At 53.3% G+C, this 137,587-nt stretch overlaps 2 protein-coding genes across 3 annotated transcripts; one reads left to right on the top strand and one right to left on the bottom strand.

Moving 5' to 3' along the window:
* The first annotated feature begins 23,333 nt into the window (after positions 1–23,333).
* On the top strand, positions 23,334–91,032 carry ATL2 (atlastin GTPase 2). The gene is made up of 14 exons (XM_054398389.1): positions 23,334–23,394; positions 48,258–48,517; positions 62,371–62,505; positions 63,828–63,932; positions 66,455–66,505; positions 70,152–70,208; positions 73,649–73,741; positions 73,990–74,128; positions 74,955–75,082; positions 80,466–80,522; positions 81,605–81,676; positions 84,276–84,707; positions 89,584–89,598; positions 90,818–91,032. The coding sequence occupies exons 1-14, from the start codon at positions 23,334–23,336 to the stop codon at positions 90,935–90,937; spliced, it is 1,725 nt and encodes a 574-aa protein (XP_054254364.1). The 3' UTR covers positions 90,938–91,032.
* A 6,740-nt stretch (positions 91,033–97,772) lies between these two features.
* Positions 97,773–115,661, bottom strand: EIF4A3 (eukaryotic translation initiation factor 4A3). Of its 2 annotated transcripts, XM_054398419.1 has the most exons (13): positions 115,483–115,661; positions 115,235–115,307; positions 112,177–112,243; positions 110,677–110,739; positions 108,805–108,937; positions 105,443–105,523; positions 103,172–103,313; positions 101,517–101,655; positions 100,930–101,016; positions 100,535–100,650; positions 99,947–100,054; positions 99,631–99,758; positions 97,773–97,948 (listed from the first exon to the last, which is right to left on the bottom strand). In XM_054398419.1, exons 1-13 carry the CDS (start codon positions 115,652–115,654, stop codon positions 97,932–97,934), a joined length of 1,326 nt encoding a protein of 441 aa, XP_054254394.1. In that variant the 5' UTR covers positions 115,655–115,661; the 3' UTR covers positions 97,773–97,931. The 2 variants fall into 2 exon arrangements, with proteins under 2 accessions (XP_054254394.1, XP_054254395.1); XM_054398420.1 differs by lacking the exon at positions 100,930–101,016.
* Positions 115,662–137,587: the final 21,926 nt, after the last annotated feature.

A 137,587-nucleotide genomic window follows, 5' to 3' on the forward strand; every position in this document is an offset into this window, starting at 1 on the left:
GGAGCCAACAAGGCCAAGGGCTGGGTCCTGCTCTTGGGCCACAACAACCCCAGGAAGGCTGCAGGCTTGGGGCAGAGGGGCTGGAAAGTGCCCAGTGGAAAAGGATCTGGGGGTGTTGGTGAGCAGCTGGCTGGAGATGAGCCAGGGGGTGCCCAGGTGGGCAAGGAGGCCACCAGCAGCCTGGCCTGGAGCAGCAATGGTGTGGGCAGCAATGGTGTTGCCTCAGGGGAGGTTCAGGTTGGAGATGAGAAGAAACTTTTTGACTGAAAAGGTTCTCAAAGCCTGGCAGAGGCTGCCCAGGGAGGTGGTTGAATGCCCATCCCTGGAGGTGTTTGAAAGAGGCAGAGCTGTGGTGCTGAGGGCCATGGCTGAGCCCCAGCCTGGGCAGAGTTAGAGGCTGGTTGGACCTGATGATCTCAGAACCACTTCAGTGAGAAAAGACCTTTCCCACCTTTAAGTCCCTTGGGGATGCACCAGGAGGCCACTTTCAGGCTGGCAGTGAGGGTGGTGCTTAACCTTCTCCTGGAGTGGCCATGGGGATCCTGCTGCCTTCTGGCTTCTCCATCTCTTGGCAGCTGAGCCCAAGCTGCTTCTCTTCAAGCCTCCTGAAACAGCAGCTGCAGGACCTGCCCATGAAATGCCTCTTCTGGCTCCTGCTGCCCTTCTGCCAGCCTTGCCTAGGCTGGCACCCCCCCGCCCCCCCAGCCTTGCCCACTTGCCCTTGGGGCTTCTTGCTGTACCAACTGCAGTCCAGGTGGCCACCTGGTGCCACAGAACCACCTGTGAGGAGTCACAGCCTTGTGGCTTCCTCCTGGGAGCAAATGGCCCTGGCTGGTGGTAGCTGGCACTCAGCAGGGGTCCTCCTGCCACAATCACAGCAGGGTAGGGGCTGGAGGGGACCTCCAGAGAGCATCCAGTCCAAGCCCCCCTGCCAGAGCAGGGCACCCAGGGCAGGGCACACAGGAGCACATCCAGGTGGGGTTGGAATATCTCCAGAGAGGGAGACTCCACAACCCCCCTGGGCAGCCTGCTCCAGGGCTCTGCCACCCTCACAGGGACAAAATCTCTCCTCCTGTTCCCATGGCACTTCCTATGCCTCAGCTTCCACCACTGCCCTTGTGCTGGCATTGGGCATCCCCCAGCAGAGCCTGGCTCCAGCCTCTGGGCACTCCCCCTGCACATCTTTAGCACCAGCAATGAGCTCACCCTCAGGCTCCTCCTCTCCCAGCTCCAGAGCCCTCAGCTCCCTCAGGCTCTCCCCATGAGGAAGATGTTCCACTGCCTGCAGCAGCTCTGGGGCTCTGTGCTGGACTCTCTCAAGCACTTCCCTGAGGTCCTTCTTGAGCTGAGGGGCCCAGACCTGGACACAATATTCCAGATGTGGCCTCAGCAGTGCAGAGCAGAGGGGCAGGAGAACCTCTCTGACCTACTGACCACAGCACTTCTGATCCCCCCCAGGCTGCCCTTGGCCTTCTTGGCCACCAGAGCACATTGCTGGCTCATGGTCACCTCCCATCCACCAGCACCCCCAGGGCCTTTTCCCCTTCCCTGCTCTCCAGCAGCTCAGTCCCCAACCTCTCCTGCTCCCTGGGGTTGTTCTTTCCCAGGTGCAGGAATCTCCCCTTGCCCTTGCTGAATTTCATTCCATGTCTCCCTGCCCAGCTCTCAGCCTGTCCAGGGCTCTCTGACTGGCAGCACAACCTCCTGTGTCACCACTGCTCCCAGCTTGGTGCCAGCAGCAAACTTGCTGGCAGTTGCCCTCTGTGCCCTCAGCCAGGTCATTGATGAATTGATTGAACAGAACTGGTCCCAGTCCTGACCCCAGAGGGACTCCACTGGACACAGGCAGAAAGTCAGGAGCCAGCTGGGGCTGGGAGCATAGGGCCAAGGAGAATTGGGAGCCACAGCTGGGCTCAGGTTGGCAGGGACCTCAGAGATTATCTTCTCCAACCTCCCTGCTGTGGGCTGGGAGCTCAGCTGGCCTTGGTTGCTCAAGGCAGCAGCCAAGAGGAGAGGAGAAGGGGTTGGGGGGGGGGGGGGGGGGGGGGGGGGGGGGCAGAAGGAAGAGGAGTGGCAGCATTCCCTGCAAGAGCTCCCCCTCATCCCACTGCCTGCCCCCAGTCCCACCAGCAGCAGGATTGTGTCCCAGAGGGCCACAGAAGCCACTGCCCCTCTGCCTCTGTCAGTGTCTCTGAGTGAGCAGACCAGGCTCTGGGTCCTGCTGGTGCTTCATGTTGGGATGCTAGGGCTTGGCAGGGACCTCCCAAGATAACAGAGTCACAGAATTGTCAGGGCTGGAAGGGAGCTCAAGGCTCAGCCAGTTCCAACCCCCCTGCCATGGCCAGGGACACCTCACACTCCAGCAGGTTGCTCACAGCCACATCCAGCCTGGCTGCAAAAACCTCCAGGGATGAGGCTGCCACCACCTCCCTGGGCAACCTCTGCCAGGCTCTCACCACCCTCATGGGGAACAACTTCTTCCTCACATCCAATCTGAATCTCCCCACTTCTAGTTTTGCTCCATCCCCTCAGTCCTACCCCTCCCTGGACACCCTCAAAAGTCCCTCCCCAGCTTTCTTGGAGCCCCCTTCAGATCCTGGAAGGCCACCAGAAGGTCTCTGGGAGCCTTCTCCTCTCCAGACTGAATACCCCCAGGTCTCCACTCCCAGCCCCTGCCAGAGCAGGACCATAGAATCCAGCACAGCTACCCCAGGAACACATCCAGATGGGGCTTTCAAAGCCTCCCAGGGAGCAGGGGCTGCTGGGGGTGGGGGAGCAGGGCAGGGGCACCAGGTCCTGATGTTTCTTCCCCTGGCCCAAGCTGGGGGCTCCCTGGTGCACAGAGAGCTGAGCAGAACCTGCCCTGCTGGCAGGGGACAGCAGGTGGCAGCAAGAAATGGAGAGCCCTTGGCACTCCAGTGGAGGTGCCAGGGGCTGCAGAGTGGCAGTGTGCAGCCCCTGGGGTAGGGCAGAGGAATGGCACAACAGAAACTCTGGTGGCCTCGGGGAGGCTGTGCCCTGCTTCAGGCTGGGGGAGAGCATGGGGAGGCCTCCTGGGGAGCAGCAGCAGGGATTGGTCAGGCAGAGGGATTCCCAGGGGCTTGGACTTCCCTCATTCACCAGGGTGGAGGCTCCAGCTTGTGGGGAGCAATGTGCAGGGGAGGGCCACAGGGATGAGCAGAGGGCTGGAGACAAGGGCAGGGATCTCAGCCCTGCCTGGCAGCACCTGGGCAGTGCCCAAGGTCAGGCAAGCTGTATGGACAATGCTGCAGGGGCAAGGGCTCCACTTCACCTGGACCAGCTGGCAGCAGAAGAGAGAAGTGAGGAGCAAGCCAGGTGCACAGAACTGCCTTGTGCTGGGAACACAGGGACCTGAACAGCAGGAACCTCAGGAGGGTCAATGAGGCAAGGTCCTGCACCTAGGGCAGGGCAAGGCTTGGTCCCAGTGCAGGCTGGGGGGATGAGATTGAGAGCAGCCCTGCAGAGAAGGACTTGGGGGTGCTGGGGGTGGGGGAGAAGCTGGACAGGAGCCAGCAATGGGCACTGGCAGCACAGAAGGCCAAGGGCAGCCTGGGCTGCAGCCAAAGCAGTGTGGGCAGAGCTGGAGAGAGAGGATCCTGCCCCTCTGCTCTGCTCTGGGGAGACCTCCCCTGCAGGGCTGTGTCCAGCTCTGGGGCCCCCAACACAAGAGAGACCTGGAGCTGCTGGAGAGGGTCCAGAGGAGGCCAGAGAGATGCTGAGAGGGCTGGAGAAGCTCTGCTGTGGGGACAGGCTGGGAGAGTTGGGGCTGTTGAGCCTGCAGAGGAGAAGGCTGCAGGGAGAGCTCAGAGCTGCATTTCAATGTCTGCAGGGGAGCTGCAGGCAGGCTGGGGAGGGACTGTTGAGAAGGGCTTGGAGTGCTAGGCCCAGGGGCAGGGCTTTGAAAGTGGAGCAGGGCAGCTTGAGGTTGGAGCTGAGGAGGAAGTTGTGCCCAAGGAGAGTGGTGAGACACTGGCACAGGCTGCCCAGGGATCTGGGGTTCAGGCTCATGTTTTACAGGTGGAGAAAGAGAAAAAGGCTTTGCTCAGGGTCTCAGCAGGAAAGTGGTGCAGGGGCAGAGGGGGGCAGCCCACTGCAGAGCTGCTCTGTTGCCTTCCCTCCTTGGCTTCAGTGGGGCTTGCTCTGCCTCTGCGTTCCTTCTGCCCTGGCTCTCTTTCTGATGCTGTGCTCTCTTTGCCAGGCTGGGGCTGGTGTGTGCCAAGGCTCAGGCCACAGCCACGGCACACAATCTCCATGGTGTGGAGCCCTGCTGGGGGCTTTGTAACTCTCAGCTCTGCCTTGGCAGTGCTGGGGAGTCTCTGCCAGGGGCTGACAGCTCCTCACCCTCTGTCTCCTCCATGGGGGGACCACAGGATGGAAGGGACCTCTGGAGATCTTCCAGTCCAAGCCCCCTGCCAGAGCAGGACCAGAGAGTCCAGCACAGGGCACACAGGAACACATCCAGACAGGGCTGGGAAGGCTCCAGAGAAGGAGACTCCACAACCTCTCTGGGCAGCCTGCTCCAGGCCTCTGGGACCCTCCCAGGGAAGAAGTTCCTCCTCCTGTTGAGGTGGAACCTCCTGTGCTGCAGTTTCCATCCATTGCCCCTTGGCCTATCCCAGAGCACAACTGAGCAGAGCCTGTCCCTGTCCCCTCCCTCCTGACCCCCAGCCCTCAGCTCTTGATAGACATTGATCAGATCCCTCTCAGCCTTCTCCTCTCCACACTAAACACCCCCAGGGCTCTCAGCCTCTCCTCCCCAGGCAGTGCTCCAGGCCCTTCAGCATCCTTGCAGCCCTCCCTTGCACTCTCTCCAGCAGATCCCTGTCCCTCCTGACCTGGGGAGCCCAGAGCTGGATGCAATATTCCAGGGGAGGTCTCAGCAGGGCAGAGGAGAGGGGGAGGAGAACCTCCCTGGCTCTGCTGGCCACACTCCTCTGAATGCAGCCCAGGCTCCCCTTGGCCTTCTTGGCCCCCAGGGCACATTGCTGCCCCAAGGGGGTTGCTCCATGTGCTGCCCCTGAGCTCTGGCTGGGCATAGGATTCCCCAGACTGTGCAGGGCAGCTGCCCAGGCAGCAACCACCACAGCATTTGTCCTGCTGGCCTGGGTGAGGCATGGGGCCTGAGCTTTCAGCTTGTTCTGTGCCAGGACATCTCCAACCCCTGTGACTCTGACAGCCTTCTCTGGGGGTGTGCCCAGCTGGGTGGGTGAGGGGAGAGCAGTGGATGTTGTCTGCCTGGACTTCAGCAAGGCTTTGGACACTGTCTCCTATCACAGCCTGACAGGGAAGCTCAGGAGGTGTGGGATAGAGGAGTGGAGATGAGGTGGGTTGAGAGGATGGGGCCAGGGTCCCTTCAGTGATAGGACAAGGGACAGTGGTCACAAACTAGAACCCAGGAGGTTCCACCTCAGCATGAGGAGAAACTTCTTTGGTGTGAGGCTGCTGGAGGTCTGGAGTAGGCTGTCCAGAAAGTCTCCCCTCCTCTGGAGGCTTCCCAGATCCACCTGGATGTGCTCCTGTGTCAGGCAGGAAGTTGGACTGGACCACTGATTGTATGGCTGGGTGAATGCCCCCTGCCAGGCAGTGTGCCAGGCAGTGTGCCAGGCTGTCCTCAGGGGTTAAAGTGCTGCTGGCTTAGGGTGAGCAAATGGCAAAAGCAGCTGTGAGCTCCTGCCCTCTGAGCAGGGTAAGAAGCCCTCCCTGGCAGCCAGCTGGAGGAGCAGCCTGCTGCAGATGGGACAAAGGATCCCTGGGCACCCTGACAGCTGCCTGGGCAGAGCTGGTCAATGCCCTGCCCCGTGGTGGGCATGTTGCCACCCCCAACCTCCAGCCTCTGGTGCTGGCAGCATGGCCCCAGGCTGCTTTCCTTGGGGCTGTCTGCCAGCTCTGCTTTGCTAGGGAGGCAAAGTGCAAAGGGATCTCTTGCATCATCACCCTGGAGGGGGTGAGGGCCAGGCAGGGGCTGGCCCTGCCCTGGGGGCACTGCAGAATCCTCTGGGTGCTGTAGCTCTGGCTTGCTAGAGGTGGAAGCAGGCATGGCTGGTGCAGTCTGGGCTTGATGGATGGCCCAGACAGTGGGTAAAGAACTGGCTTGATGGCAGTACCCAAAGAGTGGCTGGCAATGGCTCCATGGCCACGTGGAGGCCAGGGACAAGTGGAGTCCCTCAGGGATCAGTGCTGGGACCAGCCTTGTTCAACATCTTTGTTGGTGCCACAGACAGAGGCATTGAGTGCACCCTCAGCAGGTTTGGTGATGACACCAAGCTGTGTGGTGCAGCAGACAGGCTGGAGGGAAGGGATCCATCCAGAGGGACCTGGGCAGGCTGGAGGGAAGGGATCCATCCAGAGGGACCTGGGCAGGCTGGAGGGAAGGGATCCATCCAGAGGGACCTGGACAGGCTGGCGGGAAGGGATCCATCCAGAGGGACCTGGACAGGCTGGAGGGAAGGGATCCATCCAGAGGGACCTGGACAGGCTGGAGGGAAGGGATCCATCCAGAGGGACCTGGGCAGGCTGGAGGGAAGGGATCCCTCCAGAGGGACCTGGGCAGGCTGCAGAGCTGGGCCCATGACAACCTCCTGAGGTTCGACAAGGCCAAGGGCAAGGTCCTGCAGCTGGGTCAGGACAATCCCAAGCACAGATCCAGATTGGGCAGGGACTGGCTGGAGAGCAGCCCTGAAGAAAAGGCCTTGGGGGTGCTGGGGGAGGAGAAGCTCAGCAGGAGCCAGCAGTGAGCACCTGCAGCCCAGAGAGCCAAGCAGAGCCTGGGCTGCAGCAAGAGAAGTGTGGCCAGCAGGGCCAGGGAGGGGATTCTGCCCCTCTGCTCCACTCTGCTCAGACCACACCTGGAGCTCTGTGTCCAGTGCTGGAGCCTCTGTTCCAGGAAGGCTCTGGAGGGGCTGGAAGGTGTCCAGAGAAGGGCCATGAGGATGAGCAGAGGGCTGGAGCTGCTCTGCTCTGGAGACAGCCTGAGAGAGTTGGGGTTGTGCAGGCTGGAGAGGAGAAGGCTCCCAGGAGACCTTCTTGTGGCCTTCCAGGATCTGAAGGGGGCTCCAAGAAAGCTGGGGAGGGACTTTTGAGGGAGGGATAAGACTGGGGGGGATGGAGCAAAAGTAGAAGTGGGGAGATTGAGATTGGATGTTAGGAAGAAGTTGTTCCCCATGAGGGTGGTGAGAGCCTGGCAGAGGTTGCCCAGGGAGGTGGTGGAAGCCTCATCCCTGGAGGTTTTTGCAGCCAGGCTGGATGTGGCTGTGAGCAACCTGCTGGAGTGTGAGGTGTCCCTGCCCATGGCAGGGGGGTTGGAACTGGATGAGCCTGGAGGTCCCTTCCAACCCTGACAATTCTGTGATTCTGTGACTGTGGGAACCCCATCAACATCAACCTTGCTGCCTCTTGAGCAAGCATGGCAGCAGGGCTGGGGCTGGCAGGTTCCCTGTCACCATATTTTCCCCATATTTCTCTACCTCTGTCACCCAGAGAGGTTTTGGGGCACGAGAACCTCTGAATCAGACCAGCAGCAACCCAAAGGTGACAAGCACTGGCCTGGGTCCCATCCTCTGGGTGCTGCTGCAGCTTAGCTTCTCATTTCATTGTGATTGCTCATGGGCTGTGCTGAATGGATGGACACAAAGAGGCTTGGAGAAAGATTCAATGCTGCCTTCCTCCAGCAGGGTTCAGATTTTAATGAGAGTAGATGAACTATAATTGAATTAGATGAATTAAATGATGACATTAAATGGGGCTGGGGCTAAATTCACATGCTAACCCAGCCAGACTAAACAGCACCTTTTGCTTTGTGCCCTCAGCTTGGCCCAGGGGCCAGACTGGAAATGCAGACAGCAGAGCTGGTCTGGCCCTTCATGTCTAGACTCATCTCCAGACTTGGATTTGATGCCAGTGGTTGGATCCAGACAGTTTCCTCACTGTGTTAAGCATCATGCTCCAAGCCTGGTTGAGAGCAAAGCATAGCAGTCAGTCATCCCAGCCCTGGAGGTGGGAGAAGCTCAGGTTCCCATCTGCTTTGGGGTTTCCTGGAGGTGCTGCCATTGCTGGGTCTCATGACAGCCTCTGCTGACAGCTGTCATGGCCTTGGGGTACCCAAGCCCTTGGTGAGGCAGCCCATGGTGGTCCCAAGCTGCACAGGGTGGGCTGTGTCCCCGTGGTTAAATTGCATCCAAACACATCCTGCTTGGCTGTGTCCTAGTTTGGAGCCCCCAGCTGCCTGGGGAGTGGGCACTGGAGTGAGGGCAAGGAGGCTGGGAAGGGCCTGGAGAAGAAATCTGATGGAGAGAGACTGAAGGAGCTGGGGATGGGTAGTGTGAAAGAGAGGAGGCTGAGGGGAGACCTCCTGGCTCCCTCCAGCTGCCTGGAAGGAGGTTGTGGAGAGGTTGGTGCTGGTCTCTTCTCCCAGCTGATTAGTGACAGAACAAGAGGGAACAGCCTCAAGCTGCAGCAGGGCAGGGGCAGACTGCACAGGAGGAAGAATTGTTCCCATCAAGAGTGGTCAGGCACTGGGATGAGCTGCCCAGGGAGGTGGTGGAGTCCCCAAGCCTGGAGGTGTTTCAAGATGTGGTGCTTGGGGCTATGGTTTAGGGGTGACCTTTGTAGAGCAGGGTCAGAGGTTGGACTTGGTGCTCCTGAGGGGCTCTTCCAACCTGAATGCTTCTGTGATTGTGTGATTCAGGGCAAAAGGGCCAGAGAAGATCTTTTAGCCCTTCCCAAGGAGTAAAACCAAACTGCTCCACACTGGACTGGAAGCTCAAATTGAAATTCTCTTTACAAATACATACAAAAGGCATTCAGCTATCAGCAAGACCTTCACAGGTTAGGCTCAGCCCTTCACCTGCACCTACAGGCCAGGACCTTCCATCCCCCTCAGCCTCAGCAGGGCCAAGAGCAGCCCAACTGTGACCCCCAGCTAGGCTCAGAGGTGTAGCAGGAAGCTCACTGCCCCACACACCACAAAGGTAACAGCTCTGAGATGGAGAGGGGAGAGGGAGAGCCTGTGGCTGTGCCCTGCCTTGAAGAGAGAGGTGCAGGGAAACAGGATCACAGGTGGCAGCATCCTGGGACAAGCTGCACCTCCCCTTGGGACTCTCCAGCCTCTGGAGGACTTTTCTTGGTGGTTCTACTAATTTGATTGCCCTCAGCCTACACCAGGCTGAAGCAGCCTGACCCAGGAGCCTGTGGATGGCCCTGTGTTGGAGGGGGTTTGCCTTCCAGGAAAGGAGAAGGAAAGCTGCACCTCAGCTGGGTTGCCCAGGGAGGTGGTTTGAGGACTCATCCCTGGAGGTGTTTAAGGCCAGGCTGGATGAGGCTCTGGCCAGCCTGATCTAGTATGAGGTGTCCCTGCCCATGGCAGGGGGGTTGGAACTGGATGAGCCTTGAGGTCCCTTCCAACCCTGATTGATTCTCTGATTTTCTGATTCTGGAATGCTCTGGGAATTCACAGCAGAATCTCCCTTTTCATCACAGCTCCTCTCTAGCTGTCTAGGCCTCCATGGGAGGCAATAAATCTCCTGCCTCGTTGTGAGGACCTGTAAATCTTGCCCAGCAGAGCCAGAGTCCTGTGGCTGCAAAGGATACAAATGCTCTCTGCTGTGTAATTAGCATCCTTTGTACAGCCAGGGCAAGCAGACTCAGCCTCACAGCCAAGCAGGAGCCTGGTCTGCTACAGGGCTCAATCCCCTCCCCAGGAGAAAGGCTGCAGCACTTGACTCAAACCAGCAGCACACAGGGATGCTCTGCCCTGCTCTGCCCTGCTCTGTTCTTCTCTGCTTTTCTCTTCTCTGCTCTGCTCTGCTCTGCCCTGCTCTGTTCTGCCCTGCCCTGCTCTGCTCTGCCCTGCCCTGCCCTGCCCTGCCCTGCTCTGCTCTGCCCTGCCCTGCTCTGTTCTGCTCTGCCCTGCTCTGTTCTGCTCTGCCCTGCTCTGTTCTGCTCTGCCCTGCTCTGTTCTGCCCTGCTCTGCTCTGCCCTGCTCTGCTCTGCCCTGCTCTGCTCTGCCCTGCTCTGTTCTGCCCTGCTCTGTTCTGCCCTGCTCTGCCCTGCTCTGCCCTGCCCTGCTCTGTTCTGCTCTGCTCTGCTCTGCTCTGCCCTGCTCTGCCCTGCTCTGCCCTGCTCTGCTCTGCCCTGCTCTGCTCTGCCCTGCTCTGCCCTGCTCTGCCCTGCTCTGCCCTGCTCTGCCCTGCCCTGCTCTGCCCTGCCCTGCTCTGCCCTGCTCTGCCCTGCTCTGCTCTGTTCTGCCCTGCTCTGCTCTGCCCTGCTCTGCTCTGCCCTGCTCTGTTCTGCCCTGCTCTGCCCTGCTCTGCTCTGCCCTGCTCTGCTCTGCCCTGCTCTGCTCTGTTCTGCCCTGCTCTGCCCTGCTCTGCTCTGTTCTGCCCTGCTCTGCCCTGCCCTGCTCTGCCCTGCCCTGCTCTGCCCTGCTCTGCTCTGCTCTGCTCTGTTCTGCCCTGCTCTGCTCTGCCCTGCTCTGCTCTGCCCTGCTCTGCTCTGCTCTGCTCTGCTCTGCTCTGCCCTGCTCTGCTCTGCCCTGCTCTGCTCTGCTCTGTTCTGCTCTGTTCTGCCCTGCTCTGCCCTTCTCTGCTACATGGAGGAGGAGCTGGATGCAATCTGAGCCCTCTGTGCTCCAAACCTTCTCAGACCTTCTCCAAACCTTCTCAGACCTTCTCCAAACCTTGTCCAACCACCTCCAAACCTTCTCCAACCACCTCCAAACCTTCTCCAACCACCTCCAAACCTTCTCCAACCACCTAAAAACCTCCGACCTTCTCCAAACACCTCCAAACCTTCTCCCAACCACCTCCAAACCTTCCCAACCTCCCCAACCTTCCCAACCTCTCCAAAACTTCTCCGACGTTCTCCAAACACCTCCAAACTTTCCCCAACCTTCTCCAAACCTTCCCCAACCTTCTCCAAACCTTCCCCAACCTTTTCCAAACCTTCTCAAACCTTCTCCAACCACTTCCAAACCTTCTCCAACCACCTCCAAACCTTCTCCAACCACTTCCAAACCTTCTCCAACCACCTCGAACCTTCTCCAACCACCTCCAAACCTTCTCCAACCATCTCTAAACCTTCCCCAACCACCTCCAAACCTTCTCCAACCACCTTCAAACCTTCTCCAACGTTCTCCAACCACCTCCGAACCTTCCCCAACCTTCTCCAAACCTTCTCCAACCTTCTCCAAACATTTTCCAACCACTTCCAAACCTTCTCAAACCTTCTCCAACCACCTCCAAACCTTCTCCAACCTACTCCAACTGTGCTGGTTTGAGGCTAGCCAGAACATCTCTTGCCCCTAAAGGGACAAAAGAATGACACACGCAAACAGATTGGAGAGTGATGGAAAGTTTAAATGGAAAAGCAATTGGTGAAACTACAGAAAAACTACACAGCATAGTGGCAAAGAACATCCTAAAGCATACAGAGTCCCTTACATAGTACCCAGAGGCTTCCCAATCCTTCCATCTTCCCACCTGAGGGTCTACCCAATCCCTCAGGGCTCTTCCTTCCCCCCCTGTCCCCCAATGCTAGGCAAGTCTCAGGCTGGCCAGGTCTGAGACTGCCCCCCCCTCCATTCTCCTCCTGGCATTAGGCCTAGTCAGGCCTAAGAGGCCTGAGATACACCCCCGGCATTACCTGATAAGAGAGGACATCTCCCATGGGAGCAGAGAGGGAAGAAAGAGGAAGAGAATGACTCTGCAGATGGCTTTATAGGGTGCAGGATTTATGGGTAGAAATACGTCGTTTCCTGTGTCCACCCCTATGGGTGAGCACCCAGGACACCAGAGGTGTATCTCATGCAGCAGTGGCAGGGGGCACCCAGCCTAAACTGCTACACCAACACCCTCCAAACGTTCTCCAACCACCTCCAAACCTTCTCCAACTGACTCCAGCCATCTCCAACCACCTCCAAACCTTCTCCAACCACCTCCAAACCTTCTCCAACCACTTCCAAACCTTCTCCAACCACCTCCAAACCTTCTCCAACCACCTCCAAACCTTCTCCAACCACCTCCAAACCTTCTCCAACCATCTCCAAACCTTCTCCAACCACCTCCAAACTTTCTCCAACCACCTCCAAACCTTCTCCAACCACCTCCAAACCTTCTCCAACCACCTCCAAACCTTCTCCAACCACCTCCAAACCTTCTCCAACCACCTCCAAACCTTCTCCAACCACCTCCAAACCTTCTCCAACCACCTCCAAACCTTCTCCAACCACCTCCAAACCTTCTCCAACCGTCTGCAGCCATCCCAACCACCTCCAAACCTTCTCCAACCACCTCCAAACCTTCTCCAACCGTCTCCAACCTTCTCCAACCACCTCCAAACCTTCTCCAACAACCTCCAAACCTTCTCCAACCACCTCCAAACCATCATCAACCACTTCCAAACCTTCTCAAACCTTCTCCAAACCTTCTCCAACCACTTCCAAACCTTCTCCAACCACCTCCAAACCTTCTGAAACCACCTCCAAACCTTCTCAAACGTTCTCCAACCCCCTCGAAACCTTCTCCAACCTTCTCCAACCACCTCCAAACCTGCTCCAACCACATTCAAAACTTCTCCAACTGTCTCCAGCCATCTCCAACCACCTCCAACCTTCTCCAACCACATCCAAACCTTCTCCAACCATCTCCAAACCTTCTCCAACCACCTCCAGACATTCTCCAATCACCTCCAAACCTTCCCCAACCTTCTCCAAACCTTCTCCAACCACCTCCAAACCTTCTCCAACCACCTCCAAACCTTCTCCAACCACCTCCAAACCTTCTCCAACCACCTCCAAACCTTCTCCAACTACCTCCAACCTTCTCCAACCACATCCAAACCTTCTCCAACCATCTCCAAACCTTCTCCAACCACCTCCAAACCTTCTCAAACCTTCTCAAACCACCTATAAACCTTCTCCAACCACCTCCAAACCTTCTCCAACTACCTCCAGACCTTCTCCAACCACATCCAAACCTTCTCCAACCACCTCCAAACCTTCTCCAATCACCTCCAAACCTTCCCCAACCTTCTCCAAACCTTCTCCAACCACCTCCAGACCTTCTCCAACTACCTCCAGACCTTCTCCAACCACATCCAAACCTTCTCCAACCATCTCCAAACCTTCTCCAACCACCTCCAAACCTTCTCAAACCTTCTCAAAACACCTATAAACCTTCTCCAACCACCTCCAAACCTTCTCCAACTACCTCCAGACCTTCTCCAACCACATCCAAACCTTCTCCAACCTCCTCCTATCCTTCTCCAACCACCTCCAAACCTTCTCCAACTACCTCCAGACCTTCTCCAACCACATCCAAACCTTCTCCAACCATCTCCAAACCTTCTCTAACCACCTCCAAAACTTCTCCAACCTCCTCCTATCCTTCTCCAACCACCTCCAAACCATCTCCAAACACCTGCAAACCTTCTAAAACCTTCTCCAAACAACTCCACACCTTCTCGAACCTTCTCCAAACCTTCCCCAACCTTCTCCAAACCTTCTCCAACCACCTACAAACCTTCTCCAACCACCTACAAAACTTTCCCTGCCTTCTCCAAACCTTCTCCAAACATCCGCAAACCTTCTCCAACCTTATCCAAACCTTCTCCAAACAAAGAAAAGCATTGGGGCCTATCACATGAAGGGAAACTCCTAGCACCAAATTTCTTTCTCAATTTGTTTTATTTTGAGGAGAGAGACTAAATGGAGCTTCCAATTCTGGCCTAGCTCTTTCCTGTCACCAGTTACAGCCATGTCTAAGCAGGTGGAAAAAAGTTGCTTTACAAGCCGCACAGAGACAAAGAAAAGCATGGGGGCTAACACATCAAGGGAACATCCTAGCACCAAATTTCTTTTGCCAATTAGTGTATTTTGAGGAGAGAGACTAAATGGAGCTTGCAATTCTGGCCTAGCTCTTTCCTGTCACCAGTTACAGCCATGTCTAAGCAGGTGGAAAAAAGCTGCTTTACAAGCCGCACAGAGACAAAGAAAAGCATGGGAGCTAACACATCAAGGGAACCTCCTAGCACCAAATTTCTTTTGCCATTAGTGTATTTTGAGGAGAGAGACTAAATGGAGCTTGCAATTCTGGCCTAGCTCTTTCCTGTCACCAGTTACAGCCATGTCTAAGCAGGTGGAAAAAAGCTGCTTTACAAGCCGCACAGAGACAAAGAAAAGCATGGGGGCTAACACATCAAGGGAACATCCTAGCACCAAATTTCTTTTGCCATTAGTGTATTTTGAGGAGAGAGACTAAATGGAGCTTGCAATTCTGGCCTAGCTCTTTCCTGTCACCAGTTACAGCCATGTCTAAGCAGGTGGAAAAAAGTTGCTTTACAAGCCGCACAGAGACAAAGAAAAGCATGGGGGCTAACACATCAAGGGAACATCCTAGCACCAAATTTCTTTTGCCATTAGTGTATTTTGAGGAGAGAGAGCAAATGGAGCTTGCAATTCTGGCCTAGCTCTTTCCTGTCACCAGTTACAGCCATGTCTAAGCAGGTGGAAAAAAGCTGCTTTACAAGCCGCACAGAGACAAAGAAAAGCATGGGGGCTAACACATCAAGGGAACATCCTAGCACCAAATTTCTTTTGCCAATTAGTGTATTTTGAGGAGAGAGACTAAATGGAGCTTGCAATTCTAGGCTAGCTCTTTCCTGTCACCAGTTACAGGCATGTCTACGCATGTGGAAAAAAGTTGTTTTACAAGCCTCACAGAGACAAAGAAAAGCATTGAGGGCTAACACATGAAGGGAACAGGTGCTAGGAGGTTCCCTTCATTTTTTATTCCCCAATGCTTTTCTTTGTTTGTGTGTGGCTTGTAAAGGAACACTTTTCCACCTGCTTAGAAATGGCTGTAACTGGTGACAGGAAAGAGTTAGCCATGAATTGCAAGCTCCATTTAGTCTCCCTCCTCAAAAGAGAGCGAATGGAAAAAGAAATTTGGTTCTAGGAAGTTCCCTTCATGTTTTATTCCCCAATACATTTGATTGTCTCTTTGCGGCTCGTAAAGCAACTTTTTTCCACCTGCTTAGACATGGCTGTAACTGGTGACAGGAAAGAGCAGGCCCAGAATTGCAAGCTCCATTTAGTCTCTCTCCTCAAAAGAGAGAAAATGGAAGAAGAAATTTGTTGCTAGATTGTTCCCTTCACGTGTTATCCCCCAATGCTTTTCTTTGTCTCTTTGTGGCTTGTAAAGCAAGTTTTTCCACCTGCTTAGACATGGCTGTAACTGGTGACAGGAAAGAGCTAGGCCAGAATTGCAAGCTCCATTTAGTCTCTCTCCTCAAAATACACTAATGGCAAAAGAAATTTGGTGCTAGGATGTTCCCTTGATGTGTTAGCCCCCATGCTTTTCTTTGTCTCTGTGCGGCTTGTAAAGCAGCTTTTTTCCACCTGCTTAGACATGGCTGTAATTGGTGACAGGAAAGAGCTAGGCCAGAACTGCAAGCTCCATTTTGACTGTCTCCTCAAAAAGAGCAAATGGAAAATGCAATTTGGTGCTAAGATGTTTCCTTCATGTGTTACCCCCAACGATTTTCTTTGTCTCTGTGCGGCTTGTACGCAACTTTTTTCCACATGCTTAGACATGGCTGTAACTGGTGACAGGAAAGAGCAGGCCAGAATTGCAAGCTCCATTTAGTCTCTCTCCTCAAAATACACTAATTGGCAAAAGAAATTTGTTGCTAGGATGTTCCCTTGATGTGTTAGCCCCCATGCTTTTCTTTGTCTCTGTGCGGCTTGTAAAGCAGCTTTTTTCCACCTGCTTAGACATGGCTGTAACTGGTGACAGGAAAGAGTAGGCCAGAATTGCAAGCTCCATTTAGTCTCTCTCCTCAAAATACACTAACTGGCAAAAGAAATTTGGTGCTAGGATGTTCCCTTGATGTGTTAGCCCCCATGCTTTTCTTTGTCTCTGTGCGGCTTGTAAAGCAGCTTTTTTCCACCTGCTTAGACATGGCTGTAATTGGTGACAGGAAAGAGCTAGCCCAGAACTGCAGGCTCCATTTTGACTGTCTCCTCAAAAAAGAGCAAATGGAAAATGCAATTTGGTGCTAAGATGTTTCCTTCATGTGTTACCCCCAACGATTTTCTTTGTCTCTGTGCGGCTTGTACGCAACTTTTTTCCACATGCTTAGACATGGCTGTAACTGGTGACAGGAAAGAGCTAGCCTAGAATTGCTAGCTCCATTTAGTCTCTCTCCTCAAAAGAGAGCAAAAGGAAAAAGAAATTTCGTGCTAGAGGGTTCCCTTCATGTGTTATTCCCCAATGCATTTGATTGTCTCTGTGCAGCTTGTAAAGCAACATTTTTCCACATGCTTAGACATGCCTGTAACTGGTGACAGGAAAGAGCTAGGCCAGAATTGCAAGCTCCATTTAGTCTCTCTCCTCAAAAGAGAGCAAATGGAAAAAGTACTTTGGTGCCAGGAGGTTCCCTTCATGTATTAGACCCCAATGCTTTTACTTGTCTCTCTGCGGCATGTAAAGCAGCTTTTTTCCACCTGCTTAGACATGGCTGTAACTGGTGACAGGAAAGAGCTAGGCCAGAATTGCTAGCTCCATTTAGTCTCTCTCCTCAAAATACACTAATTGGCAAAAGAAATTTGGTGCTAGGAGGTTCCCTTCATGTGGTAGCCCCCAATGATTTTCTTTGTCTCTGTGTGCAGGGACTGTTCTCACAGGCCTGCAGGGACGGGACCAGGACAATGGTTTGGAATGACAGCAGAGCAGATTGAGATTGGATGTGAGGAACAAGTTCTGCCACTGGAGGCTGCTGGAACACTGCAACAGGTTGCCCAGGGAGGTGGTTGAGACCTCATGCCTGGAGATCTTCAAGGTGAGGATGGACAGGGCTGTAGGCAATCTGCTCTAGTGGAGGATGTCCCTGCTGAGTGCTTTGGAGGTCTTTTCCAACCCAACCCTTTCTGTGATCCCAAATTTCATCTGGCAACCTGATCTCTGCACACTGCAGGGTGCAGCAGCAGCAGCACTGGCACTGTGGGCACCACTGTGGGTTCGTTCAGCCTGGCAGTTTGCACCAGCTCTGTGCCTTGGAGGGAGGCTGTACAGGTTCAGTGAGCAGCTTGATCTGGAGGACAATTGAGGGGCATCACAGTGCCTGCTGGAACAATTCCTCTTTCTCTAGGACAGGAGGCTGGGGAGCCAGAGCCTGATGGCATGCAAAGATTCTTCCTCTCTGGTGGCCTTGATGGCCTAAGGAGCCAATGGGAAATGCCACCAAGGGGACCTGAACCCTAGAGGTGCTTAGAGGTGCCCAGGTCAGGCGAAGCAAAAGAGTGCAGAACCACAGCTCCCTGGAGTGGCTTTCACCATGTGGGTGCATACTCCCCACCTGCAGACAGGCAGAGTTCAGGGCAGAGCAGGCTCTGGGTGAGGCTGGGGGCTGCATGCTGCAGATGGAGCCAGCTCTGCTGTGGGGCAGCCCTGGGCTTTGCAGCTCTGCTGGCACTCTGAAGCAGCACTGCAGCCTCCCCAGAGCCAGCATCTAGCCCAGGCTTTCAAAGCAGCCTCCTCTTTGGGTGCTCTTGCCTAACAGGGAGCTGGAAATCATCCTGGGTTCAGACAGACCCCCAAAAGACAGGAGAGGCTTTGAGCAAATGATGCACATGAAAGCTTCAGCTGGTGACAGAGGTTCATGTGCAGGCCAGAAGGAAAGCCTTGGCTGTTTCATCCTCTGAAGCCTTCAATCATCCTGCCAAGGAAGGCAGAGCAGCATGGGGGAGGAAGCTGCTGGTTGCCCCTGTGAGACCACCACGCAGCAGGCTGTGTGCCACCACCCCAGAGATTGTCAGAGACACACATTGCATTGGCACGGGAGGGACCCTCTGAGGGCATCTTGCCCAACCCCCCTGCACTCAGCAGGCTGCACAGGGACACAGCCAGGCTGCGCTTGGATGGCTCCAGGGCTGGGGCCTCAAGCACAGCCCTGGGCAGCCTGTGCCAGTGTCTCACCACTCTCCTTGGGCACAACTTCCTCCTCAGCTCCAACCTCAAGCTGCCCTGCTCCACTTTCAAAGCCCTGCCCCTGGGCCTAGCACTCCAAGCCCTTCTCAACAGTCCCTCCCCAGCCTGCCTGCAGCTCCCCTGCAGACATTGAAATGCAGCTCTGAGCTCTCCCTGCAGCCTTCTCCTCTCCAGGCTCAACAGCCTGATCTCCCTAGCAGGTACCTGACAAGCAGCTGTGGCTCCAGAGCCTACTCTCTGCCCTTCCCCTTGGCTGTGCTACAGCCCCTTGAGTTCAACCAACCCTTAATCCTGGGGATACTGCTCAGGGCTTCCTGCAGGGTGAGAGTGGATGATGGCCATTTGGAAGCTATTTGGCACTGGGGCTGCAAGGGGAGAGCCCAGTAAGCTGGCCCAGCCCCTGCTGTCAAAGCACCTGCAGGTGATTCCTGCAGCTGGTGCCTAGCAACCTGCTCTGAGCTGCTCTGACAGCAGCTAAAATGCATTATTATTTCATCCCTCCTCCCGAGAGGAGCAGCTCTTGAGTTATCACCAGGGGAGAACAGGACGTGGCTTGCTAGGAATGAGTTGTATGCTGCTCTCTGCCTCTTGAGCATGTCTGCTGCTGCCACCTGGAAAAAGGCAGCTCAGCATGTGGGACAGCTGCAGATTCCAGAGATTTGGTTAACTGTTGGATGATTTTTTTTTTTGTCCTCCTCTCCCCTCCCAACATGCTTTCTGCTCCAAACAGTCTCTCTGCTTCCTTGGAACTCTCTGCAGGAGAACCAGGTTTCAATCCAGGCTGTGCTGCCATCCAACCAGAGCTGGACAGGCTGAGAGCTGGCTACAGGCAAAGCTCATGAGGTTCAATAAGGACAAGTGCAGGGTCCTGCATCCAGGGAGAAATAACAGCAGGCACCAGGACAGGTTAGAGGCTGCCCTGCTGGAGAGCAACTCCATGGAGAAAGACCTTGGAGTGCTGGTGGGCAGCAAGTCCTGCATGGGACAGCAATGTGCCCTTGTGGCCAAGAGAGCCAATGGGATCCTGGGGGGCAGCAAGAAAAGTGTGGCCAGCAGGGCTGGGGAGGTTCTGCTGCCCCTCTGATCTGCTCTGCTGAGACCACCCCTGGAATGCTGTGTCCAGTTCTGGGCTCCCCAGGTCAAGAGAGACAGAGACCTGTTGGAGAAAGTCCAAGGGAGAGCCAGGAGGATGATTTGGGGACTTGAGCATCTCCCCTGTGAAGAGAGACTGAGAGCCCTGGGGGTGTTTAGTGTGGAGAGGAGAAGGCTGAGAGGGATCTGATCAATGTCTATTAATAGCTGAGGGCTGGGGGTCAAGTGGAGGGGGCCAGGCTCTTTTGGGGGGTGCACAGTAATAAGCCAAGGAACAACAGGGACAAGCTTGAACATAGAAGATTTCAGCTCAACATGAGGAGAAACTTCTTTGGTGTGAAGCTGCTGGAGGCCTGGAGCAGGCTGCCCAGAGAGGTTGTGGAGTCTCCTCTGGAGCCTTTCCAGTCCCACCTGGATGTGTTCCTGTGTGCCCTGCTTTGGCAGGGGGGTTGGCCTGGATGATCTCTGGAGCTCCCTTCCTAGCTCTAACATACTGTGATGCTGTGATACTGTGAGTCCCACCTTGGCTTTGCTTGAGTGAGCCCCAGGGTCATGCAAAAGCAACCCCGCGCAGGTAGCTACAAGCCCAGGTGGCTGTGCTGGACACTCTTTGGTGACACACAAGGACTTTTAGATTTCATAGCTGCAGAGAATGGTTTGGCTTGGAAGGGACCTTGAGGATCAGCTACTTCCAACCCCCCTGCCATGGACAGGGACACCTCCCACTAGCCCAGGTTGCTCAAGGCACTCCTGAAACTGAGGGAGTTGCTCTTGGGGAATGACAAACACCAGTAAAAATGCCAGTGGGTGGGTGGGGTTGAGATCCTCACTGAGGTGGTGAGGCAAACCCCAGCCAGCCCAGGCAGGACTGAGCAGCCTGCTTCTGCCTGTGAGCAGGATGCAGGGCTTGGGAAGAGGGAGTCCACAGGAGGATGGAGTTGCAGTCTCCCTCTCTGGAGCCTTTCCAACCCCACCTGGCTGTGTCCCTGTGTGCCCTGCCCTGGATCACCCTGCTCTGTGCTGGGTGATCTCTGGAGGTCCCTTCCAACCCCTACCACTCTGTGATTCTGTGATTCCCTTCAAGCAGAACTAAACTCTGCTTGTGTTTTAGACTGCTTGCTGTCACTTCAAGCTCCAAATAAGTCAGCACAGCTTAAGAGCTTGAAGATCATGGTGCATGCAGGGAGCATCCCTATGAACAGGATGGGTTTTGGAAAGCTGTGGCCCACTTCCCATGCTGATTGATCAGACCCATGCATTGTCCTAAGAAGGGACAGGGCCACACAGATCAATTTCATTGGGAAGATTGCCATGACCTTGAGAAATAAGAAACCTCCCAGCACTAAAACCTCCATGCAGCAAAGGCAGCTGGCTGTAACAGGTGGTCTTGTAGAAGGGAGCAGGAAGGTTAGTTTGGGGTTATAGAATCATAGAATTGTCAGGGTTGGAAGGGACCTCAAGGCTCAGCCAGTGCCAACTCCCCTGCCATGGGCAGGGACACCTCACACTGCAGCAGGTTGCTCACAGCCACATCCAGCCTGGCTGCAAAAACCTCCAGGGATGAGGCTTCCACCACCTCCCTGGGCAACCTCTGCCAGGCTCTCACCACCCTCATGGGGAACAACTTCTTCCTAACATCCAATCTGAATCTCCCCACTTCTAGTTTTTTTTCCATTCCCTCCAGTCCTATCCCTCCCTGGTATCCTAAAAAGTTCCTTCCCAACTTTCTTGGAGCCCCCTTCAGATGCTGGAAGGCCACAAGAAGGTCTCCTGGGAGCCTTCTCCTCTCCAGCCTGCACAACCCCAACTCTCTCAGGCTGGCTCCAGAGCAGAGCAGCTCCAGCCCTCTGCTCATCCCCGTGGCCCTTCTCTGGACACCTTCCAGCCCCTCCAGATCCTTCCTGGAACAGAGGCTCCAGAACTGGACCCAGAGCTCCAGGTGTGGTCTGAGCAGAGTGGAGCAGAGGGGGAGAATCCCCTCCCTGGCCCTGCTGGCCACACTTCTCTTGCTGCAGCCCAGGCTCTGCTTGGCTCTCTGGGCTGCAGGTGCTCACTGCTGGCTCCTGCTGAGCTTCTCCTCCTCCAGCACCCCCAAAGCCTTTTCAAGACAAGAGCTGCTTTGGACCTGTCCTTCTGTTTGCTTTGAGCCCAGAGGCAGCAGCAGCAAGAGTGCCACAGCAAGCAAGGACTCAGGAGTGGGGAGTTAGTGCTGCTGCCAGCAAGGCAAAGTGCTTGGGTGGCTTTCCTGGGTGTCACCATGGCCCAGCAGAGGTGGAAAAGCGAACCAAGACTCAGCAGGCTGGCAGCTCAGTGCAGGTAGAGGTGGATGCCACCAGGTAGCCTATAAGAGATGGGCCTGGTGGCACACTGGCAGCTGGCTGTGTTTTCTACATGAGGGAGCTGTGATGATGATGATGATAATGATGAGTGAGGAATCACAGAATGGTAGAGGTCAAAAGAGACCTCCAGAAATCATCCAGTCCATCGCCCCCTGCCAGAGCAGCATCACCCAGGTCACAGAGGAGCACATCCAGGTTGGGTTGGAAAGTCTCCAGAGAAGGAGACTCCACAACCTCTCTGGGCAGCCTGCTCCAGGGCTTCAGCACCTTCACAGGAAAGAACAATGCCAGAGGGATGTCCTCCCACCCACCCTGAGGTGTTTCATGTGGCCTTGGGGCCTCCTGACCCATGATGCTATCTTCATCCCTTTGTCCCTGAGCCCCTCAGCTGCTCTCCAGGACCCCTGTGCTCCCTCTTTGCCAGCACACTGGAGCCCTGCTTGCTCCATGCCATTTCCATGGTAGGATGCAGGACTGTGAGGGGGCACCCACCCCTCAGCCTGGGGGATGCAGCAGACCAGCAGGGTCCTGTCAGGGGTGAGGGTCTGTCCCACAGCAGGGGGACCTCACCTCACCCCTCATTCCCCAGGGCTCAGTGCTGGGGCCAATTCTGTTTAATATCTTCATCCATGTGCTGGATGAGGGGATCCAGGCACCCTCAGTGACTGTGAAGGTGACACTGAGCTGGGAGGCAGTGTGGAGCTGCTGGAGAGCAGGAAGGCTCTGCAGAGGGACCTGCACAGGCTGCAGCCATGGGATAAGGCCAGTGGGATGGGAGCCAACAAGGCCAAGGGCTGGGTCCTGCACTTAGGATCAGAGGATGTTAGGGGTTGGAAGGGACCTCCAAAGATCATTGAGCCCAAGCCCCCTGCCAAAGCAGGACCATAGAATCCAGCACAGGTCACACAGGAACACATCCAGACAGGGCTGGAAAGGCTCCAGAGAAGGAGACTCCACAACCTCTCTGGGCAGCCTGCTCCAGTGTGCAACAACCCCAGGAAGGCTGCAGGCTTGGGGCAGAGGGGCTGGAAAGTGCCCAGCAGAGAAAGACCTGGGGGTGCTGGGGGGCAGCTGGCTGGAGATGAGCCAGGGGGTGCCCAGGTGGGCAAGGAGGCCACCAGCAGCCTGGCCTGGAGCAGCAATGGTGTGGGCAGCAGGAACAGGGCAGGGATTGTCCTCCTGCACTCAGCACTGGGGAGGCCACAGCTGGAGTGCTGGGGGCAGCTTTGGGACCCTGACTGCAAGAAGGACACTGAGGGGCTGGAGAGGGTCCAGAGAAGTGCAAGGAAGGTGGGGAAGGGTCTGGAGAAGAGGGCTGGGGAGGAGCAGCTGAGGGAGCTGGGGGTGTTTGGTGTGGAGAAGAGGAGGCTGAGGGGAGACCTCATTGCTCTCTACAGCTCCCTGAGAGGAGGCTGGAGCCAGGTGGGGGTTGGGCTCTGCTCCCTAGTAAGAAGTGATAGGAGGAGAGGAAATGGCCTCAAGTTGCCGCAGGAGAGGTTTGGGTTGGAGGTTAGAAGAAACTTCTTGACTCAAAGGGCTCTCAAAGCCCGGCGCAGGCTCCTCAGGCAGGTGGTTGAATGCCCATCCCTGGATGTCTTGAAAAGAGGCAGAGACGTGCCTCTTAGGGCCATGGTTTAGCCCTAGCCTTGGCCCAAGAGCTGAAGAATGGTTGGACTGGAGGATCTCGAAGGTGTTTCCCAACCCAAGGGACTTTAAGCGGGCAGCGCCTAGCAAGTCCCCGCCAGCGGCAAGGAGGGACCCACAGCGCATGCGCGGCCCCGGGGTAGCGGGCGGCGCTAGGACCGAGCCTGCCCCGCTGTGCCCCGCGCCGCCAGCGGGCGATAAAGGTCTGGCGGCGGAGCTCTGACGTCACGGCGAGTTAATTTTAAACCCGGACAAGATGGCGGCCAGGGACGCGGCACGGCGAACGGGTCCGGCCCGCCACCGGCCTGACCCGGCAGGTAATGCGTCCCCCCTCGAGCGAACCGCGGCGGTGGGCCGGCGGCGGGACTGCCGCGGGGCCCCTGCGGGAAGCGTGGCGCCGGGCGGCTGGACTTGTTGGCGTGGAGGTGCCGGGGGAGGCCCCGGTGTCTTCCCCCCCTCCTCAAAATGGCGGGGGCGGCCGCCGGCACCGACGCCTGTCCTCGAGGGGCGGCGGGGGAGTCGGCACGGAGCCCCCCTGGGCTCGGCCCCCTTGCTCGCCGCGGAGCGGGGTCACCCCTTTCTCCCTGCACAGCCGGGGCCTCCCGCTGTGCGGCCGGCGGCCCATACCGCAGCGGGGGCGGCCGTTGAGTGCGGCCCGGGGCGCCGGCGGGCTGTGACCTTATTTTGGTGTGCGGCGCGGGCAGGCCGCTCGGCTGCAGGCCCCTGGCTGCGTCGTGTGAGGAGCAGGGGGTGCGGGCCGGCATGCGGCGGTGCCGCCCGGAGGGGTCCTCAGGCCGCGGAGCGCTCGCTTGGCAGGCTGCCGGGGCCGGAGCCCGCAGGGCGCCAGCCTCCTTGGAGGGGAGCAGCGCCTGGCAGCGCCTGGAAGGAGATGGCTAATCCGTGTTGGCCTGTCCCCCATATGGACCCGCTGCACTCCACCGTCAGGGCTGCTCTTGCTTGTAATAGATCCTCTGGTGGTGGTGGGACGTGTCTCTGGCTCGATGTTTAGCCTGGGCTGTGCTGGAGTCTGCGCAGTGTGGGATTTTTTTAGAGATGGTTATTTCTCAGGGACAGCTGAAAAGCTGAGAGCTCGTAAGCCTCTCTCTGTCTCTAGCCTGCTGGGTGTGTAGGGGGTCCTGGGAGCGTAGAGGGCTGCGCTGGCGAAGTGGCATCACGTGTGGGTTTGAGCACTGCACTGGAACACTGAACTATTTTAACGTAGTTGTTGTGTAACTCCCCCTTCATTTGAAAGCAGAGCAATTGGACTGAACACGATTAAATAAAATCTAGGCAATGCTTTTTGATCTCTCCACGGACAGTGACTCTGCTGCTGTCCTGGGCAGCTTGTTCCAGAGCTCGACAAACCCTTTCAGGGAAGAAATTTTCCCTTGTGTCCAACCTAAACCTCCCCTGTTGCAGCTGGAGGCCGGTTCCTCTTGTCCCTATTGCTTGCTACTTGGGATGAGAGATCAACCCCCACCTCACTGCACCGCTGTTGCTTTCAGTTGCTTCATTTGCTTGCCAGCTAGAGACTGGGAAATCTAACTGCATGATAACCTGGCAGGTGCAGAGTGGCCACTCTGCTGACTTTCTTGTTTGTTTATTTATGGGGAGGAAAGGACAACGCTGTTGAGCGTGTAGCAATGCCTGATTGCTTTTTACAGCACTGCAATTGTAGTCACAGTCCGGAGATTGAAGTTTAGGGCATTATGCTGCTTTACTTCACCTCTCAACACCCCAGCACTGCTCAGTTCTCTTGGATGGTTCTGTGCATTACTCCCACTCTGTAGTTTAATGATCTCAAAGTCTTAGATTGTTGCATAACTTTCTCAGGGTCATAAATAAACCCTGTAATAAATGGCCTTTAAGGTAGCTGTGTCATCATTGCAGGGTAGAAACGTGCACATGTTACTGTTGAGTTGTTTGTCTGCTTTAGGCATGGTACAACTTAGTTGATAGGGGCTGTGTGTACTGCTAGGGATGGTCTGTGCCTGCCTGCAGAAGTACAGTGAAAGGAAGCAGAGGGGTAGCATGGAATGGTTACAATAATAGAAGTGTAACATGAGGTGCCTCTGAGTCCTGCTATACCTTTACTGAGTGTTGCTTAATAGCTCTCTATGTTCTAGCTTACCCTAAAGTCAATAATGACGTTTCTCCTCAGAAAACAACAGTAGCTCTGTGGCATTTTGACTTGGAGCTATTCTGAAAGCAGGGGTTGGGGCTGAGGAAGGCTGTCTCTTCCTCTTCATGCTCAGTTGTTTGCAACTTTTAAATACATCTCTGAAATACTTCTAGCACAGGATGGTTTTGCTTGAACTAGCATAAAAGCCTTCACACAGACTGCCAGGTTGGAAGGGGCCCCAAGTATCATCTGGTCCAACCTTTCTAGGTGCTAGCCCTGAAAACATTCCTGTAACTATGACAATCTTTTCCAAGCAGCTCTTGTTCAGGTGGGATGAACAGGAGGAGTGCTTGAGCAGAGCATGAAGGAGTGCTGATGCTTCTCGGATACCTTGTGCCAACACCAGTTCCTGGCTTCTGCTGGAGGGTGCCCAAAGGAGGGCCCTGGGGGTGAGCAAAGGGCTGGAGCTGCTCTGCTCTGGAGACAGCCTGAGAGAGTTGGGGTTTTGCAGGCTGGAGAGGAGAAGGCTCCCAGGAGACCTTCTGGTGGCCTTCCAGGATCTGAAGGGGGCTCCAAGAAAGCTGAGGAGGGACTTCTGAGGGTGTCAGGGAGGGATAGGACTGGGGGGAATGGAGCAAAACTAGAAGTGGGGAGATTCAGATTGGACGCTAGGAAGAAGTTGTTCCCCATGAGGGTGGTGAGAGCCTGGCAGAGGTTGCCCAGGGAGGTGGTGGAAGCCTCATCCCTGGAGGTTTTTGCAGCCAGGCTGGATGTGGCTGTGAGCAACCTGCTGTGGTGTGAGGTGTCCCTGCCCATGGCAGGGGGGTGGGCACTGGCTGAGCCTTGAGGTCCCTTCCAACCCTAGCAATTCTGTGCTTCTGTAAGTATCAGTAATTAGTGTTTGCTTACTGACTGTACTAATAAAGTACCACTGACAGGAGCAAGACCTCTGTGAGACAAGAGATTGTTTTCTTGTCCTATTAAGGCCAGAGACACTGCCTCAAGCTGCTGGGCTGGATAAGAGCAGGTCTGTAAGGAGGGGAGGAGGGCTGGGAGTTTTCCTTTAGGGTAGCAGAAGAACACTCATCTGCTGATGGGTGGCATCATGTCCTCTCTGACTGTTGAGTTTGGTCCAACTTCAAAAACAGATGGTAAGGCAGGTAACCAAGATTCTTTGGTGGTCTTGTTTTGGTGGTGAACTGCAGTGGTGTTAATCTCCAGCACAAGCTGGGCTGTGGGTTTCATGTCAGCACTGCGATAAAACTAGTTCTAACTTGCTGCCTGTTGTTAGGAGACCGTTGTACATCTGGGCACAGTCTCTAAAAGTTTCTGTTCCAAGGACATTTTTAAGGAAACCTGCCAAGTTTCACTTTAAACTTCACCTTACATAGACAAGCTCATTTCAAGTTGCCTTTGTTCCTGCACTACAGTCAGCAGCAGGCCCATTTCTGGGGGTGATTTTTGATACTCTGGCCGGGTTGTCCTTGAACAGGACGTTTGAAACTCTACTGAGCTGTTTTCCCTGGTGCTGCATGTGGTGCCCACAGTGGGATTTACAAACTGCTGCTTTGGAGCAGTGACTTCTCAAACTTAACCATTGCTGTCATTAGCATTTTAAGGTTTTGTCATCAATCTCAACTGTGTAAGGTGAACAGATGACAAGATGGAGATCAGCCCTGCAGAAAAGGTCTTGGGGGTGCTGGGGTTGAGAAAGCTGAACAAGAGCCAGCAATGGGCACTGGCAGCACAGAAGGCCAAGGGCAGCCTGGGCTGCATCCAAAGCAGCATGACCAGAGCTGGAGAGAGAGGATCCTGCCCCTCTGCTCTGCTCTGGGGAGACCTCCCCTGCAGGGCTGTGTCCAGCTCTGGGGCCCCCAACACAAGAGAGACCTGGAGCTGCTGGAGAGGGTCCAGAGGAGGCCAGAGAGATGCTGAGAGGGCTGGAGAAGCTCTGCTGTGGGGACAGGCTGGGAGAGTTGGGGCTGTTGAGCCTGCAGAGGAGAAGGCTGCAGGGAGAGCTCAGAGCTGCATTTCAATGTCTGCAGGGGAGCTGCAGGCAGGCTGGGGAGGGACTGTTGAGAAGGGCTTGGAGTGCTAGGCCCAGGGGCAGGGCTTTGAAAGTGGAGCAGGGCAGCTTGAGGTTGGAGCTGAGGAGGAAGTTGTGCCCAAGGAGAGTGGTGAGACACTGGCACAGGCTGTCCAGGGCTGTGCTTGAGGCCCCAGCCCTGGAGCCATCCAAGCTCAGCCTGGCTGTGTCCCTGTGCAGCCTGCTCTAGCTGGAGGTGTCCCTGCTGAGTGCAGGGGGGTTGGGCAAGATGCCCTTGGAGGCTCTCTTCCAACCCGATGCAACCTATGAACAAAGCCCCAAATCATTTTGTAAGCTCCTGCAAAGGCAGGTTGGCTGTGAAGGAGTGGAAGTTTTCCAAAGTAGCCCTGTCCACGGGTTCTGAACACCTTCCTGGAGAATGACTGGATCTCCTCAGACATTTTCAGCAACCTGAACTTCTTGAGATATCCTGGAGGACAGATGCAAGTAACTTTTCTTGCTTTGGGAGGGTTGTTCCTTGACGTGAGAATTATCTCATGCTGTAGCTGATTTTGAGGTGTTAGTGCTGTGTAGGGAGTTGATTTACATGAAGAGGTTTGTGGATTTGGGCTTTTTATCTGAAACACCATAACAAACAGTTTGAAATGTACCTGACAGCGTTGCTCAGGCTGAATTCTGGTGTTTAAGAGCTGAGGGATGTGTATTAGGACAAGAACTGCAATGATTTCTAGCGGCAAATGAATGTGTAATGGGGGTTAACATTCTGAGAGCACTGGTAATTAGTCTGGCCTTTAACTTCTGTGTATTCCTGAAATAAATTAGTATGTTTTGTGTAGTAGCAAGGCTTGTTTTGTCCTTGCTGGGCCTGCTCTTTGCTGCTCACTATATGTAAAAGTTGGAGGAACTCAGGTGGCCTTTAAATTTGGGAGTCAATCCTCTGCACACTTAAACCTGGAATGAAATCTGAGGAACTCTAAGATCTGTCTTTCTTCCCCACTGTTAATCCTTGCATAGCTGAATTTGTCTCTTGAGATTTGATGGTGACACCTCTTGTATCCTGTAGCTGTACAAACAAGTTCCTGGGAGATGATCAAGGGTATAAAGTAATGCTGGGCAAGCAGCTGCCTGTTGGTGTTGAACTGGAATTCTCCATCTGCAGCAAACCAAGGAGCTTTGCATTTGGGAGGGAGTGTGCATGCCCCACTCTGGTGCTCTAGCTGGTAAATTCACTTAATTACCTCCACAGCAGCTTGCTCACACACTTACATATCCTAAAGCTACCTGAAGGCTCTCTCTGAGAATTCCAGCTGCTCTGTGGGGACGCTGCTCCTCGATGGAACAAGACCGGCTTGTATCTAGCGTGATCTTTGTGTTCAGTATGATCTGTGAAGCAAAGGGAGTCTCTTTTCCCATTCATTAAACTGAAACAAAAAAAGTTACTGTGCTGGGTTTGTAACAGCAGCTGACTCCTCTTGAAGGCTGGAAAAATTTAAAGCAAAATGTTTGAGAGCAGAGATGGTACTGAGCTGTGTGGCGTCCAAGGTGGGTTGACCAAAGTTGGCTGGGTGGACAAAGGTAAGCTGGGGATTGAAATTCCTCATGGATGCCAGCTTGATGAACTGGTGAGCAGAGCTAACAGGAATCTAACATTGTGTGGAAGAGAAGTCTTTTTGGGCCTCTGCAGGAATGATTTATGAAAGACCAGCTTCTTTTGGAAGGATCACTCTGCTCTTCTGGCTCCTGGAGGACCAGGGAACTGTCACAACTGTAAGGAGGCACAGAGTGCCTCTTGGCAGCTCGTTACTGAGGTTCCTGCCTTGTGTGTGGTATGAGGGAGGAGATGGCTCACCTAATGGTTTTTTTTTATTCCCCTGTTCAAATGTATTTCCAGGTTTATTTTCAGTGTGGACAATGAGCAGATTTTCAGCCCTACATACCAGAGATTCTTCATGGTAGGGTGGGGCTTATGTGCTGCTTCAGCTCTTGGCAGGTTTCTCTTAAAGGGCTGAAATAGGAGCCAAAACCTGGAAGTCAGTGATGTTTAAGACTTGAGCTAATAAAATGTTGTCCAGATTACGGACAAGGAGTGGAGAATGTAACCTCCAGTAAATGGATATTTGAGAGGAGAATTTAATTTAGTCTCATGCAGTTTTTATGCTCAAGTGAGATCAGAATCAACTCCCAGTCTTGTAGTTGGTATCAAATGCTACCACTTTTGGTTTTTCTACCATCACCTTAGAGATAGTCCTGTTGAATTTACAATCTTTTATTGGTCTTGGCAAAATGTTTGAAGTGGCTGTTGATCAGTGTGTTGTATTCAAGGACAGCAAGGCTTTTGTTCTTACTTGGAGTTGGCACAGAGTCAACTTGGAGGCCTGTGGCCAGTGGTGTTCCCCAGGAGTCAGGACTGGGTCCAGTTTTGTTCAATACCTTTATCAACGATGATACCAAACTGGGGGGTGGGGGGTGAGAGCTGGACAGGCTGAGAGCTGGCTGCAGGCAAACCTCATGAGGTTCAATAAGGACAAGTGCAGGGTCCTGCATCTGGGGAGAAATAACACCAGGCACCAGGACAGGTTAGAGGCTGCCCTGCTGGAGAGCAGCTCCATGGAGAAAGACCTTGGAGTGCTGGTGGGCAGCAAGTTCTGCATGGGACAGCAATGTGCCCTTGTGGCCAAGAGAGCGAATGGGATCCTGGGGGGGCAGCAAGAAAGGTGTCCAGCAGGGCTGGGGAGGTTCTGCTGCCCCTCTGCTCTGCCCTGCTGAGACCACCCCTGGAATGCTGTGTCCAGTTCTGGGCTCCCCAGGTCAAGAGAGACAGAGACCTGCTGGAGAAAGTCCAAGGGAGAGCAATGAGGATGGTTAGGGGACTTGAGCATCTCCCCTGTGAAGAGAAACTGAGAGCCCTGGGGCTGTTTAGTGTGGAGAGAAGGCTGAGAGGGATCTGATCAATGTCTCTCAATAGCTGAGGGCTGGGGGTCAAGTGGAGGGGGCCAGGCTCTTTTGGGTGGTGCACACTTGTAAGAGAAAGAATGAAAGATATGAGCTTGAACATAGAAGATTTCAGCTCACCATGAGGAGAAACTTCTTTGGTGTGAGCAGGCTGCCCAGAGAGGTTTTAGAGTCTCCTTCTCTGGAGCCTTTCCAACCCCACCTGGATGCATTCCTGTGCAGACTACCCTGGGTGACCCTGCTTTGGCAAGGGGATTGGCCTGGATGATCTCTGGAGCTCCCTTCCAACCTGTAGTGTACTGTGGTACTGGGGACTGAAGATTGTAGAAACCTGTTGGAGCAGGTGTCAGCCACTTGCACTGATGTGTTGAGACTACTTACATGTTGCATGTACTTGGAAAAGTTGTTCTCACCTCTTACCTTCTCTGAGTAGTACTGCTTGAGTGGAAGACTAAGTGCAGTTAAAACTGTCCCTGTCAGCCTAATCCTATGATACCACTGCCTGCAAACTTGGAATTCTGAACTGACACTAAGGAATTGTTCTGACCAGCAGCCTGATTCTAAACGTGACCTCAGAGCTGCCCTCCAGGGTGTTATCGCTTCTCTTCCAAGCCACAAAGTTTTTTAAGCTTGGTGAGGGAGGGGACTCAGTACAAAAATACTTAAAAGGAAATCTTTGAGTGCTGCTGGTGTGGCAGATTGTTAGGACAGAAATTGTTTGGCAGGGTGTAGTGAGTAATGCTTTTGGGGGTTGAGGCACAGGACTGGGGTCTTTTCTAGAACTAATAGTATGGTAGGAATAATAATAAGTAGCTACAGGTAAGTTACTAATAAGTAACTGCAGGTTATCTACTGGGAACACTGAAATAGCAGATAACAAATAAATGCTTGAGCTGCAGCTGCTGCTAGGAGTCTTCCTTGTCTGAGAAGAACCTTCAAATGCAATCTGCTGCTTTTGAAGAGGTTGGAAGTTGGCTCGGGATAGACTGAATATTATTCCTAGAGTCTCAGCTTAGGTACTTGCAGACATTGCTGTTTCATCAAAAATCAAATATCAAATAGAGTGCTTCTGGAGTCTAAACTGTAGTTGACTTCTTTAGTGCTTAAGAAGTGACTAGATTAAGTTTTTGTGAGCTGCTCTGTAGCCTAAACTGGAGTTGGCTTTATTTCTCTAGTGCTTTAGGAGTGACTAGAATAAGTTTTTGTGAGCTTTAAAAGAGCAGCTTGCTGCTATATATCTGTTTGGGGCCACCTTCTAAACCTAGTATTAGCCCTCTATACACTGTAAGGAAAGATTTCATGGCTCCACAGAATGATATGATCTTGGTTGGAGGGGGTGTTAAGTAGACAGTCTTCAGACAATTGGATTTTTCTCTTACCTTCTCAACCCAAGTGAAAGATGGAAATGAAACCATTTGTAATCCACAAATGTGGTGTGCTGTCCTGTAGAAAAGCAGTTAGACTGGCCTGAGAACTTGACCACAGAGAGTAGTGATCACCAGCTTCCCTTCTGTGTTTTTTCCTTTCAGAAGGATGCTGTAGCTTGCCTTTAGGATTGCTCTCTTCTTGTCCTCAATGCTGTGCTTGGCTGGCCAGCGGCTGTTAGTCCACACACGACCTTTGCTGTGCCAGAAAATGCTGTGTTGGCTGTTGTGAATCAGAGAGTGGTAGGGGTTGGAAGGGACATCCAGAGATCATTGAGTCCAACCCCCCTGCCAGAGCAGGGTCACCTAGGGCAGACAGGTCCTAAGTCTCCAGAGAAGGAGACTTGACAGCCTCTCTGGGCAGCCTGTTCCAGTGCTCCATCACCCTCATGTTGAGGAGGAACCTTGTGTTCCCGTTTGTGTCCATTGCCTCTTGTCTTATCACAGGACACCACTGAAAAGAGATTTGCCTCTTCTTTTGCTTAGCAGTGGCTGAGATTTCTGTGGTAACAAGTCTTTGTGAGTGGTGTTAGAGAGGCTTAGGTAAATATGGAAGTCTTGAGCCCTGTGGCCTGATGTGAAGGTGCTCATTGTATGGAACTGAGCAACTAAAGTGCAAATGTTTTACAGCACCCTTGTGACAGCTTAGTTGGTGATTTTTGAAATCAAAATTCTTCTAATCTTTAGTAGAGAGAGTTCTTAGCAGGTGCAGTATATGCAGTAGGAACATTCAAGGGAGTGATCCTCTAGTGCAGGAAGGATTATGCCAAGCATGAGGTCTATACCTCCTAGCCTGTGATGGACAAAACTGAAACTGAGGTGAGCCTGTGTTTGCAGAGGAAGGAAACCTTGCTATTGAGTGAAGGTTAACAAATGTGCTGGCCAGCCCAGCCTAAATCTGAGCTATTTCAGATCTGGACAAACCTTTGGCACCACACAGCCCGATCCAGTTACAGCCCAGTTGCCTGTCCATCTTTGCGGCGTTCTCACATATCACTAAGTCAGTCTTCACATGGACAGGCTTCTTAGCTGTACTTGTGAATTCTGGGAGTGTGCAGAAGTTTTTTCCAGCCTAACTAGGCTGGAGCTGCAGAGCTGAACGTTTCTTTTGGCACCAGTGCCCAGACAAGCAGCCTGTGATAGCCTCCCCCTCAGCCGTGCTGGTCCAGCTGTTTCAGAGCCTGTAAGAGCGCACAGCACATCACCTTGTGTTTGTTCAAGGTAAGTTGGTACTGGGTGCTAGGCCAGGGGTGTCAACACAGAGATGGAGCTCTGCCTTTTGCTTGTCTTCAGCTCTGGTGCTCACTGGGCTCTTCTTGAGCCCACTTAATGGAGCCTTGTTCATGTAGGATTGCTTGTTCTGCTGGTTTGGTTTGTTCAGCTGACTTGCCTTCAAGCAGTGTTAAATATGTCCTTTACCTGGACTTGTGTAAAGTGTTTACTGCTGTCCTGCATGACATCCTGGTCACCAAATGGGAAAAGCATGGACTTAAGTGGTGGACCACTGGCTGGATGGCTGCATTCAAGAGTTGTCCAAATGGAGACTAGTGACAAGTGGTGTTCCTCAGGGCTGAGTATTGGGACCACAACATCTATGTCAGCAATGTGGACAGTGGCATTGAGGTGTCCTTAGCAAGTCTGGGGGTGATACCAAGCTGTGTGGTGCTGCTGACAGGCTGCAGGGAAGGGATCCATCCAGAGGGACCTGGGCAGGCTGCAGGGCTGGGCCCATGGCAACCTCATGAAGATCAATAAGACCAAATGCAAGGTCCTGCACCTGGGTCAGGGCAATCCCAGGCACTGATATAGGCTGGGCAGGGACTGGCTTTAGAGCAGCCCTGAAGAAAAGGCCTTAGGGGTGCTGGGGGAGAAGCTCAGCAGGAGCCAGCAGTGAGCACTTGCAGCCCAGAGAGCCAAGCAGAGCCTGAACCCACCCAACCTCCTGAAGTTCAACAAGGGGAAGGTCCTGCACCTGAGTCAGGGCAATCCCAAGCACTGATCTAGGCTGGGTGAGGAATGGCTGGAGAGCAGCCTGGAGGAGAAGGCCTTGGGAGTGTCAGCTGGTGACAAAGACCCCAGGAGTCAGCAATGGTCAGTGGCAGCCCAGGAGGCAGCTGAGTGCTGAGCTGCATCCAGAGCAGGGAGAGCAGCAGCACAGGGAGGGGATTCTGACCTCTGCTCTGCTGAGACCCCACCTGCAGCACTGCTTCCAGTCTTGGTACTCCCAGCACAAGAGGGACCTGGAGCTGCTGGAGAGGGTCTAGAGGAGGCCACAGAGATGATCAGAGGGCTGGAGGGGAGAGGCTGAGAGAGTTGGTGCTGTTGAATCTGGAGAATAGAAGGCTGCAGGGAGACCTTCCAGTACCTGAAGGGGGCCACAAGAAAGCTGGGAAGGTACTTTTGACAAGGGCTTGTAGTGATAAGATGAGTGGATTGAAGTTTGAGGAGGGCAAATTGAGACTGGAGATTAGGGAGAAATTGTTGTCAGTGAGGGTGAGGAGACACTGGCACAGGTTGCCCAGGGAGGCTGTGGCTGCCTCCTCCCTGGAGGTGTTCAAGGCCAGCCTGGATGAGGCCTTGAGCAAGCTGGGCTAGGGGGAGGTGTCCCTGCCCATGGCAGGGGGTTGGAACTGGATGATCTTTAAGATCCCTTCCAGCCCAACCCATTCTATAAACCTATGAATATGTGGCAAAATTAGCAGGTGAGGTAGTGTGGTACTTTGTGGTGCTGGAAAGGGGAAAGAGTGGTAGAGCTCTCCCAGGAGCGGGTGGTTAGGACTCAGCTGGAACAGCCTGGGAAAGGCAGCAGTCGCTGGTGCTGTCCTGTTGGCAGAAGATTAATGTACTTTGAGCTGTAGCAGGGCACTCTGTGCAGAACAGCAGTGATGCCTGGCAGAGACTGGTGAATTGTAGAGCTTAGATGTGGGACTAAAGTGCATGGCCATGGTTAGTTGCTGTATCAATTAGTATGGGGTAATTGCATGATGAAGTGATACAGCCCGGAATGCCTTTTCTCTGTGCTTAGCTCTTGTTTGTCCAAAAAAAAAAAAAAATCTGTACCTTCATTAAAGATAAAGCGATCACATGCAAGATGTGATTTGTAGTCATGTGGGATTAGTTTTTCTTGGAGGGTTTTTTTTTTTTTGCTTGGATTTGTTTCAGTTCTCCCTCCATGTGACTCCTGTGGGGCTGCTTTTACCTGTTTTGTTTCATGTTGCTGAGCCTGGGCATTAATTGCCTTGGCACAGGTGGTGTTCTTCCTGGTCAAGCTTCCCTTTCATCTCTTGGGTGTGTTAGGGTGGTTGGTACCAGCTTAAAGAACAGTTGAGAAAGTAGAGGGAGGAGGAATTTAATTACTTCATGAAGGTGTCTGGAGGTAGTTGCTGTATCACTTCTGCTAGCTGTGTGATCTAGAGAGGGCAGTTTCTTAAGGTAAAGCCATTTTCTCCCTCTGCTGTTCTTTTATTCTTTGAAATGGAATGTGGAACTTTTTTATTAAGACAGGCTTATGAAGTTTGCTGCTGGCAAAGCTGAGTGGAATGCTCTCTTAGCTGCAGGGATTTAAAAAAGGAGGTAGGAAGCTTGAGTGTAAACTGGAGGTTGGATTCAAAGGTCACTTTCGCTTAGAAGCTTCAGGTTGTTAGAATCCTAGAATGGTTTGGGTTGGAAGGCACCTCCAAAGCTCATCCATTCCAACCCTTCCGCAGTCACCAGGGACATCTTCCACTAGATCAGGTTGCTCAGAGCCTTGTTGAGGCTGACCTTGAACACCTCCAGGGATGTGGCCTCAACTACCTTCTTGGGCAACCTGTTGCAGTGTTCCAGCAGCCTCCTGGTGCAGAGCTTGTTCCTAACGTCCGATCTAAATCTACTCTAAAGCCATTGTCCCTTGTCCTATCATTACAGGCCTTTGGAAGCAGTCCCTCTGCAGCTCCCCTTCAGGTCCTAGAAGCATGGTTTGATCAAAAAGAAAGAAAATAAACAGCCTGTTTGGCTTGCTTTGTTTCCTTGCCTTTGTTGTTGTTCTTGACTGAAAACCTGGCCCTTTGGCATGGTTCCCTCTGCAACAACACTGGTTCTGCTTGCTGTTGGCCTCTTCTGTGGCCATGGTACAGTTGCAGGTAGATGACTAAACCTATTCTGGCTGCTAATCTAAAGATCAAACATGAAGGAATTGCAGCTGGCATCTCTCAGCTTCCTTTCCCCCCGCCCCCCCCCCCCCCATCCTTTTCACTCCAAACCTTGGTTCAGTTTAGCTGATTGTTGTTCAGATTATCAGCTGCTGACATGAGGAATACATACAAGGGACAGAAAATGTAGTTATGGCCTAAACCAATTAGAAAATACTGACTCAGTCTTCTTGGGTGAGCAATAATCTTAAACAGAAGTAGAAGTCTTCCTAATTTAAATGTCTACCCCGCAAGGAACCAGTCAGCCTGCAGTGTTCACAAGGAGTTTTCTCTTGTTTCCAGAATCTCTGCTGGACTTAGGGCATTGTCAGAGCTGGTGTATTCCTGTTCCCATCCACCAGAACCTGGAGGATGATAAGAAAGGGGAGAAAAGGTGAGGAAGAGGCTTTTTTAGTGCTTTCATGTGCCTTAGCTTTAATATCTTAAAGCAGCATTTTTGAGGGGGCTGGAAAAGTACTGGTAAACCTGCCTGTGGGTGGAGATCTTGTTGGGTCCTGTAGTGAGTGTGCTAATAATAGCTGTGATTTTTAGGAAGGGTGGAAGAAGGATGAGAAGAAGCATGCTTTGTCAATATTCCTAGCCTCCAAGTTTTGCCTTGTAGCCATGGAGAAGCATCATTCTTTCTAAGGTCAAGGTGTGCTTTTGGAGAAGCAATCCTTAGAGAGATATATATTTTTTTTTTTTTCCTTACTAGGTTGTGTCAAGATTTGTGCTGCTTCTATTTTAATCTTTCACAGGATCAGAGGATGTTAGGGGTTGGAAGGGACCTTCGAAGATTGTCGAGTCCAAGCCCACTGGCCAGAGCAGGACCATAGAGTCCAGCACAGGGCACGCAGGAACACATCCAGACAGGGCTGGAAAGGCTTCAGAGAAGGAGACTCCACAACCTCTCTGGGCAGCCTGCTCCAGGCCTCTGGGACCCTCCCAGGGAAGAAGTTCCTCCTCCTGTTGAGGTGGAACCTCCTGTGCTGCAGTTTCCATCCCTTGCCCCTTGGCCTATCCCAGAGCACAACTGAGCAGAGCCTGTCCCTGTCCCCTCCCTCCTGACCCCCAGCCCTCAGCTATTGAGAGACATTGATCAGATCCCTCTCAGCCTTCTCCTCTCCACACTAAACACCCCCAGGGCTCTCAGCCTCTCCTCCCCAGGCAGTGCTCCAGGCCCTTCAGCATCCTTGCAGCCCTCCCTTGCACTCTCTCCAGCAGATCCCTGTCCCTCCTGACCTGGGGAGCCCAGAGCTGGATGCAATATTCCAGGGGAGGTCTCAGCAGGGCAGAGGAGAGGGGGAGGAGAACCTCCCTGTCCCTCCTGACCTGGGGAGCCCAGAGCTGGATGCAATATTCCAGGGGAGGTCTCAGCAGGGCAGAGGAGAGGGGGAGGAGAACCTCCCTGGCTCTGCTGGCCACACTCCTCTGAATGCAGCCCAGGCTCCCCTTGGCCTTCTTGGCCCCCAGGGCACATTGCTGTGCCATGCAGAACTTGCTGCCCACCAGCACTCCCAGCTCCTTCTCCTTGGGGCTGCTCTCCAGCAGATCCCCTCCCACCCTGTCCTGCTGCAGTTTCTTCTTCCTTCCCAGCTGCAGGACTCTGCACTTCTTGTTGAACCTCAGGAGCTTCTTTGCCCAGCTCTCAGCCTGTCCAAGTCTCTGATTGGCCTCAGCCTTCAGGTATCTCATCCAAGCCTCCCAGTTTGGCATCATCAGCAAACTTGCTGAGCAGACCCTCTGTCCTCAGCATTCTCTTGCTTGTATGCATTGGTTGAAAATGGCTGAATTTGAGGGTTGAGCCTTTCTTTTTTTTTTTTTTTGTTCTGTACCTCTTCATGATAATGAAATCTCTCTCCAGCTTTTCTGTTCCTCTTAACTGGGGAATGTCAAGTGCCACCTTGCTGCTGTCCTGTGTAGCTATGGAGAAAGCTGTCTGCTCAAAAGTACTTAGGAGTGGGCAGGCCCTTTAGTTTCATTAGTTATGATGCTTTCTAGGTATCTAGGTCATCAGAATATCTTCTTCTCCCTCTTCCCTGGCAGAACTGCAGCTTCAGGTACTTCTTCCTGCTGGTCACAGTTTATGTAACAGTTCTAAATCTGTCCCCTTAACATCCCTGAAGGAACAGAAAGAGTTAAACACATCTCCTCTTCCTTCTTCCTCTCTCTTCCTGGATATTGCAAACAAGTCTGCAGAATTTAACTTCTCAGTCCTGTTTATAACTGAAATACTCAAAGCATTTTATTATTGCTGGTCTTAAAGTGAGCCTCTTGGCAGTGTTCACTGGTCAGCAGTAGGAAAGCAGTGATGCATTGAGGTCTATGGAAGCCCTGGAGCATTCTTTTGGGTCTTGCTGTGTTAAGTTATATTGCATGAAGTGGGACTGCTGGAGAAAGGGGGAGGACATGTTTGGGATTTAAAAGCTATTCTTTTTTTTTCCTCCATTAGATGTGGCAGATTTCTTTTTTTTTTAATTCTTTTTTTTTAATTCTTTTTTAATTATTTTTTTTATTATTTTTTATTTTTTTTATTATTTTTTTATTCTTTTTTTAATTCTTTTTAATTCTTTTTAATTCTTTTTGATTCTTTTTTTAATTCTTTTTTTGATTCTTTTTTTGATTCTTTTTTTGATTCTTTTTTGATTCTTTTTTGATTCTTTTTTTGATTCTTTTTTTGATTCTTTTTTTGATTCTTTTTTTGATTCTTTTTTTGATTCTTTTTTTGATTCTTTTTTTAATTCTTTTTTTAATTCTTTTTTTAATTCTTTTTTTGATTCTTTTTTAATTCTTTTTTTAATTCTTTTTTTAATTCTTTTTTTAATTATTTTTTTAATTCTTTTTTTAATTCTTTTTTTAATTCTTTTTTTAATTCTTTTTTTAATTCTTTTTTTAATTCTTTTTTTAATTCTTTTTTTAATTCTTTTTTTAATTCTTTTTTTAATTCTTTTTTTAATTCTTTTTTTAATTCTTTTTTTAATTCTTTTTTTAATTCTTTTTTTAATTCTTTTTTTAATTCTTTTTTTAATTCTTTTTTTAATTCTTTTTTTAATTCTTTTTTTAATTCTTTTTTTAATTCTTTTTTTAATTCTTTTTTTAATTCTTTTTTTAATTCTTTTTTTAATTCTTTTTTTTATTCTTTTTTTTATTCTTTTTTTTATTCTTTTTTTTATTCTTTTTTTTATTCTTTTTTTTATTCTTTTTTTTATTCTTTTTTTTATTCTTTTTTTTATTCTTTTTTATTTTTTTTTAAATTTTTATCTTGTCTAAATAAGGTTTGCAGGTTTACCCTAATTTCTTTTTGGTCTGTAGTCTGGAACTCAGTTCACACATACCTACACTTTTCCTCAGTTCACTACACCAAAACAAGAACCATTTAAACAGTTGTCTCCTTTCATTGAGGGGAAAACTTCCTAAGTGAAGCTCTTGAGGCAATTCACTACATTTGAAACGTGGTGGCAGCAGTTTTCTCCTAACAACTTACTTTAAGCCTTCCATCCAAGCTGTGAAGTCCCTCAGGCCATGGAGGTAGAATGAGATTTCAAGCCTGATAAAGTTAGTGTAGCAACTCTTCAGCACCCAGTCAGCCGTAGGGGCATAACTGTCTAACATCTGTATTGAACCATGAGTGGGAGACTTGCAGGGCTTTGGTATGGATGAGTGGTGTCTGTAGAGTACCAGGGGAGAGCTCAGGGATGCTGTGAGTATCTGGAGAGGTACTGGAAGTTTTGTTTTAAAGGGGAACTTCTGGCAAAGTGCAGGTTCCTGCAGACAGAAGGTATTAGGACTATCAGCTTGAAGACACAAAGTGAAGTTATAGAATCATAAAGGTTGGAAAAGACTTCTAAGATCAAGTCCAACCATCAAATCTTTGTGATAGAGCAAATGGAAGGGTGGTGAGAACCATCTAATTAAAGGGACTTCTTCAGGGCTTTGTTCATAATCCCAGGTGGCCATGAAGATGGTCAGAGGGCTGGGGCATGTCTCCTGTGAAGACAGGCTGAAAGAATTGGGGCTGTTGAGCCTGGAGAAGAGAAGGCTCCAGGCAGACCTTAGAGCAGCCTGAAGGGGGTTGCAGGGAGACCTGGTGTTATGGGTTTAAGAACCATAGAGGTTCTTAGGTCCTCCAGAAGGACCAGATAGTCCAGGAGGTGGACACTGGAAAGTCTAATTTTTATTTCATCCCCATCAGCCTGCACCCCTATATGAATGGACATTTCTGCCTGTTCTGCCCTTTCCCTCCTCTCTCTCTGTTCCTAGCTCAGACCCTTATCTGTTGTGGCACAGGGGAGGTTTGTGCCCTTCTGCAGCCTTGCAAAGCTAATTTTTGCCTGGTACGGGGTGGAAGAGGGAGGTGGGGTTGGTATTGAAGCCGCATGGTTGGGGGGAAGGTTTTGGAAGGTGTTTGCCTAGTGAGGTTTTCGGGAAAGCCCAGGTGGAGAAGTGGGCGAAGGCTGAATATGAGTTTGTGTATTTCTGTATATATTTGTGAATAGGATTTCCATTTAAACTTCCAGTCCTGGGGGGAGCTTTTTTATTTCACTCCTTGTGGGGACTTTTTCAAGGGCTTGGAGTGTTAGGGTGAGGGGCAATGTGTTGAAGCTTGAAAAGGGCAGATTGAGACTGGAGATCAGGGAGAAATTCTTAATGGTGACAGTGGAGAGACACTGGTGCAGGTTGCTCAGGGGGGTTGTGGATGCCTTCTCCCTGGAGGTGTTCCAGGCCAGGTTGGATGAGGCCTTGAGCAATCTGGGCTGGTGGGAGGTGTCCCTGCCCATGCTTCAAGGTCTCTTTCAACATAAAGCATTCTATGAATCTCTTAATGATGTGTTTAACAAGCTCAAGGTGTCTGGGTTGAACCTTAAAGATAATTCCGTTGGTACTTGGTTTCAGTGGATGTGCTTAAAAGAAGAGATTTGCATTTAAAGCAGACTCTCTTATTTTCATAGCTTGGGAGTGAGGTCAGCCCGACTTGTATGGTCTTAACACTGCAGGCAAATAGGTCATTAGCTGCTGGCTGGGTCCTTAGAGGAAGCAGGAATTAGCTTTTCCTTTTACCTCACACTCTTAAGAAATGGCTTATTTAGTTGTTTGTTCAGTTGCACTGTTGTCTGTAGCATACACAAGAAGCTCTTGTTCTGAAAATCTGGGCTTAGCATTTCAACAAATGGGGCTTGTTCTGGATACTTAGCTGCTGAGTGTCAATAGGTCTCCTGCTCTAGTTGCTGAGTGAAGAGCTTGTAGGGACAGTGCTCTTGGCTCTTCCATTCAAGCCTGTCTGCTGCTGTGTCTGGACCTCCAAGGTATCTTCTCTCTCCTGCTCTGTTTGACCTGGGAAGTGATGTTGCACAGGAAGAACTGTGCACTGGTTCACATGCTTGAATTGAGTGATTCAGGTTGGAAGAAGCCAAAATGGAGTAAGGAGTGGTCAGGGAACAGCTACAGTAATAGGCCTCAATGCAGACTTCAGGGGCAAGTCCAGCTGAGGACATGGAACTGTTGAAGCAAGTTCAGAGGAGGGCTACAAAGATGATCCAAGGGCTGGAGCACCTCTGCTATGAGCATGGATTGGAGGAAGCTGGGAGAAGAGAAGACTCCAGGGGAACCTTCAAGCTGCCTTCCAATAGCTGAAGGGATCCTACAGGAGGGCTGCAGAGGGACTTTTTACAAGGGCTTGTAGTGATAGGATGAGGGGCAGTGATTTGAAAGTGGAGGAAGGGAGATTTAGGTTGGGCACCAGAAGGAAGTTCTTCACAATGAGAGTGGTGAGACACTGGCACAGGTTGCCCAAGGATGTGGGTGAGGCCCTTGTCCAGTATCAAACTGGATGTGGCCCTCCACAGCCTGATACAGTTGAAGGTTTCCTTGCTGAGTGCAGGGAGGTTGGACAAGATGACCTTTGAGAGCCCTTTCCAACCTTCTCAAAGTGGTAAAAGACGTTGTAAAAAAAAAAAAAAAACAACCAAACAGAAAACCTTTGAAAACCCAAACCAACCAACCAAACAAAAAAAAACCCAAAACCCCAAAACAAACAAAAAAACCCCAAAATAACCAAACCACATCCCTCAAAGTAAGAAATGTCTGTTGCTGGAGTTGCCTTTGCAGCAGTACTGAATATGTTGGCATGGAGGCCTCTCTGGAGAGGCCACCATGAGCTTTGCAAGTCCAAATTCCCGTCCCATTTGGCTAGAAACGCTTCAGTGCAGTGGTGGTCATTCTGTGAATGCCACCTCTTCTAAAGTCAGTGCTCATCTGCTTGGAATTTGGTGGGGTTGGAGTATTGCAAGAGAGAACCTAGAGCAGTTTGTGGTCCTTAGACTGGGCTTTAGGATGAATCCACTGGAATACCAACTTTCAGGTAGCAAACTGTGACTGTACTGGGGCAGGTGAGGGCATCAAGGCAGAGGGGAAGAAGGAGCAGAGATTCATATTGTGAATGTCACTAACTCCTGGCCTGACTTGATAGGCAGGTTAGGTATCCTGGGGTGCAGCAAGAACAGTGTGGCCAGCAGGGCTGGGGAGGTTCTTCTTCCCCTCTGCTCTGCCCTGCTGTGACCACCCCTGGAATGCTGTGTCCAGTTCTGGGCTCCCCAGGTCAAGAGAGACAGAGACCTGCTGGAGAGAGTCCAACAGAGAGCCAGGAGGATGATTTGGGGACTTGAGCATCTCCCCTGTGAAGAGAGACTGAGAGCCCTGGGGCTGTTCAGTCTGGAGAGGAGAAGGCTGAGAGGGATCTGATCAATGTCTCTCAATAGCTGAGGGCTGGGGGTCAAGTGGAGGGGGCCAGGTTCTTTTGGGGGGTACACACTAGTAAGAAAAAGAACAAAAGGTTCAAGCTTGAACATAGAAGATTTCAGCTCAACATGAGGAGAAACTTCTTTGGTGTGAGGCTGCTGGAGGCCTGGAACAGGCTGCCCAGAGAGGTTGCGGAGTCTCCTTCTCTGGAGCCTTTCCAACTCCACCTGGATGCATTCCTGTGCAGACTACCCTGGCAGGGCTCTGGCAGGGGGGTTGGACCCTATCTCTGAAGGTCCCTTTCAACCTCTACTGTGCTGTGATACTGTGACAGTGCTATCAGCACACTGCTTTTTGTGAACTACCTACAGAACCTACCAGAATACTTCTGCAGAAAACTGGACCTGTAAATATTGTATATTCTGTCCATAGTCATTGCATTCCAGTGTAGATTGTAGTTTTGCTTGTAAATATATTTTCCCAAAAAATTTTTTCCCAACTGAGCTGGTCTGGCAAAATTTAATGTTGGGGGGGGGGAGTTTTCCACCAACAACAAACTTCTAGCCCTGAGATTTGTTTTCAGAGTCTGCTCTGAAAGTAGTTTTTTGAAGTTGAATGTGATTCCTCAGCCCAGGATGCTGAATCCTTCTAGAAAGGCTTCACCACAGGGTGATAAAGGACCATCAAAGTTGTGACATCTGCTTAGAAGAACATTAGCTTAAGCTGATTCTTGCTTGCTGGGACATGCAGTAGCACTTGTTCCACAGGTAACACACTTGGCTGGTGCAATGTCTGACCTGGTAATTGCCAGCTGGTTCAAAAAAAAAAAAATCTCTCAAAGGGAACTTGAGTGTGAAGTTACCAAACCAGCTCTTCTGGATGAATCAAGTTCCCTTCCCAGCTTCCCATACACCCACTGAAGTGCATGATTCATGGCAGTGATGGTCTTTGCTGTGGGTATGATGGAATCATAGAACAGCTTAGGCTGGAAGAGATCTTAGAGATCATCTGATCCAAACTTCTTGCCGTGGGCCTCTCAACTAGTCCAGCTTGGCAGCTTTCAAACCTGTTAGGCTGGCTGATCAAAATGCCAACAAACCAACCTGAACCCAAACCAATCAGCCCAACTCCGTGCTCTGCAGTTGACTTTGCAGTTTCTGCTGGTGAGAGCTGGTGGAAATTGAACATAGGGTCTAAGGTGACTCTTCTGTCCTGTCCCCTCTGAGCCAAGTGAACTTCTGGGGTGCAGAATACTTTTAACAAGATGTTGTGAGCTTTTAACTGGCTTATTGTGTGTAAGCCTTTGATAGTACTATCTGCATGTGTCAGGGAGAGTCTGCTTGTTTGGAAATAACTAATGATAAAAGGCCACTCTCTTTTGTTTGGAAAGCTTCTTGGCTTTAAGAGACTCTGGGTGGCTGTGTCCTGCAGTGGCAGAAGGGACTTGGGGGTGCTGGTGGATGAGAAACTCAACATGAGCCACCAGTGTGTACTTGCAGCCTGGAAAACCAATCACATCTTGGGCTGCAGCAAAGAGAAGCACAGCCAGCAGGGTGAGGGAGGTGATTCTCCCCCTCTGCTCCACTCTGCTGAGACCCCACCTGGAGCACTGCATCCAGTTCTGGAGCCTCTATTACAAGAAAGATCTGCAAGTGCTGGAAGGTGTCCAGAGAAGGGCCAGGAGGATGAGCAGAGGGCTGGAGCTGCTCTGCTATGAGGACAGACAGAGTTGAGATTGTTCAGTCTGGAGAGGAAAAGGCTCCCAGGAGACCTTCTTGTGGCCTTCCAGTATCTGAAGGGGGCTGCAAGAAAGCTGGGGAGTGACTTTTGAGGGTGTCAGGGAGGGATAGGGCTGGGGGGGATGGAGCAAAACTAGAAGTGGGGAGATTCAGATTGGATGTTAGGAAGAAGTTGTTCCCCATGAGGGTGGTGAGAGCCTGGCAGAGGTTGCCCAGGGAGGTGGTGGAAGCCTCATCCCTGGAGGTTTTTGCAGCCAGCTGAATGTGGCTGTGAGCAACCTGGGGAAGAATTTCTTGAACACAAGTCTTGTGAGGAAATGGTTGAGGGTACTGGGGCTGTTTAGTCTGGAGAAGAGGAGGCTTGAGGGGAGACCTCATTGCTCTCTACAGCTTCCTGAAAGGAAGATTAAAGCCAGGTGGGGCTTGGTCTCTTCTCACATGCAACAAGTGACAGGATGAGGCAATGCCCTCAAGTTGTGCCAGGAGAGATGCAGGTTTGATATTAGGAATGATTTTTTCCCAGCAAGGGCTCTCATGCACTGTCCCAGGCTGGCCAGGAAGGTGGTGGAGTCTCCATCTGTGGAGGAGTTTAAAAGATGCATGGATGTGGTACTGAGGGAGGTGGTCTGCTAGCAGTGGCTTAGCAGCAGTGGTGGACTTCGTGATCTCAGAGGTCTCTTCCAGCCTCAACGGTTCTGTGGTTCTATGGTTTAGTGCTGGTGGCTTTGGAGGCAGCACAGATTCAGTACTTGGAAATCAGAGAACTGTTAGGGTTGGAAGGGACCTCCAGGCTCAGCCAGTTCCAACCCCCCTGCCATGGGCAGGGACACCTCACACTCCAGCAGGTTGCTCACAGCCACATCCAGCCTGGCTACAAAAATCTCCAGGGATGAGGCTTCTACCATGTCCTCTCTGATTTATGGTGAGGTGACATGTCAGAACCAGCTACTGGAAAAACCTCCCTGGTCACCACCTTACCAGGTGGTTGTTTCTTTTTTTTCCAGGTTAGAATCATAGAATCAGTCAGGGTTGGAAGGGACCACAAGGCTCATCCAGTTCCAACCCCCCTGCCATGGGCAGGGACACCTCACACAGGATCAGGCTGGCCAGAGCCTCATCCAGCCTGGCCTTAAACACCTTCAGGTTCATGATAATCACTCAGATATTTCATGACATCCACAAAACAGAGCATGTTGGAGCACCCTTCCTGAGCCTCTTGATGAGGGTGGTTATCTAGGATGCCAAGCCTGTCAGCAGTGACTTGGCAGGTGCTGTGGGGATTGGCAGGGTCTCTGCCATGGCTGAATGCAACTGCTGCATTCCATGGTGCTTCCTGCAGGAGCACACTGCTGGGCTGCTTCCACAGGAAGGGCCACAGAACATTCCTGTGTGCAGTGCAGCAAGTAACTGGAGCTGGCTGCTGCTTTGTTTCCCTTAATGCAATGCTTGGGCAACAAGCCTGACTAGGAGCCTGGGGATGTTCCCAGAGGAGTAATTGCTAGGAAGGTGCTTCAGCTGGGTTTATGCAGCTGGAGTTTGGATAGAAGATGGGGAAATGTAAACCTAGAGTTGAAGGCAGTTCTGTAAGCACCAAGCCATGTCCAGGTGCTTGATAGGAGAAGTGGAATCAGGCCTGTGGCAGAGTTAACTTCAGGTGTGGGACAAACTTCAGTGTTGTGGTATCTGAACAAGAGAGGAAACATATCTTGGACAGGTCACAGAAGCAACCAGGTTGGAAAAGACCTCAGAGATCATCAAGTCCAACCTATTACCTAATCCCTAACACCTCCTGACAACTAAACCCTGGCTCCAAGTGCAACATTCAGGGTTTTGGTTTTGTTTTGTTTTGTTTTTTTTAACACCTCCAGGGACAGTGACTCCACCACCTCCCTGGGCAGTATATTCCAGTGGCCAATTACTCTTAATTACTCTGTGAAGAACTTTCTCCTCACCTTGAGCCTAAACTTCTCCCTGCACAGCTTGAGACTGTGTCCTCTTGCTCTGGTGCTGCTTGCCTGGGAGCAGAGCCCAACCCCCACCTGGCTACAACCTCCCTTCAGGGAGTTGCAGACAGCAATAAGGTCTCCCCTGAGCCTCCTCTTCTCCAGGCTAAACACCCCCAGTTTGTCTGGTTTTCTTTTAGGCCTCTAACCCAGTAACTTGTGAGTTCTGGCTGCCAGGAAAGTAGGATATTTGTGCTGTTGTCTTGTGTGTTCAGAGTCACAGATTGCATCAGGCTGGAAGGGAGCCTCCAAGGGCATCTTGCCCAACCCCCCTGCACTCAGCAGGGACACCTCCAGCTAGAGCAGGCTGCACAGGGACACAGCCAGGCTGAGCTTGGATGGCTCCAGGGCTGGGGCCTCAAGCACAGCCCTGGGCAGCCTGTGCCAGTGTCTCACCACTCTCCTTGGGCACAACTTCCTCCTCAGCTCCAACCTCAAGCTGCCCTGCTCCACTTTCAAAGCCCTGCCCCTGGGCCTAGCACTCCAAGCCCTTCTCAACAGTCCCTCCCCAGCCTGCCTGCAGCTCCCCTGCAGACATTGAAATGCAGCTCTGAGCTCTCCCTGCAGCCTTCTCCTCTGCAGGCTCAACAGCCCCAACTCTCCCAGCCTGTCCCCACAGCAGAGCTTCTCCAGCCCTCTCAGCATCTCTCTGGCCTCCTCTGGACCCTCTCCATCAGCTCCAGGTCTCTCTTACATTGGGGGCTCCATTTGAGGTCTCTGCAGAATAAAGTGGCAGAATCACCTCTCTCAACCTGTGTTTTATTTATTTCCCTTTCATTAGTGACTTAAATGTCATCGGAGTCACAGTTCTTTCAGCTGATTGATCCTGCAAAGACATTGATTCTTAAACTGTGTGTAACATCTTCCTCATAGTAATTCTTACTTCATAACATGTCATAGGCTGAAGCCAGAAATCGTTTCAGTGGTGTTCTGATCTCTTGCACATGCTCAGGAGTTTGTCCTCTTGCTAGCTGTGAGCAGGTCCTTTGAAGTCTGTGCTGGCATGAGAATGGAAAGGGCTGTGATGTGCTGCAGCTGAAGAGGAGCTTGGTCATCTGCTGATGGATATCAGCCAAGGGTTACAGGCTAGGTCAGTGATCTTGCTTGTACCTGTTGGTAAGCAAAACTCAGAGGAAAACACTGATACTGATTTTTTTTATTATTATTTTTTGTTTGCTTGTTTGTTTTGGTTTTAATTTTCTTCACCTTACAAGGAGGTGGTGATCTTAAAAATAGCCTTTTTGAGTCCCTGTTTAGAGCTTGTTTTATACTATTTTTCTCCCAGATTAAAAAGGCCTTTGTTTTTTTTAACAGATGTTATGCTTAAGGCTTTAAAAGGGATTTTGATGCTGAAAATCAGTTTTGGTTTGGGATTCCTTAAAATTAGAGAAAGAGACTGATAAGAGCTTCATCAATAATGAGCAGAGGGCTGGAGCACCTCTCCTGTGAGGACAGACTGAAGGAGTTGGGGCTGTGCAGTCTGGAGAGGAGAAGGCTCCCAGGAGACCTTCTTGTGGTCTTCCAGTATCTGAAGGGGGCTCCAAGAAAGCTGGGGAGGGACTTTTGAGGGTGTCAGGGAGTGATAGAACTGGGTGGGATGGACAAAACTAGAAGTGGGGAGATTGAGATTGGATGTCAGGAAGAAGTTGTTCCCCATGAGGGTGGTGAGAGCCTGGCAGAGGTTGCCCAGGGAGGTGGTGGAAGCCTCATCCCTGGAGGTTTTTGCAGCCAGGCTGGATGTGGCTGTGAGCAACCTGCTGTAGTGTGAGGTGTCCCTGGCCATGGCAGGGGGGTTGGAACTGGCTGAGCCTTGAGGTCCCTTCCATCCCTGACTGATTCTCTGATTCTCTGGACACCTTCCATCACCTCCATATCCCTGATCACTTCCTGTTGTGAATGCAAGCCCCTCTGAAGGCTTCACTGCAAAGCACTGCCTGCTGCCCTTGACTCTGCCTTGCTAACCTGTCTTGAAACCTCTTGGCTTTGCAGGTAAGCACCACCAGGAGGAAGAGGAGGATGCCCTGCCTGACTCGGATGAAGAGGTGGAGCTGGAGAAGCCCCGCCCCATCCAGATAGTTCTTGCCCACGAAGATGATCATAACTTTGAGTTGGATGAAGAAGCCCTGGAGAAAATCTTGCTTCAGGAACACATCAAAGACCTGAACATCGTAGTGGTGTCTGTGGCAGGAGCGTTCCGCAAAGGGAAGTCTTTCCTGCTGGACTTCATGCTCAGATACATGTACAACAGGGTGAGTGATGTGGGGAAGCTGCTTTCCTTCCTTCCATACCTTAGAAATTCAGGCACAAAGCTACACTCCTCAGTACCTTCAGTCCTGTGTCCAGTTCTGGGCTCCTCAATTTAAGAAGGATATTGAGACACTTGAACGTTGCCCAGGGAGGTTGTGGCAGCCTTCTCCCGGGAGGTGTTCAAGGCCAGGCTGGATGTCTTGGGACTGTTCAGTCTGGAGAAGAGAAGGCTCCCAGGAGACCTCCTTGTGGCCTTCCAGTATCTGAAGAGGGCTACAAGAAAGCTGGGGAGGGACCTTTTAGGATATCAGGGAGTGACAGGACATGGGGGAATGGAACAAACCTGGAAGTGGGGAGATTCAGACTGGATGTGAGGAAGATGTTCTTCCCCATGAGAGGGGTGAGAGCCTGGAATGGATTGTCCAGGGAGGTGGTTGAGGTCCTATCCCTGGAGGTGTTTAAGGCCAGGCTGGATGTGGCCTTGAGCATCCTGGGCTGGTGGAGGTGTCCCTGCCCAAGGCAGGGGGTTGGAACTGGATGAGCTTTAAGGTCCCTTCCAACCCAACCAGCCTGTGAATCTCTGACTTCTGAGTTACACTGGGGTGGGAAAGTGGCTACCTGTTAATGGGAGCCAGCAGTGTGCCCAGCTGGCCAAGAAGGCCAATGGCATCCTGGCCTGCATCAGGAACAGTGTGGCCAGCAGGAGCAGGGAAGTCATCCTGCCCTGTGCTCAGCACTGCTCAGGCCACACCTTGAGTGCTGTGTCCAGTTCTGGGCTCCTTAGTTCAAGAGAGATGTTGAGATGCTGAAATGTGTCCAGAGAAGGACAGCAAGGCTGGGGAGGGGTCTGGAGCACAGCCCTGTGAGGAGAGGCTGAGGGAGCTGGGGGTGTTCAGCCTGGAGAAGAGGAGGCTCAGGGCAGACCTCATTGCTCTCTACAACTGCCTGAAGGGAGGTTGGAGCCAGGTGGGGGTTGGGCTCTGCTCCCAGGCACCCAGCACCAGAACAAGAGGACACAGTCTCAAGCTGTGCAGGGGGAAGGTTAGGCTGGAGGTGAGGAGAAAGTTCTTCCCAGAAAGAGAGATTGGCCATGGGATGTGCTGCCCAGGGAGGTGGTGGAGTCACTGTCCCTGGAGGTGTTCAAGAAAGGATTGGATGTGGCACTTGAAGCCAGGGTTTAGTTAGTCAGGAGGTGCTGGGTGATAGATTGGACTTGATGACCTCTGAGGTATTTTCCAACCTTGTTGATTCTGTGATTCTATGATTTCCATGTTTGTTTTCTTTTTTTTTTTTCTAAGACATCTGGTGACAGGGAGGGGGAAAAAATCAGCCTTCTAAAGAGTGGGCTGGCTTCAGCCCAAATAATTTCTCTTCATAAATTATCCTCTGCTCATTTGCTACACATTCAATTACCTGAGATCCATTTAATATATAACTGGAATCAGTGTTGGGTCCTGTCCTGTTCAACATCTTCAACAATGGCATTGATAAGGGGGACAGACAGACAGAGTCTGCTCAGCTGGTTTGCTGATGACACCAAACTGGAGGCTTGGCTGAGACACCTGAAGGCTGTGAGGCCATGCAGAGACTTGGACAGGCTGAGAGCTGGGCAGAGAGGAACCTGCTGAGGTTCAACAGGAGAAGTGCAGAGTCCTGCAGCTGGGAAGGAAGAAGAAACTGCAGCAGGACAGGGTGGGAGGGGATCTGCTGGAGAGCAGCCCCAAGGAGAAGGAGCTGGGAGTGCTGGTGGGCAGCAAGTTCTGCATGGCACAGCAATGTGCCCTGGGGGCCAAGAAGGCCAAGGGGAGCCTGGGCTGCATTCAGAGGAGTGTGGCCAGCAGAGCCAGGGAGGTTCTCCTCCCCCTCTCCTCTGCCCTGCTGAGACCTCCCCTGGAATATTGCATCCAGCTCTGGGCTCCCCAGGTCAGGAGGGACAGGGATCTGCTGGAGAGAGTGCAAGGGAGGGCTGCAAGGATGCTGAAGGGCCTGGAGCACTGCCTGGGGAGGAGAGGCTGAGAGCCCTGGGGGTGTTTAGTGTGGAGAGGAGAAGGCTGAGAGGGATCTGATCAATGTCTATCAATAGCTGAGGGCTGGGGGTCAGGAGGGAGGGGACAGGGACAGGCTCTGCTCAGTTGTGCTCTGGGATAGGGCAATGGATGGAAACTGCAGCACAGGAGGTTCCACCTCAACAGGAGGAGGAACTTTTTCACTGTGAGCAGGCTGCCCAGAGAGGTTGTGGAGTCTCCTTCTCTGGAGCCTTCCCAGCCCTGTCTGGATGTGTTCCTGTGTGCCCTGTGCTGGATTCTATGGTCCTGCTCTGGCAGGGGGCTTAGACTGGAAGATCTTTGGAGGTCCCTTCCAACCCCTAACATCCTCTGATCTGTAGTGTTTTAGCCATTTACCTTGCACTTGAGCACAAATAGAACAGGTCAGGTTTTTATCTTACTTCGTAGGGGGGTATGTGGAAGCCAGCTGCTCTGTTTCCCCTCTCATGAAGTCTCTGTAAATCAAAAGTTTCTTCAATGCCAATTTTCCTGCAGTTCTCAAGGGAATTATTTGATGTAAGTGGGCACAAGAAGAACTTGAACAAGGGAGGGGTGTTGTGACCTCCTAGTTGGTCTGTGGGGACAGGGCTTATCCCAGTGGTGGCTTGGAGGAATCTTGCTTTGGCTTGGTCTCCTGAAATCATATTTGTAGCACTAGCTCACCTGTTGTGTGCTGAGTCCATAATCCTAAATCTGGGTCAAATCTGAGGGATGGCCAAGTCTCTTCTTTGCTGCTCAGAGTTCGGCTCTGAACATCATCTTGGTATTCTTTCAGTTTTGTGGGTTTTGATTGGGCTTGTCTTGTCTGTTACACCTTGAACTCTTGGCTGGTGTGGAGGAGGTGATGTGAGGCCTTCTGTGAGGGTACAGATCTGCCTGGCACAGCTGGTGGTGTGTTGCTTTTCATCTCAATACTGACAATTTGGTGCATTGTGAAGCTCCTAAAAGAAAAAGAAAAAAAAAAAAAAAGAAGAAATGGAACCTGTTCCCTTTTGGGTCACTCTTCTTTGGAGCTGGAACTAACCACAAGTGAATCTATTTTACCTTTGTGTGCTAGCTGGCTGGAGGAGAAATCAGGATGAACTCTGCAGTTGCAGGAAATAAGGGAGTATTGCAAAGAGGCTGCTGCTAATTGGCAGATGAAGACTTCCTTTCTCTCACTCCCAGCTGAATTCCTTTCCCTCCTATTGATTTCCTTTTGCTGATTTGCAAAGAGCTCTGTAAGGAAGGCTGAGGATATGGTAGGAAGAATACAGATGAGCAAGCTGGTGCTCACAACTCCTTTAAAGCTCTTTCAACCTTGGGAGGAATAAATGTTGCATTGATACAGCTGTTCAGTAGGTGCCCTTTGGTGTGTGGTGTGTGTATAAACCCTCTCTCATCGCCTGCTAATACTTAAAAACAAGAAAAAAAACCCAGCCCCAACAAAAACCCTGAGCTTCCAAGAAGTACAGCAATTGGAAGTGAGGGGATTCTGCCCCTCTGCTCTGCTCAAACCCCACCTGCTGCACTGCCTCCAGTTCTGGGGAACATGGAGCTGTTGGAATGGGTCCAGAGGAGGCCACCAAGATGATCAGAGGGCTGGAGAAGCTCTGCTGTGGGGACAGGCTGGGAGAGTTGGGGCTGTTCAGCCTGGAGAGGAGAAGGCTCCAGGGAGACCTCAGAGCAGCCTTCCAGTACCTGAAGGGGTACTAAGAAAGCTGGGGAGGGACTTTGCACAAGGGCTTGTAGTGACAGGATGAGAGGGAATAGATTGAAGCTTGAGGAAGGCAGATTGAGCCTGGAGATGAGGAAGAAATTCTTTCTAGTGAGGATAGGGAGACACTGGCACAGGTTACCCAAGGAGGCTGTGGCTGCCTCCTCCCTGGAGGTGTTCAGGCCAGGTTGGATGAAGCCTGGAGCAGCCTGGTGTAGTAGGTGTTCCTGCCCATGGCATGGGGGTTGGAACCAGATGATCTTTAAGATCCCTTCTGACCCCAAACCATACTATGAACCTATGAATTTATGAACTGCATGGTGAGCACTTAGAGGAAGTCCCAGTTCATCCCAAAATAAGCCAGTGCTCTAATTTTCAGATTGTGAAATAAACCCAAAGTTCATAAAGCAGAGTGGATTGAAACACTGCTTTGGTCTTGGGTAATATCCTGCCCCTTAATGCCCTTTACTAAGGCAGACTGGGTCATCTCCTCTACCAAGCATCTCTTTCCAAAAGCAGAGCTGTCTTGCTTCCCATGTGCTGCTTCTGGCCAGGCCTTCTTGGAGCTGTAATGCTCACAGGCCCTTGGCTGAGCTGAGCCAACTCAGCACTGCAGCAGAAGACCTTACACTTGGCCCACTTGGGTGTCTGCCAGTTCAGTGATGTTAAGTGGCTTAGGGAAAGAGTTCACAATCACCAGAGCTGCTGGAAAAACTGATTTGGGGATGAAAGAAGGTATGTGCACACTTCTTCTGTTGAGCACTTGATGGTTGCCATCCAGAGGGACCTTGACAGGCTGTAGAGCTGGGCCCAAGCCAACCTCATGAAGTTCACCAAGGGCAAGGTCCTGCAGCTGGGTCAGGGCAATCCCAGGCACTGCTATAGGCTGGGCAGGGACTGGCTGGAGAGCAGCCCTGAAGAAAAGGCCTTGGGGGTGCTGGGGGAGGAGAAGCTCAGCAGGAGCCAGCAGGGAGCACCTGCAGCCCAGAGAGCCAAGCAGAGCCTGGGCTGCAGCAAGAGAAGTGTGGCCAGCAGGGCCAGGGAGGGGATTCTGCCCCTCTGCTCCACTCTGCTCAGACCCCACCTGGAGCTCTGTGCCCAGTTCTGGAGCCTCTGTTCCAGGAAGGCTCTGGAGGGGCTGGAAGGTGTCCAGAGAAGGGCCATGAGGATGAGCAGAGGGCTGGAGCTGCTCTGCTCTGCAGACAGCCTGAGAGAGTTGGGGTTGTGCAGGCTGGAGAGGAGAAGGCTCCCAGGAGACCTTCTGGTGGCCTTCCAAGGATCTGAAGGGGACTCCAAGAAAGCTGGGGAGGGACTTTTGAGGGTGTCAGGGAGTGATAGGACTGGGGGGAATGGAGCAAAGCTCAAGTGGGGAGATTGAGATTAGACTTTAGGAAGAAGTTGTTCCCCATGAGGGTGGTGAGAGCCTGGCAGAGGTTGCCCAGGGAGGTGGTGGAAGCCTCATCCCTGGAGGTTTTTGCAGCCAGGCTGGATGTGGCTGTGAGCAACCTGCTGTGGTGTGAGGTGTCCCTGGCCATGGCAGGGGGGTTGGAACTGGCTGAGCCTGGAGGTCCCTTCCAACCCTGACAATTCTGTGATTCTATAGTTGTGTAGAAATTCAAGTGGTGTCCTCTCAGCCTATCCAAATTTCAGTGGAGGAAGAGAGGCCTTGGTGGCATTTGATGGTATTTATTCTGAGCTCTCCATCTTCAATGCAGTTAAATTGGATTTACTGTCAACTAAATATTGGCTCCTGCACAAAATGCTAAAACATCTGCATTCAGGTTGTGCACTGACCAAGCAATGCTGAGAGGTGGTTCCCTGTGGATTATTGACATGTGTGGTGAAAAACTTAAGATACTTCAGGCTCCTTTTCCTTGCCTTTAAACCAAGGGCTGGATGTCAAGTCAAAAGCTCCCATTCTCCAAAGGTGCTCTCATTCTTCTACCAGGTGCAGTCACAGGTAGGATTTTTGGCATGGCTGAGCTTGGTCAGCACTTTCAGAGCCATCTCCTTCCAAGCACTAAGGCTTGGTGCTGTGATTGCTTATTTGAAATGGAGTCATCTGTCACAGCCCAGCACCAGTTGTGTACTCTGCAAGCTGCTGCAAGGCCCCTGTGATCTTTGTTGTGGTTTAAGCCTTATTAAGAGTTGGATGCAGTAAATTCAGCTTTCAAAGCTGTTTTGACAGGGGTATGACCTTCTTAGCCATGTATTAATCTTGCAAGGTGCACTCTGTACTCGTGGTGCTGTGCAAGTAAAGCTGCATTGACCCTTTCCTTAGTGAGAAATAGCTTTAGAGAGGTTCTCTTTGGGGTGAGAGATACAAAATTGCAGGACAGCCTCTAGTTTCATGTAGGAGCAAAGTCTCTTTTTTCTCTTCCTCTCATCCCTTGAATATATCTTTCAAGCTACCTTGATGGATCAAGGCTGTTAGAATCCTGTGTTTTCACTAAGGAAAGATGGAGGTGACAGGAGGGGATAGAGTGGACCCTCAGCAAGGTCACTGATGGCACCAAACTGTGCTGCCACCCAACCATCTGGACAGGCTGAGAGCTGGCTGCAGGCAAACCTCATGAAGTCCAATAAGGACAAGGTCAGGGCCCTGCATCTGGGGAGGAACAGCAGCAGGCATCAGAACAGGCTAGGGGTGATCCTGCTGGGAAGCAGCTCCATGGAGAAAGACCTTGGAGTGCTGGTGGGCAGCAAGTTCTGCATGGGACAGCAATGTGCCCTTGTGGCCAAGAGAGCCAATGGGATCCTGGGGTGCAGCAAGAAAAGTGTGGCCAGCAGGGCTGGGGAGGTTCTGCTGCCCCTCTGCTCTGCCCTGCTGAGACCACCCCTGGAATGCTGTGTCCAGTTCTGGGCTCCCCAGGTCAAGAGAGACAGAGACCTGCTGGAGAGAGTCCAAGGGAGAGCCAGGAGGATGATTTGGGGACTTGAGCATCTCCCCTGTGAAGAGACACTGAGAGCCCTGGGGCTGTTTAGTGTGGAGAGGAGAAGGCTGAGAGGGATCTGATCAATGTCTATCAATAGCTGAGGGCTGGGGGTCAGGATGGAAGGGGTCAGGCTCCTTTGAGTAGTACCCAGGGACAGGACAAGGCACAACAGGTCCAAGCTGGACCCCAGGAGGTTCCACCTCAACATGAGGAAAAACTTTTGGTGTGAGGCTGTTGGAGGCCTGGAGCAGGCTGCCCAGAGAGGTTGTGGAGTCTCCCTCTCTGGAGCCTTTCCAGCCCCACCTGGATGTGTTCCTGTGTGCCCTGCCCTGGGTGCCCTGCTCTGGCAGAGGGGTTGGGCTGGATGATCTCTGGAAGTCCCTTCCAACTCATAACATTCTGTGACAAGCTGGGAGTGCTTCAAAGTGATGGAAAGTCAGGGGCAGGATTAAGTCCACAAGGTGCAGCAGCTTCAGATGAAGTCATGACTTAAAGCATCGAAGTCACCTATGTGACATGAATCCTGTCTGAAAGGAAATGTTCTTATCCCTACTGATCAGTGACAGACTCAGCAAGAGATTTGTGTAGTTTTGGTCTGAGTTTGCTACAAAGAGAGAATTTCAGAGCCTACCTGGGCAAAAGTGTTCTTGTTCAACAGTAAATGGGACATGTTGCTGAAGGTTCTCTTGAAGGAGTGGAAAGCTGCAGTCCCCTGACAGACAGCTGTGAGATCAGGCAGGGTTGGAAGGGACCTCAAGGATCATCCAGTTCCAACCCCCCTGCCATGGGTAGGGACACCTCACACAGGATCAGGCTGGCCAGAGCCTCATCCAGCCTGGCCTTAAACACCTCCAGGGATGGAGCCTCAACCACCTCCCTGGACAACCCATTCCAGGCTCTCACCACTCTCATGGGGAAGAACTTCTTCCTCATGTGCAGCCTGAATCTCCCCACTTCCAGCTTTATTCTATTTCCCCCAGTCCTGTCACTACCTGATATCCTAAAAAGTCCCTCCCCAGCTTTCTTGGAGTCCCCTTCAGATCCTGGAAGGCCACAAGGAGGTCTCCTGGGAGCCTTCTCTTCTCCAGACAGCCCCAACTCTTTCAGTCTGTCCTCATAGCAGAGCAGCTCCAGCCCTCTGCTCATCCTGGTGGCCCTTCTCTGGACACCTTCCAGCACCTGCAGATCCCTCTTGTAATAGAGGCTCCAGAACTGGACACAGAGCTCCAGGTGGGGTCTCACCAGAGCAGAGGGGGAGAATCCCCTCCCTTGACCTGCTGGCCACACTTCTCTTGATGCAGCCCAGGCTCTGGTTGGCTTTCTGGGCTGCAAGTGCACATTGACAGCTCCTGTTGAGCTTCTCATCCCCCAGCACCCCCAAGTCCCTCTCCTCAGGGCTGCTCTCCAGCCAGTCCCTGCCCAGCCTGGATCTGTGCTTGGGATTGTCCTGACCCAGCTGCAGGACCTTGCCCTTGGCCTTGTTGAACCTCAGGAGGTTGGCTTGTGCCCAGCTCTGCAGCCTGCCCAGGTCCCTCTGGATGGATCCCTTCCCTCCAGCCTGCCCAGGTCCCTCTGGAGGGATCCCTTCCCTCCAGCCTGCCCAGGTCCCTCTGGATGGATCCCTTCCCTCCAGCCTGCCCAGGTCCCTCTGGAGGGATCCCTTCCCGCCAGCCTGCCCAGGTCCCTCTGGATGGCAGGGGAATGCTGCTGAGGTTTTGCTTGGGCTGTCTGGTAGAGTTGTATGTGCATGAGAAAAACAACCCAATCCCCCTCCACCTTGCCTCTTCCAACAACAACAAAAAGCTCACAACCAGCTAGCTGTGAAGAGCTGGAATTCTCCTCACTTGGATAGGGAGGGACTGTGGGCTGAGGGAATTCTCAGAAGTTTGATGGCAGCAGTAAGTGAGAGAGTTCAGCTGAAGGTGTTGCAATTTGACCCCAAACTGTATCTTACAGAACCTCCTTTACCCATCAGTGCAAGAGAGGTTGCTACTCTGACACCTCTGTTTGGCATTCCCCAGTTCAGTCAGCAATGGAACTCAGCTTGGCCTTGGATAACCTGAGTGCCAGAGCCAAGCTGACCAAGCACACTGCAGCCAAGATCAAGTCTGAAAGCTCAAATGACAATTGAAGGAAGAGGTGCAGGTGAACTCCCAAGGTGTGGCTAGAGAGACAGACCCTTTGCCTATCACAGAACACAGCTGGTTGGAAGGGACCTTCAGAGGGCTGGAGCACCTCCCCTGTGGGGACAGGCTGGGAGAGTTGGGGCTGTTCAGCCTGGAGAAGAGAAGGCTCCAGGGAGACCTTAGAGTAACCTTCCAGTACCTAAGGGGGCTACAAGAAGGCTGGGAAAGGACTTTTGATAAGGGCTTGGAGTGATAGGATGAGAGGGAATGGATTGAAGCTTGAGGAGGGCAGATTGAGACTGGAGGTTAGGGAGAAATTTTTGCCAGTGAGGGTGGGGAGACACTGGCACAGGTTGCCCAGGGAGGCTGTGGATGCCCCCACACTGAGGGTGCTGGTGGATGAGAAGCTCACCAGGAGCCAGCAGTGACTCTACCACCTCCCTGGGCAGCACATCCCATGGCCAATCTCTCTTTCTGGGAAGAACTTTCTCCTCACCTCCAGCCTAACCTTCCCCCTGCACAGCTTGAGACTGTGTCCTCTTGTTCTGGTGCTGGGTGCCTGGGAGCAGAGCCCAACCCCCACCTGGCTCCAACCTCCCTTCAGGCAGTTGTAGAGAGCAATGAGGTCTGCCCTGAGCCTCCTCTTCTCCAGGCTAAACACCCCCAGCTCCCTCAGCCTCTCCTCACAGGGCTGTGCTCCAGACTCCTCCCCAGCCTTGCTGCCCTTCTCTGGACACCTTCCAGCATCTCAACATCTCTCTTGAATTGAGGAGCCCAGAACTGGACACAGCACTCAAGGTGTGGCCTGAGCAGTGCTGAGCACAGGGCAGGATGACTTCCCTGCTCCTGCTGGCCACACTGTTCCTGATGCAGGCCAGGATGCCATTGGCCTTCTTGGCCAGCTGGGCACACTGCTGGCTCCTGTTCAGCTGCTGTCAGTACCCCCAGGTCCCTTTCTGCCTGGAGCATTGAGGTCTGCCCTCAGCTCTCTTTTCTGCTGACTAAACACTTCCTCAGCTGCTCCCCTCAAGACCTGGTCTGCAGAGCTGCAGTCCTCCTGCTCTGTGCAGCTTCTGGGTGCCGTTCTTGTGTTCTGAGACCTGAACAGATGTGTCCTTCAGGGCATGGCTCTGGGAAAGCCTGGCTAAGGATGTGAGGTGGTGGAGTTGCTCTGGCTGGGTGAGAGCAACCAGAGTGTATTGAGCTGTGCCTAGTCAGGGAAGGAGAATGAGTTGCAGGTGTGTGGGTAAGAGTTAAGGGACAGCTAATCTGGGTGACACTGGGGTGGGTCTTTACCGCAGGCCATCTGAGCAGGAAGAGGAAATGGGTGAGGCTTCTACAGGTAGCTTAAAGCAGCCTCACCATGACATGCCCTGATTCTCCTGGGGGACTTCCAAGTACCCTGCTGGGAGGTCGACACAGTGAGGCACAGACAGCCTCGGGGGCTCCTGCAGTGCATTGATGTTACTTTTTGCCACATGGTGGAGGACCCTGTGAGAAGTGTGCTGCTGCACCTTGTGCTACTGACCAGAGAAGTCAGTACTGGTCAGAGGTGTGAAGGTTGGGAGTCAGCCTTGGCTGCAGTGACCAAGAGATGAGGGGATTCAAAGTTGTGCAAGGAAGTGGCACAGCAAGAGCTGGGATTGCAACCTTGGACTTGAGGAGAGTTCATTTTAATCTACTCAGAGATCTGCTTGGAGGAATCCCCTGGGTTAGGGCTTTAGAATGTGGGGGGCCAAGGGGGCAAGAGAGCTGGCTCAATATTAATACATCCCTGTGAACAGGAAATCAAGCAAGGGAGGCAAGAGACCTGTGTGGATGTGTGAGGAGCTTCTGGAAAAACTCAAATGGAAGAAGGCAGATTCCAGCTAGTGGAAAATGACTGGCCATGAGGGGGGTGGGGGGAATAGGAGTGTTGGCAGAGTGCTTAGAGGTGCTGCAAGGAAATCTGAGGCCCTCTTGGAGTTGAATCTGGTAAAGGCTGTTTAAAAAAAAAAAAAAAAAAAAAGGCTTCTTGAAGTCCATCAGCAGGGAAGGGAACAGCAGGCAGAAGGTGGAGCTGCTGCTGGAGTGCTGAGGGAGCTGGCTGAGGTTAGTGCCAAGCCACTCTGTTTCTGGAGGGTCAGGGAGGACAGGGGAGGTGCTTGAGGGCTGGAGGAAAAATGTCTCTCCAGCCTTCAAAGAGGCCAAGAAGAGGAGCCAGGAAACCAGAGCCCTCACCTCCATCCCTGGAACAGCTCATTCTGGAGGCCATCTCTCAGCAGGTGGGGAAGAAGAAGATTATCAGGAGCAGTCAGCATGGATTCATGGAATGATGCCTGACCACTCTGACAGCCTTCTCTGGGGGTGTGCCCAGCTGGGTGGGTGAGGGGAGAGCAGTGGATGTTGTCTGCCTGGACTTCAGCAAGGCTTTGGACACTGTCTCCCATCACAGCCTGACAGGGAAGCTCAGGAGGTGTGGGATAGAGGAGTGGACATGAGGTGGGTTGAGAACTGGCTGAAGGATAGAGCTCAGAGGGTTGTGACCAATGGTGCAGGATCTAGCTGGAGGCCTGTGGCTGGTGGTAGTCCCCAGGGGTCACTGCTGGGTCCAGGCTTGTTCAACATCTTCATCAGTGACCTGGATGAAGGCACAGAGGGGACCCTCAGCCAGTTTGCTGGTGGCACCAAACTGGGAGCAGTGGCTGCCAACCCTCAGGCTGTGCTGCCAGCCAGCCAGAGCTGGACAGGCTGAGAGCTGGGCAGAGGGAACCTCCTGAAGTTCAACAAGGACAAGGGAAGAGTCCTGCACCTGGGGAGGAACAACCTCCTGCAGCAGGACAGGTGAGACAGTGGCAGAGGTTGCCCAGGGAGGTGGTGGAAGCCTCATCCCTGGAGGTTTTTACAGCCAGGCTGGATGTGGCTATGAGCAACCTGCTGGAGTGTGAGGTGTCCCTGCCCATGGCAGGGGGGTTGGAACTGGTGGATGATCCTTGAGGTCCCTTCCAATGCTGACAATTCTATGATTCTATGGATCTAAGGATGTGGGAGTGCTGGTGGACAAGTTTAGCATGAATCAGTGATGTGGCCTCTTGCCCAGAAAGGCCAATGGCATTACTGGGGTGCTGAGGCCTCTTCTGGAGTATTGTGTCCAGTTCTGGGCTCCCCAGTTCAGGAGGGACAGGAAACTACTGGAAAGAGTCCAAGGGAGGGACCCAAAAAGGGGATTAGGAGACTTAGAACACCTCTCTTACAGGGAGAGGCTGAGAGATGTGGGGTTGTTAGCCTGGAGAAGACTCAGAGGGGATCTCATCAATGCTTATCAGTATTGAAAGGGTGGCTGTCAGGAGGATGAGGTCAGAGTCTTTTCAGTGGTAGCCAGTGATAAGACAAGAGAATGGACACAAACTAGAACACAGGAGGTTTCACTTGAATTTAAGGAGAAACTTCTTTGGTGTGAGGCTGCTGGAGGCCTGGAGCAGGCTGCCCAGAGAGGTTGTGGAGTCTCCTTCTCTGGAGCCTTTCCAAACTCACCTGGACACATTCCTGTGCAACATGATGTAGGTGAATTGGTGTGATCTAGAGGAACCTGCCCTAGCAGGGGAGGGTTGGACTGGCTGATTTCTGCAGCTCCTTTCCAAACCTCCCCCTCCTGCCCCCCCATTCTGTTATTCTACCTTGAGCTCTTCTCTGCAAACTGCCAGTGCAGAGTCAGCAGAGCAGAGCCCATGGCTTGTTGAATTGAGAAGCCTCCCCTTTGACCTTCTCCAAGAGCATACTTTCTGGCTGCTAATCTCTGGGCTGTCAGAGGCAAAGCCACTGAACATCTCTGTTCCACCAGCATGCTGTGCTCCAGCCTGTGAACTGTGACCTCCCCCTACCAGCAGTTTAACTCCTGCCTGCCTGGGAGCCCCTCCTGCCTGCCTGGGAGCCCCTCCTGCCTGCCTGGGAGCCCCTCCTGCCTGCCTGGGAGCCCCTCCTGCCTGCCTGGGAGCCCCTCCTGCCTGCCTGGGAGCCCCTCCTGCCTGCCTGGGAGCCCCTCCTGCCTGGAGCCCCTGCCTGGGAGCCCCTCCTGCCTGCCTGGGAGCCCCTCCTGCCTGCCTGGGAGCCCCTCCTGCCTGCCTGGGAGCCCCTCCTGCCTGCCTGGGAGCCCCTCCTGCCTGCCTGGGAGCCCCTCCTGCCTGCCTGGGAGCCCCTCCTGCCTGCCTTCTCCTTTCAGTATTTATGACTCTAGCACAGTCACATTTCCTCAGGTTGCCCGTTCAGGCTCACTCACTGCTAGAAGGACACTGAAGGGCTGGAGCAGGTCCAGAGAAGGCAAGGAAGCTGGAGAAGAGTCTGGGGAGGAGCAGCTGAAGGAACTGGAGGTGTTTGGTCTGGAGAAGGGGAGGCTGAGAGGAGACCTCATTGCTCTCTACAGCTCCTTGAAAGGAGGTTGGAGTGAGGTGGGGGTTGTGCTCTTCTCCCAAGTTATTCAGTGGTAGGATGAGAGGAAATGGGCTAAGCTTGTGCCAGGGGAACTTTTAGGCTGGAAATGTTCTCAAAGGTCTCTTCCAACCTGCTTGATTCTGTGAGAATAGAAAAAATGCCTTGCTGAGGGTGTCTGGAGACAGGCCAAGGGGGAATGGTTTGAAGCTGAGGCAGAGCAGGGTCAGACTGGAGCTGAGGGAGAAGTTCTGCAGGGTGAGGGTGGTGAGACTCTGGCACAGGCTGCCCAGGGAGGCTGTGGCTGCCTCCTCCCTGGGGGTGGTCAAGGCCAGGTTGGATGAGGAGCAATCAAGTCTAGTTAAGAGGTATCCCTGCCTGTGGCAGGGGGTTGGAGTAGATGAGCTCTGAGGTCCCTTCCAACCTGAGCCACTCTATGAACTCCAGTAGACTGGAACAGCATCTCTTTGAGGGAGAATCCTTGTAAACACAGCAGGGTAGTGCTGTGTGGTTTAACACTTTGTCCTGTTGAGTCTGAGGAAAAATGAGAGGTCAGTGGCGGGTGGAAATCTGTTAAAAGAGAGTGTGGGTTAAAAGAGAAAAGTCTCTTCCTTGGGTTTTAAAGAAGCTTCTCCTTTTGTTCTGTAGACTTCTCCTTGCTGGATAGGTGGAAACACGGAACCATTGACTGGGTTTACATGGAGAGGTGGATGTGAACGGGAAACCACTGGCATTCAGATCTGGAGTGAAGTGTTTGTAATTGATAAACCCAATGGAACAAAGGTGAGTGCTTGATTTAGGGGGGGTGTGTGGAAGGATTGGGTGCCCCTCTTTGTATGCCTTTCATGCTTGAGGGGCTCATGAGTCACCTCAGAGAGTTGTCTCTGCCTTCAAGCCAGAGTTCCCTGCTGGATTGTAAGGTTGAGTCCTGTTCTGAGAGTTGTCTGTCTTGGCCATGGGTGCTGTGGTCAGGCTGGTGGGTGGCATATCCTGGAGGTGTTGTCTGGGTGTGGTGTTTCACAAAGGCTGTGCCGAGAAGAGCTCTGTGCCACGGTGGTGTTGAGAGGTGAGGATGTGTTCTAGCTTGTAGCTGAGCTGTTGGAGTGGCTCTAAGTACTGGGAACAGCTTCAGGGGCTGGAAGCTTGGCCTTTAGCTGTTAAGCTGCATGAATCTGTTCAAAAAAGGCTGAAAGTGGGGTAAAAGGCATTAATTCTTTCCATCTTTTTTTTAACTTGTAAGTTACCCAGCTCCAGCCAAGCTGTGTAGTTAATCTTCATGCTGAAACCAAGTGTTAATGTCTGTCAGTAAATATTTCTTGAGCCACTGGTGTTCTCCTCAAGCATAATTTACCTTCTGGAAGGTTAATTTACCTTCCAGAGCTTTTGCATTTGCAAAGCAGACTTCTGATGGCTGATTACTGTGGGCCACTGATCTTAAACAGGTAGTGGCTGAGGGGTGTGCCAGAGGCTTACTGAATTTCATAGCTAACCAAACAGTTTTCTGGCTAGGAAAAAAAAAAAAAAAAACAATCCAGTGAAGCTGTGAAGATCTCTTTGTGCTCTGGGAACAAATCACTCCCTCCTCCTTGCTTATCAGTCACCTCTGCACTGAAAGGGAAGGGAGTTGTAGATCCCAAAAGGATGAACTGGACAGGCAAACTTCTCCTTCAGCTCACTTCATTCTTTGACATTCCAGCAGCAGTTAGCTTTTGTTCTCTTCTGAACATGAGGGCTTTGAGAGAACTCCATCTTTAAAAGTCATCATCTTACTCTTAGCTCTGCTGGGTTGTCAGCTGAGACTGAGGCTCTTCTGCTAAACAACAGCTGTCTGTGTGACTCTGCACTCTAACCCAGTGGGCTGAGGGAGGCTCCTTCTGTGGGAGAGGGTAACTGGTGTGTAGCAAGAGCAAGGACTGAAGGTTGATGATGACATGGCCCTCTGGTTTGGGCAGCTGTGGAGGGAGGTGTGAGCAGAAAGCCGCCTGAGGCTTAATAGGTATGGGGACAGCACCTTGCTCTGTTTGAAACAGAATCTATCCCAGGGGCCTGGAGCTTGCAAGTGTGAATGGTTTGGTTAACTGCTGCTGCTCTCTCCAACTCCCCAGGTTGCTGTACTACTCATGGATACCCAAGGTGCCTTTGATAGCCAATCCACTATCAAAGACTGTGCAACGGTTTTTGCTCTCAGCACCATGACCAGCTCTGTCCAGGTGAGATGCCTGTGCTGGCAAGGAGGACACAGGCTTGGCCTTGCAGTGCTGCCCAAAGCTTGGACTAGAGCCATACATTCTCATGGAATGGGTTGGGTTGGAAGGGACTTCAATGATCATCTAGTTCTAACCCTTTGTCATGGGTTAGACTCCTACCAGCCCAGGTTGCTTCAAGGCCTCATCCAACCTGGCCTTGAACATCTCCAGGCAGGAGGCAGCCACAGCCTCCCTGGGCAACCTACTCCAGAGTCTCATCTCCCTCCTACTGAAGAACTTCTCCCTCATCTCCAGTCTAACCCTGCTCTGCCTCAGCTTCAAACCATTCCCCCTTGGCCTGTCTCCAGACACCCTCAGCAAAAGTCTCTCTGCAGCCTTCCTGCAGGATCCCTTCAGCTATTGCAAGGCAGCTCTGAGGTCCCCCTGGAGCCTTCTCCTCTCCAGGCTGCACACCCCCAGCTCCCTCAGCCTGGCCTCACAGCAGAGCTGCTCCAGCCCTTGGAGCATCTTTGTGGCCTCCTCTGGACTTGCTCCAGTGGTTCTATGTCCTTCTTCTGCTGGGAACACCAGAACTGGACCCACAGCAAGAAACAAAGAGCAAAGCACCTGTGCCAGTGTCTCCCCACCCTCACTGGCAAGGATCTCTTCCTAATCTCCAGTCTCAATCTGCCCTCCTCAAGTTTCAACCCATCCTCCCCCTTGTCCTATCACTCCAAGCCCCTTCCCAGCCTTCTTGTAGCCCCCTTAGGTACTGGAAGGTTACTCTGAGGTCTCCCTGGAGCCTTCTCCTCTCCAGGCTGAACAGCCCCAACTCTCCCAGCCTGTCCCCACAGGGGAGGTGCTCCAGCCCTCTGAAGGTCCCTTCCAACCAGCTGTGTTCTGTGATAGGCAAAGGGTCTGTCTCTCTAGCCACACCTTGGGAGTTCACCTGCACCTCTTCCTTCAATTGTCATTTGAGCTTTCAGACTTGATCTTGGCTGCAGTGTGCTTGGTCAGCTTGGCTCTGGCACTCAGGTTATCCAAGGCCAAGCTGAGTTCCATTGCTGACTGAACTGGGGAATGCCAAACAGAGGTGTCAGAGTAGCAACCTCTCTTGCACTGATGGGTAAAGGAGGTTCTGTAAGATACAGTTTGGGGTCAAATTGCAACACCTTCAGCTGAACTCTCTCACTTACTGCTGCCATCAAACTTCTGAGAATTCTTTTGTGCTGTGCCCAAAAGTACTTTCTAAGCTTGTGCCTTCAGTGTGCCAAAAGATGAGGAAAGTTTTGAAGGGTGACAAGTGACCTTCTTCAGAACTGCTGCAACATGAAGGCAGCAGGACTGTGCAGAACAGCACTGCTCTGTGGCATGGCTTGGGTGGCTTTGCTGTTCATTTGTTTTGTTCCTGTGGTTAGGCTAAGTTGTGGGGTAATGATGGGACTTGGGATTTGTTGCTGTTCAATAATCACACAGATTGCATTGGGTTGAAAGGGACCTTCAAAGGGCATCTTGCCCAACCCCCCTGCACTCAGCAGGGACACCTCCAGCTAGAGCAGGCTGCACAGGGACACAGCCAGGCTGAGCTTGGATGGCTCCAGGGCTGGGGCCTCAAGCACAGCCCTGGGCAGCCTGTGCCAGTGTCTCACCACTCTCCTTGGGCACAACTTCCTCCTCAGCTCCAACCTCAAGCTGCCCTGCTCCACTTTCAAAGCCCTGCCCCTGGGCCTAGCACTCCAAGCCCTTCTCAACAGTCCCTCCCCAGCCTGCCTGCAGCTCCCCTGCAGACATTGAAATGCAGCTCTGAGCTCTCCCTGCAGCCTTCTCCTCTGCAGGCTCAACAGCCCCAACTCTCCCAGCCTGTCCCCACAGCAGAGCTTCTCCAGCCCTCTCAGCATCTCTCTGGCCTCCTCTGGACCCTCTCCAGCAGCTCCAGGTCTCTCTTGTGTTGGGGGCCCCATAGCTGGGCACAGTCCTTGCAATCTCACCAAAGCAGAGTAGAGTGGAGTGACAGAATCCCTTCTCTGCATCTGCTGGTCATACTGCTTTGGCTGCAGCCCAGTCCTGCTGTTGAAAGAGTGACAAAACCTCCCTGGCTAACCCCAGATTTCTCTGGGAAGGTTTGAAAGCAAAAAAAAACTAAAACAAAACAACAACAAACCCAACAAACGTGAGCCAGTCCCCAGTGATTTCTGTTGCAGAGCTGCAGGAGTGCTGACTACTGGCACTTCAGGATGCCAAACAGAGCATCCTGCCCTTCTCAGCCCTCCTGTGCTGCATCTCTGGTGATTTGAAGCAGTTGACAGCCTTCTTCTGTTCTTTGATTGCTTCCTTCCTTGGAAAGAAGCTCTTACAATAATGTTGTAGGGTAGCTAGCAATGATTCTGTCCCTAGAACTCTGTGTAAGGGAAAGAGTCTTGTTTGAGATGCATTCTCTGACAGCTTTCTAGTTGCTGACTTTGCTGGAGAGGGTAAAGGTCCTCTGAAAGAGACTACAGCAATAGATGATAATGGCCTCACTGTCAGTCTTTCACTGTCTCCTGCAGGTGTACAACTTGTCACAGAATATTCAGGAAGATGACCTTCAACACTTACAGGTGAGAATCTGCTGGGTTGGTATGGAGCTGCCTCTGATCTGATGCTCTTGACATTGTTGTTGGAGTTGCTCTTAATGTAACAGGGATTCGGAAGCTGCCTGCTGCTCCCTGCAGAACCTTGGAGCTGACCTGATGCTTCAACTCAGAGCCACCTGTAAGAGCAGGGTTTGCAGACGTTCCCTCACACTCTGGTGTTCCAGCTGTGCCAGTGCAGAGGTGAAAGAGAGGCTTCTAGTCTGGCTAGATGTTACCTTTATGAAACACAGAATATTGAGGGTTGGAAGGGACCTCCAGAGGTCATCCAGCCCAACCCCCCTGCCAGAGCAGGGGCACACAGGAACACAGCCAGGTGGGCTTGGAAAGGCTCCAGAGAAGGAGACTCCACAACCTCTCTGGGCAGCCTGCTCCAGGCCTCCAGCAGCCTCACACTGACAAAGTTTTGCCTTCTCTTCCCTCCTGTGGCACCTCCTCTGCTCCAGCTTGCCCCCAGTGCCCCTTGTGCTGTCCTTGGCCATCCCTGAGCAGAGCCTGGCTCCAGCCCTGCACAGCTTTCTCCCCAGCAATGAGGGCAGCCCTCAGGCTCCTCTGCTCCAAGCTCCAAGCCCCGGAGCTCCCTCAGCCTGGCCTCACAAGGAAGATGTTCCACTGCCTGCAGCAGCTCTGGGGCTCTGTGCTGGACTCTATCAAGCAGTTCCCTGAGGTCCTTCTTGACCTGAGGGGCCCAGAACTGGACACAATATTCCAGATGTGGCCTCAGCAGAGCAGAGGAGAAAGAGAACCTCTCTCAACTTACTGACCGCAGCCCTTCTGATCCACCCCAAGACGCCCTTGGCCTTCTTGGCCAGAAGGGCAAAATCTGAAATTCCTGAAAAGATGAGAAAGGAAAATGATTTTCTGGAAGTACTTCCTGAGGAAATTGTAATGTTTCTCCTCCTTCCTGAAAACAGGAAAATGGGTGGTGTTTGTGGAGCAGTTTCTAAAGAGGTGTAGGATCCTGGGTCAAGGTGCAAAGGCTGTCTGCTCCCCAGAAGCCTTTTCTGGTTTTCAAAGTGAGGAACTTCTCCAGAGTTTCCTGTCTGTTGAGAAAGAAAAGCAAATGGAGAGCTGTCCTCTCTTTTCCTGCAGGCTGGAACATTGCTCCTTTAGTGGAATGCTGTGGTGAAAGGCCTCTGCATTCTGGCTTCATGTGAATTGGAGCAAGAACTTTATCTCCTTATCTTTAAACCCTGTAGCTTTAGAGGCTGGCCTTGGGTATTACCAAACACCTGCCTGTGCTCAGGCCCTGACCTTGCCACAGCTTGAAGCTGTTTTACACAGCTTCTGATTGAAAGGACTTCTGTCTTGGGCTCTGCTGCAAGAGCCTGGCTGCCAAGGCTGCAAGCAGATAGGAGAGCACCAACTAAACATAGCCTTGTGATGCTGTTCTCAGTTACCACAGTTGTGTCACTGGACCAACACTGCTCCCTCTCCACCCCCATGGCCTTCCACAAGCAAACCAACCCATCAGGCACTCCAAACAAAAGCAGAACACAAAGCCTCAGCTGATTATTTGAAAGTGAGACTTTCCTTCTGGCTTTTGGTCCTGTGACAGCCTCAGTGCCCTCTGAAAATCAGAAGGGAAGGAATCCCTTTCTGTCAGGCTGGAGGGGGAGGAAGGGAATCACAGAATCAACCAGGCTGGAAAAGACCTCAGAGATCACCAAGTCCCCAACCTATTACCTGATCCCTAACACCTCCTGACAACTAAACCATGGCTCCAAGGGACACATCCAAGCTTTTTTTGAACACTTCCAGGGGCAGTGACTCCACCACCTCCCTGAGCAGCACATCCCATGGCCAATTACTCTGTGAAGAAATGAACTCTTTCTGTGAAGAAAATAGAAGGGTAATAAACTCAAGCAGTGAGGAGAGGGACACCCAGGTGTGGAAGGCTAGGGCAAGGAGTTGTGAGCTGAGGGATTTCTGTTGCAAGAGGAACCTCTGTGTTTCTGAAAGGTGGTTTGTCTCTGGCTGCCTTTTCCATGTAGCAGGGAAGTGAATGGGGTAGGGAGTTTAGGATGAAAGGAGTTTAGGATCAAAGGAGCTGGTCTTGTGTGGCTGCTCAACCACTTTTGCTCAAAGCAACAAGAGCTTGAAAGTTAATTAGTGTTAGGTTGGCCTTTTAAGTTCTCAGGTGCTCTTGTGAGCTCTTAGCCATGAAACTTACCTGAGATGTTCCAGGGGTTGGTTTTAATGCAGGAGAACAGTTGCCTGGTACTGGAGGGTATTGCTGTGCTTCCTTCATCTTGACCTCCCAGGATGTGTAAGGAGGGTAGCACAGATCAACAACACCTGATGCTCTTGAGCTCTGCTGAAAGAGCCAGCACAACCCGTAATAATCTCTGTTCCCATGGGTTTTCTGGCCCACTGGCTCCAGTGAAGAGTGCTGCTGCTACTGAAGGTGGCGAAAGCAGCATGAAAAGGACAGCTGATGCTTGCCTTTTCCCTGGAAGGCAAGAACAATTATTACTTAAAATCATAGAATCATTGGGGTTGGAAAAAGGCCTCTGAGATCTCCCAGGCCAACCAGCAGCCCACCATCACCATGGCCACTTAGCCATGGTCACAATACCTCCAGGAATGGGGACTCCACCAGCTCCCTGGGCAGCCTGTGCCAATCCCTGACCACTCCTGCAGCAAACAAATTATCATAGAATTGTTGGGGTTGGAAGGGACCTCAAGGCTCAGCCAGTTCCAACCCCCCCTGCCATGGCCACCTCACACTCCAGCAGGTTGCTCACAGCCACATCCAGCCTGGCTGCAAAAACCTCCAGGGATGAGGCTTCCACCACCTCCCTGGGCAACCTCTGCCAGGCTCTCACCACCCTCATGGGGAACAACTTCTTCCTAATAACAAATCTCAATCTCCCCACTTCTACTTTTGCTCCATTCCCCCCACTCCTATCACTCCCTGACACCCTTAAAAGTCCCTCCCCAGCTTTCTTGGAGCCCCCTTCAGATCCTGGAAGGCCACAAGAAGGTCTCCTGGGAGCCTTCTGTTCTCCAGACTGAACAGCCCCAAACTCTTTCAGTCTGTTCTCATAGTAGAGGTGCTCCAGCCCTCTGAATCCTCATTGTTCCTCATCTCCAACCTAACCCTCCTCTGGTGCAACCTGAGATTGTTTCCTCTCCTTTTATCACCTGGTACTAGGGAGCAGAGACCAACTCTCACCTCATGGGCTGAAGGAGAGACCTGGGAAGCTGCTGAACTTGGCTTGTGTTTGAATGTCTGGTACCTTGACTCTAGCCAAGTTCCTTGAGATTTCCAGGAATAGATCTGTTGTGGGAAGGAAGGGACAAATGTTAGGCAGGCCTCTCTCCTCAGCCTTGGAAACCAGAGCTGGGGAATTGGGGAGTTCTTCTCTGACACTTAACTCCCCAGGCCACCCACTTCGAGCTGCAGTCATAGAATGGCACCAGTGGAAATCAAGCCTCCTTCCTGAGCTATCCTGAGGATTTGGGTAGCTGTGTTCTGGGGGTGTGTTGGCCATTCTTAACCCATGAGAGGATTTCAGATTAACAACAACAACAAAAATTAGAATCTTTTACAACAGAGAAATGTTTCTGCTTTTGTTTTGCCTTACCCTTACACTCTTCTTTCTCTTAGTTGTTTACAGAGTATGGAAGACTTGCTATGGAGGAGATTTACCAAAAGCCATTTCAGGTAATTATATATTAAATGGACCTCACAGGATCACAGATCAGAGGAGGTTAGGGGTTGGAAGGGACATCTGGAGAGCTTCCAGTCCAAGCCCCCCCTACCAGAGCAGGACCAGAGAGTCCAGCACAGGGCACACAGGAACACATCCAGACAGGGCTGCAAAGGCTCCAGAGAAGGAGACTCCACAACCTCTCTGGGCAGCCTGCTCCAGGCCTCTGGGACCCTCCCAGGGAAGAAGTTCCTCCTCCTGTTGAGGTGGAACCTCCTGTGCTGCAGTTTCCATCCCTTGCCCTTTGGCCTATCCCAGAGCACAACTGAGCAGAGCCTGTCCCTGTCCCCTCCCTCCTGACCCCCAGCCCTCAGCTATTGATAGACATTGATCAGATCCCTCTCAGCCTTCTCCTCTCCACACTAAACACCCCCAGGGCTCTCAGCCTCTCCTCCCCAGGCAGTGCTCCAGGCCCTTCAGCATCCTTGCAGCCCTCCCTTGCACTCTCTCCAGCAGATCCCTGTCCCTCCTGACCTGGGGAGCCCAGAGCTGGATGCAATATTCCAGGGGAGGTCTCAGCAGGGCAGAGGAGAGGGGGAGGAGAACCTCCCTGGCTCTGCTGGCCACACTCCTCTGAATGCAGCCCAGGCTCCCCTTGGCCTTCTTGGCCCCCAGGGCACATTGCTGTGCCATGCAGAACTTGCTGCCCACCAGCACTCCCAGCTCCTTCTCCTTGGGGCTGCTCTCCAGCAGATCCCCTCCCACCCTGTCCTGCTGCAGTTTCTTCTTCCTTCCCAGCTGCAGGACTCTGCACTTCTCCTGTTGAACCTCAGCAGGTTCCTCTCTGCCCAGCTCTCAGCCTGTCCAAGTCTCTGCATGGCCTCACAGCCTTCAGGTGTCTCAGCCAAGCCTCCAGTTTGGTATCATCAGCAAACCTGCTGAGCAGACTCTGTCTGTCTGTCTGTCACCTCATGAATGTCATTGATGAAGATGTTGAACAGGACAGGATCCAACACTGATCCCTGGGGGATCAGGTGGTTATATAGTAAATGGATCTCAGGCAGTTAATTGTGTAGCAAATGAGCAGAGGATAATCTATGAAGAAAAATTATTTGGGCTGAAGCCAGCCCATTTTTTACAAGACTGATATTTTTTTTTTTCCCTTGTCACATGTCTTGGAAAAAAAAATGTGGAAATACTGAGGAGTGTAGCTTTGTGGCTGATTTTCTAAGGTATGGGAGGAATGGAAGTGTCAAGTGATGTTCAGGCAGAATCACAGAATGTTAGGGATTGGAAGGGACCTCCAGAGATCATCCAGTCCAACCTCCCTGCCAGAGCAGACCTGAGGGGCCTGGAACTGGATACAATATTCCAGATGTGGCCTCAGCAGGGCAGAGTAGAAAGGGAGGAGAACCTTTCTCAACCTACTGACCATAGCCCTTCTGATCCACCCCAGGGTCCCCTTGGCCTTCTTGGCCACCAGGGCATCTTGCTGGCTCCTGGACATCCTTCTGTCCACCCAGGTCCCTTTCCCCTGTGCTGCTCTTCAACTGTCCCTTTGCAGTGTCTGGATAAGAGAAACCTTTCTGTGAACTCCCCACACTGTCAGCATCAAAATCTTCCCTCTGCTTAGTCCTGAAGATTTCCTCCTTCTGCAGCCTTCTAGTGAGCTCCACAGTGGTATTGAATCAGAGGATGGTAGTGGTTGGAAGGGATCTGCAGAGATCATCCAGCCCAACCCCCTGCCAGAGCTGGGCACCCAGGGCAGGGCACACAGGAACACAGCCAGGTGGGGTTGGAAAGGCTCCAGAGAAGGAGACTCCACAACCTCTCTGGGCAGCCTGCTCCAGACCTCCAGCAGCCTCACACCAAAGAAGTTTCTCCTCATGTTGAGGTGGAACCTCCTGGGTTCCAGCTTGGACCTGTTGTGTCTTGTCCTGTCCCTGGGCACCACCAAGCAGAGCCTGGAGCCTTCCTCCTGACCCCCAGCCCTCAGCTATTGATAGACATTGATCAGATCCCTCTCAGCCTTCTCCTCTCCACACTAAACAGCTCCAGGGCTCTCAGCCTTTCTTCCTAAGAGAGACATTAAGGAGAAGAGTCTTGTGCTGCTCCCTTACTCATCACTCTTTAAGCTATGGTTGGACTTTGCTGGTGCTCCATGGTTCTGAGTAAAGGTCATGGGGACTGTAAGAACTGAGGAAGGCCATGCTGCATTGGGACTTGGAGCATGACTGATTTCAAAGGTGCTGGACTAGAGAATGGTTTGAGGCTACTTCTGTTCAGTAAAGGCTCAGCTCTCTTCCATCCTGAGCTGTATCCTCCTTAGCCTATAAGGGTACTGCTTGATTGCTGTTAATGGTGAGTTTGTAGACTCCTGTGTCTCTAAAACATTCACCTGCAAGTGTGACTCCCCCACCCCCAGCATTCTTGTGGCTGGCTCAGGCAAGATGCATTCTTTGTAAAGCAGCTGCTCTGGTGTGAGACTAACACCCAAGGTTTGCTTTCTGTCTTCAGCTGGTGGGAGGGAGGTCAGTGTCGTCCTGGGGCAGAGCAGGAGGCAATCCCAAGGCTTTTTGGGATACTTCCTTTTAGGGAAAGAGTGAGTGGCATTGGTGGGTTTGGTGGGGGTGTTGTGTTTGTTTTCCTTGTTTGGTTTGTTTTCTTAGTTCTTTCTTAAACAAGCAAATGCTTGCAACATGGATCACAGAATGGTTTGGGTTGAAAGGGACCTCCAAAGCTCATCCAGTCCAAACCCCTCTGCAGTCACCAGGGACATCTTCCACCAGATCAGGTTGCTCAGAGCCTTGTTGAGGCTGACCTTGAACACCTCCAGGGATGTGGCCTCAACTACCTCCCTGGGCAACCTGTTCCAGTGTTCCAGCAGCCTCCTGGTGCAGAACTTGTTCCTCACATCCAATCTCAATCTGCTCTGCTCTCATTCCAAACCATTGTCCCTGCTCCTGTCCCTGCAAGACCTTTGGGAACTTGTTCTCTGCAGCCTTCTTGTAGCCCCTTCAGGTACTGCCAGGTTGCTCTGAGGTCTCCCTGGAACTTCCCATTCTCCAGGCTGAACACCCCCAGCTCCCTCAGCCTGACCCATAGCAGAAGTTCTCCAGCCCCCTGGTCATTTTTGTGGCCCTCTCTGAACCTGCTCCATCAGGTCCCTGTCCTCCTTGTGTTGAGAGCTCCATAGCTGGACCCAGCACTGCAGGTGAGGTCTCAGCAGAGCAGAGGGACAGACTCCCCTCTCTCCACCTGCTGGTCCCACTGCTTTGGATGCAGCCTTTTGGTGATGTTTTTAAACAAGCAAACACTTGGAGCAGCTTTGTAGTCTCATGATGCATTTTAGTGCTGCTGAGCTTAGAAAAGTTTTTCCTTCATTGTGTGACAGCATTCCTCAGGGCAGAGGAAATCTGTCAGCCATTGACTGCTGCTCTTCTTCCTATTGCAGACACTCATGTTCTTAATTAGAGATTGGAGTTACCCTTATGAACATGCATATGGCTTGGAAGGTGGAAAGAAGTTCCTAGAGAAAAGATTGCAGGTAAGGGACTCTCCAGCAGTCTTCTACCCTTAAGTGCCAACTCCTTGTCAAGGTAACGATGCTCGAAGGAGCTAACTGTGCCCTTCAAAGTAACATTTGGGGTGCTCCCACTCCCGTGGGAGTTGCAGGATTTAGAACTTGACATTTTTAAGTTCAGGACTGAAGGCTTAAACACCACTTAACTGCTCTGAAGCTGAGATTTAATTGCAACTCTCAGCTGTCCCTTATTGCCTCTGCTTCCTTTTCAGGTAAAGCAAAACCAACACGAAGAGCTACAGAATGTGAGGAAGCATATTCACTCCTGTTTCAGTACTCTTGGCTGTTTCCTGTTGCCCCACCCTGGTCTTAAAGTTGCAACAAACCCAAATTTTGATGGGAGATTGAATGGTAGGAAGCTTTCCATTGTGTGTTTCTTGCTTCAGATTGCTGAGTTTTGGGATTTTTGCTAGTGGAAGCGCAGCACCGAAAGGGTTTGCTGGTTGGAATGCTTGGCCAGGGTAGGGTTAAAAAGGTGAAGCTCTGGGTTCCCTTTAGTGCTTTAAAGGTAGAGCAGGCTGAGGGAATGGATCTCTTTTGTGTACAGCTGTTGATTGTAATCTGATCACTTGAGACATACTCGAAGGTCATTAAATAAGGACTCCAACTGTGGATTCCAGAGGGGGAGAATGAACAAAGGCTAAACTTCCCTCCTTCAAACTGAAAGGCTTTGAAACCAAAGCTCAGAATTAATTACTGTAGGCTTCTGTTACTGCAGAGTGAGAAGCACTCAGGATTCCTCCCCTTGCTGCTTGACCTTCCCCCCCTCTCCCCACCCAGCAGAGGAAATATATCAGGATGGCAAAGGCGACAAGAGTGAGTTTGTGCTAGTGGGATGCCAACCAGTTTGTGGGCTCAGAGCACAGACCTGTGGGCTCGTGTAAGATGATGTCACTGGGGGAATACACTTCAGATATTGCCAGGGCTATGGAACCTTGTTCTCTCACAGCCTGGAGTTCAGATTAAAGAGTAGGTAGAACTTCACCCAAGCTCTACTACGTATCGAAGCCTTCAAACAGCTTAGAAATGCAGCAGCTCCGAGTTTTTGAAGGACCATGGGTTCTGTTCCCATAGGAATTGCAGGATTGAGAAGAAAGCTAACCACTTTTTATTTTTTTTTTTTCTTCTCTTCTTTTTTTTTTCTTCCCCTCTCCTGTAATGGATTGACTTTGATTAGATATAGATGAGGATTTTAAGAAAGAGCTGCGGAATTTGGTACCTCTACTGCTCGCCCCTGAGAACCTGGTAGAAAAAGAGATTAGTGGCTCCAAGGTGACCTGTAGAGATCTTGTAGAATACTTCAAGGTAAGCAAACTCCTCCTAATTATGTCTGTTAATGGCTTCAAAGGAAGCATTCTAATTTTAGGGCCTGTTCCCAGAGAAGCTAAGCTATCTAGGCTGACATTGACTGAGCAGCTCTCGCTTCTTCTTCTTTTTTTTTTTTTTTTCCCTCCTTCTCTTTGTGTTTCCTTACTCTGACTTTCCAGAACTGGCACACAGCTTCCCAAAGGTATAGCACTTGGTAGAACTGTGTGGGGTGGGGGTTTGTTTCTTTGCCTTCTCTTCCTTTGTAAACAGGCAGAACAGTTAGAGACTGTTTGGGTTGTTTTGTTTTGGTTTTGCCTCCCTACTTCTCTGGTTCTGTTGCCTGTTTTTTCAAAAGAGCTTTCCAGGAAGATTTTAGAGTAGGTTTTTCTAGGCCTGCAGTGAAAATCATAGAATCATAGAATCAGTCAGGGTTGGAAGGGACCACAAGGATCAGCCAGTTCCAACCCCCCTGCCATGGGCAGGGACACCTCACACTAGATCAGGCTGGCCAGAGCCTCATCCAGCCTGGCCTTAAACACCTCCAGGGATGGGACCTCAACCACCTCCCTGGACAACCCATTCCAGGCTCTCACCACTCTCATGGGGAAGAACTTCTTCCTCATGTCCAGCCTGAATCTCCCCACTTCCAGCTTTATTCCATTCCCCCTAGTCCTATCACTACCTGAGATCCTAAAAAGTCCCTCCCCAGCTTTCTTGTAGGCCCCCTTCAGATACTCCCTTCCTGGATTTTTAACATGTGCAGAAGATGCTTTCTGAACACTCCAATGTGCAGCAGCACCACTGCATGCTCTGAAATATTTGGATATGATACTTGCAGCTGTCAGGCTCTTGAGCTGTTTTGCTATCAGGGTGACAGCAGCAGAAATGTGATAACATAATCCCTGCCTCACCAGGAACTGCTCTGCTGTGTGTAAGCTTTTTTTTTTTTTTTTTAACTGGAATGACTTAGGCAGTTGTCTTGGCAGGAGAAAGTGGCACTTGTTCCTAAAGATACTCAGTTTGCACTTCTGCTTTGGAGCACAGGAAAGGCTGATGTAAAGAAAGCAAGCAAGGGAGAAACCTCTTTAAGCAAGGGAGATCACAATCCTGTAGTAAGTGTGATATGAAGCAACTTTTTTTTCATGGAATGGTTTGGGCTGGAAGGGATTTCAAAGCTCATCCAGCTCCACCCCCCCCGCCATGGGCAGGGACACCTCCCACCAGCCCAGGTTGCTCAAGGCCTCATCCAGCCTGGCCTTGAACACCTCCAGGGAGGAGACATCCACAGCCTCCCTGGGCAACCTGTGCCAGTGTCTCCTCACCCTCACTGACAAGAATTTCTTCCTCATCTCCAGTCTCAATCTGCCCTCCTCAAGCTTCAATCCATTCCCTCTCCTCCTGTCACTACAAGCCCTTGGCAAAAGTCCCTTCCCAGCTTTCTTGTAGGCATCCTTGAAGTACTAGAAGACCACTAGAAGGTCTGCTCGGAGCCTTCTCCAGGCTGAAAAGCCCCAACTCTCCCAGTCTGTCCCCACAGGAGAGGTTTTTCAGCCCTCTGAGCATCTCTGGGACCTACTCGGGACCTGTTCCAGCAGCTCCATGTCCTTCTTATGCTGGGGGATGCCAGAACTGGAGGCAGTGCTGCAGGTGGGGTCTGAGCAGAGCAGAGGCAGAATCCCCTCCCTGTGCTGCTGGTCACCTTTTTTACAAAGGAAAGATGTCATAGCTCTCCTGACAAGCATAAACCAAACACTCTGGAGCTTGCATGCTCAGTCTCTCTGTTAAGGGATGCCATCCAGGAAACCTTGACAGGCTGCAGAGGTGAGCCCATGACAACCTCATGAGGGTTCAGCAAGACCAAATGCAAGGTCCTGCAGCTGGGTCAGGGCAATCCCAAGCACTGATATAGGCTGGGCAGGGACTGGCTGGAGAGCAGCCCTGAGAAGAGAGGGACTTGAGTGTGCTGGTGGATGAGAAGCTCCACATGAGCCACCAGTGTGCACTTCCAGCCTGGAAAGCAAATCACATCCTGGGTTGCATCAAGAGAAGCACAGCCAGCAGGGTGAGGGAGGTGATTCTCCCCCTCTGTTCTTCTCTGGTGAGACCCCACCTGGAGCACTGCATCCAGTTCTGGAGCCTCTATTACAAGAAGGATCTGGAGGTGCTGGAAGGTGTCCAGAGAAGGCTCATGAGGATGAGCAGAGGGCTGGAGCACCTCTCCTATGAGGACAGACTGAAAGAGTTGGGGCTGTTCAGTTTGGAGAGGAGAAGGCTCCCAGGAGACCTTCTGGTGGCCTTCCAGGATCTGCAGGGGGCTCCAAGAAAGCTGGGGAGGGACTTTTGAGGGTGTCAGGGAGTGATAGGAGTGGGGGGGATGGAGCAAAAGTAGAAGTGGGGAGATTCAGATTGGATGTTAGGAAGAAGTTCTTCCCCATGAGGGTGGTGAGAGCCTGGCAGAGGTTGCCCAGGGAGGTGGTGGAAGCCTCATCCCTGGAGGTTTTTGCAGCCAGGCTGGATGTGGCTGTGAGCAACCTGCTGTAGTGTGAGGTGTCCCTGCCCATGGCAGGGGGGTTGGAACTGGCTGAGCCTTGAGGTCCCTTCCAACCCTGACAATTCTATATGGTTGTATTGCTGCTTTTTGTTCTCATTTCTTCTCTAGTCATACCTGGTCTTGCCCAGCCTAAGGAGTCTGCTTTGAGCAGCAGTTGATTGCCCTCTAAAAACCTGAGTGTCGGATCTACTGAAACACTGCCCAGTTCATATCCCAGCTCCAGCCTGGGAGCAATCCTGCAGGCTGCTGCAGAGCCACTCTGGTTATGTAACTAAAGAGGGCTGCTCCCTCAGGAACTCTGCATTTCAAGCTGAGCTCCTGAAGGCCGAGGTGGAAAGGGGAAGGCTTTTGCTGGGAGGGTGTTGAGGGAATGGAGTCCTCTCTAACTGTATACATTTTGTAGGCTGTCCTACAGTCTAGAACCACATTCTCTGCTCCTTTACAGGAGGAAAAAGAAAAAACCACTGCATAAAAATCCTCAGGTCAGACAGGCTGGAGGGGGGAGAGCAGGAGTAAGATGAGGGAAAACAACTGCTTAATCTCTGAGGGGCTAAATATGGCCTTGGGGCTTATCCAAAGCACTGAATGGCTCCTGCTGTGCCTGCTTCACTCATCTCTGCCAAGGCCATCTTGTGGGCTGCAGAGGAGGACCTGAAGGATGTATCACAGTATATCAGAGGTTGGAAGGGTCTTCAAGCGGTCAACAGGTCCAACCCCCCTGCCAGAGCAGCATCACTTAGGGCAGTCTGCACAGGAATGCATCCAGGTGGGGTTGGAAAGTCTCCAGAGAAGGAGACTCCACAACCCCCCTGGGCAGCCTGTTCCAGGGCTCTGTCACCCTCACTGTAAAGAAGTTTCTCCTCATGTTGAGCTGAAATCTTCTATGTTCAAGTTTGAACCCATTGTTCCTTGGCTTATCACTGTGCACCCCCCAAAAGAGCCTGGCCCCCTCCACTTGACCCCCAGCCCTCAGCTATTGATAGACATTGATCAGATCCCTCTCAGCCTTCTCCTCTCCACACTAAACAGCCCCAGGGCTCTCAACCTCTCTTCCCAGGGGAGATGCTCAAGTCCCCAAATCATCCTCCTGGCTCTCTGTTGGACTCTCTCCAGCAGGTCTCTGTCTCTCCTGACCTGGGGAGCCCAGACCTGGACACAGCATTCCAGGTGTGGTCTCAGCAGGGCAGAGGAGAGTGGGAGAAGAACTTCCTTAGCCCTGCTGGCCACCTTTCTTGATACATCCCAGGATCCCATTGGCTCTCTTGGCCACAAGAGCACATTGCTGTCCCATGCAGAACTTGCTGCCCACCAGCATGTGCTTGGCCCTGGTGAGGCCACAGCTTCAGTGCTGTGTTGAGTTCCGGGCAAGACAGCTTAGGAAAACCATTGAGGGGCTGGGGAGTGTCCAGAGGAGAGCAGCAAGGCTGGAGAGGGGTTTGGAGGACATCATATGAGGAGCAGCTGAGGGAGCTTGGGGTGTTTAACCTGGAGAAGAGGAGGCTGATGGGAGACCTCCTTGTTCTCTCCAGCTCCCTGAAAGGAAGCTGGAGTGAGGCTGGGGTTGGTCTCTTCTCCCAACTAACCGCAACAGGATGAGAGGGAATGGGAAATGTGCCAGGGGAGGCTTAGGTTGGGAATTAGGAAAAACTTCTTCACTGAGAGAGTGATGAGGAGTTGGAAGAGGCTGCCCAGGGAGGTGGTGGAGTCCCCATCCCGGGAGGTGTTGAAGCTGCAGATGTGGTGGTTCAGGATGTAGTTCAGTGGTCCTGGTAGTTGGCTTCTGGTTGGAGTGGATATTAAATCCAGCCTTTATGATTCAGGGAGTCTCTTTGTTGTCCTCTTCTAAGACCCTGGTGACAGAAAGGTCACCTGAGGGTTGGTGGTGCACAGAGGGCTGGTCTGCCTGCTTGGCTTTCAGAAGTTTTTTGGCCACTCAGCTCTCTCTGCATGACCACTTTGCCCCTTTTCCTCCCACCCTTCAAGGGAGGAAGGCATACAGGGAAATGTAACTACTGCTTCTCCCAGCAGTGGGGGGGGTTTGGACAGACCTCTTGCCAGAGGGTCACAGGATCAGAGGGTGTTAGGGGTTGGAAGGCACCTCTGGAGAGTTTGGAGTCTAAGGCCCCTGCCAGAGCAGGACCAGAGAGTCCAGCACAGGGCACACAGGAACACATCCAGACAGGGCTGGGAAGGCTCCAGAGAAGGAGACTCCACAACCTCTCTGGGCAGCCTGCTCCAGGCCTCTGGGACCCTCCCAGGGAAGAATTTCCTCCTCCTGTTGAGGTGGAACCTCCTGTGCTGCAGTTTCCATCCACTGCCCCTTGGCCTATCCCAGGGCAGAGTGGGCAGAGCCTGTCCCTGTCCCCTCCCTCCTGACCCCCAGCCCTCAGCTGTTGATAGACATTGATCAGATCCCTCTCAGCCTTCTCCTCTCCACACTAAAGAGCCCCAGCTTAAGGTGGGTTCCACCTCTTGTCTGAGGGGGGAGGTTCCCTGCTTAGCAAAGACCTTCTTATGTAGTTGAAGGAGCAGAACCCTTCTTGAGACAGTGGCAGTGTCTCCTCAAGGTTCTCTACTCCCCTGCCAGCCCCAGCCTCAGATGCAGAGCTAAGAAATGAAGGCCCTAGGGGGCTAAGTGTGAGAATGCCAGATTTATGTGAAGAAGATGGCTCCATTAAATAGTTGGCATTATTACAAAGAACCAAGCTGAGCTCTGTCTTTCTGTCATCCTTCTCCTTCTCTCCTTTCTCAGGCAGAAATGGTTAGGAAAACAAACAAACAAAAAAACCCCAAACCTTAATTTTGTTTCCTTTCCTTTCTCCCCTTCAGGCTTACATAAAAATCTATCAAGGAGAGGAGCTACCTCACCCAAAATCTATGCTGCAGGTATTTGCTTTCCCTCTCCAAATGTCCAACAGGTGCTGTGGCCTTTGCTGTAAGCTCTCTGCAAGGAGCTGTGTGTCTTTTGAGCTCTCCCTGAGCTCCTCAGGGAGCCTGGCTTAGATGTCTGTGTCTTTCCTCAGCTCCAGCTAGCAAAGCAAGCAGGGGCTGAGATGTTGAAGCCTCTTCAGTTTCTAAGGGTTGCCTGTAACTGTCTGGTGTTGATTGTTTCTTTCCCCCAGTACCTTTCACACTCTCTTCAGAGGGCTTTTAGCATCAGGTGCAGCAGAGAAAAAGGAGAAGCCTGAACAGCAGTGCAGCTGTGAGCACTGCCTGGCAGTGCTGGGCTGCTCTGTGTGGGTTTGCTAAAACTGGATCACTGCCCTGAGCTTTCTTTTCTGGCTTGATCCAAAGAGGATGTGATCAGCTTTAAAGTGATCTGAGCACAAACTGATTGTAGGAAGCTGGGTGGTGAAGCCTTCAGTTGTTGGGAATGAAGAGCTTTCACCAAGGGGTGTTGGGCTTTAGGCTCAGCTTTAACCATTTTGTATCTGTAAGACTTGGATTCTTTTAAGCTTCTTGTAAGCTTCCTGAAAAGCTTTCCCCAAAGTGTGGGCTTTAAGCTCAGTTTTAACCATTTTGCAGCTGTAAGACTTGGATTCTTTGAAGCTTCCTGAAGAGGTTTCACTGAAGTGTGGGCTTTAGGCTCAGGTTTAACCATTTTGTATTTGTAAGACTTGGATTCTTTTAAGCTTCCTGAAGAGCTTTCCCCAAGGGTGGGCATTAGGCTCAGTTTTGACCATTTAACAGCTGTAAGACTTGGATCTTTTGAAGCTTCCTGAAGAGCTTTCCCCAAAGTGTGGGCTTTAGGCTCAGTTTTGACCATTTAACAGCTGTAAGACTTGGATCTTTTGAAGCTTCCTGAAGAGGTTTCCCCAAAGGGTGGGCTTTAGGCTCAGGTTTAGCTCTGGTGTGCCTTGCTGACCTTGCCTGGTGGCTGGGGGTGGTTTTCCTGTGCCCCCCTGGAGGTGTGGAGGCAGTTTGGGCGTGGATAGCAGCGTGGCTCAGCTCTGCTTTGTGTTTTCCAGGCGACAGCCGAGGCCAACAATCTTGCTGCTGTGGCAGGAGCAAAAGACTTGTACAGCAAAGGCATGGAGCAGGTATGGCAAGTGCCCACGTGCACCAGGGGGGCCTTCAAGTTTTCCTGCTGGATGTACGGGGGGTGCTGATGGAGAGAAGGAGCTTTGGGGCCAGCAGCTGGCTGCTTTCTCCTCTCAGGTCCTGTGTCTGATGCAGCAAAACTGGAGTTCTGTCAAACCACAATCACAGACTGGGGTGGGGGGACATGGACAGGACCTCTGGAGGTAGCCAGTCCAACCCCCCCCCAACTAGAGTCAGTCACACAGGGCTTGGGTTTGGAATTCTTCCAGAGATGGAGACTCCACAGCCTCTGGGCAGCCTGTCCCAGTGCTCTGCCACCCTCACAGGGGAGAATTTGTTCCTTCTGCTGATGTGGGACCTGCTGGGTTCCAGGCTGTGTCCATTGCTCCTGGGCAGCACTGAGAAGAGTCTGGCTGCAGCCTCCTGCCACTCAACCTTCAGCCATTGATCAGCATTGCTGGGATCCCCCCTCAGGCTCCTCCAGGCTAAGCAGCCGCAGGGCTCTCAGCCTCTTGTCAGAGATGCTGCAGTCCCTTCAGACCTCCTGCTTTGAGAATGCTCTGCTGCTGCAGGAGGACCACTGCTATCCTTTTGGAAAATCTCTGGATGCACTAAGCAGATTGTTTATAGTAAATGCCAAGCCTGCCTTCTTCCCCTGACTCTTCAGTGTGACTCTGGGGTTTGAAGGTTTCCCACCTGGGGCAAGGGACCAGCAGAAAGACTTTTCTCTGCCACAGCTTTGGTTTCCATAGCAATGCTCTCCAGCACTCTGTGGAGAAAGACAGAGAAATGTCTTGCATTGCTTTTTTTTTTTTCTTTTCTTTTATCCAGATGCCTCAGGTTTTCAGCTCTGAAATGTGGGGAAAATCTTGGGATTTAAGACTGGCTTTTAGAAAGATAATTCTTACTGTAGCTTCTGAGCTCTCCTTGTGAACCAAAGCCTTCCTTTGAGTGTGTATAAGCAAAATACTGTCCCCATAAAGACCTCAAATGTAAGGACCAGCAGGTGCAGGCACACAGGAGGAGAAAAGAGTAAGAGATGGAGGAGGTAGACAGGCTGAGGGAGCTTGGGCTATGCAGCCTGGAGAAGAGAGTGCTCCATGGAGGCCTAACAGCAGCCTGCCAGTACCTGAAGGGGGCTGCAAGAAGGCTGCAGAGGGACTGATCCCCAAGGCCTGCAGGGACAGGACCAGGGGCAATGGTTTGGAATGAGAGCAGAGCAGATTGAGATTGGATGTGAGGAAGAAGTTCTGCAGCAGGAGGCTGCTGGAACACTGCAACAGGTTGCCCAGGGAGGTGGTTGAGGCCCTGTCCCGGGAGATATTCAAGGTGAGGCTGGACAGGGCTGTGGGCAACCTGATCTAGTGGAGGATGTCCCTGCTGAGTGCAGGGGGTTGGACTGGATGAGCTTTGGAGGTCCCTTCTGACCCAAACCAGTCTCTGATCCTTTGTGTGTGGTGGTCTTGATGCTTCAGCAGATTCTGTTGTTCAGCACTCTCTGAGCAGTGTGCAGAGACCCTGTTGGAGGGTAAGACAATCTCCCAGGGAGTTTGGCCAGATGTGGAGGACTTCAATCCAGAAAGGAGGCTGGGGTTGGTCTCTTCTCCCAAGTAACCAGTGATAGGATGAGAGGGAATGGGAAATGTGGGAAATGGGAGGAGGCTTAGGTTGGGCATTAGGAAAGACTTCTTCACTGAGAGAGTGATGAGGAGTTGGAAGAGGCTGCCCAGGGAGGTGGTGGAGTCCCCATCCCGGGAGGTGTTGAAGCTGCAGATGTGGTGGTTCAGGATGTAGTTCAGTGGTCCTGGTAGTTGGCTTCTGGTTGGAGTGGATATTAAATCCAGCCTTTATGATTCAGGGAGTCTCTTTGTTGTCCTCTTCTAAGACCCTGGTGACAGAAAGGTCACCTGAGGGTTGGTGGTGCACAGAGGGCTGGTCTGCCTGCTTGGCTTTCAGAAGTTTTTTGGCCACTCAGCTCTCTCTGCATGACCACTTTGCCCCTTTTCCTCCCACCCTTCAAGGGAGGAAGGCATACAGGGAAATGTAACTACTGCTTCTCCCAGCAGTGGGGGGGGTTTGGACAGACCTCTTGCCAGAGGGTCACAGGATCAGAGGGTGTTAGGGGTTGGAAGGCACCTCTGGAGAGCTTGGAGTCTAAGGCCCCTGCCAGAGCAGGACCATAGAATCCAGCACAGGGCACACAGGAACACATCCAGACAGGGCTGGGAAGGCTCCAGAGAAGGAGACTCCACAACCTCTCTGGGCAGCCTGCTCCAGGCCTCTGGGACCCTCCCAGGGAAGAAGTTCCTTCTCCTGTTGAGGTGGAACCTCCTGTGCTGCAGTTTCCATCCACTGCCCCTTGGCCTATCCCAGGGCAGAGTGGGCAGAGCCTGTCCCTGTCCCCTCCCTCCTGACCCCCAGCCCTCAGCTGTTGATAGACATTGATCAGATCCCTCTCAGCCTTCTCGTCTCCACACTAAACAGCCGGAGTGTCCCTGCTGCAGCTCTCCTGGCTCCTGTAAGCTGCGGAGGAAGGTTTTGCTCAGTGCAGAGCAGCGGGAGGGTGACAATCTGCTCCCACCCGCTCTGTCACGGCAGGTGTGCGGCGGGGACAAGCCTTACCTGGCGCCCTCGGACCTGGAGCGGAAGCACCAGGAGTGCCGGGAGTCTGCCGTCCGGCAGTTCCGCGCGGTGAAGAAGATGGGAGGGGAGGAGTTCTGCCGGCGCTACCAGGAGCAGCTGGAGGTGGAAATCGATGAGATCTATGCAAACTTCGTGAAGCACAACGATGGGAAGAACATCTTCTATGCTGCCCGCACCCCGGCCACCCTCTTCGCCCTCATGTTCGCCATGTACATAACCTCCGGACTGAGCGGCTTCCTGGGCATGAACTCCATAGCCGCCCTCTGCAACCTGGTGCTGGGCCTGGCTCTCCTAGCCTTTTGTACTTGGGCCTACGTTAAGTACTCTGGGGAATTCAGAGAGGTTGGAACAGCCATCGACCAGATCGCTGAGGCCATCTGGGAACAGGTTGGTGCTCTGCCTTTTTCCATCTTCTTTTCGTGATGCAAATTCTCTTCCAGGTCGGTGCTCTGCCTGGTTTCTTTTTGGATGCAAATTCTCTGCCTTTCTTTGCAGCACCCACTGCTCTAGGGCAGCAAAAAGGGCAATGGGATCCTGGGGGATGGGCATTCAGAAGAGGAGGAGGGAGGTTCTGCTCAGCAGAAGTTTGCTGATGGCTTAGAAGAGCAGACAGAGGGGCTGCTCAGGGCAGAGGGGCTGCTCAGCAGGTTTGCTGATGACACCAAACTGGAGGCTTGGCTGAGACACCTGAAGGCTGTGAGGCCATGCAGAGACTTGGACAGGCTGAGAGCTGGGCAGAGAGGAACCTGCTGAGGTTCAACAGGAGAAGTGCAGAGTCCTGCAGCTGGGAAGGAAGAAGAAACTGCAGCAGGACAGGGTGGGAGGGGATCTGCTGGAGAGCAGCCCCAAGGAGAAGGAGCTGGGAGTGCTGGTGGGCAGCAAGTTCTGCATGGCACAGCAATGTGCCCTGGGGGCCAAGAAGGCCAAGGGGAGCCTGGGCTGCATTCAGAGGAGTGTGGCCAGCAGAGCCAGGGAGGTTCTCCTCCCCCTCTCCTCTGCCCTGCTGAGACCTCCCCTGGAATATTGCATCCAGCTCTGGGCTCCCCAGGTCAGGAGGGACAGGGATCTGCTGGAGAGAGTGCAAGGGAGGGCTGCAAGGATGCTGAAGGGCCTGGAGCACTGCCTGGGGAGGAGAGGCTGAGAGCCCTGGGGGTGTTTAGTGTGGAGAGGAGAAGGCTGAGAGGGATCTGATCAATGTCTATCAATAGCTGAGGGCTGGGGGTCAGGAGGGAGGGGACAGGGACAGGCTCTGCTCAGTTGTGCTCTGGGATAGGCCAAGGGGCAATGGATGGAAACTGCAGCACAGGAGGTTCCACCTCAACAGGAGGAGGAACTTCTTCCCTGGGAGGGTCCCAGAGGCCTGGAGCAGGCTGCCCAGAGAGGTTGTGGAGTCTCCTTCTCTGGAGCCTTTCCAGCCCTGTCTGGATGTGTTCCTGTGTGCCCTGTGCTGGATTCTGTGATCCTGCTCTGGCAGGGGACTTGGACTGTATGATATTTGAAGGTCCATTCCAAGCCCTAACATCCTGTGAGCCTGTGATGGACAATCCTAATACTTCCAAGGGGAAAGCCAGGTCAGAAATGTGACTGCTCTGTTCAGGAAGAGATTCTGTGCACACAGGGTCTGGATACCTTAGGATGCTATCCAGAAAGTGTTACTGAAGAGCCTTAGTAGGAGTTGGAAGCCTAGGGAGGCTCATTAAAGATCTTGTTGCCTTTTCAGAGCAAGGAGTTCTGCTTTTAAACATACATTGAAGGGGAGAAACTTGCCCTGTAGATGCAGTGGGTGAAGCATCTTGGGCAGTACCAGAAATGCGGAAGACAAAACAGTGCTCCTGTTCTTCACCTCAGCTGCTGCTGTGACACTGGAGGCTTCTCCTTGGTCACATCCAAGCTCAGCCTGGCTGTGTCCCTGTGCAGCCTGCTCTAGCTGGAGGTGTCCCTGCTGAGTGCAGGGGGGTTGGGCAAGATGCCCTTGGAGGCTCCCTCCCAACCCAGTGCAGGCTGTGAATCAGACCTCAGGGAGAACTTATCCCAGGATCAGAGGATGTTAGGAGTTGGAAGGGACCTCTGGAGAGCTTCCAGTCCAAGCCCCCTGCCAGAGCAGGACCAGAGAGTCCAGCACAGGGCACACAGGAACACATCCAGACAGGGCTGGGAAGGCTCCAGAGAAGGAGACTCCACAACCTCTCTGGGCAGCCTGCTCCAGGCCTCTGGGACCCTCCCAGGGAAGAAGTTCCTCCTCCTGTTGAGGTGGAACCTCCTGTGCTGCAGTTTCCATCCATTGCCCCTTGGCCTATCCCAGAGCACAAGTGAGCAGAGCCTGTCCCTGTCCCCTCCCTCCTGACCCCCAGCCCTCAGCTATTGATAGACATTGATCAGATCCCTCTCAGCCTTCTCCTCTCCACACTGAACACCCCCAGGGCTCTCAGCCTCTCCTCATAGGGCACATGCTCCTGGCCCTTCTGGCTTCCTGTACCCCCCAGTGCCTTGCAGCAAGTGCTAGAGCAGAAGGTAGCCCTGGTGTGATGAGCTCCTGTCTGGGTGCCTTGGAGCCTGTGCTGTATAGAAGGCAGTGCCCAGCAGGGCTCTCCCTGAGAACTCTGTGCCAGATTGCAGCTGGGGCAGCTGATGCTTCAGGAATCATCCAACAGACTCCTGCCTGATAGAGAAAATGACCTCCAAAGCTGGAGGGGAAAGCTCTGTGCAGAGGATTTGCTGCCTGGAATGTGGTCAGCACAGTCGAGCTGCTGTGTGGAATTCCTGACCAGAATCTCCAAAGCAGTGCTTGAAGCCAGGTCCAGTGCCAGCAGAAGGGAAGCACTGGCTGTGTTGGTATGAGAAATAAAGGGCTGGCTCAACTTGCCTGGGGTTAAAATGAGTCCTACAGAATCACAGAATGATTAGGGGCTGGAAGGGACTTCCAGAGCTCATCCAGCCCAATGCCCTGCCAGAGCGGGGCACCCAGGGCAGGTCACACAGGAGCACATCCAGGCAGGTCTTGAATATCTCAGAGATGAAGATTCCACAACCCACCCTGGGCAGCCTGTTCCAGTGGTCTGTCACCCTCACAGTGAAATACTTCTCCCTCCTCTTTCCATGGAACTTCCTCCATGCCTCAGCTTCCACCCAGGGCACCAGCAGATCACCAGCTGGAGCCTTCTGTACAGCAGCTCTGTTCTGCATGTGGAAAAATGACTGTCCCAGGCTCATCGTAGGCAGTGGCACTCCAGCCCTGTCTGAGAGCCTGGTAAGGTTTACAGTGAGGGTAGGGAGACACTGGCACAGGTTGCCCAGGGAGGTTGTGGCTGCCCCCTCCCTGGAGGTGTCCAAGGCCAGGCTGGATGAGGCCTTGAGCAAGCTGGGCTGGGGAGAGGTGTCCCTGCCCATGGCAGGGGGTTGGAACTGGATGATCTCTAAGGTCCCTTCCAAGCCAACCCAGCCTGTGAATCTCTGACTTCTGAGTTACACTGAGGTGGGAAAGTGGCTACCTGTTAATGGGAGCCAGCAGTGTGCCCAGCTGGCCAAGAAGGCCAATGGCATCCTGGCCTGCATCAGGAAGAGTGTGGCCAGCAGGAGCAGGGAAGTCATCCTGCCCTGTGCTCAGCACTGCTCAGGCCACACCTTGAGTGCTGTGTCCAGTTCTGGGCTCCTCAATTCAAGAGAGATGTTGAGATGCTGGAAGGTGTCCAGAGAAGGGCAGCAAGGCTGGGGAGGGGTCTGGAGCACAGCCCTGTGAGGAGAGGCTGAGGGAGCTGGGGGTGTTTAGCCTGGAGAAGAGGAGGCTCAGGGCAGACCTCATTGCTCTCTACAACTGCCTGAAGGGAGGTTGTAGCCAGGTGGGGGTTGGGCTCTGCTCCCAGGCACCCAGCACCAGAACAAGAGGACACAGTCTCAAGCTGTGCAGGGGGAAGGTTAGGCTTGAGCTTAGAAAGAAGTTCTTCCCAGAAAGAGAGATTGGCCCTTGGATGTGCTGCCCAGGGAGGTGGTGGGCTCAGTGTCCCTGGAGGTGTTTAAGAAGAGCCTGGATGAAGCACTCAGTGCCATGGTCTGGTTGGTTAGATAGGGTTGGGTGGTAGGTTGGACTTGGTGATCTCAAAGGTCTCTTCCAACCTGGTTAATTCTGTGTGGGAGGGAAATGTGCCGCAGTGCACTGAGCTGTTAGATATGCCCCTAACTGGTGGTGAGAATTGTGTCCCAGCGGAGCTCCTGGCCTTGGGGCTCAGTGCTGAAGAGCACTGCAAGGGGAGGTGCCAGCTGTGTGTGGCACTGGTTGAGTGCAGCCTCCCTGGAGCACACAGGGCATGGTTTGGCTGCTGACCTTCCCTTGGTAGCAGGGCAGGGAGCCTGGCTGCTGCCAGCAGAAGCTTGCCTGCTGTGGGCTAGAGGAAGGTGGTCCCCAAAAGAGCTGCCTGGGAGTGATGTGGCACAGCACCAGTAAGACTCAAAGCACATCCATGGGCTGCCTGAGCCACTGTGGCGTTAGACACTGCTGCTTAGGCAACCCATGGGGTGGGGATGCTCCTGTGCCTCTGGGGCTGGAGAGGGACCTGCCCCCCAGGGTTGCAGTGGGTGCTGCCTGGCTGGGAGTGCAGTCAGGCTGGGGTGCCACGGGTGCTGCCTGTCTGTGGGTGCTGCCTGTCTGTGGGTGCTGCCTGTCTGTGGGTGCTGCCTGTCTGTGGGTACAGTCAGTCTGGGGGTGCTGAGGGTGCTGCCTGGCCCTGGGTGCAGTCAGTCTGGGGGTGCCATAGGTGCTATCTGTCTGTGGGTGCTGCCTGGCTGTGGCTGCAGTCAGTCTGGGGGTGCTGTGAGTTCAGTCAGTCTGGGGGTGCCGTGGGTGCTGCCTGGCTGTGGATGCAGTCAATCTGTGGGTGCAGTCAGTCTGGGGGTGCCGTGGTTGCAGTCAGTCTGGGGGTGCTGTGGGTGCTACCTGTCTGTGGGTGCAGCCAATCTGGGGGAGCCATAGGTGCAGCCAGGCCGTGGGTGCTGTGGGGGCAGCCTGGCTCTGGGTGCCATGGCGGCAGGCAGGCTGTGGGTGTGGGTAGGCTGTCTAGGGGGGTGCCATGAGGTTAGCCAGGCTGTGAGTGCAGCCAACCTGGGGGTGCAAGCAGTCTGTGGGTGCCATGGGTGCAGCTTGTCTGTGGGTGCAGCTTCTGTGTGCTGATCCCTGCAGGAGGTAATTCCAGGGCAGTTGTAAGTTGCGTCCTTGCTGTGGATGTTTTGCTGTCCTGAATCTCTGCCTTTTTCTCTTCCCTGCTTGCTTCAGAGGAATCCCAGGAAGGTGAGAAGTTACTGGCAATTTTTTTTTTTTTTTTTTTTTTCCCCTTCTCTTTCCTTTGTCTGCTGCCTTCCCGGAGGCACTTTCCCTAACGGCTGCCTTGGTGTTGTAGGTGTTTTCCAAACTCTTGGAAGTCCTTAGACGCCGAATGCTGCGCCGTGCCCTCAGCCCTGCGCCTCGGCCGCGCCTCTCCTCCAACAATAACAAGAAGAAAAATTAGCCCCCAGTGTATTTTTTTTGTTTCTTTTTGGTTTTTAAACTTCCTTTCTCGTATCTCAGAAGCGTTCACTCTTAACACGCGTAGGACAGTTAAGCTGGGACTTGGCCGGGCCGGGCCTGCCTAAACCGCTGTTCCCCATTGCCAGCCTGCTGCTGCCTCCTAGGGTACGGAATCGCACATCCCTCCTGCAGGAGCTGTCCAGTTGGTGGTTGGCAGCCGGTGAGACGCTGGCTGCCTGCCTCGGAGGAGGGGTTTGGCTTCTCCCTCCTGTCCCTAGCGGTCTGGTTGAGTTCAAACCTCACCGCTGTAGCAGCAAAAAACTCCTCTCCCCTTCGGTTTGTGCTGCTTTGGCATGTCAGGCTTCAGCCTCTCCTCGAGTTGTGGTTGGTCTGTCGTGGGTTGGGTTTGGTTTTGTTCCTTCCCCCTTCCCATCCTGTCAAGTCTCATCTCCTTCGTGTGTGGTAGAGTTTCTTCTCTTTTTAATTATGATTGTTTTTTATTAGTGTTGTCATTATTAGTGTTATTACTGTTGTTATTAGTGTTATTACTGTTATTAGTGATATTATTTTTATTAGTGTTATTTCTATTACTTGTTTTTATTACTTTTATTATTTTTATTATTGCTATTGTTATTTTTTATTATTTTGTTGTTATTATTAGTGTTTTTATTTTTATTTTGTGTCATTATTTTTATCGTTATTATCATTATTATTATAGTTCTTATCCTTATTATAATTATCATTATCATCATTCTCATTATCATTCTTATTATTATCATTATTATCATTACCATCATCATTATTATCATTATCATTATCATCTTTATTATTATTTTTATGATCATTATCATTGTCATAATTATCATTATTATAATAATCATAATCATTATTATTATTATTATTATTTTATTTTCCTTGCTTTACCTCATTCTCATTTTTTTTTTTTTGTCTGTTTGTCTGTCTGTTTCTTTTTTTTGCACACTTCTCCCCCGTCCCCCTGCAGGTGTTGAAGCCCCTGAGTGATAATTTGATGGAGGATCACTTGAGGCAGTCTGTAAAAAACTCTCTCAAAGCAGGCCTGAGCGAGCAGGTGGTTCACCACGCCAGACTAAAGACAGACTGACAGCAGCTCCTCTCCTTCAGCTTCTTCCCCCCTCTCTCTCTCATCCTACACTTGCTTTGCTGTACCTGGAGAACTCGATAATTAAAAAAAAAAAAGAGGAGAAAAAAAAAAAGGAAAAAAAAAAAGAAAAATGGAAAAAAAGGAAAAAAAAAAAAGAAGTAAAAAATAAACCAAAGTTTACAATCAATCAACTGTAGAAGTAGTTTAGTGGCTTGCTGCCAGCACCTGGGCAGAGCGAGGTTGCTGGGGTGGGAAGGAGGGGAAGGCTTGTGCTGAACCCTGCTGCTCGTTGGGCGTCGCGGCAAGCGGGGGAGGGAGTTGGGGAGGGACCTTCCCCACCCTGCCCCAGCCTTGCAGTGGATGCAGTTCTGTGGCTTCCCGTGGGAACCTGTCCTCTGCAGGAGGGAATTTCAAGGAACTTTTAAGGCCCAGCCCCGCCAAGGGCTTGCCCCCACCCCCGGCGCCGTGCCTCCCTTCAGCCGACTCTCCGCTTAGCCCAAGCCGGAGCCGGCGGAGCCCTCCGAGCCTCTCCATCCCATAAACCCCTCTTGCTTTATTGCCTTGTAAGAGCAGCGTGGCACAGAGCGCACCTTGGCGGCTGCTGCTGACGCCCTGAGCCGGGGGGGCAGGCAGCGGAGCCGGGATGGAGGATGGGCTTGGAGCGGAGGTGGTGTCTTGCCCTGGTGGTCCCCGGCGGGGAGGCGCGGCTCAGAAGCTGTCTCCTGCCGGGGGTGTAGCCTTCCTCTGGTATAATCATTGCCATTAATTCCGCTAGGGGGAGAAAAACCCAGCCCGAAACAAAACAAAAACCCGCAACAAAAGCAAGGACGTTGCCTACAGCTCCCGAGCGAGGAGGAATTTGTCTGTACAGTGTTGTTCAGGTTTGATTTTTATTTGATTATTATTATTTTGGGTTTTTTGGTTTTCTTCCAAGAGCTCACAGCTTTTAGGGCATGTATATGAAATTATAAATATATAAATACGACGATTTTGTATCAAAAATAAATAAATTTAAAAAAAAAGAGGTTTGGGGTTGTTGGTTTTTTTTTTTGGTGTTTTTTTTTTTTTTGTAGTTTCTGGCCAAAAAAAACAACAGAAAAAAAATCTGTGGTCCTGTGGTAGCTAAAAAAAAAAAACAAAAAACAAACAAAAGTTAAACCACAACCAAGTGCAGTCTCTGTAAAAGGAATGTTTTTGGCTCCTGTAAACTGTGTGAATGCATTGACAATTTGAAACGGTTGGGTTTTTTTTTTTGGTTGGTTGGTTATTTTTTTGTTTGGTTTTGTTTTCTTTTGATATCTTTGTGATATTTACCTGCCTTGAGCACTGCAATCTCTCATCCCCACCACACCTTCCCCCTCTCCCCTCCCTCCACCTTGGGATTAAAAAAAAAAACAAACAAAAACTCAACAGGAATGTTTGTTGTGAAACTCTTGTCCTCTGTTGCATTTTAAAGTTATTTCCTGTAATTTATTTTCAGTACCTGATTAAAAACAAGTTGTGTATATACAGTGATGTGAAATCTGGGCTGCTTCTTGAGAGGCTCTTTGGGTCTGGTCTGTGTCCTGCTGCAGCAAGCCTGACGACAGGAGCAAAGCCTCCCTCGCCCTGCAGAGCTTTCTCTTGAATCTCACAGAGCACAGAAACAATCAGGTTGGGAGACCCTCAGCAAGTCCAACCACTGACCCTACCCTACAAGGCTCACCCCTAAACCATACCCCCAAGCACAACCTTGAAATACCCCCAACCTTGGGGACTCCACCACCTCCATGAGCAGCTTATTCCAGTGCCTGACCACTCTTGGTGGGGAAAAAATTCTTCCTGTCCAGTCTGCCCCTGCCCTGCTGCAGCTTGAGGCTGTTCCCTCTTGTTTGTCACTAATTACCTGGGAGAAGAGACCAGCACCAACCTCTCCACAACCTCCTTCCAGGCAGCTGGAGAGAGCCAGGAGGTCTCTCCTCAGCCTCCCCTCCTGCTGCCATCTGTCCAGCTCCCATCCCTTCCCCTGCACAACAAAACCTTCTGCTCTGAGCCATGCTGCTTGGTCTGGGGAGTTGCTTGTTGTGCTGGTTTGAGGCCAGCCAGAACATCTCTTGCCCCGAAAGGGACAAAAGAATGACACACGCAAACGGATTGGAGAGTGATGGAAAGTTTAAATGGAAAAGCAATTGGTGAAACTACAGAAAACTACAAACTACAAAGCATAGTGGAAAAGAACATCCTAAAGCATACAGAACCCCTCACAGAATTCCCAAAAGCTTCCCAATCCTTCCCTCTTCCCACCTGAGGGTCTGCCCAATCCCTCAGGGCTCTTCCTTTCCCCCCTGTCCCCCAATGCTAGGCAAATCTCAGGCTGGCCAGGTCTGAGACTGCCCCCCTCCCCCCCTCCATTCTCCTCCTGGCATTAGGCCTAGTCAGGCCTAAGAGGCCTGAGACACCCCTGGCATTACCCGATAAGAGAGGACATCTCCCATGGGAGCAGAGAGGGAAGAAAGAGGAAGAGAATGACTCTGCAGATGGCTTTATAGGGCGCAGGATTTATGGGTAGAAATACGTCGTTTCCTGTGTCCACCCCTGTGGGTGGGCACCCAGGACACCAGAGGTGTATCTCATGCAGCAGTGGCAGGGGGCACCCAGCCCAAACTGCCACATTCCACCCCTTATTTCATACCCAGAATTCCTGCACCCAAAACATATCATCAAATCAGAAACAACTTTCAGATGACATGTCTGGCAAAGTCCAAGTCTCCATCTGGGCGTCCTTCCAAAGAGTCTCTCTCTCGGGCTCAGGTCACAGTTCATTCCAGCTCTTCTCCCTCATCCTGTGGAACCTCCCAGCGATGCAGAGTTCATTCTTCTGCACGGTGAACTCTTCATGGATCCAATGGACATCCTGGCCACCTGGAAACAACCTCACAACTTCTCAACCAAACATTTCTCCATCCACTCAAGCGGCATGTTTCCACCCCTCGGGGCAATCGAGTCTGAGCAATCAGGCTCCTCAACTCGACTCCTTCCACCCCTTGCAGGCAACAGCACGCTGAGACTTCCCAAAGCTGCAGGGACCTTTCCCAAGCCCAGTGCTGACCGCTTCCAGCCGCGGCCCGAGGCTAATACAGATGCACACCGCGCACAGGCACACCGCTCCCCCTGAGCGTTCGCATGCCAAGGCGTGGAGGCATCCGGCTACACAGCCCTCCCCCGGAGAGGGAGTGGCTGCACTGCAGCCAGCCGAGAAGAGAGGCGGAGCCAGCTGCTTAGGCGCCATTTTCGGAATGCGTCCGAAAACCAGGGGAGAGATAACAGCGAGAGCCGCCGTCACCTCTGCAGCCGCGGTACAGATCCAAACTGCCGCCACCCCTCGGGCCACACGAGCGGCTTTTCCAGCCAAAGCTATACTCGCTCCCTGGGTCCTCGGAAGCAGCTTTTGAACTGGAGCCACCGCCCGCCTTCTTGATTACGGGAGCCATCGCTCACCGCCCCGCTGCGGCCAGCCCCCACCGCCGCGGGACGAGCCGACCCTGGTCTGCTTCCGACTGTCCCTCCCCCTTCCTCGGCTCCGCGCCGCTCTGCTCGCCGCTGGCGCCGCGGGGAACAGAAAGGAAAGAGACAGGCACCGCATTCTTAAGCTTTCCCCCGAAGCAAATGGCTACAAAATCACCGCTGCCGCTTGGAAGGGCAGACGGGATTCTACGCCACCGCCATGTACCAGGGCGTCCCCTCGGAACCCATAAAACGCTCACACGATCGCCCCAGCACAAAACCTTCAGCCCAGCCACCAAAAACCAACAACGCCCAGATACCATTTTAACTTTTCCACCCCTGCACTTCTCCAATCCAATTCGCAGAGTTCCACAGCAACCATCCTCTGCTACCAAAAAATCTGTGCTGGTTTGAGGCCAGCCAGATCCTCTCTTGCCCCGAAAGGGACAAAAGAATGACACACGCAAACGGATTGGAGAGTGATGGAAAAAGTTTAAATGGAAAAGCAATTGGTGAAGCTACAGAAAACTACAAAAACTACAAAGCATAGTGGAAAAGAACATCCTAAAGCATACAGAACCCCTCACAGAATTCCCAAAAGCTTCCCAATCCTTCCCCCTTCCCACCCTGAGGGTCTGCCCAATCCCTCAGGGCTCTTCCTTTCCCCCCCTCTCCTGCTGCTAGGCAAATCTCAGGCTGGCCAGGTCTGAGACTGCCCCCCCCCCCCCTCCATTCTCCTCCTGGCATTAGGCCTAGTCAGGCCTAAGAGGCCTGAGATACTCCCCCGGCATTACCTGATAAGAGAGGACATCTCCCATGGGAGCAGAGAGGGAAGAAAGAGGAAGAGGATGACTCTGCAGATGGCCTTATAGGGCGCAGGATTTATGGGTAGAAATACGCCGTTTCCTGTGTCCACCCCTATTGGACGGGTACCTGGGACACCAGAGGTGTATCTCATGCAGCAGTGGCAGGGGGCACCCAGCCCAAACTGCCACACTTTTCACCTTCTGCCCTGCAGCAGCTGTAGCGCTCTGACACCTTGTTCCCAGCTCCCTTTCCCCTCTTGGCTCAGGTGCTACCAACTAAAGGCACTCTCAGAGGTGTGGAGTCTAAAGGCAGCTCGATAACTGCTGCAGGTTGGGCTGGAAACGGCTGCGGGTGAGAGCTGGGCTTGGGCACTGCTGAGTGCTGCCAGCCACGCTGGATCCTCATAAGCCTCCCCTCTCCCCAGCTAGAGAAATCATCTGCCTGCCCCTAAAGCAGCTGCACTCAGCCTTTTGTACCATACAGAACTGCTGGGCAGTGGTGATTGCCTGCCCTCCGAAGAGGAGAGCTCAGCTCTAGGGGAACGATGCTGACGGTGAGAAAGGGTTGTGGTGTTTTCTGTCTTCTCTCCGGCAGCACAGGTTGAATGCTGGGTCTGAAAGCTGAATGCCTTTGTTAGTCAAACAGCTGGAGGCAGGGAGGGGGTGGGGAGGGTCACGCTTGCATTTGCTCCTTGTGTCCTCCAGGAGTCCAACTGGAGGCTGTGCTGCACCCTGCAGTGAGGGCGAGAAACTGGCCTGCAGGTGGAGAGTGAAGCTGGAGGGCTTTATCCAGGCTATGGCAGAGGACTGAGACAGGGTAGGTGTGAGGAGAGTTCCTTCTATGGCCACATCTGTCCTGTCCTCTCCATTAATTCTGTTCCTCACTGTCTTGTTGGGGCAGGGGACTCCATCCTTGTCTGGCCACATCTGTCCTATTCTCTCCATTAATCTGTTCCTCACTGTCTTATTGGGGCAGGGGACTCCATAGAGGTCTGTAGTGGGCCCTTGGGAGTACCAGTAAGCCAGAGACTGGCGTGGGTAGAAAGCAGGGGCCGGCAGCTGCAGTGAGGTTGTGTATGTGAGTATACAATATGGCTGGCAAGTAAATTAAGGGGCGTGGGAGCCAGGAATTGGAGCAGCTCTGAGCTGGACCTGCCTCAGTTTCTGCAGGAGGCCACTGGAGGGCCTGGGCACCCCGGGGTAACCTGAGGCCAGCTGAGTGCTGCTTTGCCGCCCCGTGCTGGAGGTTGCTGGGAAGCGACTCCAGGGGCCAGTCCCGGGTAGATTGGTTCTGAGGGTGTTCAAGGGTGGGCTGGAGCAGTACCTCCAGTGTGGCCGTGGGCCTTGTCCACCTGCCAGCTGCTGGTGATGCAGAGCCCAGCTGCTGGCTGAGCTGAGGCTTCTTGCCCAGTTAGTGGAGGGCCCCACAGCTTGTTTGTGTATTTCCCACTGTCAGCCTTCTCATCAGCCAGAGCACAAGCTGAGGGTACTGGTCCTGTGTGTGCCAGTGTTTGTATGTGGGTGGTGTCCTCTGGGGATCATAGAATGGTCTGGACATCTGAAGGTCATCCAGTCCAGCCCCCTGTGCAGTAAGCAGGGACATCCTCCACTGGATCAGGTTGCCCTGCAGGTGGGGGCACATGGGGGCATGGAGGTGTAGCAACCTTACTCTCCCTGTAAGGTTGCTGTTAAGAACATCCCAGACTCCTCAGAAGCTTGGGGTCATGCCCAGAGTGCGGACAAGACAGCAGGAGTTTCACTGCCTGCATGTACAGGAACATAAAAGATACAGCTGCCTGCTTTTGCCAGCCAGGGCTGCTCTGCTCCTGCCTCAGGAGAGGAGCTCTGAGAACCCTTCCAGTGCTGTGCAAGCTGGTGGTGTACTAAGGCCTTCCTTTCCCCAACCCCTCCCCCCACATTTCACAGGAAAAGCCTCTGCTTTTCAAACACTGTCTCCACTTGGCAGTACAGCTCTGGGCAACTCTTGCCTCCAAAAGGCTGCAGCAAAGGGAAGCAGAAGCCCTGTGGGGGATACCGTGGCTGCCATGTGCCAGAGGGAGACACAGAAGCTGATGGGAGACCTGAGAAGCTACAGCATCAGGAAGGGGCAAAGGCATTTCCAATCTGTTTCTCCAGGTGCCATCAAGTTCAAGAGGTGCCTCAAGCACATGCTCGAGGCCCTGGCTTCCTCAGGAGGGGACATCTCACCCAGAGCAACAACTGATGTGATTCCCAGCTCCAGAAAAGCAGAAACAACAGCAACTGATTTTTCTGGCTGTCTCCTAACTCAATATTCTTCCAGCAGGTTTAAGGCCAGGCCACGTTTTTCCTGTGCATGGCTGATCCTGGCAGTCCAGGGAACTACAGAGCCCCTCAGGTAGCATGGGACAGTGACAATGAAAGGCTGGAGACCAGGTGGCCCCCAGATACACTTGAGGGTCTAGTAGGGGTTTTGATAGTACTAGCCAGGTCTGGCAGGATCTCCAAACTGCCCTGGGAAGTAATTCAGCACAGGTTATGGTAACATTCCCATTTTTAATTGAAAAACACAGGGAAGGGGCGGTAAAAGTAAAGACATTATTTACACGAGTTCCCAAGGGCAGCTCCACTCAAGAACCAGCAAGGTGAAAAGAAGGCCTAGGGCTAAAACAGGAGCCATGGAGGCTACCAAACTGTGAGTGCAGCTCACTGATGGGCCTGGACCTTCAGATAAGATCAGCAACTGAAAGGAGAGAAAAGGAGAGAAAAGGAGAGAACGTAAGTATGCACCACAAGGGTGCTGACAACCACAGCCTGCCAGGTGAGCACACCTGCTGCTGCTTCCAGGGCCCTCACAGACTCACACAATGCTCTGGGGTGGAAGGGACCTCCAAAACTCATCCAGTCCAAACCCCCCCTGCACTCATCAGGGACATCCTCCACTGGATCAGGTTGCCCAGAGTCTTGTCCAGCCTGACCTTGAGTATCTCCAGGGATGGGACCCCAACCACCTCCCTGAGCATTCTGTTGCAGTGTTCCAGCAGCCTCCTGCTGCAGAACTTGTTCCTCACATCCAATCTCAGTCTGCTCTGCTCTCATTCCAAACCATTGTCCCTGCTCCTGTCCCTGCAGGCCTTTGGGAACAGTCCCTCTGCAGCCTTCTTGTAGCCCCTTCAGGTCCTGGCAGGCTGCTCTAAGGTCTGCCTGGAGCCTTCTCTTCTCCAAGCTGAAGACCCCCAGCTCCCTCAGCCTGTCCTCCTAGCAGAAGTTCTCCAGCCCCCTGATCATTTTCGTGGCCCTCTTCTGGTCCTTCTCCCATCAGGTCCCTGTCCTTCCAGACCTGCAGGTGAGGGCTCAGCAGAGCAGAGCAGAGGGGCAGAACCCCCTCCCTCGATCTGCTGGCCACGCTGCTTTCCCTGGGGAAACAGCAGCCTGAATTGGGCAGGGTGCAGGTGTCAGAAGCGAGCAGCAGGGGGCGCTCATGGGCAGCACTCAGAGCCCAGGGGCAGTGCTCACAGGCAGCACTCGCTCAGCGCTCAGGGGGCAGCGCTCAGGGGGCAGCGCTCACTCAGCACCCAGGGGGCAGCGCTCAGGGGGCAGCACTCAGTGCCCAGGGGGCAGCACTCACTCAGCACCCAGGGGGCAGCGCTCAGGGGGCAGCACTCACTCAGCACCCAGGGGGCAGCGCTCAGGGGGCAGCGCTCACTCAGCACCCAGGGGGCAGCGCTCAGGGGGCAGCACTCAGTGCCCAGGGGGCAGCACTCACTCAGCACCCAGGGGGCAGCGCTCAGGGGGCAGCACTCAGTGCCCAGGGGGCAGCACTCACTCAGCACCCAGGGGGCAGCGCTCAGGGGGCAGCACTCACTCAGCACCCAGGGGGCAGCGCTCAGGGGGCAGCACTCAGTGCCCAGGGGGCAGCACTCACTCAGCACCCAGGGGGCAGCACCCAGGGGGCAGCGCTCAGGGGGCAGCACTCACTCAGCACCCAGGGGGCAGCGCTCAGGGGGCAGCGCTCACTCAGCACCCAGGGGGCAGCGCTCAGGGGGCAGCACTCAGTGCCCAGGGGGCAGCACTCACTCAGCACCCAGGGGGCAGCGCTCAGGGGGCAGCACTCAGTGCCCAGGGGGCAGCACTCACTCAGCACCCAGGGGGCAGCGCTCAGGGGGCAGCACTCTGTGCCCAGGGGCAGTGCTCACAGGCAGCACTCACTCAGCACCCAGGGGGCAGCGCTCAGGGGGCAGCACTCAGTGCCCAGGGGGCAGCACTCACTCAGCACCCAGGGGGCAGCGCTCAGGGGGCAGCACTCACTCAGCACCCAGGGGGCAGCGCTCAGGGGGCAGCGCTCAGCACCCAGGGGGCAGTGCTCAGGGGGCAGCACTCACTCAGTGCCCAGGGGGCAGTGCTCAGGGGGCAGCACTCACTCACCGTTCATGGGCATCTCGTCGATCTGGGTGGAGTAGTACTGCTCGATGTCCCGCAGGATGCGGATGTCGTCGTTCTTCACGAAGTTGATGGCGACACCCTTGCGGCCGTACCTGCCCGAGCGGCCGATCCTAGCGGGGGGAAGGTACAGATTGGAGCCGCGGGAGGGGGAGGGAGCACAGCCAGTAGGGTGGGGCAGGGGGCGGAGCTGCAGAAAGCAGGGAGGGAGGCAGGGAGGGGAGCCGCGGGAGGTGCAGATTGGAGCCGCTGCAGGGAAGGACCAGCTGCCCGCGCTGCCGTGCCCCCCGGCCAGGCCTACCTGTGGATGTAGAGCTCTCTGTTGTTGGGGAGGTCGTAGTTAATGATCAGGGATACCTGAGGCACGTCCAGGCCCCGAGCCCAAACGTCTGTTGAAATAAGGACTCGGCTGCAAAGAGAAGGAGAAGGTTAGCAGGTGGGTGTGGGAGCTGAGAAGTGGCACTCCCCAGCAGCAGGCAGCTCCTGCAGTTCTGTGTTTCTCCCTGCCCACAGCACACTGGCAGCATGGAGGAAAGCTATCCCATGCAGCAGCACCAAGCTTCAGCGAGCACAGAAAGTGCCAAGAGAGCTTTAACCTGGTGGGAAGAAGGTGGTGCACCCAGGGGTTGAAAACAGAGGACAGGGCCCTGGTCTTGCCTGGCAGGAACTCCATCCCTCCTCAGCAAAACACAGCAGACTGATCCCCTGCATAGGAACATGAAGGTGGCACCCTCCCAGCCCTGCCACACCACAGGGAGATGAATGGGAATCTGGAGCTCCTCCTCCCCAGAGCTGCCCAAGGCCTCCAGAGAGGAGACCTCCCTGAGGCTGGTTCCTCCCTCCCGTGAGAGGCAGCGATGCCGCAAGCGGCAGGGCTGGAGGCATTTACCTTGCACCAGATCTGAACTCCTTCATGATGGATTCCCTCTCCTTCTGTGGCATGTCCCCGTGCATGGAGGACACTGTGAAGTTGGCTTCTCTCATCTTCTCTGTGAGCCAGTCTACCTAAGCACACAGCCAGGCAAGCCTGGGTCAGGGCTCTGCTGAGCACAGCCCAGCACTCCAACTGCCCTGGGAGAACCTTGGCAGACAGATGCTGGCAAGGCCTGAGCCACCACCAGGCATCCTGGAGCTAAAAGGAGCAAACCACCCTTCCAAAGCACTGCCTGAAGGGCTGAGGAGGGCTCCACCAGCCCTGAAAGGAAAGGAATCCAAGGCAGTTGTTCAAGAAGTGTGGTTTTGGATCAGGATTGTAAGCAATAAGCAGAACACTCCCATTGGTACCTGATAGCTCTCCAGAAAGGGCACTTCCTGCTCTGCCTGCAGGCAGGTCTTTAAGCTGGGCACATCCCAAAGACAAATGTTCAACCTCTGCTCAGAGGGTCAGAGAATGGTTTAGGTTGGAAGGGACCTCAAAGCTTACGCAGTTCCAACATCCCAGCCCAGCTTGCCCAAGGCCTCATCCAGCCTGGCCTTGAGCACCTCCAGGGAGGGAATATCCACAGCCTCCCTGGGCAACCTGTGCCAGTGTCTCCCCAGCCTCACTGGCAACAATTTCTTCCTCATCTCCAGTCTCAATCTGGCCTCCTCAAGCTTCAATCCATTCCTTCTCCTCCTGGCACTCCCAGCCCTTGTCCAAAGTCCCTCCCCAGCTCTCCAGGAGCCCCTTCTGGTTCTGGAAGGCTGCTCTAAGGTCTCCCTGGAGCCTTCTCTTCTGCAGGCTGAACAGTCCCAACCCTTGCAACTTGTCCCATGGGGGAGGGTTCTCCAGCCCAGAGTTCCCAAACGGGGGAAACCAGCAGAGGTGTCAGCTGGCTGTTTCCTAGTGCTCCCCCCAGTCACCCCATGCTGCTCTGCTGGCTGCTGTGTACCTTTCTCTTGGTGTTGCAGAAGATGACAGCCTGGGTGATGGTCAGGGTGTCGTAGAGGTCACACAAGGTGTCAAACTTCCATTCTTCCCTCTCCACAGCCACAAAAAACTGCTTGATGCCTTCCAGGGTCAACTCATCACTGTAGGGAAGCAGAACAGTTGTACCCCACCACAAGGAGGTGAAGGCAGTCAGAGGGGTTGGGTCTGCTTCACTGGGGAGCTCATGGCTCTGCCCTCTGTGCTGGGAGCTCCTGGCTCTAGACACAAGTTCCAAGTTGTACTAAAGTCCCTGGAGAAGTCTGCTCTAAGAAGGACCTGGAATGTGACCCATGAAACAGAGACTGGACCTCAGGTACCCCATCTGCTCCAGACAGACAGCTTCAATGTTCTCATCAAGCTTCTTGACAAGAGAGACTGAAGGTAAAGGAGGCAGTGTAAGAGATGAGGCAGGAGGGAGGGAGGCTCCTCCTCTCAGCCTGCCTACACTTCCTCCCCTTGGCTTCTGCTGAGTTCCAGGGCAGAAGGACCTGTGCCACTACCAACCAGAACCTCCAAGGGCATTCAGGATTTGTAAAGAAAAGTTTTTGGCTTGCTCTAAGATAGCATATTAACAGAGGAGAACCAGAGATCATTTCAATTGGAAAAGACCTTCCAGGTAATCAAGTCCAACCATTATCTAAGTCTGCCAAATCTGGGGCTAAACCATGGCCCTCAGCACCACATCTCACAGAATCCTACAATGGCTCAGGTTCATCTACTCCATGGGCAGGGACACCTCTCAACTAGCTCAGGTTGCTCAAGGCCTCACCCAACCTGGCCTTGAACACCTCCAGGCAGGAGGCAGCCACAGCCTCCCTGGGCAACCTGTGCCAGAGTCTCACCAGCCTCACCCTGAAGCACTTCTCCCTCAGCTCCAGTCTGACCCTGCTCTGCCTCAGCTTCAAACCATTCCCCCTTGGCCTGGCTCTAGACTCCCTCAGCAAAAGTCTCTCTGCAGCCTTCCTGCAGGATCCCTTCAGCTATTGCAAGGCAGCTCTGAGGTCCCCCTGGAGCCTTCTCCTCTCCAGGCTGCACACCCCCAGCTCCCTCAGCCTGGCCTCACAGCAGAGCTGCTCCAGCCCTTGGAGCATCTTTGTGGCCTCCTTTGCCCTCACTCCAGCAGCTCTGTGTCCTTCTGCTGGGGACAGCAGAGCTGGAGGCAGGATTGGAGGTGAGGTGTGAGCAGAGCAGAGCCAAGGGGCAGAATCCCCTCTGCTGCCCTGCTGCCCACACTCCTCTGGCTGCAGCCCAGCACACAGCTGCCTGCTGGGCTGCAGGAGGGCACTGCTGGCTCCTGGGGAGCTGCTCACACCCAACACCCCCAGATCTTTTTCTTCAGGGCTGCTCCCCAGCCAGTCCCTGCCCAGCCTATATCAGTGCCTGGGACTGCCCTGACCCAGCTGCAGGACCTTGCCCTTGGCCTTGTTGAACCTCATGAGGCTGTCTTGGGCCCAGCTCTGCAGCCTGCCCAGGTCCCTCTGGATGGATCCCTTCCCTCCAACCTGTCAGCAGCACCACACAGCTGGGTGCCATGGGCAAACCACATGTCCAGACCAACTAATAGTGTGAGCTGCCCAGGGCTGGCCTCACTCAAGGAGCTCATTCCAAGGAACTCACCGCTTCACCAAGATGCGGATGGGATCCGTCATGAACTTGTTGGTCATCTCCAGAATTTCATGAGGCAAAGTGGCACTGATCAGAACCACCTGGGTAGCTGGAGGCAGGTATCTATACACATCATAAATCTGCTCCTTAAAACCTGGGGGGGGTGGGGGGGGAATGTAAAAAAAAAAAAAAAAAAAAAAAGAAAAGAAAAAAGGAAAAGCAAACAGCACAGAGCAGTCAGCAAATCCCTTCTCCCAAATCTCCTGCTCGAATTCAGTGATGAGATGGATATCGATGGAGGGAATCAGTAACTCAAAGGCAGTGTCACACAGAGCTCCCAAACCCATTGCACTGTGGCTGCCATGGCCTCAGCTCCTCTTATCCTCCCAGACTCACTGCAATGTGGCTGCCATGGCCTCAGCTCCTCTTAATCCTCCCAAACCCATTGCAATGTGGCTGCCATGGCCTCAGCTCCTCTTAATCCTCCCAGACTCACTGCAATGTGGCTGCCATGGCCTCAGCTCCTCTTAATCCTCCCAGACTCACTGCACTGTGGCTGCCATGGCCTCAGCTCCTCTTAATCCTCCCAGACTCACTGCAATGTGGCTGCCATGGCCTCAGCTCCTCTTAATCCTCCCAAACTCACTGCAATGTGGCTGCCATGGCCTCAGCTCCTCTTAATCCTCCCAGACTCACTGCACTGTGGCTGCCATGGCCTCAGCTCCTCTTAATCCTCCCAGACTCACTGCAATGTGGCTGCCATGGCCTCAGCTCCTCTTAATCCTCCCAAACTCACTGCAATGTGGCTGCCATGGCCTCAGCTCCTCTTAATCCTCCCAAACTCACTGCAATGTGGCTGCCATGGCCTCAGCTCCTCTTAATCCTCCCAAACTCACTGCAATGTGGCTGCCATGGCCTCAGCTCCTCTTAATCCTCCCAAACTCACTGCACTGTGGCTGCCATGGCCTCAGCTACTCTTAATCCTCCCAAACTCACTGCACTGTGGCTGCCATGGCCTCAGCTCCTCTTAATCCTCCCAGACTCACTGCACTGTGGCTGCCATGGCCTCAGCTCCTCTTAATCCTCCCAGACTCACTGCAATGTGGCTGCCATGGCCTCAGCTCCTCTTAATCCTCCCAGACTCACTGCAATGTGGCTGCCATGGCCTCAGCTCCTCTTAATCCTCCCAAACTCACTGCAATGTGGCTGCCATGGCCTCAGCTCCTCTTAATCCTCCCAGACTCACTGCAATGTGGCTGCCATGGCCTCAGCTCCTCTTAATCCTCCCAGACTCACTGCAATGTGGCTGCCATGGCCTCAGCTCCTCTTAATCCTCCCAAACTCACTGCAATGTGGCTGCCATGGCCTCAGCTCCTCTTAATCCTCCCAGGCTCACTGCACTGTGGCTGCCATGGCCTCAGCTCCTCTTAATCCTCCCAAACCCATTGCAATGTGGCTGCCATGGCCTCAGCTCCTCTTAATCCTCCCAGACTCACTGCAATGTGGCTGCCATGGCCTCAGCTCCTCTTAATCCTCCCAGGCTCACTGCAATGTGGCTGCCATGGCCTCAGCTCCTCTTAATCCTCCCAGGCTCACTGCAATGTGGCTGCCATGGCCTCAGCTCCTCTTAATCCTCCCAGACTCACTGCAATGTGGCTGCCATGGCCTCAGCTCCTCTTAATCCTCCCAGGCTCACTGCACTGTGGCTGCCATGGCCTCAGCTCCTCTTAATCCTCCCAGACTCACTGCAATGTGGCTACCATGGCCTCAGCTCCTCTTAATCCTCCCAGGCTCACTGCACTGTGGCTGCCATGGCCTCAGCTCCTCTTAATCCTCCCAAACCCATTGCAATGTGGCTGCCATGGCCTCAGCTCCTCTTAATCCTCCCAGACTCACTGCAATGTGGCTGCCATGGCCTCAGCTCCTCTTAATCCTCCCAAACTCACTGCAATGTGGCTGCCATGGCCTCAGCTCCTCTTAATCCTCCCAGACTCACTGCAATGTGGCTGCCATGGCCTCAGCTCCTCTTAATCCTCCCAAACTCACTGCAATATAGCCTAAGGCCACATTGCAGTGGGTTTGGGAGGATTAAGAATAGAGGAAGCAGTCAAGAATCTATAACTCTTGAAGGAAAAAAGGACTTCTACAACTAATGGCCTAGAATTAATCATCAGCATCCAACTTTGGCCAAGCTGAGGTATCCTGGAATCAAAAAGAGGTGAAAAGAAAGGGTGCAAAAGGCAGGCAAATGTTGGTTTTGGGGTTTTTTGGGTTTTTTTTTACCCTTGTTGAGCATTTCATCTGCTTCATCCAGAACCAGCATTTTGATGGCACGAGTCCTCAGGCTCCGCCGTCGGATCATATCTGTAAGGATTTCACTTGGTGAGATGAAAAAGGCTCTGAAAAGAAGCAGCCCTGCAGGCCAGTGCCTCAAAGGGGCCTGCAAGAAAGCTGGGCAAGGACTTCTGACAAGGGCTGGGAGTAATAGGATGAGAGAGGATGGATTGAAGCTGGAAGAGAGGAGATTGAGACTGGAGATGAGGAAGAAATTGCTGGCAGTGAGGGTGAGGAGACACTGGCACAGGTTGCCCAGGGAGGCTGTGGCTGCCTCCTGCCTGGAGGTGCTCAGGGCCAGGCTGGATGAGGCCTTGAGCAAGCTGGGCTGGGGGGAGGTGTCCCTGCCCATGGCAGAGGGCTGGAACTGGATGAGCTTTGAGGTCCCTTCCAACCCAACCCATTCTATGACCCCATGAGTGCAGAAGTGCAAGACTGGTGGTTTCTGTAAACAAACCTTTTTGTTTAAGAGAACTTCACCCCCATCCCATGTTTTCCTTCCAGGGAAGAGGTTTGTCCAACCTAAAACCTCTCCCGGGGCCAACTTGAGGCCATTTCTTCATCTCCTCTCACTTGTTACTAGAGACCAACCCCCACCTGGCTCCAGCCTCCTCTCAAGGACCTGTAGAGAGCAATGAGGTCCCTTCCATCCCAAACCATTCCATAAATCTATGAATTGCTGTCATGGCTCTTCAGTGGAGGAGGGACAGACACTTCCCCTGTTGCTAACAGACTGGTGTTTGGTGACAGAAGGTACAGCCAAGAGCCACTGCATGCCCACTGTGAGCTAGGGGGAGGTCTGTGCAGCTGGGCTAAGGAAGCACTGACTGCAGGGAAGCTCTGTGATGCTATTTGCTAACTGCACAGGATGGTGGCCCAGGCTCTCACAGGAACTGGGGGAGGATGTGGGAAATGCAGAACACTGCATGAACTCTTCATCCTCAGACTGGGCAAACCTGCATCCAGTCTGAAGGAGCATGTGGCTTGTGGAAGCCCTTCACACTGCAGCAGAAAACCAGCAGCTCTTTGTCACAGGCTCACAGGACGTTAGGGGTTGGAAGGGACCTCTGAAGGGCTTCCAGTCCAAGCCCCCTGCCAGAGCAGGACCAGAGAATCCAGCACAGGGCACACAGGAACACATCCAGACAGGGCTGGGAAGGCTCCAGAGAAGGAGACTCCACAACCTCTCTGGGCAGCCTGCTCCAGGCCTCTGGGACCCTCCCAGGGAAGAAGTTCCTCCTCCTGTTGAGGTGGAACCTCCTGTGCTGCAGTTTCCATCCATTGCCCCTTGGCCTATCCCAGAGCACAACTGAGCAGAGCCTGTCCCTGTCCCCTCCCTCCTGACCCCCAGCCCTCAGCTATTGATAGACATTGATCAGATCCCTCTCAGCCTTCTCCTCTCCACACTAAACACCCCCAGGGCTCTCAGCCTCTCCTCCCCAGGCAGTGCTCCAGGCCCTTCAGCATCCTTGCAGCCCTCCCTTGGACTCTCTCCAGCAGATCCCTGTCCCTCCTGACCTGGGGAGCCCAGAGCTGGATGCAATATTCCAGGGGAGGTCTCAGCAGGGCAGAGGAGAGGGGGAGGAGAACCTCCCTGGCTCTGCTGGCCACACTCCTCTGAATGCAGCCCAGGCTCCCCTTGGCCTTCTTGGCCCCCAGGGCACATTGCTGTGCCATGCAGAACTTGCTGCCCACCAGCACTCCCAGCTCCTTCTCCTTGGGGCTGCTCTCCAGCAGATCCCCTCCCACCCTGTCCTGCTGCAGTTTCTTCTTCCTTCCCAGCTGCAGGACTCTGCACTTCTCCTGTTGAACCTCAGCAGGTTCCTCTCTGCCCAGCTCTCAGCCTGTCCAAGTCTCTGCATGGCCTCACAGCCTTCAGGTGCCTCAGCCAAGCCTCCAGTTTGGTGTCATCAGCAAACCTGCTGAGCAGACCCTCTGAGCAGACACTTTGTCTGCTCTTCTAAACCAGCCCAGGTGGGTGGCTGCTGATTGCTTTGATTTCCCCTTGTGAAGCCCAGCTCCGTGTTCCCCCAGGGGCAGGTGCTGGTGCAAGGAAGTGCTGCCAGCTAAAGAGACCCAGAAGATGTGAGCTTGAAGGCTTACATTTCACTGTGGTCACTGCCATGAACTCTGCATATAAAACCCTCATGCAGTGAAGCCAGAAAGCACCAGCTGCAAGTGCACCCCATTTAATAAAGAGAGAACATATGGACCTAACTTTGGCATTCCAGGAGACCCAGCTCCTATCTCCTCCATGTATTCCCTGGCATTGTATTATTTTTCCCTCCAAAAATACTCTGTTCCTGGGCCATGATGTAAAAAAAAAAAAACAAACCCAACACTTGGAGAATTAAAAGCAAAATTAAAACCAAAAATAAACAACAGAGAAAAATCCAAATACTATCCCCAGTGATTTATCTCTGGCCTTTCCCTGACACTATTTGCTGCTCTAGCAGGGGGGTTGCCCTATAGGTGACCTTCAGAGAAATCCCTTCCAACCCTTCCCATTCTGTGACTACCACAAGAAATTGTCCCTTTGTTCCATTTCACAAAATCTCACAATGGTCTGGGTTGGAAAGGACCTCCAAAGCTCATCCAGTCCAACCCCCTCTGCACTCACCATTCCCAACTAGATCTGGTTGCCTAGAAACCTTTCCAACCTCACCTTGCATATCTCCAGGGATGAGGCCTCAAACACCTCCCTGGGCAACCTGTTGCAGTGTTCCAGCAGCCTCATGGTAAAGAATTCAATCTCAATCTGCTCTGCTCTAGTTTGAAGCCACTGCCCCTGCTCCTGTCACTGCAGGTCTTTGGGAACAGTCTCTCTCCATCTTTCTTGTAGCCCCCTTCAGGTACTGGAAGGTTGTCACTAGGTGTCTCCATAGCCTTCTCCAGGCTGAACACCCCTAGCTCCCTCAGCCTGTCCTCAGAGCAGTGCTTCTCCAGCCCCCTGATCGCTTTTGTGGCTCCATGTCTTTCCTGTGTTGAGGGCTCCAGAGCTGGACACAGCCCTGCAGGTGAGGTCTCCCCAGAGCAGAGCAGAGCAGAGCAGAGGGGCAGGATCCTCTCTCTCCAGCTCTGGCCATGCTGCTTTGGCTGCAGCCCAGGCTGCCACTGCCCTTCTGGGCTGCAAGCTCACGCTGCCTGCTCTCACCCGTTCCCGCTGATGTTCCATGAAGAGCCTCGAGAGCACCAATGCCATTTTCATGCCATTTCAAACTGAAGGGCACAAAACTAAAGGGCACATAAGCTGCAGAAAGCTGCAGTCAGGTCTGAAGCTGGAGGTGATGCAGCCTCCTCAATCTCCTTACCAAAGACACGGCCTGGGGTGCCAGCCACGACATGCTGCCCATAATCCAGCTTTCGGATGTCCTCGCCCACGTTGGTGCCCCCGATGCAGGCATGGCACTGCACGTTCATGTAGTCTCCCAGAGCAAGAAGGCCCTGTGAGGACACCAAGGAACAGCTTAACTGAGCTCTCACCAAGCTCCTCTGGGTGAAGAGATCATAGAATCAGAGAATTGTTAGGGTTGGAAGGGACCTCAAGGCTCAGCCAGTTCCAACCCCCCTGCCATGGGCAGGGACACCTCACACTCCAGCAGGTTGCTCACAGCCACATCCAGCCTGGCTGCAAAAACCTCCAGGGATGAGGCTTCCACCACCTCCCTGGGCAACCTCTGCCAGGCTCTCACCACCCTCATGGGGAACAACTTCTTCCTAACATCCAATCTGAATCTCCCCACTTCTACTTTTGCTCCATCCCCCCACTCCTATCACTCCCTGACACCCTCAAAAGTCCCTCCCCAGCTTTCTTGGAGCCCCCTTCAGATCCTGGAAGGCCACCAGAAGGTCTCCTGGGAGCCTTCTCCTCTCCAGCCTGCACAACCCCAACTCTCTCAGGCTGGCTCCAGAGCAGAGCAGCTCCAGCCCTCTGCTCATCCTCATGGCCCTTCTCTGGACACCTTCCAGCCCCTCCAGATCCTTCCTGGAACAGAGGCTCCAGAACTGGACCCAGAGCTCCAGGTGGGGTCTCAGCAGAGTGGAGCAGAGGGGGAGAATCCCTTCCCTGGCCCTGCTGGCCACACTTCTCTTGCTGCAGCCCAGGCTCTGCTTGGCTCTCTGGGCTGCAAGTGCTCACTGCTGGCTCCTGTTGAGCTTCTCCTCCCCCAGCACCCCCAAGGCCTTTTCTTCAGGGCTGCTCTCCAGCCAGTCCCTGCCCAGCCTATATCAGTGTTTAGGACTGCCGCAACCCAGCTGCAGGACCTTGCATTTGGTCTTGTTGAACCTCAGGAGGTTGTCATGGGCCCAGCTCTGCAGCCTGCCCAGGTCCCTCTGGATGGATCCCCTCCCTCCAGCCTGTCAAGGTCCCTCTGGATGGATCCCTTCCCTCCAGCCTGTCAGCAGCACCACACAGCTTGGTCTCATCACCAAACCTGCTGAGGGTGCCTCAATGCCTCTGTCCATGTCACCAACAAAGATGTTGAACAAGCCTGGTCCCAGCACTGATCCCTGAGGGACTCTACTTGTCCCTGGCCTCCAATTGGACATGGAGCCATTGCCAGCCACTCTTTGGATGCTGCCATCAAGCCAGTTCTTTATCCACTGACTGGTCTACCCATCAAACCCAGACTGCAAAAGCTTGGAGGCCAAAATGTGGTGCAGGACAGTGTGGAATGCTTTGCTCAGGTCCAGGTCAATGATATCAGTTGCTTGGCCTTCATCTATTAATGTTGTGACCTGGTCATACAAGGCCACCAGGTTTGTCAGGGAGGATTTGCCCTTGGTGAAGCTCTGCTGATGGTACCCAATCACCTCTTCATTATCCTTCTGCCTCAGCAGTGCAGAGATGCAGCTCTGCACAGTCATTCCTTAGAGGGATGGAAGCACAAGCAGTCAGAGGTATTTTTTTTCACTTCTGTTGCACAAACCTCCTGGGACCTCTGTGTTCCCCAAGGATCACAACAGCTTTAAAAGTGCTGTCCTTAAGGGCTCAGTTAGAAATGTGTAAAACCTTAGCCTGCTAACCAGCCTGCTAAGAATGGATCTAATGAGAGTGAGCAAACACCAGGCCTTTAGCAAAATTTCTCACCCCTTTCAGGAACAGAAAGAAAAGGCCAAAGCTGTGCTGGGCAAAAAAAACAACCAAGAAGGTGCCTGGAAGGCAGCAATTGGAATGCTCTTACCTTCTGAATCTGCACAGCCAGCTCCCGAGTGGGTGCCAAGATCAGCGCCTGGGTCTCCCGGACCTGATGGGAACAAGCAGTTAGCTCACCACAGGGCACCCCAGAGCAGGGACCCCACACTGCTCCCAACTGGCACATCAGAGGGACTCATCAGGGAAACTGCTGCTACACCTGGGTGCTTACAAGGGTTATTGCACCCTCACACACAGCAGTTTTAGAGGAACAGCCTCTGGACTCAGTTCCCTTTGACAAGGCAGAACTGACTGTGCAATGTTTGTCCAGCTGCAGGAAATCATCATTTTATTCAAGAGGATCTAAACATTTGCAGGTTGCATCAAGCTAGCGGAGAGCCTCCAAGGGCATCTTGCCCAACCCCCCTGCACTCAGCAGGGACACCTCCAGCTAGAGCAGGCTGCAGAGGGACACAGCCAGGCTGAGCTTGGATGGCTCCAGGGCTGGGGCCTCAAGCACAGCCCTGGGCAGCCTGTGCCAGTGTCTCACCACTCTCCTTGGGCACAACTTCCTCCTCAGCTCCAACCTCAAGCTGCCCTGCTCCACTTTCAAAGCCCTGCCCCTGGGCCTAGCACTCCAAGCCCTTCTCAACAGTCCCTCCCCAGCCTGCCTGCAGCTCCCCTGCAGACATTGAAATGCAGCTCTGAGCTCTCCCTGCAGCCTTCTCCTCTGCAGGCTCAACAGCCCCAACTCTCCCAGCCTGTCCCCACAGCAGAGCTTCTCCAGCCCTCTCAGCATCTCTCTGGCCTCCTCTGGACCCTCTCCAGCAGCTCCAGGTCTCTCTTGTGTTGGGGGCCCCAGAGCTGGACACAGCCCTGCAGGTGAGGTCTCCCCAGAGCAGAGCAGAGCAGAGGGGCAGGATCCTCTCTCTCCAGCTCTGCCCACACTGCTTTGGCTGCAGCCCAGGCTGCCCTTGGCCTTCTGTGCTGCCAGTGCCCATTGCTGGCTCCTCTCCAGCTTCTCCCCCCCCAGCACCCCAAGGCCTTCTCTGCAGAGCTTCTCTCAATCTCCTCATCCCCAGCCAGCATTGGTATTGAGGATTCAAACCATACTGAACAACTGGATGGACACAATACCCCTGACAAGAACAAAACCAAACCCTTGTCAGTCACAGATCTCAGCCTGGTTTCTGTGCAGTGGGTGCCAACTGTTTAGACAAGGCTGCTGATGCTCTTGGAACTGTTTGAGGACAAATTTGCCTGCTGAGAGATTAATTTAGCCCTCTAATTAAAGTGAAAGAGGTCAGCTGTTAAAGCCAACTTCAGAATGACAAGATTTTTACCTGAAGTTATTTTGCCAGGTTGGGTTTAACAGTTAAATTGCCTCTGGTGAACTTGTCAGTCAGAAACTTGCCAGGGGTTCACTGCTCATCATGAAAGAATTTCAACAGAAAGCTTCATTTTGTCACTCTAAAAGCAAAAAGCTTTAAGATGAAGACTCTACCAATTTAGTTAAAGAGAAACTTGTAGCACATGGTACAAAGTTTACCTGGATATCCAGACACTGCAGAACAGAGATGGAGAACGTTGCTGTCTTTCCTGTTCCTGACTGTGACCTGCAAAAGCAGATGATGTTTGGTGAACATCCTGGACCAGCCCATCCCAATGCATCTCACCTCTCTGCTGCTCCTTCCTTGGAAAGAAGGCAGCACTGCCAACAGTGCAGCTGACAAAGATCTGTTCTGATCACAGAATGACCTGCAAACACCTCTGAGAACTGCAGTGTCAGCACCAGGGGGCTGCAGGGTCCCTGCCTCTGGCATGTGTGCTCCTTAGGAGGCTGGCACTGCACCTTCCTGCAATTTGTCACACACCACTTATTTCACAGATTGATAGGATGGTTTGGGTTGGAAGGGACCTGAAAGCTCATCCAGTTCCAACCCCCCTGCCATGGGCAGGGACACCTCCACCAGCCCAGCTTGCTCAAGGCCTCATCCAGCCTGGCCTTGAACACCTCCAGGGAAGGGTGCAGTGGTTTGAACCACACAGTGTGTGTATATATATATATATATCTATATATATATATTTAGGTTCCCAACTATCAGAATCATGACTTTACAACTCCTGCATTTATGGCTGGGCAGTGTTATGGCCCTGGAAGGGAGGGCCTAGTAGCCCTCTGCTTTTTCTGGTTTTGCCTGCTAGTGGATTGGGACAGGCATTCCTTTCCCTTTTTCTATTCTTCTCTCTATCTACTGGTGTAATCTGACACTTTTGTAGCAGGGGAGTAAAATATTCTGTGTACATCAACTGAAAACTCTCCCTCTGCCTTTTGTCCCCCCTCCCTTTCTTATCTCCTGGTAAAGAGAGAGGAGATGAGAGGAGGACTTTACCCCTAAACTACTAAACCATTACAAAGGGGCATCCACAGCCTCCCTGGCCAACCTGTGCCAGTGTCTCCCCTACCCTCACTGACAACAAATTTTTCCTCATCTATAGTCTCAATCTGCTCTCCTCCAGCTCAAAGCCATTATCCCTCGTCCTGTCACTCCCAGTCCTTGTCAAAAGTCCCTCCCAGCTCTCCTGGAGCCCCTTCAGGTACTGAAGTTCTCCCTGAGCCTTCTCTTCTCCAGGCTGAACAGCTCCAGCCCTCTCAGCCTGTCCCCACAGCAGAGGTTCTCCAGCCCTCTGATCATCTTCATGGCCTCCCCTGGACCCTCTCAAGCAGCTCCATGTCCCTCTTATGCTGGGAGCACCAGGACTGGAGGCAGTGCTGCAGGTGGGGTCTGAGCAGAACAGAGCAGAATCCTCTCTCTGTCCTGTTGCTCTCCCTGCTTTGGATGCAGCTGAGGATAGGGTTGGCCAGGATATGGTTTTGTTTTTTAAAGTAAATAGCCCAATACAGTTTGGAGGTCTGAAGATTCCCACTGAAGAAAGGGATACTCTCCCACATGCCCTAGAAAGGGTTTGAGCAACCTAATCTAGTGTAAGGTGCCCCTGGGCCCATGCAGGGGGGTTTCAAAACAGATGGTCCAGCAGAGAGCCACTGAGATGCTGACAGGATTCAACCCTGGGGTTCTTTAGCCTGGAGAAGAGCAGCCTGAGAGGGATCTCTGCAACGCTGATAATAGCTGAAGAGTGGCAGGAGGATGGAACCAGACTCTTCTCCATGGTGCCCAATAACAGGAAACGGGGCAACAGACACCAACTGGAACCCAGGAGGTGCCACATGAACATAAAGCAAAACAATCTTCCTGTTGAGGGTGGCAGAGCACTGGGACAGGCTGCCCAGAGAGGCTGTGGAGCCTCCATCTCTGGAGGCATTCCAAGCCCACCTGGCTTGGAATATTCCTTTGTGGTTTACTCTGGGTGCCCCTGCTCTAGCAGGGGGGTTGGATTAGAGGATCTTCAGAGGTCTCTTCCAACCCCTGCCATTCTGTGGTCCCTTTCAACCCAAACCATTCTATGACTATGATTTTAGTAAGACATACATCTATCTTTGCCTCTTCAGACATGGTAGATTGTATTCTGCTTGCTTCTTCCCTTGATTGAGACTACAGATGTCTCTATACTTCTCTGGCTTTGCTGGAAAACCTTCCCAAGAGTCTTAGAACCCTATTCACAGATTGCATCAGGCTGGAAGGGACCCTCAAAGGTCCTCATCTCCAACACCCCTGCAGTGAGCAGGGACACCTCGCTGGGGATGTGCAGCATCTGTGCTGAATCTTTATTCCAATGAACTTTTGACATCAACTCTTAGGATGGTAGTCTAAGAGTGAGTAAGTCTATGTGCAAGAGAGTCCATTCCACCCCACACAGTTCCTGATGTGATCAGCAAGGCCAATCACATCCTGGGCAGCACCAAGAGAAGCACAGCCAGCATGGCCAGGGAGGGGATTCTCCCACTCTACTCCACTCTGCTGAGACCCCACCTGGAGCTCTGTGTCCAGGAAGGATCTGGAGGGGCTGGAAGGTGTCCAGAGAAGGGCCATGAGGATGAGCAGAGGGCTGGAGCTGCTCTGCTCTGGAGACAGCCTGAGAGAGTTGGGGTTGTGCAGGCTGGAGAGGAGAAGGCTCCCAGGAGACCTTCTTGTGGCCTTCCAGGATCTGAAGGGGGCTCCAAGAAAGCTGGGGAGGGACTTTTGAGGGTGTGAGGGAGTGATAGGACTGGGGGGATGGAGCAAAAGTAGAAGTGAGGAGATTCAGATGGGATGTTAGGAAGAAGTTGTTCCCCATGAGGGTGGTGAGAGCCTGGCAGAGGTTGCCCAGGGAGGTGGTGGAAGCCTCATCCCTGGAGGTTTTTGCAGCCAGGCTGGATGTGGCTGTGAGCAACCTGCTGTAGTGTGAGGTGTCCCTGGCCATGGCAGGGGGGTTGGAACTGGCTGCTCCTTGAGAGCCTTTCCAATCGCATCAATTCTATGATTACAGTCCTGCCATGCAGCAACCCAGGGTGCCAACCGGCCTCAATTCCAGCGCTAAGAGGCTGCGAGCACGCCCGAGCGCCGTCTCACAGCCACCTCATGGCACTCGACAGCCCACACCCGGAGGCCCACAGCCTTCTCAAGGCGCAGGCCCGCTTCCCACCGCCCGCCGGCGGCCCCACTTACTGGGCGATCACGTCTCTCCCCTTGATGATCTGCTTGATGGCTCTCTGCTGGATGGCCGAGGGCTTCTCGAAACCTGCCAAGGGCACCCATTACCGTCACCAGCGGCAGCACGGCCCCGGAACCGAACGGCCCGCGGCCTACACGCGCCGCCCCACATCCGCTCACGGCCTCCGGCACTCCCCTCACCCCCTCGGCCCCCCAAACCGCGTCTCCCTCCCCGCCCCGCTGGCCGCCGCCCCGCCGCGTACCGTAGGCATAGATGCCGCGCAGCAGGTCCTCCCGGAGCCCCATGGTGTCGAAGGTGGGCGTCACATCCACCTCCTCGCTCGTCTCGAACTCTACTTTCGTCATGTCCTCCTCCTTCATCAGCCGCTTGCGCGCCGAGCCGGTCGCTCCTCCAGACCCCGCCGACCCTGACATGGCTAAAGCCGAGGCCTCCCGCCACTCACGCACCAGAACCGCCGCCGAGCAACGACAGGCCACTGCGCAAACGCCGAGGCGGCTGGCGGGAGGAGCGCATGCGCGGAGCAGCGGGCGCGAAGAGGATGGTGGAGTGCGCATGGGCGAAGGTGGGAGGGAGGGGCAGCGCGGACGGGATGTGCGCATGCGCAGGAGTTGCACTGAGAGGCGTAGGGCGGGGCCTGCACAGGCCATCGGCGCACTGCGAGGCGGAGGACGGGCTTTGCGCATGCGCATTGGCTGCAGAGCGGGGCGGAGGAGGGGCTTGCCCGTGCGTGCTGAGTGCCAAGCGGGGCGCCGGAAGGGGCCCACGCGTGCGTGGTGAGTGCGGGGCGGGCGCGGCGCGGCGGTACCCGGGTGGTGCGCGGCCCTTCGCGGAGCACCACAGTGTCCATCTACGTGAGAGGCTGGGAAGGACCTCCAGAGTTCGTCGAGTCCAACCCCCCTGCCAAAGCAGGATCACCCAGGGCAGTCCGCACAGCAGTGCATCCGGGCAGGTTTTAGGAGTCTCCAGAGCATCTAAGGGCACCGCTGCGGCCTGCAGGTGTGCCCCCCGCCCCGGGGTCTGCTTGGCGTGTTGCTGTCTCCGCTGTGGGCTGCTCCCTGCGCGACCTGTTTGCTCGTGTGAGGCTGTAGGGCCTGATCTTTCTTAAAAGCCCTTGAATAGAGACCTGGACTGCTGTGTCCAGTATTGGGCTCCTCAGTTCAAGAGAGTCAAGGAAATAGGGGGGGGAGTCCAAAAGAGAAGCACAAAGATGATTAGGGGCCTAGAAGACCTCTTGAGAGGTTGAGAGGCTTGGGGCTGTTTAGCCTGGTGAAGAGCAGCCTGAGGGGGGGATCTCATGAATGCTGAGTGGACTTCGGGTGAAGGGAGCCAGACTTCTCAGTGGTGTCCAGTGATATGTTAAAGGGCAACGAGCACAATCTGGGGCACAGGAGGTTTCACTCAAACTTACCAGAGAAAAGTCAGAGTGCTGGAGCCCTGGAGCAGGCTGCCCAGAGAATTTGTGGAGTCTCCTTCTCTGGAGGCTTTCAAAACCCCCCTGGACACTGCTATCCTGGGCAGACTGATCTAGGCAAACCTGCACCTCTGCTGATTGTTCACTTCTGCCTCAGAGGAGAGAGAGTGCAGGGAAACAGTCTGTCCTTCCAGCCATGCTGCATGGACCCACATTTATTTTCCATCAGCAGCAGTGGCACTGAATTTGCTGTGCCTGAAAACTTTCCATTGCCATCTGAGCTATGGAAGAACTTGGAGGAGATTCTCATGGTCACTGGTGACCAGTGGTGGTGGGTGAGGTGAACAGGTCTAGGGGGAATGGAATAAAGCTGGAAGTGGGGAGATTCAGGCTGGACGTGAGGAAGAAGTTCTTCCCCATGAGAGTGGTGAGAGCCTGGAATGGGTTGTCTAGGGAGGTGGTTGAGGCTCCATCCCTGGAGGTCTTTAAGGCCAGGCTGGATGAGTCTCTGGCCAGCCTGATCCTGTGTGAGGTGTCCCTGCCCATGGCAGGGGGGTTGGAACTGGCTGATCCTTGTGGTCCCTTCCAACCCTGACTGATTCTATGATTCTAACAGCAAGACTTTGTTTTTTGGGGATTATTTTCCCTTTGGCAAGTAGCTGCCTAGGGTGAGAGAAGCACTTGCAGTCAGGTTTGTGATGGGGTGGCAAGGTTTGGTCACTCTGGGGCTGGGGAGGATCTAGACCTATCTGTGAGATGGAGAGGGATCTCTGAAAGGCTGGAAAGTGAGGAGGTGGTGTAACAACAGAAGTCCTGTTGGTGCTGTCGGAAGAGAGAGGGAGTGACATCCACCTGTGCTGTCCTTGCAGGGGCTGAGTAACAGCATGGAGGAGCAGGTGAGGCTGGCAGAGCTGCCTGCAGCTGTGGCTGGCAGGGTGCCCAGGAGCAGGGTCCAGAGTGCAGCTGTCACCTCCTATGGGTACAAACTGCTGTGCCTCAGGTAAGGGGCTGCTCCCTGTGGGGAGGGCCCTTCTGGGGGCTGCCTGAGGCACCTCTTGATGCAACTGCTCCCTCTGCCTGCAGGATCCACGTGAGGAAGGTGGCCAGTGAGAGGGACAAGGCAAGGCTGGATTTGGAGAGAGCGGAGAGACACTGCCTGCAGCTTGGCAGGGAGCTGGACGAGCAGCACGTGGCTCTTGAGCATACCCAGAGCAAGCTCAAGTAGGAGGCCCTGTTTTGGTGGGGCAGGGAAGATGCTTTTCCTGTGGGTGCTTCCAGTCTCTCCATCCTACTTTGCTATCCCTTTAAGAAACTCCTACTTGTTCTGCCATTGCGTCAGTGTCCCTGAAGATCCCTCCTGGCACATTATGGCCCCAGCAGCCACATATCTTGCTTTCTGCATGGTGAGGGAGAGGATCTGGACCTTTTGGGTGTCTGAGAACACATTCTAAGTGCCTCAACCACGTTGGGTTTTCCCCCCAGGGATTTTCAGGCAGAACTAGAGGTAAAAGAGCAGCTTTTGCAGGAAGCAGCCAGTCACCAAGCAAAGCTGGAGGCTGATAGAGAGTTCCTCCAGGGCAAAGAGGCCAACCTGCAAGGGAGACTGAACCACACAATGAAGGTAAGGGGAACTGACCTGAGGTCAACAGCTTAATTTCTTCAGAGGAGGCAAAGCAGAGGTGGTGACAAGCATGGATGCTTTGTGTTGGTCTTTCTGGGGAAAAAACTCAGAAGTTCTATGCAAGGAAATCATCAGTCCCATCTATACTATTGATCTAGATGCAAAGCTTGTTCCTTTGCCATGCCATGGTTAAATCCCTATGCTGCCTGGTGGGAGGGGTTTGGCTCTTGGTGACACCTGAACACTTGATGGCTGAGACCAAAACTGTGCCAGGGACCATGCCCAAGGCAGAGGTCATAGAATCATAGAATGGTCCAGGCCAGAAGGGACCTCCAAAGCTCATCCAGTCCAACCCCCTCTGCAGTCAGCAGGGACACCCCCAACAGATCAGGTTGCCCAGAGCCCTGTCCAACCTCACTTTGAAGATCTCCATGGAAGGAGCCTCAACCACCTCCCTGGGCAACCTGTTGCAGTGTTCCACCACCCTCATAGTGAAGAACTTCTTCCTGATATCCAATCTAAATTTGCCCTTCTGTAGTTTGAAGCCATTGCCCCTGGTCCTGTCCCTGCAGGCCTTTGCAAGCAGTCTCTCCCCATCCTTCTTGAAGCCCTCTTCAGGTACCTGCAGGCTGCTATTAGGTCTCCCCAGAGCCTTCTCTTCTCTAGGCTGAACACCCCCAGCTCCCTCAGCCTGTCCCATAGCAGAGCTGCTCCAACCCCCTGAGCATTTTTGTGGCCTCCTCTGGATCTACTCCATCAGGTCCATGTCCTTTCTATTGAGGGCTCCAGACCTGCACACATCACTCCAGGTGAGCTCTCACCTGAGCAAAGTGTCAGAATCAGCTCTCTGGATCTGTGGCAATGCTGCTGTGGATGCAGCCCAGGCTGTGATTTGCCTTCTGTGCTGCAGGCTCACACTGCTCCTCTCCAGCTCCTCCCCCACCAGCACCCCCAAGGCCTTTTCCTCAGGGCTGCTTTCTCTCCCCTCCTCCCCAGCCTGTACTGACAGTGAGGATTGTTCCAGCCCAGGTGCTGCACCCTCCACTTGGCTCTTATGGTGTCTGCATACCTGGGATGTTCCCAGTGCTGTTCAGCTTAGAAATACAGATGAAGATATCTCAAGGCTTCCTTCTCCCCTTTGTCTGCAGGAGAACTCACAGCTGCAAAACAAGGTCATAGAGATGGCTGAGAAACTGGCAGCCTCTGAGAAGCTGGTAGTGGAGCTGCAGAAAGAACTCAACTGGATGGTGAAGGACAAGGTAACTTGTCTGTCTCTGTTGCAGTTAAGTAGGCACTTCACAGGAACTCACCCAAAGATTGACCCTTTCCCAATAAATCTTGTGGATTTTGGGTCACTTGTTATGGCCTCCCCCTCTTTGAACTCTGCTGCTCATCAGTGACCACCTGGAAACAGAAAAAAAAAAAATGCGGGTATTGAATTTAGACCTTTCAAAGTTGGGGAAAAAAAGAACACACACAAAACCCACAAAAACCAAACAGGAAAGCAATGAGGAAAGTTTTGTAGCAAATTCTACCAATCTGCAGTCTTCCAAGGGAGAACTTTAGAGGTTGGGAAATTAGATTCACTCTGAAATGGGTCAAGAACTGGCTGAAGGGCTGTGCCCAGAGAGTGGTGGTGAATGGTGGCACTGCCAGCTGGCAGCCAGGCACTGGTGGTGTCCCCCAGGGATCAGTGCTGGGCCCCATCCTGTTCAATATCTTTATTGGTGATGTAGATGAAGGAATTGAGTCCATCATCAGTAAGTTTGCAGATGACACCAAGCTAGGAGCAGGTGTGGATTTGTCAGAAGGCAGGAGGGCTCTGCAGAGGGACCTTGCCAGGCTGGATGGGTGGGCAGAGGCCAAGGGCATGAGATTTAACAAGGCTGAGTGCAGGGTTCTACACTTTGGCCACAACAACCCCATGCAGGCTGGGGACAGAGTGGCTGAGAGCAGCCAGGCAAAGAGGGACCTGGGGGTGCTGGGTGACAGCAGCTGAACAGGAGCCAGCAGTGTGCCCAGCTGGCCAAGAAGGCCAATGGCATCCTGGCCTGCATCAGGAAGAGTGTGGCCAGCAGGAGCAGGGAAGTCATCCTGCCCTGTGCTCAGCACTGCTCAGGCCACACCTTGAGTGCTGTGTCCAGTTCTGGGCTCCTCAATTCAAGAGAGATGTTGAGATGCTGGAAGGTGTCCAGAGAAGGGCAGCAAGGCTGGGGAGGGGTCTGGAGCACAGCCCTGTGAGGAGAGGCTGAGGGAGCTGGGGGTGTTTAGCCTGGAGAAGAGGAGGCTCAGGGCAGACCTCATTGCTCTCTACAACTGCCTGAAGGGAGGTTGTAGCCAGGAGGGGGTTGGGCTCTGCTCCCAGGCAAGCAGTGACAGAAGGAGGGGGGACAGCCTCAAGCTGTACCAGGGGAGGTCTAGGCTGGGTGTTAGGAGGAAATTCTTCACAGAGAGAGAGATTTGCCCTTGGGATGTGCTGCCCAGGGAGGTGGTGGAGTCCCTGTCCCTGGAGATGTTCAGGAGAAGCCTGGATGAGGCACTCAGTGCCATGGTCTGGTTGATTGGATAGGGCTGGGTGATAGACTGGACTGGAGGATCTTGGAGGTCTTTTCCAGCCTGGTTGATTCTGTGATTCTATGAAATAAAGGCTTGGTTTGAGTGGCTTTCCTTCCAGGGAGGCACCTGGTCAGAAGGCTCTGGGGAAAGAAGAGAGTCTGTGATCCAGGGAAACCAACCTCTGCCTGTAGTTTGGTGTCTCTCCCACCTGCCAGAGATCTGTTTTTCCTCCTCTTTCACCATCTGACCCACCCCAGAGGGGTCAGTAGGAGCTCTCCCATTGAGTCTGTGGCTTGGGTGAGCAGCAGAGCCATGTGGAGAGGTGAGACTGGACTTGACCAGCTGTGTTTCTCTGTGCTTGTGCAGCTGGGCCAGGAGGAGCCCCCCAGCCTGGAGCTCCAGGAGCAGAGTGAGTGCTTTGCAGAGCTTGTCCTGGAGTATGAGCGGCAGTGCCAGGTACCGGCGGGCAGCTCTCCAGCAGAGCTCTTGGGAAAGTTCCCAGGGGCTGGGCACCTCCATGGGGGAGGGGAAGGAGGCAACCCTGATCAGAGTGCACTGAGGGGTAGCCCTCGTCTGTGAGGGCAGGCTGAGGGAGCTGGGGGTGTTCAGCCTGGAGAAGAGAAAGCTCTGAGGGGACCTTCCAATACCTGAAGGGGTCTTCCAGGGAGGCTGCAGAGGGACTTTGTAGCAACAGGCCAAGGGGGAATGGTTTGAATCTGAGGCAGAGCAGGGTCAGACTGGAGCTGAGGGAGAAGGTCTTCAGTAGGAGGGTGGTGAGACTCTGGCACAGGCTGCCCAGGGAGGCTGTGGATGCCTCATCCCTGGGGGTGTTGAAGGCCAGGCTGGATGAGGCCTTGAGCAGTCTGGACTGGTTGAGAGATGTCCTTGCCCATGGCAGGGGCTTGGAGTAGATGATCCTTGGAAGTCCCTTCCAACCTGAGCCATTCTGTGATGCCTCTTGCCCTGCTCAGTCTTCTGGCAGGAGGCAGCTGTGCCCCCAGTAAAGCAGCCCTCCACAGGCTGGTTTGGTTACTGGGATTCCTACCACTTCATGGCTAGGTTGGAGGGTTTTTTGGGAACCATGTGGATAAGGACAGCCCACTTTGGGCTCTGGTGCATTTCTTCTTGAACTAAAGGAGAAAACTCTTCTTTGGAAGCTATTACCAGCTAAATTCTTTTGGTTTTCTCTCCTTCCTTCTTGCCTCTGCTTTAATAATCCCTACAAAACTTGTTGCTGCTGAGCTCTGCTAGAGAGTGAAGGTGAGCCTGGCCAGGTACCTGGGGTCTGTGTGTGTTGTACCTCCTACAGGTAGCTCTGCTCCTGCCCAGAGTTTGGGCTCCCTGGGGCGTGAGCACAGCCTCTGCTTCCCTTCTCTCATTTTTAAGTGCTTTGTGCCTTGGCTCCCAAGTGCTGTGCTTATGACCCATTTCCAAGTTTCCAAGTGCTGCTGGTGGCTTGAGAGCACTGCTGAGCAGGTGACAGTAACTTAGCAAATCTGTACAGGCTGAGAGCTGGCTGCAGGCTAACCTCGTGTGTCGGTGTGAGCTGAAATTCCCCCCCCCCCCAACAATAACCAGGCTAGCCCAGTCTGGAAGCAAATGAAAGGCTGTATTTACAAGCAGAGTCTAAAATCTACAATGAAATGCAATGAATATGTACAAATATACAAAATTCACAACATTCACAAATATATACAATCAACAGAAAAAGCACAACCGATCTCCCTGTGCTTCCCCCCAAGGGGACCCTCCCAAAGGGGCCTCCCTCTCCCAGGAGCTTCCCCCCCCAGACCCCCCTGGACAGAGAAGCAGAGTTAGTTAAGCAGAAAGTTGTTAACTTAGCTGCCAAGGTCAGTGTGTTATCTTCAGCCAGAAGAGAAGAAGAAACAGCAGCCAGACAGCCCAGCAACTGCCCCCACTGCCGAACGCAGAATGTGCAGAATGCCTACTTTGTTTTGGGTAATAGTTCTTAAACATTTCTATCTATCCAATGGAAGTGTTTAGAACAATCGTTATTTTGCTTTCTTACACCCAATAGTGACTTATTTACACTCTTTCACTTTCTCTGTTCTGAACTTTGCAAGGAAAAATTAAAAAGACAGTTTCAAACCATCACAACAGTAATAAGCCAAAGAACAACAGGGACAAGCTTGAACATAGAAGATTTCAACTGAACATGAGGAGAAACAACATGAGGCTGCCCAGAGAGGTTGTGGAGTCTCCTTCTCTGGAGATTTTCCAAACTCATCTGGACACATTCCTGTGCAGACTCCCCTGGGTGCCCCTGCTCTGGCAGGGGGGGTTGGCCTGGATGATCTCTGGGAGGTCCCTTCCAACCTGTAATGTGCTGTGGTGCTGTGATCCTGTGAAATCCCCTCACCATTTGGAGTCAGAGCATTTCATGGGTGCAGGAGCTGCAACATGCTGCAGCAGTATCCAGCACAGCACTGCTCCAGGTGGAATCAGAGGGTTGGAGATGCTTGGTGCTGCAGTTTTTCCTCTCACTGAGCTGCCCCAGAGTTGTCCAGGAGAGTCACAGAATTGTTAAAAGGTCAGAAGAGACCTCTGGAGATCACTGAGTCCAATCCCAAGCAGGATGACCCTAAACTGATTTTTGAAGCCCTCACCAGGAGATGCTGTTCCACTTTCCTTCTGCTTCCTGTCTGGCAGGGGCTGTCTCCAAAGCAGTGCTAGGCCACTCTCCCTCAAGACCCTGTTGCTTGCACAGAGAATTTCCCTCCAGGTTTTAGGTCCCTCTGAGGTGGGAAGAGGCCTACTCTTGGTTTGCATCACCATGACTGGAGCATGTGCCCTCTGAGGGGAGGCTGAGAGCCCTGGGGCAGTTCAGTCTGGAGAGGAGAAGGCTGAGAGGGATCTGATCAATGTCTATCAATAGCTGAGGGCTGGGGGTCAGGAGGCAGGGGACAGGGACAGGCTCTGCTCAGTTGTGCCCTGGGATAGGCCAAGGGGCAATGGATGGAAACTGCAGCACAGGAGGTTCCACCTCAACAGGAGGAGGAACTTCTTCCCTGGGAGGGTCCCAGAGGCCTGGAGCAGGCTGCCCAGAGAGGTTGTGGAGTCTCCTTCTCTGGAGCCTTTCCAGCCCTGTCTGGATGTGTTCCTGTGTGCCCTGTGCTGGACTCTCTGGTCCTGCTCTGGCAGGGGGCTTGGACTGGAAGCTCTCCAGAGGTCCCTTCCAACCCCTAACATCCTTTGATGGTCCTGTGACCAGCCCCACAGGAGCCCAGATGTATCTTGAGCACCAAGGCTCAGAATGGTGATGGATGGAGTGGTTTGGCCTTCAGGCTTCACCTTCCCTGTGGAGACAACCACTCAGGTTTATCCTTTACTCTCCTTGAATGCTGTCAGCCCCCCAGCCTCTTCTGCTCTTCTGTTTAGAATGGAGAGCAAACAAACTGGCTTCTGCTCAGTAATATTTATTGATTAGGAGCTTTGGAAGTGTCCTAGTTCATGGTCTCTTGCAGCCTAGAAGTTTCCTGAGTGGCAGCAGATGGGATATGAATTGATAGCTGCTCCCAGTGGGCAGTCCAGAGGGAGGCAGGATGGAGGAGGAGGAGGAGGAGGAGGAGGACACTTTTGCTTCCAGTATGGGGTGGAGAGTGTGAAGTGAAAGAAGCAGTTGCCCATCTCCAGACACCTTCCTGGAAGTGGCTCATTGCTCTGGCTCCTAGCAGGGTGCTCAGCTGTGAGACTCCTTGCTGCAGGCTCCTGGGGGCTCTTCAGATGGGGCAAGCTCTCGTGCTGGCCTCTGAGGGGGTCTCTGTGCTAAGCAGGCAGCAGTACCTCTTGCTGCCTCGTGCTCCTCTTCCCATGGAGTCAGCACCTTCTTGCCTTGCTTGCTTTCTTTTTGTAACCTGGAACTGTTCCCTTCCAGAGCCCTGTGGGGACTTGCTTAACCCTACGTGCTGCTGTTGCTTTGCCTGCATGCAGCAGTGCTCCTTGGCCAGCCCAGGTGCCCACCAGCAGTGGCTGGAGGATGTGAATGCAAACCTCTGGGCAGTGTGAGGGATCTGATTGAGGGCATGGTCTTCCTTGCCTGTTGGGCTCTGGCAGTGGTTGTGTTTAGGTCAGGAGAGGTCTCAGGAGGTCCAACCTTTTGAGATGTCTGCAAAAAAAAAAAAACCCAAACCCTGGTATTGTGTGCTTTTTGCATGCAGTTGCTTGTGGCTCTTCATTATTTAGTGTCTGATGATGGTGGTCAAGGTAATCTGGCCTTGTATTTCTTCTCTGGCTCTTCTAAAACCTCTCCTCTCTGCTTTTCCTTCCTCTGGAAGGAAAAAATCCCCCAGCCTTATTTTCTGGCCGTGCTGGTGAGGGGGCTCTGAGTTCACATAGCTGCTGGAAGCCAGCCATGAGTGCTTGGCTCTCCCTCAGCCCTGGGGACCTTTTGCAAGCTGCATCATGACCAGTCTGTGTGCTTCAGGTGCTGTGGGAGCAGAACGGAGTGCTGCAGAGGGAGCTGGAAAGGCTGCTTCCCCTGCTGCAGCAGGGCAAGGCTGGGAGGGAGCTGCCAGCAGCAGGTAAAATGCAGGAGGGTTTGCTGCCTCTCCATCTTCCCAACAGTAAGGATCCCCTCCAGAGTTCCAAGGCAGGGGGGGGAGGATGGCTTGTGGTGCCTGAGTTGCTGCTGGTGTTGGGCAGCAATGGAGAGGGAGGGAGGGAGGTGAGACAGAAAGAAGGAGGGAGGTGAGACAGAGGGAGGGAGGGAGGTGAGGTGAAGGGAGGGAGGGAGGTGAGGTGAAGGGAGGGAGAGAGGGAGGTGAGAGGGAGGGAGGGAGGGAGGTGAGAGGGAAGGAGGGAGGTGAGAGGGAGGGAGGTGAGAGGGAGGTGAGAGGGAAGGAGGGTGGTGAGAGGGAAGGAGGGTGGTGAGAGGGAGGAGGTGGTGAGAGGGAGGGAGGTGAGAGGGAGGGAGGTGAGGGAAGGAGGTGAGAGGGAGGGAAGTGAGAGGGAAGGAGGGAAGTGAGAGGGAAGGAGGGAAGTGAGAGGGAAGGAGGGAAGTGAGAGGGAAGGAGGGAGGTGAGAGGGAAGGAGGGAGGTGAGAGGGAGGGAGGGAGGTGAGAGGGAGGGAGGTGAGAGGGGGGAGGGAGGGAGGTGAGAGGGTAGGAGGGAGGTGAGAGGGAAGGAGGTGAGAGGGAAGGAGGGAGGCTCTTCCAACTCCAAAGCTGGTGCTGGTGACCTGTGGACTATCTGGGGTGCAGAGGCAGATTTTCCTGGTGGGGGGTGTTGAGGAAGCTGTCACAAAGAGGAAGCAGCTCCCAGCTGCAGCTCGGGAGGCTCAAGCCGAGCGTGAGGGAGAAAAAATTCTGGCCCCAAAGGGATGTTCCAGTCCTGGGACTGGTTGCCACCACAGATGGGGGCTCTCCATCAGCTGGGATTGGATGGACTTGACTGGAGCAAGCTGCAGCCATCCTGAGCAGGCCTTGTAGGTGTTTCTTCAGCAGGCTCCTCTCTGCCAGCCCGCAGCTCTCCCAGCCCTCTGCTCCCAACTCCTGCGTGCACAGAGGCGTCGCTTACAATGGAGCAGCTCCAGGAGCAGCTGCAGGACCTGAAGGTGCAGCTGGAAACCAAGGTGAGGGGGTGGGGAGGGGTGGGAGGGAGGTGTCCTGACTTCTTGTCACAACTGCTTGGGCAAGCACCTTGCTTACAGCATGGCTGAGGGAGCATCTGCTCTGGGAGGCTCAGTGGAGACGTCAGGCTGGGGTTACTGCCTGGGCTTTCTGTGCCCACCTTAGCTGGCAGGAGGGTTGGGAGCCCTCTCTGGCTGGGAAAGGCTTTGTGGAAATCTTTGTCACCTTTGCAAGGTGTTTGTGTGGGTCTTGCTCCTTTGTGGGGAACACTCTGGCCAAGGGCCTGCTGTGGAGGGTGGAGTTATGGGTATGAGGAGCAGTGGTGAATGAGGCTACAGCCTCTCCCTTCTCCTCTCTGGTGTCCCCTGCAAACAAGGAGAAAGGGGAAGACTTGGGACCCACTGACACCTGCTTGTTAGGGGCTGCTGCCTGAGGCTGGTGATTGCCCTAAATTTAATGGGGACCAGAAGTGCCTGAAGAGTGTCCCCTGATGAGAGGCGTCAAGAGATTGATCTGAGTCAGAGCCTAGGGGTGGAGTGGGGAGCTCTTGGGGGCAGAATGCTGAAATCCAACTCCTGTCTGCTCCCAACAGATCAGTTATTACGAGAAGGAAGTCGAGGTGATGAGGAGGACCTTTGAGAGAGAGAGGAAGGACAACAAGCAAAGCTTCAAGGCTGAGATGGGCAAGATGGAAGACCAGAAAAGAGACCTGGAGGGAACAGCTGCAAAGTACTGGGCTGAAATTGACTGCCTGAAAGAACAAAAATGGGTGTGATGCCTGCAGCCAGAGGAGAGGCTGGAGATGGAGCGGGCCAGGGTGGGAGAGCAGCACAACAAAGACATTTGCCATCCAGGGCAGCAGCTGGACCAGGAGGGAGAAGAGCCTATAAGGTCCCTTCTCAGCCTCCTCTCCAGACTGAACAGCCTCAGGGCTCTCAGCCTTCCCTTGTCAGAGAGATGCTGCAGTCCCTTCAGCATCCTTATAGCCTCTGTGGGACTCTATCCAGTAGTTCCCTGTCCCTCTTGAGCTGGGGAGCCCAGAACTGGACACAGGATTCCAGACATGGTCTAACTAGGGCTGAGTAGAGGGGGAACAGAACTTCCCTGCTGGCCACACTCTTCTTCCTGCCCCTGAGTCTCCTCTTGGCCTTCTTGGCCACCAGGACACATTGCTGTCCCATGGAGAGCTTCTCCTCACCCAGCACTCCCAGGTCCTGCTCTGGGGAGCTGCTCTCCAGCAGGTCAGCCCTCACCTGTCCTGCTGCAGGAGGTTGTTCCTCCCCAGGTGCAGGACTCTTCCCTTGTCCTTGTTGAACTTCAGGAGGTTCCCTCTGCCCAGCTCTCAGCCTGTCCAGCTCTGGCTGGCTGGCAGCACAGCCTGAGGGCTGGCAGCCACTGCTCCCAGTTTGGTGCCACCAGCAAACTGGCTGAGGGTCCCCTCTGTGCCTTCATCCAGGTCACTGATGAAGATGTTGAACAAGCCTGGACCCAGCACTGACCCCTGGGGACTACCACCAGCCACAGGCCTCCATGGGGACCCTGCACTGTTGATCCTGACCCTCTGGGCTCTGTTGCTGAGCCAGTTCTGCACCCTCCTCACCATCCACTCTTCTTCTTCAGCTGTGTTCTCTCTTGATATTCTCTGACAGCAGCTGTGTTCTGCCTTGCTGTCCCCCACATGTCTTTTAGTGTCCATGGGAGTGTGGTCAGAGGGCTGGGGGTGCTGCTGTGGCTGTAGCTGGCTGTGCCCCTGATTCCTGTGCCTTGCCCAGCAGCAGGTGGGTGTTGGAGATGCCATGGGCAGCAGGTGTGAGTCACTTTGTTCCCAAAAGGAATCATTAAACAGAGAACCCCAGAACCCTCTCTCAGCCTTCACAGCACCACCTGGCTGCTCCAACCCCTTGCCAATGGCGTCCCTGGGCTGGCAGGAAAGCAGGGAGCAAAGGGGAGGATGCTGCTTGATTGGCTGTTTTGCTGTCTCTGGTCCTCTCTTAGGGGATGTTAAAGGTCCCTCCAAAGTCCCTGCACTCAGAGGCAAGGACATCATGAAGACTTCAGGTTGGATGTTAGGAAGAAGTTCTTCCCCATGAGGGTGGTGAGACACTGGCAGAGGTTGCCCAGGTGCTGGAAGGTGTCCAGAGAAGGGCCAGGAGGATGAGCAGAGGGCTGGAGCTGCTCTGCTCTGGAGCCAGCCTGAGAGAGTTGGGGTTGTGCAGGCTGGAGAGGAGAAGGCTCCCAGGAGACCTTCTTGTGGCCTTCCAGGATCTGAAGGGGGCTCCAAGAAAGCTGGGGAGGGACTTTTGAGGGTGTTAGGGAGTGATAGGAGTGGGGGGAATGGAGCAAAAGTAGAAGTGGGGAGATTGAGATTGGATGTCAGGAAGAAGTTGTTCCCCATGAGGGTGGTGAGAGCCTGGCAGAGGTTGCCCAGGGAGGTGGTGGAAGCCTCATCCCTGGAGGTTTTTGCAGCCAGGCTGTGAGCAACCTGCTGTGGTGTGAGGTGTCCCTGCCCATGGCAGGGGGTTGGAACTGGCTGAGCCTTGAGGTCCCTTCCAGCCCTGACAGTTCTATGATTCTATGATCTCCTTTATGAGGACAGACTGAGAGAACTGGGGCTGTTTAGCCTGGAAAAAGGGCAGCCTGAGGGAGGATCTCATCAATGCTGACCAATAAAAAGGAGGGGTCAGGAGGATGGGTCCAGGCTTTGTTCAGTGGTGCCCAGTGACAGGACAAGAAGTAACACGCACAAACTGGACCGGAAGTTCCAACTAAACATGAGGAGAAAATGCTTGAATGTAAGGATGATGGAGCCCTGGAACAGGCTGCCCAGGGAGGTGGTCAGTGTTCTTCTGCTCTTGCCCCTGAGGCCTTTGAACCCTGCAAGGACCCTGCAAGGTCCAGAAGTAGCTGCTGGCTGCCACTGTCTGTGTGAGACAGGACAGAGCTCCCTTCCCACAGGAGCCAGCATTCATGGCCTCATGGGAGACTGAGCAGCAGTAGCAGTGGGAGGACAGTGAGGCAGAGAGGTGACCTTGGATTTGAGGTCCCAGCAGTTATGCCCAGGTGACTGTAAAACCACAGAGGCCTCACACCCAAGCTGGCTTCTCCAGAGGTGGCTCTCTTGCAGTTGAGGCACTGGGCTCCCCACCTGGTTGTCCTGTAAATGGAGTCTTGGTGTGTCTTGAGGAGCCAAATCACTTGGTTTCACTCCTTGGCAGGCCTGCAAAATAATGTCAGCCAGCTGGAAGCCACACAAATTCAGAGTCTGATGCTATTTGTCCTTATTCCCCTTTATTTCCTTTCCCTTGATGGCCTACTCCTCTGCCAATGTATCTTGATTGTGCTGGGCTGAGCCAAAGCAGTGTGGGCAGAGCTGGAGAGAGAGGATCCTGCCCCTCTGCTCTGCTCTGCTCTGGGGAGACCTCACCTGCAGGGCTGTGTCCAGCTCTGGGGTCCCCAACACAAGAGAGACCTGGAGCTGCTGGAGAGGGTCCAGAGGAGGCCAGAGAGATGCTGAGAGGGCTGGAGAAGCTCTGCTGTGGGGACAGGCTGGGAGAGTTGGGGCTGTTGAGCCTGCAGAGGAGAAGGCTGCAGGGAGAGCTCAGAGCTGCATTTCAATGTCTGCAGGGGAGCTGCAGGCAGGCTGGGGAGGGACTGTTGAGAAGGGCTTGGAGTGCTAGGCCCAGGGGCAGGGCTTTGAAAGTGGAGCAGGGCAGCTTGAGGTTGGAGCTGAGGAGGAAGTTGTGCCCAAGGAGAGTGGTGAGACACTGGCACAGGCTGCCCAGGGCTGTGCTTGAGGCCCCAGCCCTGGAGCCATCCAAGCTCAGCCTGGCTGTGTCCCTGTGCAGCCTGCTCTAGCTGGAGGTGTCCCTGCTGAGTGCAGGGGGGTTGGGCAAGATGCCCTTGGAGGCTCCCTCCCAACCCAGTGCAGGCTGTGAGTTTGTGACTGTTTTGTGTGAGATTCTGGCTGCTGTGTCTCAGGTTTCTTAGTTGTTACTGCCCTTGCAAACCAGAGGGGAAGGGAGCAGGAAGCCAGGACAGAATGTCAAGGGCAAACTGGACTTTTGTGAGGTTCTCTCACTCTGCTCTCTCTCTGTCTGCAGGGCAGAGCTGTGCCAGCTGCTGGAAAGTCAACTTGGGAGCCTCCAGCAAGAGCTGAGGCTGGCAAAGGAGGGCAGTGAACACCATGGGTAAGAGGAGCCAGCTGTGGGGGGCTGGCAGCTGGGTGGCTAGAGAAGGACCAGCCCTCAGCCTGGCATTTCCCAAAGCTCAGCTGGGCCAGCCCTGCCTTCTGGCTTCTTGCTTCTGAGCAAAGCAGCACTCTTCCATCCCTCACTCCACACACAGCAGCTGCCAGTGCTGGGATGCCTTGGGCAGGCTAGAGCACAGGGTTTGGGGAATGCTCTGGGGCTGGGCATGCTGCAGGAGGAAGGGATGAGCTTTGCTACACAAAATCTTTGGGCCAGTGGCCTGCTGCTGCCTTAGGAAGCTCAAGGTGGTAGGGACTGGGGTCACCCAAGGAGCCAGAAATCCAAGGAGAGATGGGTTTCATGGTGCAGATGGTCCCAGGAGTCTGCTAAGCTGTCTCTCCCACTGTTCTTCAGCCCCTCTGGGACTGATGCAGGACTTGGGTGTCCCCAGCTGTCTGCCCTAGCCTGGGCTCAGTCACTTGTTGGGGCAGAGGCACCTGACGTGTTCCTCACTCCATTCAACCCCCCAGGTCTGTTAAGGGCCTGCTGCAGGCCAAAACCACATGTGGGACTCCTTGGAATGGGGCCCTTCTCTCTGCTGCTCTCTGAAGCTGATGGTGTCCCTCTCCCCCACCAGGAAACGTGCTCTGGGCAGAGAGAAGGGCATGGAGCAGGCTGAAGAGGCTGAGCTAAGAGCATGGGTAAGCAGCTGGCAGCAGGAGGGGACAGGCTCCTGGCTGTGGAGGGCTTGGGAGGGCAAACACTGCACAGCCTCACCAGAGAACAGCAACCCTGGGTTCAAACAAACCCAGGCTGGCCTTGGAGGGTCATTTACAGCTCCATTACAGTAAGAGTTGATTCTATGAGTGGTTCACAGAGGCTCACAGGATGTTAGGGGTTGGAAGGGACCTCTGGAGAGCTTCCAGTCCAACCCCCCCTTGCCAGAGCAGGAGCACAGAATCCAGCTCAGGTCACACAGGAACACATCCAGACAGGGCTGGGAAGGCTCCAGAGAAGGAGACTCCACAACCTCTCTGTGCAGTCTGCTCCAGGCCTCTGGGACCCTCCCAGGGAAGAAGTTCCTCCTCCTGTTGAGGTGATGGACTGAAGCTTGAGGAGGGCAGATTGAGACTGGAGATGAGGAAGAAATTGTTGGCAGTGAGGGTGGTGAGACACTGGCACAGGTTGCCCAGGGAGGCTGTGGCTGCCTCCTGCCTGGAGGTGTTCAAGGCCAGGTTGGATGAGGCCTTGAGCAAGCTGGGCTGGGGGGAGGTGTCCCAGCCCATGGCAGGGGGGTTGGAACTGGATGATCCTGAAGGTCCCTTCCAAGCCAGCCCAGTCTGTGAACTTGTGAATGTGGACAAGGGTTGCAGGCTGTTAGCTCCTCACCTTGTCCCTGGGGTTTGTCTCATGGCTGGGAACCACAGCCTGGTTTTTGGGCATGTCTTCTGTGCTCTTCAGGACCCATCAGCCACAGCAGGGTGACCTTTGCTGGCTTCAGCTGCCACAAACCTGCTGCCCATTGCCTGCTCTTCCTGCTTTGGAGAGGGGCTGTGCTGGTTGGGCATTTTCACAGCTTCAGAGGTTGGAAGGGACCCTCAAAGGGCATCTTGTCCACCCCCCCACCCTGCACTCAGTAGGGACACCTCCAAATCCATCAGGCAGCCCAGGGCTACATCCAGTCTGATCTTGAATGCCTCCAGGGCTATCATCTGTGCAGGTTTTCCTTGCCCAGGAATGCTGTTTGAACTTGGCCACTGGGCTTTTGGGAAGTGAGGTGCCCTTGTCCTGAGTGCCTCCAAGGCCCTGCAGTGACAGCAGTGTTCCTGAGTGGGAACCCCAGGTGGAGGTGGGGGAGGACAGTGTGGGACAGGTTAATTCCCTCCTGCCTCTCTCCTTACCCCAAGTCTCTGTGGATAAATTGTTGATTTTTTTTTTTTCCCCCTCAACCTTTCCCAGAGTGAGAAGAGCAAGGGGGAGGTCTCCCACCTGACTGCCCAGATGTGCCAGGTGGGCAGTGAAGCTGCTGGGCACAAGGCTGGCTGTGCCACTGGTCCTGCCACTGCCCAGCTGCAGAGCCAGGAGCCTGCAGAGGCTGAGTGGCTACGAAGAGCAGAGATGGCCACAAAGCAGGAGCACCCCCAGCAGCATGCAGCATGTTGGATGGAGATGCAACTGCTCCACCAGCAGCTCAGGGCCTTGCAGGAGGAGGTGAGTGTTGTTCAGTTGGTGGCAGGCTGCTGAGGGCCACCTGTGGTGTTAGTATTTTCCTGCTGGGGCTGTACTGGTTGCCTTCCCTAGGAAGAAAAGACTTCTCCTCTTCCTCTTTGGGGGAGGCAAAGGACTTGGCCTCCTGCCCAGATAGGTCTGAAGCCAACTCAGGTGCAGCCTGGGACAGGTTCTTGCTCATAGCTGCCCCAGCAGTGTTCCCTCTGTCCTTGTCCTGTGCAGGCTGGCTGGCTAGAGGAGCTGCAGGCTGAGAGTGATGGCTCCCAGAAGAGTGCCAGGAGCTGTGGCTCCCAGAGGAGTGCCAGGGGCTATGGCTCCCCATGGCTCAGTTGACAGAGGTGGCAGGGTCAGGTAGGGGCTGAGCAGGGGCCAGGGAGGCCATGTCTGAGGGGAGGGCAACAAGGTGATGAGAGCAGGGAAACAAGGAGCCCTAGGCTAGAGGCAAGGCAATGTGAGAAACCTCCAGATGTGTTAATATCCCTTCTAGCATGGGCTCAGGCTTCCAGAGTGCAGCTTGTCAGTGCCAGCCACCCCTAGGCAGCCCTAGGGCAGTTGGGGACCAGCCCTGCTTCTGGTACTAAGCAGTTTTACCCTTTGCTGGTGGCAGGAAGCAGATGATGTGCAGTACAGGCAGGGATTGAGGCCCAGCTTGCCTGGGATGTACCTTAAGAACAAACCCAGGAGAGCAGGCCCCTCTGCCTCCTGCCATTGTGGCCCTTGGTGCTAGGACTTCCTCCCAGAGGATCCCCCCAGCAGCTCTTGCTGCTTGGCAAGGGGAGCATCTCTCAGCAAGGGGTCCCAGTTTATTCTCCTGCAGCTCTGGGAGCTCTCCATCCCTGGCACTATAGGCTGCCCAGCAAGTTCCACTCCTGTGATCCTGCTGCTCTGCTGTGGCCATGCTGGTGTGAGAGCCAAGATGAGGGCTGAGGGAGCTTTCTAACCTCTCCCCTCACCTGCAGCATGCCCTGGACCTGTCTCATTGCTGGCACAAAGCTGTACCCAGCTCTTAGCCTTTCTCTGTTCCAGCTCTTTGAAGCCAAAGCAAGCCTGAGCCTAGCCCAGGCTCAGCATGCTCTGCAGTTGCAGCAGGCCAGGGCCCAGATGAACAACTTGGTGCCAAAGAAACAATTTGAACAGCTACAAACAAGCTTGAGAGAGGAACAGTGCAAGGCTCAGCACCTCCAGGAAGACCTTAGCCAGCAGGCTCAGCAGGCACACAGGCATCTGGTCAGGACTCAGGTAAGAAGGGAACTACAAGAACTACACTCAGGGTAGCAGGGAGGGAATGCTGCCAGCATGGAAGGCAGCTGTGGTTGAAGCCACCAGAGATTTGAGCAGGTGATGCTGGGTATCAGGAGCCCACATGGAAAAAAAATTGGTATTTGACCTTCAAATGTAGCTGCAGTGTTCATTCCTCATGACCAGAGGCATACAAGAAGGGTCTGGAGGGGCTGGAAGGTGTCCAGGGAAGGGCCATGAGGATGAGCAGAGGGCTGGAGCTGCTCTGCTCTGGAGCCAGCCTGAGAGAGTTGGGGTTGTGCAGGCTGGAGAGGAGAAGGCTCCCAGGAGACCTTCTTGTGGCCTTCCAGGATCTGAAGGGGGCTCCAAGAAAGCTGGGGAGGGACTTTTGAGGGTGTGAAGGAGTGATAGGAGTGGGGAGGATGGAGCAAAACTGGAAGTGGGGAGATTGAGATTGGATGTTAGGAAGAAGTTGTTCCCCATGAGGGTGGTGAGAGCCTGGCAGAGGTTGCCCAGGGAGGTGGTGGAAGCCTCATCCCTGGAGGTTTTTGCAGCCAGGCTGGAGGTGGCTGTGAGCAACCTGCTGTGGTGTGAGGTGTCCCTGACCATGGCAGGGGGTTGGAACTGGCTGAGCCTTGAGGTCCCTTCCAGCCCTGACAGCTCTGTGATTCTGTGACCCCAGCCACTGCCCTGCTCCCAAACAGGAGCCCTCCCCACTTCAATCCACCTACCCCAGAGCAGACACCTTGTGGCCAGAGGAGCAGGAGTTAGCTAGGGGGACACTCTGGCTTGGCTCAGGCTGGGGCAAGAGGGTTTGAGCCCTGTGTGTGAAGTACAGCCTGAAGAGTGAGGAGGTTTTATCTTTAAAACCACTCTGGGCCACAGAGTGCTGGGCTTTTGTGAGCCTTGGCCTTTGTTTCAGGCTTGATTTAAGTGTCCCTGGGCAGAGATGGAACAAAGTGTGACCTAAGAAATTAAAAAGAGCAGACACACAAGCTGCTCCCAAGGAAACTGTGTCTTTCCCTGGACTCTTCCAGACCTGGCTGAGAGGGGGGCAAGCCATGGGCTTGGTTTTATAGGAAACATTGCTGTTTTCTCTGCCTCTTCTTAAAACCAGTTGTTGCTGGCCTAAGGAAATTTGCGTTGCTCTGTAGCCTCTTGACCCACTGCTCTTTGCATCCTGCACCACCTCCATCCACTGCTCCCTCCTGGCTCTCCTTCTGGGAGTGGAGCCCTGGTGAAATGTGTGATCCAGCTTGTCAGGGGCCAGGGGAGTGCTGAGGAGGAGACCCAGCATGAGACTTTGTTGCCTGCTGCAGGCAGATGTGGAGCAGGCAGAGGGACTGGAGCACAGCCTGAGGAGTGCTGAAGCTGTGCTGGCAGAGAGGGTGGCTCAGCTCAGAGATGCCCAGGTGAGTGGCAGAGAGGTTAGTGCTGCATGTATGTGCCTGCCTGGGGATGCTGAACCTTTAAGGCTCCTGTCCCTGTTGTAGGCCCAGCTCTCCAGGAACAAACTGCTGATTGAAGACCTGCAGGAGGAGAAGAGGGGCTTTGCAGTGGCCCTGCAGGCAGCTGAGCTGAAGCAGAGGAGCACTGAGGAGAGGAACCAGCTTTTGGAGGAGCAAGCCTCAGCTCTGAAGCAGCTCCTTGGAACAGTCATACCAGCATCTCTGAGTGGGTGATGGGGCACCTGCCAGGGCAGCCCTGCCCCTGCTCCTGGCCAGGGTTTCACAGAATCACAGCAAGGTAGAATCACAGAATCAACCAGGCTGGAAAAGACCTCAGAGGTCATCAAGTCCAACCTATCACCCAGCACCTCCTGACTAACTAAACTCTGACTCCAAGAGCCACATCCAATCCTTTTCTGAACACCTCCAGGGACAGTGACTCCACCACCTCCCTGGGCAGCACATCCCATGGCCAATTACTCTTTCTGGGAAGAACTTTCTCCTCACCTCCAGCCTGAGCTTCCCCCTGTACAGCTTGAGACTGTGTCCTCTTGTTCTGGTGCTGGGTGCCTGGAGCAGAGCCCAACCCCCACCTGGCTACAACCTCCCTTCAGGCAGTTGTAGAGAGCAATGAGGTCTGCCCTGAGCCTCCTCTTCTCCAGGCTAAACACCCCCAGCTCCCTCAGCCTCTCCTCACAGGGCTGTGCTCCAGACCCCTCCCCAGCCTTGCTGCCCTTCTCTGGACACCTTCCAGCATCTCAACATCTCTCTTGAATTGAGGAGCCCAGAACTGGACACAGCACTCAAGGTGTGGCCTGAGCAGTGCTGAGCACAGGGCAGGATGACTTCCCTGCTCCTGCTGGCCACACTGTTCCTGATGCAGGCCAGGATGCCATTGGCCTTCTTGGCCAGCTGGGCACACTGCTGGCTCCTGTTCAGCTGCTGTCACCCAGCACCCCCAGGTCCCTCTCTGCCTGGCTGCTCTCAGCCACTCTGTCCCCAGCCTGTAGCACTGCTTGGGGTTGTTGTGGCCAAAGTGCAGCACCCAGCACTTGGACTTGTTGAATGCCATCCTGTTGGGCTCTGCACATCTGTCCAGCCTGTCCAGGTCCCTCTTGAGAGCCTTCCTACCCTTTAACAGATCAACTCCTGCTCCCAACTTGGTATCATCTGCAAACTTACTAATGGGGTAGGGGTTGGAAGGGACCTCTGTGGATCATTGAGTCCAACCCCCCCTGCCAGAGCAAAGTCAATTATGGAAGGGGAGGTCTGGCTGGGTTGAGAAATCAGCCTTGTCCTTCCCTGGTCTCACCAGGACTTCCTGGAGTGGAAAGTAGAAGCTGGAGGAATGAGACAGCCCCTTAAGGAACCTGCTCCCCTGGGTAGCTGAATTTTCCACCTGCAAGCCCCAGCTTTGGTGCCTTTCTCAGTGGCAGAAGGTGCTGCAGCTCAGAGCAGCCTTCCCACCAGAGCTCTGATGGTGCAGATGCTGCTTCTCTGTGGAGGGCTGATGCTGGGCAAGCAGGAAAAGCAGGGCAGGGGGGCTTCCAGGTTGCCCTGCCTGGCTCACTGCAAGCAGCAGAGCTGTGCTGTGGCATTAACATGTCCTCCTCCTGCCCTCTTGTAGTAGCTTCCTCCAGCTGCTGCTGAACTTTTATTGCCTACTGCCCAGGGAGGTGGCGGAGTCACCATCCCTGGAAGGGTTTAGAATAAGACTGGATGAGGAACTCAGTGCCATGGTTTAGTTGATTAGATGGTGTGGGGTGATAGGTTGGACTTGATGATCTCAAAGTTCTTTTCCAACCTGGTTGATTCTGTGATTCTTTGTCTCTGGGAGCCTCTGGCCTTCCTAAAGCCTGAGCTTAGAATCTAAACCAACCTTTTGCTGGATTGTTGCCCCTGGGGTGAGGAGGGCAGAGGGAAAAGCCACCTTTCGTGTAAGCCTCCAAGTTGGTGACCACTGCTGGGCACTGTACTTCTTCATAGGGAGCACCAATCCTGTGAGGACAGACTGAAAGAGTTGGGGCTGTTCAGTCTGGAGAGGAGAAGGCTCCCAGGAGACCTTCT

Source organism: Indicator indicator, unplaced genomic scaffold, assembly GCF_027791375.1.
Source record: "Indicator indicator isolate 239-I01 unplaced genomic scaffold, UM_Iind_1.1 iindUn_scaffold_52, whole genome shotgun sequence".
Lineage (NCBI taxonomy): Eukaryota > Metazoa > Chordata > Aves > Piciformes > Indicatoridae > Indicator > Indicator indicator.

Bases quoted from the DNA above. Each gene is read 5' to 3' on its own strand.
- ATL2 (XM_054398389.1), top strand. From the start codon at position 23,334: ATGGCGGCCAGGGACGCGGCACGGCGAACGGGTCCGGCCCGCCACCGG. The intron at 63,933-66,454 runs GTGAGATGCCTG...TGTCTCCTGCAG, and splicing joins CCATGACCAGCTCTGTCCAG to GTGTACAACTTGTCACAGAA. The intron at 74,129-74,954 runs GTAGGAAGCTTT...GACTTTGATTAG, and splicing joins TTTTGATGGGAGATTGAATG to ATATAGATGAGGATTTTAAG.
- EIF4A3 (XM_054398419.1), bottom strand. From the start codon at position 115,654: ATGTCAGGGTCGGCGGGGTCTGGAGGAGCGACCGGCTCGGCGCGCAAG. The intron at 115,308-115,482 runs GTACGCGGCGGG...TGCCCTTGGCAG, and splicing joins GCGCGGCATCTATGCCTACG to GTTTCGAGAAGCCCTCGGCC. The intron at 110,740-112,176 runs GTAAACTTTGTA...TGTTCCCATCAG, and splicing joins TGCAGTGTCTGGATATCCAG to GTCCGGGAGACCCAGGCGCT.